General features: G+C 44.5%; 2 protein-coding genes across 4 annotated transcripts; one reads left to right on the top strand and one right to left on the bottom strand.

Moving 5' to 3' along the window:
• Positions 1–1,743: 1,743 nt before the first annotated feature.
• GDI2 (GDP dissociation inhibitor 2) lies at positions 1,744–30,361 on the top strand. Its single transcript, XM_075599399.1, has 11 exons — positions 1,744–1,914; positions 19,623–19,730; positions 19,939–20,038; positions 20,260–20,394; positions 21,460–21,658; positions 22,413–22,544; positions 23,139–23,238; positions 23,810–23,981; positions 25,592–25,736; positions 26,564–26,618; positions 28,610–30,361. The coding sequence occupies exons 1-11, from the start codon at positions 1,870–1,872 to the stop codon at positions 28,757–28,759; spliced, it is 1,341 nt and encodes a 446-aa protein (XP_075455514.1). The 5' UTR covers positions 1,744–1,869; the 3' UTR covers positions 28,760–30,361.
• Positions 30,362–56,064: 25,703 nt separating this feature from the next.
• On the bottom strand, positions 56,065–139,957 carry TASOR2 (transcription activation suppressor family member 2). 3 transcript variants are annotated; one of them, XM_075599386.1, is made up of 29 exons: positions 139,794–139,957; positions 130,770–130,804; positions 124,468–124,613; positions 124,273–124,368; positions 122,640–122,712; positions 122,157–122,248; positions 117,990–118,127; positions 113,590–113,714; positions 112,289–112,308; positions 110,030–110,129; positions 109,346–109,446; positions 108,422–108,525; positions 97,222–97,294; positions 97,055–97,129; positions 93,719–94,498; positions 90,403–90,600; positions 87,436–88,450; positions 80,957–81,374; positions 79,496–79,768; positions 77,302–77,844; positions 75,793–76,236; positions 74,289–74,678; positions 69,685–72,435; positions 65,249–65,374; positions 63,297–63,450; positions 60,288–60,393; positions 58,954–59,135; positions 58,441–58,555; positions 56,065–57,636 (listed from the first exon to the last, which is right to left on the bottom strand). In XM_075599386.1, the coding sequence occupies exons 1-29, from the start codon at positions 139,817–139,819 to the stop codon at positions 57,633–57,635; spliced, it is 8,703 nt and encodes a 2,900-aa protein (XP_075455501.1). In that variant the 5' UTR covers positions 139,820–139,957; the 3' UTR covers positions 56,065–57,632. The 3 variants fall into 3 exon arrangements, with proteins under 3 accessions (XP_075455501.1, XP_075455502.1, XP_075455503.1); XM_075599387.1 differs by having other exon boundaries at positions 74,298–74,678; XM_075599388.1 differs by lacking the exons at positions 113,590–113,714; positions 122,157–122,248; positions 122,640–122,712; ... (2 more) ...; positions 130,770–130,804; positions 139,794–139,957 and having other exon boundaries at positions 117,990–118,107.
• Positions 139,958–144,179: the final 4,222 nt, after the last annotated feature.

Raw genomic sequence — 144,179 nt, 5'->3', positions numbered from 1 at the left:
AATTACCCACAGGATAGCCTGTCACAGCCTAGACTGCTAAGGACTTATGTGACAGGGGGGAAAGAGAGGCAGGGTGGACTAACCATGATACATATATGTATACTGTATATTACATTAGCTACGGATGTATCTCAGGAAACAGGGGGTTCCCAGAGCTTCATAGCTTTAACGGGCACAGAACATAAAAACATACACGCTACCTGTTAATTTAATTACATTTCTATGTATCTTGACCTGCTTGGCAAAAATGCAACCACAATTTTTTCACGTTCACCTTAATTGTGCAGACATCCCTATTTTTTGTCTTTTGTATAGCGCTGCTAGTTTTACGTAGCGCTTTACAGAGACATTTTGCAGGCACAGGTCCCTGTAGAGAAACAACGTGAAACCCAGTGATTTAGAGTGGCGCTTTAACACAGTGCAAGTGATCTAAAAAAATATAAGAGTGGTGAAACTGAAAAAACTCTCAACCTTCCAGGGAATATACACTGATTCCCTCGCAAAACGTATGGATCCAGGGGGGGGGGGGAAGGGAGCAGGATCGTCAGGAACACCCAGAAAAAAACATATACATACAGATCATGGTATGGTATGAAAATAAATATGAGTCAGAACTCTGGAAATGCTTGGCTCTTATGAATAACCTACTTACAAGAAGTAGGATTTAAACCAGCGTTTGTATAGGTAAAGATGAGTATATTGGCTCGTCTACTTGAGATCGCATAAAGATACCTTTATGTGACTGTGTTCACATGATATATTGTGAGTACATATCTTTTATGCTACTACGATAAAAATTGGTGTTACCTGGTAAAACACTATGTTTTCCTCTCTTCTCTGAACGAATGCGACTGCTGTACTGTGAAAGTGAAAGTCCCAGCAGGCATACCACTTAAACTACTAGTCTGCTGCAGTCTGCGATCTCAAGTAGAAGAGCCAATATACTCATCTTTACCTATACAAACGCTGGTTTAAATCCTACTTCTTGTAAGTAGGTTATTCATAAGAGCCAAGCATTTCCAGAGTTCTGACTCATATTTATTTTCATACCACACCATGATCTGTATGTATATGTTTTTTTCTGGGTGTTCCTGACGATCCTGCTCCCTTCCCCCCCCCCCCCCCCCTGGATCCATACAGGTCCCTGTAGAGCTTACAATCTGTTTTTGGTGCATGAGGCACAGGGAGATAAAGTGACTCTGCTCCAAACTCAGTACCAGTCAGTGTCTTTACTCACTGAGCCACTCCTTATCCCTAGGTACGTGGTGTGCTGGGTGCTCACCACAGACATGTATTTAGATAATAAAATACAGCTCTCTGACAGAAGTGATGTTTATAAGTGGGGGGGGGCAGCAGGCCTGGAATACACAAACCCCATATTATTAGACCCAAGTCCGTCTCCTTCCACATCCGCAGTCACAATGACAGGGAGCTCCGCTCGGCACCGCAGCCTTTACTTAACGCCCGCCTACCTTAAGAGTAGGACCAATCAGAATGCTCTCCTCACTGCCATCCACCACCTGATGGGTGAAGCCCGCCACTCCCCCTTTCTCTTTGAGACCTTCGACAGGCCTATCACCGCCTGGGACGTCGGACAGCATTAGCAACACCCTCAACCGCCAACCAATCGGGTACGCGAGATGGGTAAAAGGAAGATTGACGCCTCACTCCCTTCACAGCAAAGGCCTCATTTCCGCGCTTCTGATTGGCTGGCGTTTGCGAGCGAGCGCTCCGAGTCGAGCGTCAGTGCGTGCGCGCTCCCGGCTGTCCCCGTCAGCGCTTCCGCATCCTCCGCAATCCGTGAGCGCGCCCCTCCCCCCGACGACACCTCACCCGCCACCGCCCCGGGACACCCGCCACCGGAACACCATGAATGAAGAATACGACGTGATCGTGCTGGGCACCGGCCTGACGGTAAGAACCCGCCGCTCTCCTCACCCACGGGGGGGGGGGATAATGATCCCTGGCGGCCCCGGGGTTCAGCTCCTGAGAGGCGGCCTGGCTGAGGCCTAGTGCCCGGAGACACTCCCCTCCCTGCCTGGCCCTGCAGGATGCAGCGCAGCTTTCTGTTATATTGTAGCATTCAGGAGGTGCCGCTCTGTAATAACCCCGGGGCAAGCAGGGGCAACAAGCTCTGTGTGCGCAACCATGGGGGCTGAGATCCAATACGCATATCTAACACATTGTGTGTGCACAAGCAGGAGGGCTGATATCTAATACTCATATCTAACACACATATATATATATATGTATATATATTATTGTATTTCTATTATGCCCACAGCTGTACTTGGTGCTTTACAAGAGAGACAATACAGTGCAGGGACTTTTTATAGTCCAATAAACAAGAAAAATCAGACAATGGGAAAGGAAATCCCTGCCCTGGAGAGTTTACAATCTAAGGGCTGTAATATAGTGTGCGAGCGCGTCAATGATAATTGGTATGAGCCTGCGGTTGCTATACTTCAGACGCGCACGGCCGTGAGCGTTGGCGCGGCTGATCTGGGAAAATACAAGAAATTAGTATTTTCGCGCTGGGAGCCAATCGCAGTGCAGCCTGACGCTGTGACGTCAGAGCCACGTCCCATAGCCGCATGCTCTATGTTAACTAAATGCGCGCAGCACTGGGTGCCCGCACGCGCACTAGTGAGCACTATATAACAGCCCTTAGGCTGGGTTTATAGTCCGGCGACACGATGTCACGTCAAAACAAATGTATTGAATACGTTGCGTGCGCTTATAGTAGGAGCGATGGGGCGTTCGCTGGAAGTCAATTCAATTTGTTTGTTTTTCTTTGACCGCAGCGTGACATCCGCGTCGCCATAGCAAGGACTATAAGTGCGGCCAGGGCGATTTCTCTCCAGCTCATTTTGCATGGGTGATTTGTTGCCAGCTAGTTGTGCGCTCGGGAGGGGGGGGGGGGGGGGTGTGGTGTGTGTGTGTGTGTGTGTGTGTGTGTGTGTGTGTGTGTGTGTGTGTGTGTGTGTGTGTGTGTGTGTGTGTGTGTGTGTGTATCAAACTGTCCAAATATAAAAAAATCTAAATTTTTTTTTTTTTTTTTTTAAATGTAAGTACCTGTATATATAAACTGAAAAGGGAAGTACTTCATGCAATTTAACTTTATTCAGATCGAAACAATCTTACACTGTTATCTTGTTTTTTTTTTCCCTTGTAAAAATCATAGAATAATTTAACATCTTTATGCGTTGTATGTGTTGTGTTCATACCCCTGATATTTATATTGGGGGTGATCTGGGCCATGTGAAATGGTGAAAAGCTCTTTGATTTTACTTGCATGAATATCTCCGGGTGCTTCAGCATAAAACAGGAAATAGTCACTGTATAAATAGGCCATTGGCAACAGTGAGTGTTTATTGATACTTTCAAGGTGCTACTGCTTTCCTCATCACTGATATAACTGCACCTGCTTAACTCTTTGCACGCCAGGGGCTTTCTCTAAAGGAAGTGTCTGTTTACCTGGCAGCCATCTCTATAACTTCCTCCCTCTCTCATTTAGCCAGCAATGATTTTCCCCAAAGTATTATTTCTCAGAGGGTGCAGGTTAGATTGGGCTAAGGGTTGACTGAGTAAGTCCTTTTTTATTTATTTGGCCAATGGTTAAGGCTGAACAAGCCCCTTATTTATTCGCCAGGTAAATGACTTCTTCCTTATCTGAAAGGGTCAGCACCCTGTGTCTGTGGTCTTTATGCAGGCCCACCTGATGCTGCAGGATTTACCATCTTTAGATATACGTTTTTGGCACTTTGAGCATTGCTTAACACTGCAGCCGAAGCACAGTTGGCACTGCTGAGGTTAAACATTCAGACATAGGGCCATGTTTATTAAGTGATGCTATTCCATAAGACCCCTTCACAAAGAGACAACCTTATGGCCGTTGCAATATGTCTTTTATAACAGCACAGCTTGGTAAATATGGGCCACAGTGTTTTCTCAATCACAGAATTGCGTTTTTATAGTGTGTCAACATGGTTATTTATGTACTGGACTACACTGTAGTCATTTTGGCACCAGGACCAGAGAGTCCTTTGTGTAGCCCCATGACATCTATAACAAAAGAGATAAGCCGCCTCCTTACACTCTGACCACGTTCGTGGCCCCTAAAAGCGGCTGTGACCTGCTGCTGCCAGGGCTCATCAGCCATATGTGACAGTCCCTTTGTTCCCATCGAAAAGGTTAAGGGTGCAATGCCTCCCACAAGGTTTTTAAGAACAACACTGGAAACCCAAATCTCCTTATATCAGAAAATTATTAGGAAATATATCTGTATATCTGCTGTGTAAAAACAAAACACCTCATCAGGACTAGCGCGTTCACCATACCACTTTATGCTGTCTACAGTTATCACTACTGTCTTTTATACTGTAGTTGCCTTTCAGTGCCAAATTATTATATATTATTATTAATTCTTTCCCCCCTCCTGATAGCAATAGTGCCCAAAATCATGCATTAGCTGCAAAGGCAAACAAGATCTTATCTTGCATTAAACGGCAATGGATGGAAGGGACTTAAACATAATTATGCCCCTTTACAAAGCACTAGTAAGACCACACCTTGAATATGGAGTACAATTTATGGCACCAATCCTAAGAAAAGACATTATGGAACTAGAGAGTGCAGAGAAGAGCCACCAAATTTATAAAGGGGATGGACAATCTAATTTATGAGGAGAGGCTAGCTAAATTAGATTTATTTACGTTGGAAAAGAGGCGTCTAAGAGGGGATGTGCTAACTATATACAAATATATTCGGGGACAATACAAGGAGCTTTCAAAAGAACTATTAATCCAAAGGGCTGTACAAACGACTCGAGGACATCCCTTTAGGTTGGAGGAAAGGAGATTTCACCAGCAACAAAGGAAAGGGTTCTTTACAGTAAGGCAGAATGTGGAATTCATTACCCATGGAGACTGTGATGGCAGATACAATAGATTTGTCCAAAAAAAGTTGGACATCTTTTTAGAAAGGAAAGGTATACAGGGATATACCAAATAAGTAAACATGGGAAGGATGTTGATCCAGGGAATAATCAGATTGCCACTTCTTAGAGTCAGGAAGGAATGTATTTTTCCCCTTATGGGATATCATTGGATGATATGACACTGGGGTTTTTTTGTTTGCCTTCCTCTGGATCAATAAGGAAGTATAGAATAAAGTATCTGTTGTCTAAATTTAGCATAGGTTGAACTTGATGGACGTACGTCTTTTTTCAACCTCCTCTACTATGTAACTATGTAATACAGGAATCATAGTTTTGATGCAAAAATTGACATCTAAACAGTATATTAATTTTACATTATTATTATTATTATTATTATTAAACAGTGGTGGTAGTGTTTATTTCCTATTTATTTTTTTCACCTTTTTTTAAATGTGGAATTCTCCCCAAATCTGTTTTTGGGAAACAAGGTAAAAGAAAATATCTAAAATATTTGAATGTGTATTTTTTTTTGTGTGTGTTAATAACCCGTAGCCATTTTGTACGTTCCTGGGAAATTTACAGAATGTCAGAAGGGCGAGTGTACAAGAAAATGTTTGTAGACCGTTTAATATATCTTTATGAAGGGATAATGGTTACCGCACATAAATGAATCCCTTGTTCCAACACATTTGACTAATATTCCCCATCCCCTTTGAAGTGGTCGGTAAGTCATTGGCCTTTAACCCTTTGGCACAAAGTGATCGCCTGTATAGCAATTACACGGTGCACCCAACATATCATCCTTATCTGTTCTCATTATGTCCCCCATGCCCTGAGCTGTGAACAAGATCTTCCTATAGAAGAACACGAGGCCGGATGTCATAAGGGCCAATATCGCTTGCCCGCCCCACACACACTTCTATGTTTTCGAGTTATTTTTGGCACAGGCTGCTGTTGGATAGAAGGCCTCTCTATTCCTCTCCTACAGTATTCTGTGTTTTGGGTGCGTCTTTTCACGTGCCCTATATGATGGTATTTGTTACAAATGCTCAGTTGGAAGATTTGTAGGGTGGAGACCAGGAAACACTGATTTGTATGTATTTTGGTATGCACAGCAATGCCCTGTGCCGACTTCATGTTGGGTGGGGTGCTTTTGCTGGCCATCATCTGTGGAAAGAGTGGCGCATAGTCTGCTGAAAATGCTGGGGCCTTTGACATTTGAATTACAGCAGAAGTTTTATAAAACTGGAACATTTTGAGTGCATTGTACTTGATTTTAAAATGCACTTTTTTTGAAGTGGTGCGTTGCAGGGCCCTGCGTCAGCAATTCAAGGTCTGATAAAAATGCTTTCTTAATTATAGTAGCATAAGGGCTGTTAAGTGGCAGAACCTGTTTCCAGCATTCGGTTACATTATTATCATCGTTTATTTGAAAAAACCCAACATATTTAAGAGCGCGGTAGATGGGGTTACAGAATGACATCAATTACATAAACAGAATGACATACAGATAAGCAGGTAATGAGGGCCATGCTAATGAGAGCTTACAGTCTAGAGAGAATGTTGAAACTAAAGGTAAAGTGGCTGCTCATTTTAACATGGAGAATGCCTCAGGGTGGTTGTTTGGTTGAGTCACACAGCCAGTCCCATTAAAGCAGCAGTCCAAGCTGCCGTTTAAAATACAATCCACACAATAAGTAATTGGCTAAATTGCTGATCCATCCGCTCTCCTGTGATCGGTCGGCGAAGATTCGGCTCGGGGTTCAATAAATGGCTGTCAGTGCAGCAGAAGCGGACCGAAGATGCGAAGTTCTGTGGGGAAGATCATGTGACCAGGCTGTCACTGGATACAATTGGTGCACTGCTAGAGCGAGGGCAGGGCCCAAAAAGGGGTGTGCCAGAGCCTGTTTCAGAAGAGGAAGGGGATGTGACTTTGTAAATGGTTGCTATAGAAACAAGACTTGTTACATAAAAAATGTAATTCACAGTTTAAAAAATAATAATGCCAGTATTTTCTCATAGTACAGAACTGATTTCTATTAAAAATAACATGTTGGTTGGTCTTTAGCTTTAAGGTTTCGATGTGGCTGTTAGGGTGTGTTGGATAGTGTGAGGTTTCGTGCAGCTGCACATCTGGCACCAATGGGGGGGGGGGGGGAGAATGTTGGGGGTATGATAGACTTCCTTGAAAAGGTGAGTTTTCTTGGAGTTTTTCAATGTCTGAAAGCTGGGGGAGAGTCTGGTGTGTGTGTGGTAGGAAATTCCAGAGAGAGGTTGCAACATGGGAGAAGCCTTGTAAGTAGGCGTGAGGAAGGTAATCAAGCAGAAGAGGCAGATCATGGGCAGTATCACTTTATCCCCTTGTGCAATGTTCTGCTGGTATGCTATATCGTGGATGCTTGCATTTGCATGAGATTAAGATTTAGTGGCCCACTTGTGTGCATGCAAACATATTGTTTGGCTGTTGTAAACGTACTTGAGACCATTTTGAGATTTCAGTTCCTGTTAAAAATACAATGGGCACAGAAAGCATTATCGCTCTCAAACTGCGCGGATATGAAGTCTCCCTTCCATTATTGCCATTAATTGCTCTAATTTACTGCGTCTTATCTGGAGCTGTTATTGTGAACCTCGGTCTTCCTTCCTGTGGAGGGAGTCTCTCGTCCTGTTTATGGAAATGAGGGGAAATCCTGAGTGACACATTTTTGTATCAAGAAAGCGGCTCTTTTAACAAGTGATCATTTTTGTCTTATTCTCTAAACAGAAATGTACAAGATTAACATTACTCTGAACAATCAATTTTAATCAGTTTGTTCATAGTGTGTAGTATGCCACATTTTATAACTAGACCATTCCAACCATTTTTTCCTCCAGGGTTTCATTCACTAATGTTGCATAAGTAGACTCGTGAAAGTTTCTTTTTACCCTCCAACCAATAACAATTGACACAAAATAAACGAACTTTGGAAGAAGACCTGTTTAAGGGACATAATCAGATAGCATAAACTTAACACATGGATGAATATCTTCATTTATTTAGAAGGTAAATGGCAGGTCTCCTGGAATTGGTGAGGGTTGGCTGTTAAAAATGAGGCAGGTCATCAGTTGCGAGCTAAACATGAGGAGAATGGATGTTGGTAATGGGGGTGTACTAGATATTAGGATTAGCTTGTTGTAAATGCTCTGATGGGAGGCGAGCAGAATTGTGGCAACCAGGGGAATTGACAAATGTAGGTTGTGGTGGTGAGCATTCTTTGAAGACCTTTTTGAGGTCCACTGTACTTTTTATATTTGTTTTTTTCCGTGTATGGTTGCAGCAATGTTCTGCCTAGGAAGCAAGGCCAGACAGAAATAACAATTTTGGGAGGCAGACAGAATTTGTAGGTGCCACTTCTCCCCCCCCCCCCCCCCCCCCCGCACTCTCTTTTGACATATGCACGGCACAATACAGTACATAATATATTTCAAATGATCACACAGACCATATCCTAAATATTGTCTAGATCAGGGGTTTTTTTTAACCTGGGTTCCCCGGGCCTCCCTAAAAGATTCCCTGCAATTTTCAGGTAATTTGAAAATTGTACCAAATACAGAAGAATTTACAATGCTTCCGATCTCAGACGCTATTACAGGGAGTTGGGGGTTCCACAGAATTTCGCAATATAATTATAGTATGTATGTTGGAAACCACTGGTCTAGATCAGCGGTGTGTAATCTGGGAGCCGTGAGATTTTTTTTGGGGGGGGGGGGTGAGACGGGCGCGGGTAGTTGCAGGGGGACCGTGCAAGGCCTCTGCAACCTCTACTTAGCAAGGTTCGGCGGGCTCAAGGACACATTAACATGGCAACGCGGCGTCAAATGACGTCATGGTTGCCATGGTAACGTGACACCAAATGACACCATGCGAGGTAAGGATGGGGGATGGGTGCGCACCGAGGAGAGCAGGCATGGGGGGGGGGGCGCAGCAAAAAAATATTTGCGTGCCCCTGGTCCAGATGGTGTAGAAAAACCGCAGCCAATATAATATTGATGTATAGACAATTGTATCAAATGTAGCTAGCTGCTATAGTAATAAATGGCTTTTAATCTTTCTTAGGAGTTGGTTATGTTGCAAGTCAGAGTAGTGTGTGTGTGTGTGTCATTCACATGATTTATTCTCTGCTGCATTTTAGTTTTTTCACTTTATTGCTTTGTTGCAAGGATTTATTATCCAAATGAGTAATCTGTGGGCTGTTCACAACCCCGGTGTTGTAGCATTTGATGCTTAGGGAGCCCGCACCCCCAGGTATACATGCCGACTTTCAAACCCCCGATATGCTGTGCACACACGTGCTGCTACTGCCTCTTGTGATGTCCTAACTTAACCTATCACCTTTTAAAAACTAAAATGTTCTGTGTCTTTTGTATTATCACAGTGGAATAACAAAACTCTTCGTGAGAGTGTGAGAGTGTGAGAGTGTGAGAGTGTGAGAGTGTGAGAGTGTGAGAGTGTGAGAGTGTGAGAGTGTGAGAGTGTGAGAGTGTGAGAGTGTGAGAGTGTGAGAGTGTGAGAGTGTGAGAGTGTGAGAGTGTGAGAGTGTGAGAGTGTGAGAGTGCTTCTGAAACAAAATCACCTAATCAGCCCTACCTACCCTCAGCATTATGACCCAATAAGGTATCTACATGTGTCCTACAGCTTAATGCTGTCTCTTTATCCTCCATACCAGGAAATAAACTAGTTATTATCAGTTTTGATTACATCAGCTACAAAAGTCAGCCACAGTTTACCATAGAATCCTCTTCAGATAACCCAATTAGCCACACCCCTTTTCTCCTTAAGGCCGCGTGTGCACGATCGCGCGCCGCAAGCACAAATGTGTGTTCCTCAATGAGGCCGCCCATAGTGCGCGCTAGTGCTGCAGGGCGACCACGCGGGCGATTTTTGAAAATAAAAATGAATTTGTATTATTTGCGCGACGGACGCGTCACTGTAGCGGTTCAGCCAATGAGGGCAAACCAGCCTGGTGATGCCTCCCCAGCCAAGTGCATGTTTCGTGCGTGACATTACGTGCTCCATCGCGCGCATGCCGCGACTATAATCGCGGCCTAAGATATACACCAACAGTTGTCTTATCACTCGTACTCTATAGTTAAGAGGAAATACAATTTCTTATAAAAAGCTTCTTTTAGCCTGACCAGATTAGGTTGTGGGCTCACTTGTCCTTAAATTATGTGGTACACGCCTTGCAAGAAATGCCGCTGCTGCAGAATATACAGAGGTGACAGGAAACACATCGCTGGCTCCCTAACAGGACGGGCCCATGAAACTTCCCTCCCTATCTAACTTTCACTCCCGCAGACGCTTTCTCAGGGGCCTCAGCATAGGTTCCAGGACTAACCATTTCGTGGGCCAGGTCCTTCCGGCTGCACTAGAACGGTTACTTCTATATGTGTTTCACTTGTACACACTTCATTTCAGTCAGATGAAAGTGTAAGTTCAGCTAAACGCCCTGTTAGAAGTGGAATGTCAACTTTTTAAAATCAAGTTTTAAACCCCTCATGGGTATATCCCTTTTTTACCTTGTGCTGACACCACCGTTTAAACAGCCCATGTAGTAGCACTGTGTTGGGCTGAATAGGGTTCTAGTGTATCAAGCTTTAACAGTTTAAGGTTTTTTTGTGTTCCTTAAACTTGATTTTGAAAGATACTGATGCAAACGAACCTACCTAGAATATCCCAGTCTTTCTGTATCTGTTGTAGGACCTACACTGGAGTAAAGTTCATCAAAGAATAAGTCAGATTATTATTATTATTATTATTATGTCTTGTAATGGGGTTATTTCCTTTTTCACGCTACTGCAGCATTGTTATATTCATTATGGAGGAGTAGAAAGCTTGTTTGTCTCCTGTAGGATGGCATGTCTTAAATATTCTCTTTCTATGAAGACCTTTTAGATATCAAATTATTAGCTACACTTATTTTTTTACCTTGCTCTTAAGACTGGCGGTCTTAAAACAGCAATCCCCTTGGGCCAATAGAATAATGCTACATCAGTCTCGGTTTATTATTGGACGACCCTTTAAATCCCCTCTAGAACCAGGAAGTAGGACTGGTTACTTAACCTGTAAGTATTTCGGGAACCTGAGGGTCCCCAAAGCAACCCCCCACCCCATCCCTCCCCCAGTTCCAAATCCAGTAAATTAGTGTGAGTATATTTGCTAGGAGGGACTGCTGCCTTAATTGATATTACTACAAAACTAAATGATAGCGATGCAGTTAAATATAAAGCTTATTTGAATGAAAAATAAAAATCTGTGTGAAAGCGCCCCCCCCCCCCCCCCCCCCAGCACCAGCACCAGCACAAACGCTGCTCCTGCAACCATTTGTTTTAGGCATTCTGTTTTTGCCAAGAGGGGAGATACGGTTTCTGTTCAAAGGAGGATTTGAGATCTAATGAGGGAATTGTGTGGGAAAACCTTTGCTGACAGCCCTATGGTGTCTAATTATTAACACGTTGACATAATTAGAAATGATGAATTGAGGGTTCAGATGCTGATTTGGCCTGATAATATAGCCCTTCATTCCTTTCTGGTAGCGTTGCTTGTGTCGGTACAAGTATGGACTGTACGATCATTGGCATTCTTCTTGCCTTCTGCCATGCACAGCAGTGACCGTGCCCTCTCTGGCTGATGTCTCTCCATCTATTAGATTGTGGCAATTGCAGTTAAATTTGTTGACGTGGCCAGTTAACAGTCACCCTTGTGTGTTTTGACTTTACTTGAGCTCATGTGGATGTGCTTCCGTGTTCACACTACAGCCAGGGGCTAAGGTCAGGCAGACAAAAAGAACGAGCCATATTTCTTAAGTCCTAGCTGTACAAGGCTATTAACCTCTGTGGTGCCAGTAGGTTCACATTAACCAAGGCCATGAGTCTCCTCAAAGATTACCATATGCACTTGTGTAGTGATAAGTTGCTACCTAGGAATGGAAAAATAATTCCACTGCATTCACAGCTCTCTCGTGTGTGGGTTGTTCCCAGGGTACCATGAATGTCACCACTATAACACCCCTTGTGACACCCGTTGGATATCATTAGGGCACCCTATAATATTTTTTGTAGTGCATTAGGATTGTGTTTTGAGAGCACCTTATAACAGATGACGTGAAAAGTGATGTGCTCGTTTGTCCTTATCCACAGTGTTTTTGTGCAGGGTGAGCACTATGATGTGTGGTGGACCTGTGAGGTGTGCGCGCAGATCCTGGGGTGTTTTTGCATTTTTAGGAAGTCAGGAAAAAGGGCCTCCAGTTTTTAGAACATGTAATACAGAAATAATATCCACTTGCATATTGGTTTATGCAGTGGGACATGAAACGCAACTTTTGTCTAGGTTTGTATTGCTGACGGTCTAGAATTGTCCGTAAAAAAGCTGGTCATGAGGGCACAATGTCACAAGTCGTTGGGTGACGATTTGCCTGTGTATGCGAAGTCCTTTGGAGCAAGATTGTTTGTTAAATCAAACCAAGTCAAGAGAGGCAGCTTTGTGCATCAAAGCAGGAAGACATTCATTGTATTTTCTGGCTAGAAACTAGCATGGTTTGAGCTGTAGCTGGGGAGGCGGCACCATTTTGTAAACATCGGTTTGCCAAAAAACAGAGTGTATCATTTCCATGCCTGTGCTGCTTGGAGAATAGAGACCAGGATAGATTGGAGCCAGCAGAAGCCTTCTATTGCTTGAATTGCTTTCTAGTCTCAACACCCACAGGATACGCTTATGCTGGGTAGGACTCTCCTGTTGATCATTGATTTAATTGGCACCAAACAATGTAAGGTTGGTCCAACTTGTGTGGGGGCTATAGAGATACTCGGCATTTACAGCGTGTAGCACACTAGGTTAGGGCTTATACTCTGTCTATGGAAGTGCCACTTTAACAGTTTATGTTCAACCGGTAATATATGCCTTTTCTAGTCTCCGGCACACTATCTAACATGAGCTGGACTGTGGAAGCTTTAAAAAGTTCAGTTCTCACAGACCGATCATGTGTGATTCATGTCAAAGGGACTGTCCAACTTGGCAACTCATTCTGACACTGCAGTAAAGTATGGAAAATAGCTGAAGCGCTCAAATGCAGGTATATCTCAAAATGATAATAAGCCAGACCACTGTACCAGGGTACTAACAATTGATATAGTACCTATTGTGTCATATAATGGGTACTATCCTCCTGAAGACAGGTGGTGTGTGGTGCAACCCACTCACCATCAGTCTCATTGGCAGGTTCCCCTGAAAAATGTGCAAATACTCACATCCTGGTAGGGCAGGCAGGCAGGCTGTGCAGCTACTCAATGCAATACAGGGAAAAGGGAGACCAAAAAGCGCACCAGCACAAACGGAGCAGGAAGAAACCAGGACAAAAAAATGATTAAAAGGGCACTTTAATGTGGCAAAAGACCCATCCAATGCATTTTTCAAGCGTTGAAAAAGAACGCTGCGACGTTCGAAATGCATTGGATGGGTCTATATTTCTTGGTCTATCTGTATCAGTGGTCAAAAATACCGGCACAACACAAAAGGTAAAGGAAAATATATATTTCATACGTCCAACTGGCAATAGTTTGCCCAACGTTTTGAGGGAACAGAAACGTCAGGCGAACCATTGCCAGTTGGACGTATGAGATATATGTATTTTCTTTGCCTTTTTGTGTTGTGCTGGTACTTTTGACCACTTCTTGTGATTTATTACTGACCAGTGGTGTATCTTTGTACTATGCGCTATGACTGCCTTTTTCCAGTGAGTGCAACTACCTTTACGCATGCTCATACGCTCATACTTCATCTATTTAGGAAACGGTGCAGCAAAGATTCCAGCAATCGGGACTACAAAGTTGTCATTTTTAGAAATTCTCAATAGCAGCCATCTTTACTAGGCCCCAGACTAAATGTGTAGTATTTCTATTGAATACAATAAATGTAACTTGTATTAATAGGACTTTATTTGGCAAGCTTCACGAGATTGTCGCTTGTCGGATGCTTGAATTGTACCCTGCTGATACTGCGGGTTCCGTTCCAGGATGCCGCCGAAAAGCGGAACGTAGCACTTGCTATTTCCTCTGTCTCCTACCCAAGCATGCGCCAACTCGGCCGCCCCCCTTCTGTGCATGCGCGGACATGGCGGCCCCCGCCGTATTGCCGAGAAGCGGAGCCCTACTGTATTGCGGGCTGTACGGACCCTGTGCAGTGTTATTTATGCACTGGTTGCCAGACCAGCGCCTGCATTCTACCTCTGTTAGCAGATTCAGTGATCCAGAGAATCACAATGTCATAATGCTGGATAAAGAGGATATCACCGCAAGGAATTTACACAGCATAACTGATGTTTTTTTGCTGTTAAGCTAGTAATGTCTCATTTAGTTCCTGCACTGCTGAAAAATAAACTATCTTTGCTGAATTCTTTCTGCATTATACATATAGATGTGTATATCTATATCTCCACACACACACCACCCCACAACTGCAAACCAGCACATGTAACCCTTTCTTCTCGGTGTCCAACAAATGCTTAAAAATACTGGTCCTTGTTTATCTGTACTTCTCTTATTTATTTTTTTTATTTATTTTTCCTCCAGGGCAACATTAACCATTTATTTTAACCCAGTTAACATCTTTGCATTGTAAGCCCCTTCTGGCAGTGAAGGGTTAAAATCACTTCCTCTGCACCTTTATGGAGGAACATCTATTTTTCATCTGCGGAAGGGTCAAAAACAACATAAGACCTGTGTGTAGAAAGTAGATATGTGGCCAGTCTGGCGACTTGCCTGTTACAATATAGGAGCGTTGAAAAGCCCAACGAGGGGATGTAGGACAGGGGTTGCCAAAGCCAGTCCTCGGGGGGCCACCAACAGGTCGAGTTTTAAAGTAATCTTTGCTTTAGCATAGATGGCTGTCATTGACTGAGCTGATCGAGCCACCTGTGCTGAAGCAGGGATATCCTTGACACCTGACCGGCTGGTGGCCCTCGGACTGGAGTTGACCACCCCTGGTGTAGGGTAATTAAATGTTCAGAGATACCAGTGCGTACAGCCTGGAAAAGGGCAATATCTTTACCAAGATCATTGGTTGGGGCAGCTGTATATACTGTTCATTATAAAATAGCCTGTAATGTCATAACGTTCACTGTAGGATAGGCTCCCACCATGCTGTATATAATAACTTTATTTTGCACTCGTAGCTACTGGATTCCATTGCAGTATATTTTCTATCAAATCGCTACTAAACTGAGGTGTAGGAATCAAAAGGACCGCAAGAATAGCCGACTGAAACCTTGACATTGGATGTAACCCTATGCATTTTCTTTGTGTGGCAGAATGTGTAGGTCAAAGTTCTAGTAGCCTTATTGAGTTTGCTGAAGTGTAGACCATACATACCTTACTAACTACAGCTAAACCCCGTTATAACGCGGGTCTCGGGGTCCACCCCGAGACCACCGCGTTACTAACGGGGTCGCGAGAAAAAAAAATGGCCGCCGCGCTTTAGCGCATATTCATCCCGCGGGACAGGAGATGGGAGCGGGCATGTCCCTCCGCTCCCCGCTTCCCCCTGTCACCGCGGGGCAGGAGATGGGAGCGGGGATGTCCCTCCTGTCCCCGCTTCCCCCTGTCACCGCGGGAACTGGCAGGCAACATCCACTCCTCACGAGCCGCACGGCGCATGCGCATGCGCACGGCGAACGTGAGGGGTGCCTGCATAAGTGTGCTGCTTTTGGAGACAGGTAAGCAGTCTCCGGAAGACCGCTAACCCCCCCCCCCCCCCCCGCCGCAGCACAGGGCCCTCGCGTGTGTGTGAGTGTGTGTGTAAGTAAGTGTAAGAGCCGGAGCGGGAGGTGGGAGGTTTGACAGGGAGGGGGGGGCGTGGCTTGAGCGGAGGGACCCGCTACTCTCCCCCCCCTCCCTCCACGGACTGCAGGAGGGAGCTGCTACTCTCCCCCCCCCCCCCTCCCTACACGGACTGCAGGAGGGAGCTGCTACTCTCCCCCCCCTCCCCGGACTGCAGGAGGGACCAGGTATGTAGAACTTAAGCATGGTAAAAAGGCCTCGCTTTAATATGCTAACACTATGTGCAACGTGTGGGGTATTTAACAACAAATGACAATCTTGCTGACATGTAATCTATCTTTGGTACAGAAATCTGCCTAGCCTCATTGCCAAGATGATCATCTTCATCTTTTGGTAACACAAGTGCTGTTCATTTCTATGGGTCCCTCCCTCCACTGGCTGCAGGAGGGACCCGCTACTCTCCCCCCCCCCCCTCCCTCCACGGACTCGGGCTGGAGCACTCATACATACACACATACACACACACACACACACACACACACACACACACAGGCACTCACGCACTCATACACACACACGCGCGCACACACATGCAGGCACTCACGCACTCACACACACACACAGACAGGCACTCGCACTCACACACACAGACCGCTAACCCCCCCCCCCGCCGCAGTACAGGGCCCGCCGTAGCCGCAGCGCAGCGCAGGGCCCCGGCCACCTCCCCCAACCCCCACAGCACAATGACTTCCCACCCCCTTAACTTTGTGAAACAAAAGTCACAAGACAGGCAAAATACATCTGTTAAAGTGCAGTTGTCTGTTTATTTCTATATAATAATTGTGTGCAGTGTGCAGTGTGTGTGCAGTGTGTCAGTGTGTGCAGTGTGTGCAGTGTGAGCAATGAGCAGTGTGTGTGCAGTGTGTCAGTGTGTGCAGTGTGAGCAATGAGCAGTGTGTGTGCAGTGTGCAGTGTGTGTGCAGTGTGTCAGTGTGTGCAGTGTCAGCAATGAGCAGTGTGTGTGCAGTGTGAGCAATGAGCAGTGTGTGTGCAGTGTGTCAGTGTGTGCAGTGTGAGCAATGAGCAGTGTGCAGTGTGCGTGCAGTGTGCGTGCAGTGTGTGTGCAGTGTGTCAGTGTGAGCAATGTGCAGTGTGTGTGTGCAGTGTGCAGTGTGTGTGCAGTGTGAGCAATGAGCAGTGTGCAGTGTGTGTGCAGTGTGTCAGTGTGAGCAATGAGCAGTGTGTGTGCAGTGTGCAGTGTGTGTGCAGTGTGTCAGTGTGAGCAATGAGCAGTGTGTGTGCAGTGTGCAGTGTGAGCAATGAGCAGTGTGTGCGCAGTGTGTGCGCAGTGTGTGCGCAGTGTGTGCCCAGTGTGTGCCCAGTGTGTGCCCAGTGTGTGCCCAGTGTGTGCCCAGTGTGTGCGCAGTGTGCGCAGTGTGCGCAGTGTGCGCAGTGTGCGCAGTGTGCGCAGTGTGCGCAGTGTGCGCAGTGTGCGCAGTGTGCGCAGTGTGCGCAGTGTGTGCAGTGTGTGCAGTGTGCAAAAAAAAAATTTTTTTTTTTAAAAACGGGAAAATCGCGGTATAACGAGGCGCGTTATAACGGGGTTTAGCTGTACCACCTTGTGTCCCTCTTGTCGTTTGCCTCCAAATTGCTAGAATGTCTAATGTTTTCCCGTATGATTAACTTTCTTAACTCCCATGCCCTCCTGGACCCTTTACAATCTGGCTTTTGTACAGCTCCCCCAACAGAGACTGTGTGCTCACTAAAGTAGCCAATGATCTACATGAAGCTAAATGCCACGGTCACTTTTCCCTACTAATGCTACTCGATCTCTCTGTTTTTGCTACTGTCGATTCCCCCTCTCCTCCTGCATATTATAAACTCTTGGTGAGCTCATCAACTCTCTTGGCCTTGGGTATCATCTCTATGCAGATACGCAGACATATCTTCCCACCCGTACCCTCACTCCTGCAATCCAGTCCCAAGTCTCTGATTGCCTCGTGGCTATGTCCTTGTGGATGACCCTCCGCTGCCTTAAACTTAAAATAGCTATTACGGAGCGCCTCATATTTTCCCCTTTTCCATCGCAGTAAACGGTACTGCCATCTCTCCTATCGCCAAAGCACATCGCCTGGGAGTGACATTTGCCTCTTCCCTTTGCTTCTCTATTCATAGGATGGCCAAAACTTGTCGCTTCCTCTGTAATTACCAAGATTCTCCTTTTCCTCTGTCAGTCTACTACTAATAACACATTCCCTTATTTCTCTCCCGTCTGGATTATTGGAACATACTGCTAACAGGCCCTCCTGCCTCAACTTGCTCCCTGCAATCTATCCAAAATTTGACTGCTAGAATGTCACTATCTCCTCCTTACATCCCTCTCCTGGCTTCCCATCAAATTTGTATCACCTACAAAGTTATCCTCGCCTTTTTAAGAATCTCCACTCATCTGCTCCTTCCTACATATCCGCTTTAATCTCTCTCTATGCCCCTGCTCATCTCCTACGCTCTACCTATAACTTTCCTTTCCACCCCTTTCACCTCTACTGCCCTCCTCCTTAAATCCTTTTTCCTCACTGCATCTTACTATAACTCTTCACACTTGGTAAACATTAAGCACCCTCTCTCCCCGCCTTTAACACAAACCTTAACTCACCTCCTTAACTGAAGCATTCCAATAGCCTGGACTCGTGGCTACTGTCCCACATCCACAGTCGCTCCTACCAAACACTGTGGTCAATGACTACTGCGCTTATTCCCTCAGCCGCTGGCTCTGTAAGCCTCCCAAAATACCACTTAGATGGTTAGCTCTGCGGGACAGGGTTTTTCCTGTTCTCTGACTTTGTTGCACTTATTGTATTAATTCCCTGTACTGTATTGTCTTTGTAAAGCGCGGAGTACAATGTGGGGGCTGTATAAATAAAAATATACATACATCTCTGAAACCAGATGTCCCGGGAGCTAAAAGATCATGGATCATCTCCGGGGAATTCCATGGTGTGAACGATGTTAAAAAAACCCACTAAAAACAGTTTAAATGGTAGGTGAGATTGCAGCTTTAAGGACCTATGTATGGGACCTTGGAATCAATCCCAGATATTCCTGAAGTATTTAACTTTCCCTTTCTCCCCTGCAGCAGCTGCTGGGCACAGCTCAATTTGGGACATAGCTTCTTTTTGTCCCAGAGTTATATATTTTTTTGTACCCAAAGCATGTATGGGATTTAAGGATCACGCACAAGGCCATTCAGTATGACTGCTGCTTGTACATGATGGAGCTTCCACCATTGTTGGTTTTGGAGAGAGATTTAAACCTCTCTGGAATGAGATGCTACTCTAACCTGACTTAAAGCAGCAGTTCAAACAATATCCTACGTGTGTTATTTTTAATAAATCAGTTCTGTACTAAGAGAAAATACTTGTAGCATTTAAAAAAAAGTGTTTTAATGTTTCTAATGTAGGAAGCATTTCCAAAGTGACAGCCCCCTTCTGATAGGCTCTGGCTCTTGAGACCCACCCTCTCTCTCTAGCAGTGCACCAATTGTATCTAGTAACTGCCCAGTCAATCATATTCCAGGACAACATTGCCCAAAATGCTGTGCAAGAACTGAATTAAATAACCCTGAGCAAGCGATCGATTACAGGAGAACAGATCGATCGGCAACTTAGCTAATCACTTGTCAGAGTGCAGATTGTATTGATGCACATATTGAATGGGGAAAAAATATATTATTATTATTATTTTTATTTATTTATTTTTACACTGCTGCTTTAATACAATTTACTATGTGGGCTGCTTCTTGCGCACAGTCGTCACTGTTTTTATAATGAACAAAGACTTCATGTTTCAATTCCCTGTTGCCTTTGTACAGGAATGTATCCTCTCGGGAATCATGTCGGTGAATGGCAAGAAGGTGCTGCATATGGATCGCAACTCTTACTACGGCGGAGAAAGTGCTTCCATTACACCTCTGGAAGATGTAAGCCATGGACATTTCCAAACGCTTGCGATCTAGTGGTCAGGGACCAGCCTAACAAACCTGTTTTTCTAATCTTTGCACAATGTCTGGTAGTTAGCTCATTTTCATTAGTTACCAGGCCGAGTAATATGTTATTTAAATCTCTGTGTGTGTGTGTGTGTGTGTGTGTGTGTGTACACACTTTAATTTACATTTGCATTATTTGCAGTTGTACAAAAGGTTTAACATCCCTGGATCTCCCCCAGAGAGTATGGGACGGGGAAGAGATTGGAATGTGGATCTCATTCCTAAATTCCTTATGGCTAATGGTAAGTTTGTGTATTTCCTGGGGCTTGGGGTTCTGGTGTCTTGTTTAAGTTAACGCTCCAAAGTTGTGTTTTGTTATTGTGATCCAGCTCTGCGCTCCACGCAAGGGACTGCTTAGGAGTATTACATGGAATTGATTGTAATTGAAATTATAATGGTATTTTATTTGTGTTGGCTCTTTCCTCTCTGCCTTTGCGGCCTGTTAAATTCCTCTGCGTTTTAGGTCAGTTGGTGAAGATGCTGCTCTACACAGAAGTTACTCGCTATCTGGACTTCAAAGTGATCGAGGGAAGTTTTGTCTACAAGGGAGGAAAGATTTACAAGGTTCCTTCCACCGAGGCAGAAGCTCTGGCATCAAGTGAGTCTCTTGGTCTTAGTGGACAATTTTTCATTTTTTCTGTGGGAAATCAAGTAAAGTGCTTTGAGGAAACGACGTTTCAATCCTTTAGTAAAAGGACCTGTACTACAGGTTTATATTTTAAATGCCGTTTCATTATGCAAGTGAAACTGAAAAGGTAATGGTATAAGTGGAGGACACGCATACACTGCGCTTTCGCTGCTCGTACGGGAATCTTTACTTTGATATTCAGAAAACCTGACCCTAAAAAAAAATTTGGGCAGGAAAATGCTGCTGTAAGCAAGTAGTTTGGTACAAATGATATCGGCATTGGCTAAATAAGTGTTTACAAACCTTTATTACATAGGGGGCGAGTTATAGCCGTGTTTATGGTGGCGGTAGGAGCTTGCACAAACAGCAAAGTAATTGTATTTTTTATGAGGCTCCCTTGCGGGTCTCTTGCCACAGGTAACTGCTGAAGGGGTGAGTTACCTGGGGCTACCTTCTGATCGGAAAAAGAGCCAGCTCACACAGTGGGGCCGGTCCTCCTTAGCAGGATGGCAAAGTTACTTACCGGTCTGGTGAACTAGTCAGCCAGTGTCCCCCGGATCCCCTCGCAATTGAGCAGACCGCGAGTGCTGCAGCCAACCAACAGGAGGGGGGGTTGTCCAGCATAGTCACCCGCAGACTCTGCCTAGCAAGTCTAGAGCTCTCCTGCAACAAGATGGCGGCCACGTGGTGTGATTGAAGCGCGACGCTGCATGGCGTCACTTTCGTCATAGGTGCAGCCTGTGGCCAGCGGGCCTTTTAAAAAAGAGGAAACTGTCAGGCAAACAAGTGATGAGGAGACAGACGCCTGAGACAGTGCAGGAAAGCTGCGCATTAACCCCTTAACTACGGTCTGATTGCAAGTACTGTGAAGGAAATGATGCAAGGCAAATCTTCTACATTTCTTTAAAAAAAAAAAAAAATTTAAATGCTACAAGTATTTTCTCAAAGTACAGAACTGATTTATTAAATCAGGGGGTTAATTGCATTTGTAGAAACCCAGTGACTCATTTCACGCCTCTCTTTTTGTAAAACAAGGTCTGATGGGCTTATTCGAGAAGCGTCGGTTTAGGAAATTCCTGGGCTACGTTTCCGGTTTTGATGAAAACGATTCCAAAACCCTGGAATCGGTCGACCCGAAGAAAACCACTATGCGGGAAGTATACAAGAAATTTGACTTGGGCCAGGATGTCATCGATTTCACGGGTCATGCGCTGGCACTCTACAGAACCGACGAGTGAGTAACACAGGTCACCATGCTTCCAAGGTTCTGTTGCTTTGTCTGACCTCAGGTGTAGCCGCCTCCTGTTAAACGAGGCTCTCTTATAAAGGCCAATTATCTCTCAGAATCATTATTGCGCTGCCAGTGTGCTAGGCTGTAAGCCTTGTGCATTGCATTTCTTTGCATAGGCTGAAAGTTTTGTCCTACCCCCAACTGGGCGGGGTCTAATTTCCCATTTGATTTTACTGGATTGGAGGGACTACAAGAATAAGTAATTCCTTACCACCATCCTCCGCAGGGTTTTAGGTATAATAATGGCACAAACAGGTGAGCACACACGATTTCCATATGCATAGGATATATATTGTCAATTCAAATATAGTTGGTCTGCCTACGGGCCCTGAGGCTTGAAAACGCTGGATCGGCCTGTGGCTTATACAGTAAGGAAATGCACAGATGAATCCTTTTATTAGGGTGGAGCAAACCAGGCTGACCATCACATTCCCATTCAGATTTTCTGTTGTGAAGTAAAATAAAGGAACATTCTCATAAACGAAATTAAAAATACTTATCTGGTTATGTTGAGGCATCCCATTATTTAATTTTATTCTATTAAGATGTTTCCATTGGTTAACGTTTTGGGTTTTGGTTGAACGTTTATCTTGAACCACAATAGAATACACCTTGTGTTCTGCAGCAGCATTTACGTTCTTACAGCTATAAGTCTACGTAATTCTCCTGTGTAAGGCTATATGTATTTTCTTACTAGGTATTTGGACCAGCCCTGCCTTGAGTCCATCAACAGGATTAAGCTTTACAGCGAGTCCCTCGCTAGATATGGCAAAAGCCCTTACTTGTATCCACTCTACGGCCTTGGAGAACTGCCACAGGGGTTTGCAAGGTAAGACCGTTACAGCGTGTGTACTCGCGGTGTGCTGTCGGACTTCTTACAACTGTCTGTACATTAACAGGGGTGGATTTAAAAATGTTTTATATTGAATTATTGCAACTGATCTCTGCAGGTATCTTACCTCCTGTATTTATTATCCCTGACAAAAGCAATATGTATTGTGAGATGTATTGCTTTTTTTCTTTAGTCATGCCTCTGAGTCTAAATAAGGTGTTACTGCCAGAGTGCTTTCACTATATTGCAGATCCAGTATATGTTGCTTAGTGAGACTAGGGAAGTAGTTGCAGGAGATTTTTTTGTTGTGTGTGTGTCAAAAAACGACTCACTGGATTTCAGCTGGGACTGTTAACCTGTTTCAAAGTCCTTTTTGCATGAAGTAAATGTACAGTTCCAAGTTCATCCTCATTCCTCCTGACCTTGAGCAATGTAGATCTGTACCCAGCCTTGTTTCGAGGGTTAACACTATATGCCATTCTAACTCAATATCACCGGGATTCTTTACCATCACTGTTTCCTTGGGGTTCAGTGTTACATTGTTTTAAACATCAGCAGAGTACTGATTGTTGCATTGTTTTTGTTTTGCAGACTAAGTGCCATTTATGGAGGAACTTACATGCTGAACAAGCCGATAGAGGAGCTTGTGATGGAGAATGGCAAAATTGTCGGTGTAAAATCTGAAGGAGAGGTACAGCTTACCTATTTCTCCCTCCTCTCTCTTTCTCCCCCCCCCTGTACATAAATCCTACTGCAAGACCTATACACTTTTTGGCCAGTAGTTATTAAAAACCATGCTGTTTTAAAATGAGATCTAGAACATAGGCGTAAAAACACTTGCAAACATGGCATTTAAGTGTAAAATAAGAATATACTGATACATGACATAAACCTTAAAGTGCAAAAGTTTAGTGTTGTCTTTTGCAATAAGAGATGCACCAAGTTCAGGCGATATTAACCTCTGTGGTTCTAGCATTTTTTCTGCAAATACACTGGATGGAAACAGAGGTTGGAGTATGAAGAGTGGGCACAAGTAATGTTACCACTGTCAACTTGGGAAAGTCAATAAAAGAATAATTGCAAGGGTATTTACAAAAGCTTTCAACAGGCCAGAGAATTGTGCCTGAAATATTGTTTATAAATTGCTGGGTAAACAGCAGGTTGTACATATTATTCTGATTTTTATTCTAGCTGTAACCATAAGTTTCAGAAAAGCTGCCGATTTTTGAGCCGTCCTCGTTTCAATGTGTTTTTGTTTGCAGGTTGCCCGGTGCAAGCAGCTGCTCTGCGACCCTAGCTACATCCCCAATTGCGTCACCAAAGTGGGGCAGGTTATTCGTGTCATTTGTATTATGAGTCACCCTATAAAGAACACAAATGATGCCAACTCGTGTCAGATCATCATTCCCCAAAATCAGGTCAACAGGAAATCTGGTGAGGTTCAAACCATGTTAACACCTTTTTTTCATTTCAGTCACAACCTAGTCACGTACGTGATGTGTGTAAAGGGTTGAACGAGTATCTCAGAAGGCTTTGATGTAGGTGAAAATGGTTCAAATGCCATTGTCCTTGTTCTTTCTCTTCATGACCTTGGGCAAGTCAGTTCGCCTTCCCATGCTTCGTATACATTTCATTGTAAGCTCTTAGAGACAGAATATTTGTTTCTAAAATTCAGTGCACATTGTCGGCACAGAACAAAACTATTGGCAATTTATATCATTTTATCTTTTAATAATAACTTTATTTCATATAGCGCTTTTCTTCCAATGGGACTCAAAGCGCTTCACAGTTACGTTATAGTGCGTGGTAAGCAGCGGGGTGCATGGGATTTTTACAGACAGAGCACCTGCCCACATGAGCTCGCAATCTGTTTCTGGTGCCTGGGGGACTGGGAGATAAAGTGACTTGACCCAAAGTCACAAGGAGTCGACATCGGGAATTGTACCAGAAACGCTGCTTCAAATTCCCGGTTGGTTATCAGTCGGTCCCTCACTGAGGAACTCCTTCAACTCTTCTTTTAGCTAATACTTCCTCGAAGCCTTTATCTTGTGCAGATGTAGCTACCTGTTCTCTATTGCTTGGCACGCGTGTTTTGCACGGCAACCACTAGCGCGCCGCGAGACTCCAGCGGCCAGACTAATGGCCCATCAGATTAACATAGCGGGGGTCCCTGCTGTGTGAATCCTACCTGGCTTCACCTGTCTGTAAGAGACGCGCAGTAAGAGAGAGACTGAATCAGTCACTCTACCTGCGCGCCTCTAACAGGCGATCACGGGGCTTTTATTTTAATAATGCAGTACTGTATTGCATGAGGTGCCGGTATCCCTCTGGTTTATTTATATCCCCCGATCACGTGGGCCGTGACTCGGAAGAATTTAAACTTGGCCGCCGGAATGCCGGCACCCCATAACGGGGCCTGTAACTCAGGAAGCAGGGGGTCCCCGGACCTGAAATCAATGCGGTTCAGCTCCGGAGACCCCCTGCTACAATACTGTATTAATAAAATAAAAGCCCTGCGATCGGCTGTTAGAGGCGCGCGGGTAGAGTGACTGATTCGGTCACTCTTACTGCGTGTCTCTTACAGACAGGTGGAACAAGATAGGATTCACACAGCGCGAGTCCCATTCAAACGAAGGGATCCCTGCTGTGTTCATGCGGTGGGCCATTACAGCCGGCTGTGGGCCATTACAGCCGGCGATGGGCCATTACAGCCTGCGGTGGTGGGCCATTACAGCCTGCGGTGGTGGGCCATTACAGCCTGCGGTGGTGGGCCATTACAGCCTGCGGTGGGCCATCGTGAAGCGTTTTAAGGGAATTGGCCACGTTTTTTTCCTGTGATGTGGTAGAGAACAGGCAGCTACATCTGTAAATTGTAATTTTCTATCCTACCGGCTTGCTGCTTGAAGGGCCAGTGAAGGGATTCAGAGAGGGTTTGTTGTAAATATCAGAAGGTGTAATTGAAATATTTGGTTTACATGCATCTATTGTCTCGTTTCTCCACCTTTTTTTTGTGTTGCTTACTTATTTATTTTTTAACCCACAAGACATCTACGTGTGCATGATTTCATATGCTCACAATGTGGCCGCGCAAGGAAAGTACATTGCTATTATCAGCACTACTGTGGAAACGAATGACCCAGAGCGAGAGATCCGGCCAGCCTTGGACCTCCTGGAGCCCATTGAGCAGAAGTAAGTTTTCCCACTTTTTCCCAAATTCATGGAGATTTGGAGTCCGAGTATCCGATTTGGCAAATACCTCGATGGTTGTGGGGAGCCTGTATGATCATCACACAAGGACTAACGCAAGCAAATGTAATGCTTCGTTACACCGGTATACGTGTGCATGTACCGGAAACCCTTTTACTGCATCATATCTTCCTTCGTATATGGGGGGGACGGGGGCAATCCTCCTTGTCCTAAATATTTAATTCAGCACTGTCCTGCAGAAAAGGATAACATTGTGTAACACAAACTATTATTATTGCATGAAAATAACTATTCTATGCAGAATAAAAAGCACATATTTAGTAAGTGTCATGAACACCACTTTCATGTCCTGAAGCCTTCAGCAGAGTAAAAAGCATCTCCTCGGCACCCTTTCTCTCGCCCTCTATTTTAGGTTATTCTAAAGCAGGGGCGGGCAACTGCAGTCCTCAAGAGCCACCAACATGTCAGGTTTTAAGGCTATCCCTGCTTCAGTACAGATGACATGGTTGAAGACTGAGCCTCTAATTGAGCTACCTGTGCTGAAGCAGGGATATCCTGAAAACTTAACCTGTTGGTGGCCCTTGGACTCGAGTTGCCCACCCCTGTTCTAATGCATAGTATTTTTATACCGCTTTGTAATTGAATGACATTTAATGTAAGTGTATATTTGTAATTGTCAGTAGGTCAGTGCAAGATCCACTGTGCATTGTCTGCCATTATATAAGAGTTTAGCCTGAATAGGTGGTATCTTATGTAGCAACAAAGCTAAGTAAGTAAAATTGCCTTTTTTATTATTATTTCTCTCTCAGGTTTGTTAGCATTAGTGACATGTACGGTCCAACTGATTTGGGAACCGAAAGCCAGGTCAGTATGAGAAAATGATGTCCTCAGTGTTTTCTTTATACTTTGAGAGTGGGCAATGCTTTGTATTGTAGTTCTGTTTGTACCTGCAAATCTTCAGGCTGTAATACGTTTGCTGGGTATCAATATGCCAGAGCAAGGCTCATGGATTGCATTTTAAACCAGGACTGGCCAACTCCCGTTCTCAAGGGCCGCCAACAGGTCAGGTTTTCAGGATATTCCAGCTTCAGTACAGGTGGCTCGGTCGTTGATTGAGCCACCTGTGACGAAGCCGGGATATCCCTAACCTGGCCTGTTGGTGGGCCTTGAGCACTAGAGTTGGCTACTCCTGTTTTAGACCAAAGCATAGGGGGGGGAGTAAATGCATCACATACAATGATCCCACTGACCTGTTTCTAATGCAGCGGTGACACACACACAATCGGCTTTATGGAAGAGTTACAATGTGTGGCCCTTTTGAGCTGCAGCACCCTGGCGCTGTACTCGCCATGAGTTGGTGACATCTGTCAGAATTGCTGGCTGTAGATTTGCAGTATTTAGGATTAGAATTCCCTGCAATGCATGATTTAAATCACTGTATTTCTAACCCCTTGTGTTGGGGGATCAGTGGCTCACCATGCAGACGCCTGCGCTGCCTTGCAACGCATTGCTTTATGTTGGAACAATTGGGCACACAATCTTAGCAAGCTCAAAACCCAGAGCCACACTATTATATACATTTTGTGTCACTTGGAGTGCTACTGGAACGTGACCTCAGGTATACACCGTAAACAAAAGCCCCAATGCACATCCAGTATGACACATTATTTAGTTAGTCTATATATTTTTGGGTGTTTTTCTTATCATAAATATGGTCCATATAGTAACATTTAGTTCATTCATTTGCTTTATGTTGGAACGCCCTCTATCAACCATGGGGTTGAAGCAGCAGTTAATGTGGTTAAGCTCCCGAGACCCCCTGCTTTCTCTTCCCACCCCCCTCCCCCTGGAGGGGGCTGTTTTTATAGTGCCCAGTTTGAGTACCAGGTGCAGCCAGAAATACTCCCTTGGAAGCTTCTGAGTGCCCATTTCAATGACTGCTACTGCTGCGACACACTTTATTCGAGCAAATACCCAGTATGTACCTGGCAGATACCTGGAATGCGCCGCTCCTCACCTCTGACAAGCCCCGTTGCGTTTGCCTTCCCAGCCTGGGTTCATGCCTGGCTGATGGGCGGCTGATCTGTTAAATGATAATGATTAGGATTTAATAGGCTGCAATGCTTCGCGTGTCTACCAGATGGCATAAATTCATGAATTGTAATGCAGTATATATATATATACTGTGCAGTATTGCAGCCAGCGGGAATAAAATGCTTCAATTCCTGCCTGGAAAATAACTCAATGCACTCGGGCAGAAAACAGTCACAAACCTCAATACACCCGGGTATACCCGAATTCGTGGGACTAGCCGAGCTCGAATAAAGTGTGTCGCCAGTGTAATTTATAATAAATAATGAAGCCGGAAGTTGCGTCTTGAGTGTAAGGCAATAAATGTCGGCTACTTGCACAGATGCTGAGTGAGTAGGTGGCACAGATACAATGAACTCCAACCACAAAGTCACTGTCGGCTTCACTTCCCTTGAAAAGCAATACAGTGATGCACGCTTCGGGCTGTGTGCTGTTTTTTGGCAGTGAGACTGCAAGAATGTTTTTATTTATTTAAGTTTTACATGTATTTTTTTGTGTGTTCAGTTTATCTGCCAGTAAGTTTGTGGTTTTTCAGTGCAACATTGTTCATTTTCTGCACCAGTTTGTGCACGATAGCATCAATACCACACACTAAGCTAGTTCTATATGTGTCAGTATTATAAGGCATTGTTGCTTAGCACTATGGCACCTTCTGGTCTATTCAAGCCGTTGCTACTCCGCACCACTTAGCAGTACCACACACAACAGGCCTGATGTACGTTTTGTTGTGCCAGTGACTTAACCGCCTGTCGCCTGCTCTCTAGATCTTTATTTCGCGCACGTACGATCCCACCACCCACTTTGAAACCACCTGCAACGACATCAAGGACATCTACAAGAGAATGATGGGCTCGGAGTTCGACTTCGAGGAGATGAAGCGCAAGAAGAGTGACATCTTTGGGGAGGACCAGTGAAGACGGACATCAGCATACGAGAAATTATGAACCTGCTACAAACCATGTATTTCAGGAACTTTAGGAACATTGTATAAAATTGAATATTGTACGGCCTGCTTTTGTAAAAACACCTTTGAAAATTCAAGAGTATTGCACTGGTGATTGTTCCTATGTCTTTTTTTTTTTTTTTTTTTTTTTAAGGGCAGCTGCTGTCCAGAATTTGCAGGTTTTTTTTCTTTCTTTTTTTCTTCCCTTTGCTGCATTTAGTACATTTAAATGCATTTCTACAGAAAGAATAGAAATATTGCAGTTTAATTTAATCTATCGTGTAAACCATGCAATGAAATACATACATACAATATTGGCATTTTAGCTTCCTATTTTAATCACGTGTTCGCCACGGTATTCTGCATAATGACGTGTTTGTAAAGATGCGGGAGGGGTTGGCAATGTGCACCGCAGGGCTCTCTTGACCCAAACAAGTGAGACTGGTTGTTGAGGTGTTGCGATGGTGCTGGAGTGATTAACTCCTGTTCTCTAGGGCCACCAACAGGTCCGTTTTTAAGGACATCCCTGCTTCAGCACAGGTGGCTCAGTCAAAGAGGAGCCACTAATTGAGCCAACTGTCCTGAAATAGGGATATGCAGCAAACCGGACGGGTTGGTGGCCCTTGGAGACTGTAGTTGGCCACGCCTGCGTTCATGAGATTAGTTTGATTCATGTATCTTATGGAAAAAGATGAAACTGTAATGTGCAGCATCTCTAAGTCTACTGCCTCTACCCTCCCTCCCTCCTTCCTCCCACCCCCTCCTCCGCCCCCTCCCACCCCCTCCTCCACCCCCTCCTCCGCCCCCTCCTTCCTCCCCCGCCTCCTCTTCTCTGTAATTTGTGCTATAGAGGTGCCCAAATCTTTCCTGCTGTAATATTGGTCCTTTTAGAAAGTAACTTTGGTTGCAAGAATCCAACAAAAAAAGAACGTTTTAATCCCATGATGCCAACTGGTAAAAGGTTGAGCTGTTGACTTCTTGCTGTCTTAATGTATTAAAATAATAGACCAACAAGAAAAAAATAGTATGCAGACAAGGCGTCCAAACCCTTTTCTGTATTCCCCTCAACTTCCAGGACAGGACCGCACAGATTTGCAGTATTGGTTTGACGAAGCCCTACCTATAATTGTTGCTTAATAGGGTTTAAAATGATTTCTGTACTGCAAAGTAAAGCCAAACTCTGGAAACCAGTGCTGTGCTTTATTGGGTCTGTGGTTGTATTTGGGGAAGTAGATACTGGCGCTTTTAATGTCCTATTCACAGAATTCACCACTTTCTAAAGTCTCGACACCCTCTTTCAGTGCGATACACAGTGCTGCTGAAGTTACGTCCCCTCCATTAAAGCAGTACAATATTCTGCCTGACTTCCTGATACTGATTTGTATGTTTTGTTCCCAGTCAGTACATACTCTGGCAGTGGAAGATATTTTAACGTCTGTTTGAATAGCGGGGGCCTTCACCTTTATTGCTGTTCGGTGGGATCCCTTTGGGCAAAAACTGTTCTCAACGAATGTAACAATTGGCCTCAATACGTACTGCCAAAGACTGAAAGAATAAATTGTTCTAAAATAAAGTACTGCATCATGAAATGTACAGTAGATGGGGGGAAAAATAAGTAACTTTACCATTGAAGTTGATACATAACATTCAGTAATCATGTAAAGGGGGTTCCTTCCCTAGGTACTTAAAGCTCATGTTTCAGTGTGTATACAATGATTGGTACTACTCCTCCCCCCTCCCCAACTCCATGTAATGGTTATTGACTGAATCAGGCCAAGATGACGGTTGATTTTTCTTTAGTTGTTATCACCCAACAGTTTACAAGGCATTGCTAAGAGTGTGTAAATACGACTGCTTCGAGTTGTCATGTGATCAAAGGCTGGATATCTGGGTCAGCACTCACAGCAAACCTACACAAACTAACGAAAGCTTGGCTTCAACATTATTATAACGCCCTTAAAAGTTAATCTTTTCTCGATCGCTCCTATAAGAAAGCTGCTGATGGCCATGAAATGCTCAAATTCAGACTGAGGGCAACCAGGCAACCAGCTGGTTAGGAATGCTCTAATCAACACACACTTATCGGTCCATCATTAATTATCACTAGGATAACTTGCTTCGGGATGTAATGCAGCTTTTGCGTATGGAACGTGGGTACCAGAGCTAGCTGGCAGTGTGATTGTGTGATTGTGTGATTGTGTGATTGTGTGTAGGTGGTCAGATGTTACAAAGTATTTTAACATTATGAATTAAAGACTGAAGTATTGAACTGGTGAGTGTTGAGTCTGTTGATGGCATCTGGCATTAGAGCTTAATATTTACTCTAAATTCATGGCCTACCCTCTCTCGGGTAATTAAAGCAGGGGTGCAAGTTTCACCATCATTTAACCCCATATTAAAACCGTTGGTATTGTCTGCTACATTATTATGCTGGGGCACCATCTAACGGCTAATATAATTAGAGGCAGGACGTCCACAATAAAATGTTGTGGATGTGTATGTTCCACGCATCGGTTTTATCTCGCCCATTAAAAAGTTTGATCGATTTTATAATCCATCTCCCACCATTGGCGTTTTACATACAAAATACCATTGTATTTAACCGGAGTCTTTAAAGTTAAAAAAAAAAAAATGTGGTTTTCTCTCAATTCTGGAGCTGATCAATAAACCTCAGGGAAGATTTGGTGACGGTCTTTGAATGAAGAGTGGCTTGGAACAAACCTATTTAAAGAAGGACTGATTGAGTTGCTGTATATTTGGCGTCTTTTAAAGGTGCATTCTCATGTAGGCGTCCCAAAAAATACCTCTTGTGAACCGCTTACCTAAGTGTATCGATGAATCTAAGCGTGCCAATTGCAAATATTTGGTTGGTTTGTTTGATCTGGACAGTAATTACAGATTGCATTTCTTTGCGGCCTCTCTATGAGGGAGTGTTTGGCAATCAAGTGGTTTCTGGGGCGTTGCCTGTGCAGACTCTTGTTGAACGCACAGTGACATCAAACACAAGGGAATAGCCAGAGGAAATGACCCCCTCCCAAGTCAGACTAACCTTACAAAAATAATTTAACATTACTTACAGGTGTCAGATTGTGGTAAAAAGGGCACAAATCAGCCTGATGTAACTCCTACAAATATAATGCCAGCTAGTAGCATGTGGTCCTAGCAGGAATTGCTCCTTAAAGCCCAGGAAGTAGCCACAGAATTGCCACATGGACACTGGGGCCCTGCTTTTTGTTTATAGTTTTACTTGACCCCTTGGCTGTCAAATGGGAAAGCAAAGCACAAACTTAGACCATGTGTGAAGAACTTAAGAGTGATTTTGTGTGCGTGCGTATATATAAAAATTAGAACAGGTTCTATTAAAAAAAATCATGCCGTTTCAGCGTTAGATCTGTGATACACTTTCCTTACACTAGCAAACTTTTCCTCCAAAATTATTGATTAACCATAGATTTTTCTGTGATCATTTGCATAGTTGTAGGATATGCGTTAACCCTGTCAGAAGGGCCGAATGCAGACGTTCAAAGTATTTTATTCTCTAGCTGGGCCCTGCAAAAATAAATAAATAGAATTGATCATCTTTTATTTGAATCATGTTTAATAAATATATATATATATCGGGCACTATGCATATTAAACACATGTAGAGTTCCATTTTTGTGATGGGTAACAGGCTTAGTGTGGGGTATACACAGTGCATAAAATAAGTTGTCCACAGATCACAGCTGGACATTGTGAGGTGGTCTAACTGGAGATGAACACTTGCGCTTTACGATCAGTGTAGAATAATTCACCTGTGCTACATCTTACAGTTTCATTTTAACCATGTGTATTGGGAAGTACCACTTAGCTGAAGTGTGCCATGACGTGCTTTGAGTTAGCAGAACTCTCTCGTCACATGTTTGACCACTCATCAGCTTAAGTGTGCCATGACGTGCTTTGAGAGAGCTCTGCTAACTCTCACATGTTTACCATGTATAGAATTGTTTACTGCAAAAGAAGTGTCATCAGTTTTAGTATGCATTTTGCTACAACACTTAGCACTGATTGGAGGAAGCCTAATACAAAATACTATAAATAAGAGCCTAGGCTGGGGATAGTGCCAGAAGCTTCTCCAAGGACCGTGCAGGTGCCCTGCCCAAGAACTCCCCTCACTCTCAGGATCAGACTAGACTGATTGGGGTTTCCCCGGGTTTTTGGATCGTTTTTCCTGTTGTATGCTGTTAAGCTGTGAAAGCTGTAACTGAGAACATAACCGAAGCTAAGTAAAAATCCCTTTTTGATTACATCTCTAAGACTGTTTACAAACTCATAGTGTGCAAGTTATTGGCTGAATCCAGAATCTTTGTATTATATTTGGCGTAGTCGGCAGGATTCACCCAGAAACTTGCACGTCTGATGAACCAGAGATTTGGTATGAGTGGGGGAAACCGACACTGACATGTTTATTCATTATGAGTATTTGGTTGGTGTTAGGATTAGCTGTCTGTAACAAATGATGTTCAAGAAGACAGGCAATATGGGGGACGGGGGAGGGAAAGAACAGCTCCATACCCGGGTGGGCTAGATCCGGACCCTGGTCACCCGTAGCCGAGGAACTAATTAAATATCCCCCCCGTACACCCAGAAGTTGGTGAAAAGCTGGGATATCAACGTACCAGGTTAAATTTATTGGGCTAAAATAAAGGGGAGCAGAAGACCGCAGCAGAAATGGGATGGATAATGTTGCAGGTGCTCCAGAAGGGAGCCCAGGTGAGGGAGACGGAACCTGGAACTGCAGGCAGTTTAGTACCAATTAACTATAGTAAAAGAGTATATGAGTGGTCACCGGGTGCTGCACCTCTGGGAGGGGGATGGGGACCGTGTCAGGCTCTCAGGGAAGGAAGCAGTGACGATTGGGGCGATGACTAATGACCCACTACTGATACAAGGGAGTAAGGTACATGAGGCTACCACAGTGCTTGGGCAGCTTGGTGAATTAGAAGATTTTAAAAACCGCCGCCCCATGGCACTTAGCTGTTGAGGCCACCTCCTTCTGAACCTCAAAGTCAAATGACACCGTGGCCTCACGTTGGTGACAATGACGCCACGGTTCAAAAGGGCGGCTGGTAAGGAAGCAGCCGCAACAGCTAAGTGACTGGGGCAATGAGATTAGCATTACAACTAAAGGAAACAGGTTTTATGGGGTGCTTAAAGACAATTACATGACCCAAATTATTGAGGAACCAACAAGGAGAGGGGCAATACTGGATTTGGTCATATCAAACAATGTTGAAGTAATAGCAAATATTCAAGTCCTGGAACATTTGGGTAACAGTGATAATAACATGGGCTCATTTCAAATAAATTATCAAAAAACAGATTACTTGGGTTCAACAAAGACCTTAAACTTTAGAAAGGCAGATTTTAATAAACTGAGGACTAATCTACAAGGAATAAATTGGGATGATGTTTTTGCAGGGAAAGATGAAGAAGATAAATGGGCAGTCTTTAAAACGTTGTTAGAAAACCACACTTATCAGTGTATACCCTTGGGTAATAAGTATAAAAGAAATAAGTCAAAACCAATGTGGCTAAATAAATAGGTAAGGGAATAAATGGAAAAGAAGAGGAAGGTGTTTAGATTCTTGAAGTCAAGGGACGGAAGCATTGTATCAGAATTATAAGCAATGTAACAAAAATTGCAAAAGGGCAATTAAATTAGCAAAAATGGATAATGAAAATAGGATTGCAATAGAAAGTAAGATCAACCCTAAAAAGTTCTTTAAGTACCTTAATAACAAAAAAATCAGAATATAAAATATAGGACCCTTTCAATGTGAGATGGGCAGGCAGATTATTGTAGATAAGGAAAATGCAGAGGTAATAAACAAATTATTTGCCTCTGTGTTTACCAGGGAAGAATCAATTTCAATTGTAGTGCCGCAGGAGGAAGTCACAACCTCTATATTAATGGACAATTGCTTAACTGAAGAAAAAGTTCATAGGCGGCTTGATAAAATTCAAGTAAATAAGGCAGCTGGCCCCGATGGCATACATACAAGAGTTCTCAAGGAGTTAAGTTCAATAATAGTCAAACTATTACATTTAATATTCAAGGACTCCATTTCCATAGGCTCGGTACCACAAGATTGGGGTAAAGCAGATGTGGTGCCTATATTTAAAAAGGAGCTGGATCACAACCGGGGAATTACAGACCTGTAAGACTGACTTCTACATGCCAAACTAACCTTATTAGTTTCTTTGAGAAGGTAAGTAGAAATTTAGACGAGGGTAATGCAGTTGATGTAGTCTACTTAGATTTTGCAAAGGCTTTTGATACAGTTCCAAACGAGGTTGGTGTACAAAAAGCAATTAGGGACTCAATAAAAATATATGCACCTGGATTGAAAACTGGTTGAAAGATAGACAACAGAGAGTTATCATAAATTGAACTTTTTCAGGTTGGGCTAAAGTTATGAGTGGAATATCTCAGGGATCGGTACTGGGACCCCTGCTTTTTAACTTGTTTAAAAGTGACCTTGAGGTTGGCATCGAGAGCAAAGTCTCCATCTTTGCTGATGATACTAAATTGTGTAAGGTAATAGAATCAGAGCAGGATGTAATTTCTCTTCAGAAGGACTTGGAGAGACTGGAAACGTGGGCAGGTAAATGGCAGATGAGGTTTAATACAGATAAATGTAAGGTTTTGCATGTGGGATGCAAGAACAAAAAGGCGAATTACAAATTAAATGGGGATAAATTGGGGGAATCCTTGTTTGAGAAGGATTTAGGAGTTCTTGTAGACAGAAGGCTTAGCAATAGTGCCCAATGTCATGCAGTAGCTGTAAAGGCAAACAAGATCTTATCTTGCATCAAACAGGCAATGGATGGAAGGGAAGTAAACATAATTATGCCCCATTACAAAGCATTAGTAAGACCACACCTTGAATGTGGAGTACAATTTTGGCCACCACTCCTTAGAAAAGACATTATGGAACAAGAGAGTGTGCAGAGAAGAGCCACCAAATTAATAAAGGGGGTGGACAATCTAATTTATGAGGAGAGGCTAGCTAAATTAGATTTATTTACATTAGAAAAGAGGCATCTAAGAGGGGATATGATAAATATATACAAATATATTCGGGGACAATACAAGGAGCTTTCAAAAGAACTATTCATCCCACAGGCAGTACAAAGGACTCGGGGCCACCCCTTAAGGTTGGAGGAGAGGAAATTTCACCAGCAACAAAGGAAATGGTTCTTTACAGTAAGGGCAGTTACAATGTGGGATTCATTACCCATGGAGACTGTGATGGCAGATACAGTAGATATGTTAAAAAATAAAGGTTGGATATCTTTTTAGAAAGGAAAGGTATACAGGGATATACCAAATAAGTAAACATGGGAAGGATGTTGATCCAGGGAATAATCCAATTGCCAATTCTTGTGTCAGGAAGGAATTTATTTTTCCCCTTATGAGATATTATTAGATGATGTTTAATTTGGTTTTTTTGTTTGCCTTCCTCTGGATAAATATATACTGTAAATACAAATATAGGATAAAGTATCTGTTGTCTAAATTTAGCATAGGTTGAACTTGATGGACATATGTCTTTTTTCAACCTAATCTACTCTGTAACTATGTAACTTTCCATCAGGCCCGAGAGTGCGGCAAAAGTATATGGGGGTGGATATTTTTGCCGCCCCAGACCTGGGCCTAATGCGAAATCCGCCAGTGCTAGTTAACTATAGTGGGTATTGCTTTGTGCAGATGTGCCATGCTCGCTATACACGATCAGCTCTCCTGCTGGTCATCGCATTTTGTGTGCAGCTCACGGCAAGGCTGTTTCTTTTCTCATCGATATTTGAGCATCGTTGCTAGAATAGTGTATTCATATAAGACAGTGAGGGACTTTAGAACAGTAGTATTATACAATGAGTGTATATAGTCTAATATAGTTTATTTATGCTTAGTTTCATATATAGTATTGACACTGCTCTTTGTTCCTTACTATGATACAAATGTAAAGAAGAATAGAGGAGCGCAAACCAGGAAAGAAGACGAAACAAAAATAAATGAATAATCAATGATAACAGAACTCTTGTATTGATATCAACATGCAAACAAGTGGGGGATGGGTAGCACAAGAGACTATACACCCTACTGTAAGGGGAATAGCCAGGAATGGTGGGGAATGTATACAAATAATAGTAGAGACTCACACGGCCGTGTGTGGATCCGTGCCACACAAGGTATCTTTAGCACCGGTAAACCGGCATCTCGTCTCTCTGATGATGCAGTGGTGTAGAGTGCTGGGAGTAGAATCCTCAAAATGCACCCAATGGTAGTAGGATAAAGAGTGCCCAGAGGAGGTGATTAAAAATGATATTTAATAAAATGGTAATAACAAGTAACAAAGCACTCACATGTAAGAAAACTACAGTGCTCCTGAACTGGTCCAGGCTGTGCCTCACTAGAAGCTCCTCTGAACAACACAACAGTAGTCACAACAGTACTATAAATAAAATACTGAAAAACACCCTACATGGAATGATATTGATGGAGTATATAGTGACAATACCAGCACCTCATCTAATATTAGAGGAACTGAATAGCTCACACAATATCCATATAATCATGGAGGGGTTAATTAATGGCCTCTCCTAATGAAAATAGGATATTAGTACAACCACCTGGTTAAAAATGAGTAGTATAATTTAACCTTAGTGTATGGCATATAGTAAAATACAGTGCCAACTACTATGTTAAATGCTAATGCATTTAAGTGAAACCTGGTGGAACACAATATTGGTGATTGCTGAGAGATGTAGAACAGCAAAAACATATCCAGTTGAATTACATATTGTAACTATTGATGTTCTTGGTGAAGTTTCCAACACTGAAACACAATATGTCAGTATGTTGCAAAAAGCAGTACTCAAGTAAACTATTGTATAAGGGAGTGAATTTAAAGCTAAGGTAGTTACTTAGAGAAGGGGAGCGCAAACTTTTTTCCCCGTGCCCCCGTCTTCAGTTCCCCTCTCTCCGCGCCCCCCGCCTCCTAACCTTGGCTCCGGCGTCATGACGTCACGTTGCCATGGCGACGCGTCTACGAAGCCGCCGGAGAAAAGGTAAGTGAGGTTTACAGAGGCCTTCGCCGTTTCCCCGGCATTTAATTTAAGTGCCTTCGGGAAGCGTGCGGGGCCTCTGTAAGCCCCGCGGCCCCCGCAGTCAGTGTCGCGCCCCGCTGACTTAGTTTCCTATAATGATACTTTGTCTTCTTAGCAAAAAACTACAGGCTCCTTTTAATTCTTGTAGACGAGCACCGAGCTGCAGTACAGCGTCACAGTACAGCAGGGCCCCGGGTATACGGCGGGTTCCGTTCCAGGGGCCCGCCGTATAGTAAAAATTGCCGGAAAGCAGATCCGGCGATTTTCAGTTCTGTGCATGCAGCGTTTTCGCCGTTCTGCGCATGCGCGGCCTATGGTCTGCGTACGCAACCTGCAGTCTGCGCATGTGCACCAGGCACAACCGCCCATTCGCGACTGAGAATCAAAGATGGCGGCCCCCTTTTCGGTGCCGCTGTATTGTATATAGCTAGTTCATAGCTGTAGTTAAATTTAAGTTATCAAACTGAGTAACCAACAAGCACTATCGTGTCCGTTTTGTGCCAGCAGTATTAACTCTATAAGTCCTGCACATAATTTGCATCTTACGTGGACCCGTGAGTAACTCAGGCGAGTCCCTGCAGTTTCCACACACGGAGCAAAAAGCTGCTGCTAACTGGTCAATCAAGCTGGATCCTCCCGTTCTCCATAATATGCAGCATACGGAAGCGATTCCTGGGACTTCCACGATTCACCGGATCGGCGGCATCAGAAAAGCAACTCCACCCTAGGCTCCACCAAGTAACTGCTGGTCGCCCAGCTGGCTGTGCATGAGAAGGGGGACGAGCAGAAAAACACCCTATATCATTCCATGTAGGGTGTTCTCCAGTATTTTATTTATAGTACTGTTGTGACTGACATTCTGGGGACGCTTCACTAATATATATTTTTTTAGTGTTTTTACGCAAGTTTGTCCTGTTGGTTCATTTTCATCAATTGTACAATGAATACATTTGATATATTTTGTACCCACCACGAGTGCCCCGTTATGGAGTTTCTGCTTTTCCGGTCTATTGGGATTTGCACCCTTTTCCTCTTCATGTATGTATGATACAAATGTATTTAAACGAGCTATGTATCATTATGTAGAGTCACAATAAGGCTTATTCTACTGTTGTATCACAGGTAGCATAACACGGTTAGGATAATTGCCTAGCAACAATTGCACTTGGGCTCTTGCTGACATTTTCCCTGTCCCCTGCCCTTTAAATGTTTACCATGTCACCTGGTGGGCATATTTAACACACAGGTGTCACTGCTTTTCTATCTTTAAAAAGGTCTATGCTTGTAACTCTGTAAATAAATCGGAATAACTTTCTTCACAAGCCCACTGGATGGCGGATATTCTGTTTTTGACATGTACAGAAGAACTGTTCATACATTGCGGCCGTTTTGAGAATAACGAGTTTTTTATTTTTATTTTTCAACTTTCGAGCAGTTTGTTGCGAATGAGATTGTTACATGGAAGTGTTTTGCAGTTCGTGATATTATATTAAACGCGTTTCTTTTCAAGCCGCGATAACGTGAGAGTTGAGGGGGTTTTCAGTATTTACATGTTGTTGGACTTCAAGACAGCGCTTGATCGTCCTAAATAGCCGCCTTACTGGACAACTTTGTTGCCGGTATCTCAACTGTCAGTGGAAACTTGGCTTATTTATAGGCTTGTATAATACCACACAATAGTGTGAGAATTAAATGGCCAAACATTATCGATTTAACTGAAATTTGAGAATGGGACAATTTACATAGATACGTAGATGAGGTTGAAAAAACCCAAAACACATACGCTCATCAGGTTCAACCTATGCCAAATTTAGACGACAGATATGCTATCTTATATCCATACTTACAGTATATTGATTGAGGAAAGCAAACAAAAAAAACCCTATTCTGAAGGCGCATGCGCGACGGGTAGGAGATGGCGGTGTAAACTCACAGCTCCACCAACCGTCGGCAGTTTAAAGTAAATAAAGCGTTTTCACACCGAACTCGAAGGTTTAAAAAATACTCCCTACAGACTCCAGATTCCCCACGGAACTTAAAGCACCCACCGGAGGAGGCATGGCGGCAACACGACAGAAGGCCCGGCGCAAAACAGATGTGCGCTCGTATTTCACGGGCTCGGGCAAGGCCGGGGCTGCGGAGCATTCTGCAGTTTCTGACTCTGACTCGGCCCAAGAGGCTGAGGGAGCATCCACAGGCCAATCAAGGATAATTATAAAGGAAATAGCGAGGCTCCTCACGGACCTAAAGACCTTTTTTAGAGGGGAGGTGGAGGGGCTCAGGAGGGATATCCTTCAGATCGGTACCCGCACAAGTGAGCTGGAGGACCGCATGGAGGACAGCTCCAGGTGTCATCAGGAGACTAGCACACGGCTGGGGGCTCTAGAGTCGAGGATTACAGAGCTGGAGGCCAGGCAGGAGGACTGCGAAAACAGGGACCGGCGCAATAACCTGCGCGTCCGGGGGATCCCTGAAGAGATTCTGGACCCGGAGGCCCTGTTGAACCGGTGGATGACGTCCATTCTGCCGGGCAAAACTGAAGCTGAACTATCGATGGACCGCTGCCACAGGGCCCTGCGGGCGCGGCCCCTGCCTACGAACCCCCCCCCCCGCGATATCATCCTCCGGCTGCACCATTTTAAAATCAAGGAGGAAGTGTGCAGGATCACGAGGGCTACGCCACACATTACCTTTGTGGGGAGCACCCTCGCCGTTTTTCAAGACATATCCCCCCTCACCCTCGCCCGCAGAAGGGCGGTGCTGCACATCACTAAGGAGCTAAGGGACAGAGATATAAGATACCGGTGGGTCTTCTCTTTTGCCCTGGTAGTGCTCAAAAATGGTCGTTCACATGTGCTGAAGCACCCCTCTGAAGGCATTGCTGAGAATCAAGGGGGCCACCGATGCCGCCCACCCGGAGAGTCAGGAGACAGGCCCGCCACGGGCAGCATCCTGGGTGACGGTGTCCTCCTCCTCGAGGGATAAAAGAACGGAGAAGGCGGGAGGCGGCGATAAGAGCTCTTAGACATCTATTGAGATACAGTTGTGGCAAAGTGCTGCCAAAGTTGTTTTATAAACTTATACTGGTTTTGTTCTTGTTACGGCCAAGATCCAACCCACAGCTCGGATTGCTCTAGACTTTTTTAGAGGCTACTGGCCGGCGGGGGTTATGGATACCCCATGAGCAACTAAACTGAATTCAGGCCCCTAAAATGGCCGCTCTAGGCTTACCTGGGGAAGAAGAGGCAGGATCGGCGCGAAAAACTTCATGGCGGCGTTGATTTCGGCGCGAAAGTCCGCTCCGCTGCCTTGGCCCGCCTTCGGCTCCACCCTCTCCCTCTGATGGCCGTCCTCGAATGAGTTCCCCTCGTCCATCCTGATGACGTCACCCGGCTGGATCACGCGAGACCAGGATGCTCTTCCGAGATCGCGAGAGCAAAGACGGAAGCCCGAGAGTCGCCCTGGGCCGGAAGTGACGCGGTACTCTCCGGCGGGGGTGCGCGAACTCCGCTGCCGGGGAGCCGTGTTTGGGGGCATAGGAGGAGAGGGGGAGACTACAGTGGCCCCTCTACCAAGCGGGATGGGGACGGTGGGGGGAATGATCTGAAACGCCAGCAGGAGTTCATTGCATATGTGATTCAGTTGGCCACCAGCATATAGCACGGTCGATGGGAGGCAAGCTAGAAAGCGGCAGGGGTCGTGAAGAGATAAGAGGTCTAAGGATCCAGGGCCCAGAGGGAGGGTTGTTTGTTTAACAGGTTAGTTCGATTAGGTGGGAGTAAGGGGTTTCGCAGGTATTGGGTGGGTGGAGCCGAGTTTCACGTTATAACAGTTGTGGGGGGGGGAGGGGGGGAGGGGGGTAGATATAGATAAAGATAAGTTAATATAGAAGTTAGAGTTTGGTACCAAGAGAGGTTGCTGCTGGCGGGGGGGGGGGGGGCATGTCGCCAACCTGCCTGTGGGCATGCGCTTCGTGGGCGGGGATGGGGGCCTAGCCTGCATTCCCGTCAAAGTCCCGGGAACACGTGGCCAGAGACGTGGGCCATGGAACTGGACCAGGAGGGAGGGAGTCCAGAGGGGGAGAGTCTCTCCTGGGCAGTGAACCCGAGGTCCTGTTTGTTCATGTCTGTTTTCTCTGTTTTTCCCTTATGTTTTCTCCTTCCCCTTTCCCAGACCCCCTAGGCGAAAGAAAGAAGGTCTGCAGCTGCCACCAACGCCGAAGTAGCGGCCACCAACCTTCACTACACCTAGGTAGGCACGAGATCCACTGTACACATATCCACCCAAACCACACTCTTACATGGCGGTAACATTTCTTTCCCAGAACGTTAAGGGGTTTAATAGCCCAAATAAGAGAAAGGTGGCCTTCTCTGAATTTAGACATAGGAGGGCAGACGTTGTCTTCCTTCAGGAGACCCACTTTAGCACTCATAGTAGCCCATAGTTCCTAGATAAGCATTTTAGGCAGGTGTACATGTCCTCTGCAGAGGAAAAGAAAAAGGAGTAGCCATTCTATTCCATAATAAATCCCCCTCTCAAGTTGAGAAAGTGAAGCGAGATCCAAAAGGGAGATACCTCATTCTGGTAGGCCTCCTGAAACAAAGCAGATTGACATTGGCATGCGTGTATGCGCCCAGCGTGGCAGAATCTCAGTTCTTTGAAGAATTTTTCCAGACGCTCCAGCGCTGGGCGGAAGGACACGTAGTTCTGGCAGGAGACTTTAATAAGGTCATCGACCCACGGGTGGATCGTTCCCCACTCCAGCAGAATCAGAGTAGGGAAGGTAACGGTCCTTTGCTGAAAGGACTGAGACAGGTGGGCCTAATAGACATTTGGAGAGAACAACACCAGGGGGAACGTAGTTACACATTCTACTCCCATCCCCACGACAGTTACAGCAGGATTGACCACTTTTTTGTCTCTAGTAGAATGGTCCCACAGATTTCCGACACCAAAATGCATGACATTACATGGTCGGATCACGCGTCAATAGAGCTGAGATGCGTGCAAATTGGTCCAGCTAGTTCAGGAGCAAATTGGAAGCTCAACGAATCGTTGATTAAAATACCAGATATCGCAAAGCTAGTTAAAGAGGACATCTCTCAGTATTTTCAGACCAACCTCGGCAGTGTGGAATGCCACACAATGTTGTGGGAGGCTCATAAGGCCACGATGCGGGGGGTACTGATAGGTATAGCAGCCAGGAAGAAAAAACAAAGGGAGGCCAAATTGACTCAGCTATATCAGAGGTTACACGAGCTCTCTACACTACATAGCCGATCAGGTAGAGGAGACACATTACAGGAGTTGAAGGATGTAAGGATTGAGCTTAACCTTCTCCTCACATCCCGGGCTGAGAAGGATCTGAGCTGGACACAGAGGAAGTTCTTTGAGAAGGCTAATAAACCGGACACTATGCTAGCCACCAGACTCCGCAATCGAAAGCCAAATTTCAATATACACTCTATCAGGACGGCGGGGGGGAAGGTCTCCTCCAATCCCAAAGTTATAGTGGAGGAGTTTAAAAAGTTCTATGCACAGTTATACAACGGGGAGAAGGTGGTCCATAATGCTAAGACAAGCAGTAAACTGCAGAAATTTTTAGCAGACGCAGCATTGCCACAACTGGACAGCTTAGAGCGAGAGGCACTTCAGAGCGAATTCTCAGGGGAAGAGTTGGCAGCAGTGGTCAAAGGTCTAAAGTCCTCTAAAGCCCCAGGCCCGGATGGGTTCTCCAATCTATACTATAAAAAATTTATAGGAGTTCTTGCTCCACACATGCTCCGGTTATTTAACGGAGTGCTAGCTGGAGAGCCCTTCGCTGAGCAGATGCTCCAGGCGTCGATATCCTTGATTCATAAAGGGGACAAAGACCCCACAAATTGCCAAAGTTACAGGCCGATATCATTGATTAATACAGATGTCAAAATCTACTCCAAATTACTGGCCAATCGTTTAAGCGTCATCCTGCCAAGGCTTATCCATCCGGACCAGGTTGGCTTTGTTAGAGACAGACAGGCGGCCGACAATACCAGACGGATTGTAGATATAATTGATTTTGTAGAAGCCAACGGGGTCCGGAGCTTGGTTTTAAGCTTAGACGCAGAGAAAGCCTTCGACAGGATTGACTGGCCATACTTGGAGTCCACGCTTGGGGCATTTGGGTTTGGAGGAAAATTCCAGAGAGCAATAAAAGCGCTCTACAATGCGCCGGCAGCGCGGGTGGTTCACCAAGGGTTCCCCTCAGAGCTGTTTCAAATTAAAAGTGGTACGAGACAAGGATGCCCGTTATCGCCCTTGCTTTTTGCCTTATGTATCGAACCACTAGCAGCCCAAATTCGCAGCAACACAGATATCGCTGGAGTACAAATCCATTCGCAAGAACATAAGGTGGCTTTGTACGCAGATGATATTATTCTGACCCTGACTAAGCAGCTCATCTCGCTTCCTAACCTGTTCGAGCTTCTAGAGCGATTCGCCCGGATCTCGGGGTTCAAAATAAATCAGACAAAATCGGAGGCACTAAGCCTTAACATCCCCCGGGAGACGGAGAAGCTGATCGAACTAAACTTCGAGTTTAAATGTCGACCCACATCCATAAGGTACCTGGGGGTGCATATCACAAAAAAGATAGGCTCCTTATATCAAGCAAATTACCCCAGTCTATTGAAGACTTTAAAAAAGGAATTACAAGACTGGGCAGCATATGGTATCTCTTGGTTGGGTAGGATCTATAGTGTCAAGATGAACATCCTCCCCCGGATTTTATACCTGTTTCAAACTCTCCCGATACCCGTGGCACGGGCGGATATCACAGGGCTTCAAAAAGCGATATCTAAATTTATAAGGCAGGGGAAAAAACCACGGATTAACGCCAAAATGATGCAGAAATCTAAGGAGGTGGGGGGGTCTGGCTGTTCCGAGCATTATGTCCTATTACAAAGCGGCGCAATTGTGCCAAATCACACAATGGCATGGAGACCCGGAGCTTCGGAGGTGGGTGGCACTGGAGAGGGAGGTGTGCGCCCCCCTGGAGCTCAGGGATCTAATCTGGTACCCAAGGATACGGGTAAAGGACATAAACAAACCACTGACCCCTGTGCTCAACTCGCTCTTGGTCTGGGAGGCGTCTAAAAGTAATCGCTTGCTAACCTCCAAACATACACTTATGGCTCCCTTATATGGTAATCCGGATTTTGCTCCGGGACTAGCAGGCAAGAGTTTCCCACTGTGGCGCAAATTAGGGTTTAGAAGGTTGAAGGACATGGAGGGTAGTAACACAATTAAATCATTTGAGTTATTAAAGTCAGAAACGGACATCCCCAACACAGAATTTATTAGGTACCTCCAGGTCCGGGCATTTTATAATATATACCCGGTGAGACCACCGTTAACAAATTTTGAAAGGCTCTGCGTGAGAGGTACAGACACGCGGGGACTGATTTCTGCTTTATACAGAGACGTGGTCGGTGCTGACAAAGACGACACAGACAAACCCAGATTCATGGATCAATGGGAATCGGATTTACAGTGCACACTAGAGGACGAGGACTGGACAGCGATTTTTAAGGCCGCAGCCAGTAGCTCCATTTGCATGACATTGAAGGAGAAATCATATAAGGTAATGCTACGATGGTATCTCACCCCAGTTAGATTGGCTAAATTTGTCCCGGGCTCTTCCCCGCTCTACCCTACGCGGTGCGGGGAACAGGGGGATCTGGTGCACATGCTGTGGTCTTGCCCGAAAATTGTACCCGTCTGGATCCAGATTAGAGATTGGCTACAGAGGATTTTTTTGGGCCTCCAAATTCAGCTTGACCCGTGGCTGTTTTTGTTAAGCAAACCCACAAAGTAGGTTTCACGCACGGGGAACAAATTAATAGGACACTTTGCAACAGCTATGAGGTGCGAAACCGCAGCATTGTGGAATCAGAACGCAATTCCATCAATAGCAAAGATCAGGAACAGAATTTGGTTCATGTGCCGGATGGAAAAGTTATCGAGCCTAGTTAATGACTCCGGCAATAAATTCCAAAAAGTCTGGTTGCCTTGGCTGGCCCAGACAGATAGTCAAGGGGTGAACGATGCCACAATTTGGCTGTGATTGAGACAAGGGAGTTCTCCTTGGATGGATGCCCTGGAGCAGGATGGGACGGGCTGACTAGACGGAGGGCTCCCCCATGTAGAATCGGTAAGACGGAAGCAGTATCGCCCAAGCGGATATAGGTGAGCTGTACCGCGGAAGTGGCTATTGGCTGGTGGACGCGGTTTGAAGATGAACAGATTAACACTCATCGCCTGACCCTCCCCGCCAACTTCCCCTCTCCCCCCACTGTCCTGTGTAGTCCTGGTCTTGTTGCTGTGTTGTTTTGTCGTCTCCCCATCATGTGATCCGTTTTGTGTTGTATGTCCCAGACAGTTTTTAGTCTACCTAAAACGGATGTCGATATTATTTTTTCCTATGTATGTATGCAAAAACCAATAAAAAGAAAGTTTAAAAAAAAAAAACCCCTATTCTGGACCCAGGGTCATGTATAGGGTATGAATAGACTCAGATAGCTTAAACTCAGCCCCCTTTCCAAAGCAAACCAAGTCCTGTTATATTTTCTTCACTTTATTAGAAAAGCAGCAGTAAATACAGGCACTTGTGGATGGAATGTTGTTGTGAGAGAGTGCTTCTCTATAGGTGCTTTGTAGTTAAGGGCAGGTGAAAAGGAGATGGCCTTGCCAAGAGGAGTGTATCAGAGAAGGTTATTCACTCAGCCAGTGGTCAGGAATGAAAAGGAAGTATAGGGGAATCTGGGTAACAGGAATAGTCTAGGGACAGACTAACTGTCAGCAAGACAGGGGGAGGGCAGAATAGCCCATTCTGAGAAAGATCTCAGAGGTTGCTATAGCAACTCACAGACCATGCAGAGGCAGGAATGGCAACATTGTATAAATCACACAGGCACAGTGTGTGTGTGTGTGTTCAGAGCAAATATACATGCAGCTGAAATCAGGAACTGACAGGCAGAAGCTGCAAAGGAGGGGGGGGGGGTGAACAGAGGGGGCAGAAATGGGAATTATTGTTCCAGGACAACCCCAGTGAAATATCATCCAATGATATCTCATAAGGGAAAAAATGAATTCCTTCCTGACTCTAAGAATTGGCAATCAGATTACTCCCTGGATCAACATCCTTCCCATTTTTACTTATTTGGTATATCCCTGTTTACCTTTCCCTTCTAAAAAGATGTCCAACCTTTTTTTTAAAGATATTTATTGTATCTGCCATCACTGTCTCCATGGGTAATGAATTCCACATGTTAACTGCCCTTACTGTAAAAAACCCTTTCCTTTATTGCTGGTGAAATCTCCGTTCCTTCAACATTAAGGGATGACCCTGTGTCCTTTGTACTGTCCTTGGGATAAATAGTTCTTTTGAAAGCTCCTTGTTCTGCCTCCCAATATATTTGTATATAGTTATCGGATCCCCTCTTAGACGCCTCTTTTCTAATGTAAACAAATCTAATTTAGCTAGCCTCTCCTCTCCTGATGACAAAAGCCAAAAATGTATGTTTGAATATATTTTGCCCATGTTGTCCATTCCGTGTTATGAATCTTTGTCCTGTTAGAATTCCTCCGACAACACGGTATAAAATACAGCGTTTCCCTAATCCTAAACAAACATATTTGTATATATCTGTAGTTATATTAGTACATTGTCCATATTGTTACATACTCTGTACACAAACCATATGTTTCTTTTCTCTTGAAAAGTGGTGGTCATATCTGTCCCTTTTGGTCAAGCTTGGGCATACCCCTGAAGAAGTGTGCGCATGCGCACGAAACGCATACGGAAACCTTCAGAGTTTGTGACTGACCAATCCGACGAGACCAGTGCGTCAGACGTACAACGGAAGCAGGAAGTTCCTTCCTCCCCAAGGCCCACCCCATAGCGACGGAGTTACCGCCGGAGGAACGCGGAGAAACGCAGGAGCACGTTGGTGTTAGCTCCAGTGTAACCGGAGGAGGATCGTGTACTCTCCAGCGACCGTTATCCATTGCCTGACTACTGCATCCATCTTGTGAGTAGGGTCCTGGTGTTAACCGACCGGACCAGCGATCATCTTGTCCATTTCACATTCACAATTTTATTGTTTAATTTTTTGTATTAAATAGGCTCTTCTTTTCATTTTGTTACAGCCTTGTCATTGTTTGTCTTAGTATAGTTTGTTTGTTGAGTGCCTTTAGTGTGTCAGTCCTTGTTTTATGTTCTCACTCAGTGTCAGCCTTCACAATTTGCTGGCAGTGTTGCACTATATTTTCTCTCTGTTTTTCTTTCATGTTACGCAACAACACGGAGGAACCTGTCTCTGGTCATAAGAATTAAAGGGACTTCCTTATTGGACAATTCCCCAGTTCGAACTGATTATCCAGAACATTTACTCATTTTGGACTTGTAAGGCGCCGTTTTTCTTTTCTTTTTTTGTCTCCATTGTATTTTGATTTGTACTAATCATTGTTTACCAGGCAGCCCTTCTTCACTTTAGAATATCCTTTCTATAAGAGAGGTCACTACACACTATCACCTTAGCGCTATTTATACACCATTTTGTCTTTTTTCGACTTACAGTATGTGACAATATTAATCTAAAGAAGATTGCAGATGACCAATCATCATGTCGTGTCTTGTTTTGGACCACATCATATTTACGACAGGCCTCATTCATTTAACCCAGCAGTCTCAAACTGAGTCCTCAAGGGCGAGCAACAGGCAGGTGGCTCAGTCAAAGAAAAGCTGTCCAATTGGTGGCTCTTCATGACAGAGTTTGAGACCCCTGATTAACCCTTCAGGCACTTTCACCAAGTTTAGTCCACAGGACAATAAGATATGAATTTAGTATAGGTGTAACCCATATTCCCCCCCCCCCCCCCAGACACAGATGCTATATCTAGGGTGTGTGAGGGCTGGCTACACGTGCTTGAGTGGTGCGTACCTGCCAGTAACAGGAGGGCCTGAGCTTCCCGCGATGATGTTGGGGACACAGGACCAGGCTTCTTGCCTCATTCTTTAGTGGTGGTGCAGCGCCTCCATCCTCTGTAACTTCCCAGGGATATGGGGTAGGACCCTTATAGAAGAAATAACCCTGGTCCCAGGGTGGATGCTCCAGAATCACACACAGTCTCTGGTAAAATCAGCAATGTCTCTTTATTGTCTCTAGCTCGCACACAGCAGCCTTGGCAGCACACAGCAGCAGCAGCAGCACACAAGGCACTCCAAAGGTGTACAGCCCTTCTCCTCTCCTCTCCTTCAAGATGCACTCCGACAGGACGGCCTGTGAGGGGCCTCAATACCCCAATGCCCACCTCAGAGGGTATCCTCTGGGTGGGGGTAGATCCTCCCCATCAACCCCTCATCAGGGTGAGGGGCATTGGTCCACCGGAGCTCTGCTCACTCTCCAAACTAATAGGCCCGAGTTCTCTCTCTCTCTCTCCTGCTCCCAGGACAGAGCTTGACCTACTCCTCTCCTCCAACTCCCAGGACAGACTCGAACTAGACTCGAGCTAGAATCACTGTTACTCACAGGAACTGGCTACTAAATAGAGTCAGCCCCACCTCTCATGATGTCAGCAGGACCTCCCCTCTGTCTCATGCCTGCAGCAGAGTCAGGGGCCTGCATCTATCACTCAAGGCAGGGCGTGAAGGGGAAAACCCATCATTAATACTGGCGCCTGCCCTTAACAGGACTTACCACAGTAGGAGAAAGATATATATATAGCCTGTGCTGTTTACAGGGGGCTACACTCTCCCTCTGGTGGAATCCAATGGTCCCCACTTGGACCTAACTTTAGCAGTACCATCCTGCGGTGAACAACCTGGGAAACAAAACACATATCATGCAGTTTGGTAGTCATAACATATGCTCACATGAGGTAGTAATACAAAACACCGGTTACTCCCAACGTGGAGAACCCTAATGGTAATGCTTCAGATCAGGTTTCCTTACTTTTCTGCCATTGTGATCCATAATGGTCCCAAAGAAGAACTGTACCGACCCATGCTCTGGCCGATATATTACGCTGTGCATGTATATGCACCGTCCTATACTCCAGATCCGGATCAACTCACTGACCCTGTCCTCATTATGGCAACCTGCCTTACCAAACTTTGTTCGCAGATATTCTCGTACGGCTTCTCGGAGCCAACTATCTCTGCTCTCCTCTATTTCCCTCATTATGGGCTCAGGCACATAAGGGTATTCGTATCCATGGGACTGCCTATACCAAGCCGCTATGGCTCTGTCTGCTCGGCTCAACTTAGTGAGCTTACGGTGACCCGCCCTGCTTGGCAGTACCCAAAACTCTGGTTCTACAAGAGCAATCTCGTCATACAATATACTGGGGCCCTTGGGCTGAATGAGTTTCTGCTCTATCTCTCGGTACCTGTGATCTATCTCGTCCTCTACCTCCTGGGGAGTAAATCGCAATAGAAAAGAATGGTGGAGCACTGCTGGAAAAAATGAAGGGCTGGAGGCTAATGGCAAAATTAAAAATGCTTTATTCTAGTGCAAAAATAGACAGAGCTACAGAAAAAACAGGTTCTCTAACGCGTTTCGCGCTGTCAATGTAGCATGACAGATTGGAGTAACGAACTTTGTTGCTGAAATCCTCACTCCCTCCCGCTTTGTTGAGGGTGCCCAAGGGGAACCTCTCGGAAGCTGGGGAGGGTGTGGGGAGGCTTTGGGGTGTATTTCATCTTATACAGTTAGATGGAAGGAAACCGTATATCATAATTATCGTTGCATATATATTTCGTGCTTCACATTTTGTCAACAGGGATCGGGTGTGGGAGGGGTAGGTTAGGGAGGGTAGGGGGGAGAGGGGGAGGGGATGACAGGGACTGTGATGAGGAACTGAGCAACCAATCTTATTTACATAATATCTCTGCGTTCTGGTATGGCTATCTCCCGTTGTGTGCCAACCATGAAATGGGGATCAAGGAGAGTCTCTTACACTGTTAGTCATAGCAGGGATCAACATCTACATACAGTGTAAAGCATAAAAATATTACTCCCTATGAACCCAACATTTTCATACAGTTATTCTAGGGTATTTGAGCGGAGGGGGGAGGGGGAAGGGAGCAGGGGCAGGGGGATATATAGTGATCGTATAGGTTATTGGTGATTGTCTGATATACTTTTCGGTTGTCGCCATGTTTAGGGGATGTTCTTGCTTGCGGCTTCAGTTAGTATGTGTAAGCTTATACAGTCTGAGCGTTTTTCCCTAGTTGCGTCTCTCTTTGTGGCATAGGTGACTCACAAAGTGGCGGTCCCCGCCAGAGTTATGGGCCGGATTTGGGAGGTTAAAAGTACTCACGATTCTGCAGACCTTCCTACCCCATATTCTAGCTTAGAGCCGCTAGCCTCCACAATCAATGTGGGCCGCGCGGGTGTAGTTCCGGCGCGGGCCCATCTTAACCGCCCGGAAGGGGAAGACTCGGCAGTGGGAGGGGAATGAAAGTAGGGGAAGGGGGAAAATGAAATAAATCTCCCTCTCCTTTGGCGCTTTCGATCATGGCCTGCGTAGCTTAGCCCCGGACTTTCTTTTGCGGGCGATACGCAGTTGCTCCGGTGCTTCGGGTTGGTCTCGGATGAGTTGGTGGTTACATCCAGCTTTTCTCTAGGCGTTGGTGTCACGAGCAAGGAGCTCCCGGTTGGCGTGAGTTGAGTGAGGGTCGGGTCTTTTGCCGATCGTTGCGCTTTCACCTCCAGAGCTGTTGCGGGTCTTGGTTGGTGTCTGCGTGGTCATAATCCATGCTGCTGCTTGCCTCGGACGGCCTGCCTCGAACGGCTTCTTCTTTGCTCTCCCGGGTTCTTCAGTCAACATGACTTGATCCCTGTGAGCTTGACGGGGTAATAACAGATAACCGGGAACAGGGAGTTACAGGTAAGTGAACCTTATTTATTTTTTTGTTTCTTTTGTCCTGCCAGCCTCTCTGAGGCTTTGACTGGTAGTTCATCAGTCTCCGATCTGTAGGGCTCTGATGTTTCCGCTTGCCAAGCTGGAGGAGGATGCAGGCCTAGCGCACGGGCTAGTCGGGACATTTCTGAGGGGTGATTGATGGCATGAAACTTTCCGTTTTTATGCACAATGAGTTTGAACGGAAAACCCCACTTATATTTTATTTCATTCTCCCTCAGCAGTGTAGTTAACGGCTTCATGTCCCTTCGTTTTTTAACTGTTATCTTTGCCAGGTCGTTGTAGACTTGTAAAGCTCCTTTGCTCTGCAGGCCTCCATGAGCCTTTCCTTGGTTATGTACCGGTGCAGGTGAACTATGACATCGCTTGCACGATTTGGGTCGTCTGACAGCGGACCTAGAGCGCAGTGGGCCCTGTCCATTTCGAGATCTTTTTCATCTGGGTCCTCGCATAGTGAGGAAAACAAATCCGTAAGGTAAGGCTTTAGTTGACCCGGGAGGATAGACTCAGGGATGCCACGGATCCTTATATTTTGGTGTCTGTCGTGGTTTTCTTGATTCTCTAGGCTGTCTTTTAGGTTGCTGACTTCCAAGCCCAGCCTGAAGATTTCATCGTCTGCAGCCGTTTGCGCTTGCTGGGACTCCTCCAGTTTAGCCTCAAGCGCGGAAGTTCGCTCCGTCAGGCCTGTAATATCTTGCCTGAGTTCTGTCACAACCGCTTTCAGATCCTCCTGTATTGATACGTGGAGCTTTGTCAGCATGGATGTCATTAATTCCTGCATGTATTCCCTTGTGAGGCTCACTTCAGGGTTCAGTGTGTCTGCCTCTCGTTCTCGATCCGATGCCTGCTGTTTTGCACCGCGTGCGCTCGCTGTGCCGGCGCCATCTTGGTTTTTAGCACTCGCTTCAGCATTCTTTTGTGGAGTGAAAAACTTTGTAACCCCCTGGGTAAGTTGCACTTTCTGCCGATTTGCAATTTCTGTGCGTTGAGCAGACCAGGGGGATCTTTTTTGGGGTTGAAAAGTGGGGGGGAAATCTCTTTTAATTGTGGTTATTCACGAGGGTCTGTGGAGCTCCTCTCTCACACGACCTTCCTCGTCGGCATCCTGGACACGCCCCAAAGGGCATGTTTTATTACTGTTTGTCCCTGTAATAATATTCATAAAACCCTTCTTGTGACCCCCATCCTTCACTCAGGATTTCTTCAAAGGAAGCAATGTGTTCCTATCAATATTTGATACCTCTTGTAATGTGGATTGGAGGGTCTCACGATCATAGCCTCCTTCTATGAATCGGTTGGTCAGTTCCTCAGACTGAGTAGCGAAATCGCTGGGAGTAGAGCAATTTCTCCTCAGTCAGTGATTACAGGCATTCCAAAAGGTCAGTACTTCAGACTGAGGAGAAATTGCTCTACAGTAAAAAAACATGCCCTTTGTTCATTTCACAATACAACAAAAAAAGTGGCCAGGTGAATAGGATTATCAACAAGCATTGGGAATTATTGCGTATGGACCCCATACTTCGTGAGTATACTGAGAGGGGACCAAAATTTGTATACCGAAAAGCAAAGACCTTAGCGACCTTGATTTCCCCCAGTGTCATTTCCACTCCTATTGGTGATCCTAATACCTTTGCCACAAAGGGATCCTTTAGATGTAATCATTGCAATATGTGTAATTTCATGAGGCCATCCAAATGTATCTTTTCCCACAGTCCACATAAACGCTATAACATCAACAGCTTTATCAATTGCAATACCTCTTATGTAATTTATCTTATCAACTGTGGCTGTAGGAAGAGATACGTTGGTAGGAGTACGAGGGCTCTTAAGATCAGGATGCAGGAGCACTGTAGACTTATTAGGAAAAAAGACTTGCAGCATCCTGTATCTAAACATTTTTCAGAATGTAGAGAGGGGGGCATTAATAATTGTTCCTTTATTGGTATAGAGAGAATGAATAGAAGGGAGAAAGGAGGTGATACAGTTAAAACTTTAGATTGTAGAGAATCTTACTGGATTTTTATGTTAAAAACAAGATTCCCAGAGGGGATTAATATAAAATGGAATATCCATCATTTTTTTACATAAAATCCCTTCTGTAAGCAGGCTCACCATTTGATTAATATCTTGGTTTATTATCTGAAATGATATATAAATTACACCACTAATTAAGAAATTATAGAGGTTATCCTTGGATTCTATGGTTCTATTGCCTTGTTATCAATGTACATCTCTCGAGACACGTATTATTATCATGTGATACGACATTGTGTAGTTATTGTGATGACCCCTATTAGGTTTTACATACTACTGTTGTGTCTCAATATGATGCACATGTGGAATTTCTCAATGTGTTTGATCTTAAACCACATCTTGTTAAGTGGTACTATGATGTGTATATCCATAATCTATATATGTGAGATCACTTAAAAAACACTGCTAAATTGATAATATATTTAAATAATAGAGATTCTGATATTAGATGTTTCCATTGCATTATCTATGGAGTATGCAATATTTGCTACAATTAATATAACTACTATTATTGTTAAATGTTCTTTTTCTTTTGGATAATATATCCACATTGTTTCTCCATTAATAATCATTTAGGAACATAATTATGATCATGACCTCTGTTTCATCAAGAGGGTTGCACATGTGTTTTTACATTTGGTATAGGAATATACTTTTTAATTGTTTCTTCAATAACTAGATAGTTTTTCACTTTATGTACTATATGTTTTTCACTTTATGTACTATATGTATTTTTTTTGCTGACTGCAGAATATTAGTCTTCTCTCTGTCTGATATATATATATTTTTATTTATTTTGTTGTCTCCTGTGGCACAAAGTATTGGAAGCTGCGTGCGTTTATTCACCTGACTGCCTTGTGCACTGTGTGGATGCACACACATGCTTCCAGTATGGGAGGCCCTGGCAGTGCTTAAATCCATCTACGCATGCGTGAGCTGTTAGGACGGAGGGGAGTTGATCATCAGCTCTAGCCTCGTTCATCTGCGCATGCGCGAGCCGACGGGACGAAGAGGGGTCTCTCATTACGCGTGGCTTGGTTCGTCATTGGCTACAGGTGAGTAACTCCCTGGGGCTGTGGATTGGCTGTGCTATGTGGTGGGGGTTCCTCCCGGATCTTGTTGTGCGGCGCATGTGTCAGAGGAGCGATGCGCATTGGTCCATCTCAATTGGTGACGTCATTGGTTTGGCGCCAAAATGGCAATCAGCTGTATTTAAATGTTCTGTGTATCGTGTATGACACTTCTTGATAAAGTGCACAACCTGCACGAAACGCGTAGGAGGGCTGCAACCCTCTATTTTATGGCTTCCCATTAAAGAGTGTATTTTGCCAGACCTGCTCTCCTTCATTTCTCTGCTGTGCGCTGCACACACACTGCATTTGGATTCTCCTGACCTGGATACAGCTGCATACTTTGGAGAGAGCTACTGGGGGATTCGGGAGTACGTTTACCTGGGGCCAACCCAATGAGGAGGGGGAAGTGTCTCCGCACACGTACCCCCACCTTCAGGGTGTTTTAGAGCCCCCTTATGGGTTTAGTGCTTTGATCATCATTCATTATTTATTACCCAGTGTTTTGCTCTTCTCCCTTCAATATATGGATATAGGTCCAAGTATTTTTGAGCACCATTCTCCTATTACATCATCCCTCGGATATCCTGTTCCATGATTTGGTAGCTTTTTTTATTGGACATATTTATTTTATTTGAATAAATGGGGTTGCCAATCTCTGTTGCTTCTCACACTTGAGATGTGGCAAAATGAACCCCTATTAAGAGTTGCACACTGGAAATATTTAGACTTTGAACCGATTCCTCAAAAATAAACAAAGAGACACAACAATGACAAGTGTAAGAACATTTCAAACATATACCCTAAGTAAGGGGGTAAGTATCTCCGGAAGCAGGGGATCCCCATAGCTGAAATGAATGGGGTTTCAGCTCCGGAGACCCCCCTGCTTCAATCCTGTGTACAAAAAACACACAAGTGTGCTTGGATTGCTCCTTTAAACATATACCCTATTAAATCTGTCTCCGTCGTGTCACCCTACGGGCAGCAGAGACCTGGGAGTGCATCTTTCAGAGGCAAAGGGCCAAATAAAAGACTGGCAGTGCGAGTTCCCACATCTTTAGAACCATTAGTTATTTATTTTAAGCCGGAGAGAAAGTTTACATAGTAAATATTCCCAACAGAACAACTCCATGTGTGTGCACAAGTGTAACTAATCATTTATTGAAAGAAACCAACCTAAAATGCTGAAGTGATAAAAAATACAGTTTGACGCAACAAGGATTATTGCCGTTCAATCTATGGCGACGGTAATGCAGAAATAAAATGAGTAATTAATTAAACTCAAACTATTGCTAAAAACCACAATACTGTATAACCTCTGTTTTTTTGTTTGTTTTGTTAACACATATGATTAAACTGACCAAATAATGCTTAGCACACTTTATTTATAAAATTGTTACAAAGCCTCCTTTAAACAGATAATTAACGTAAATACTTGGAGTTCTACGGTGCCCATTGTACAATATTCGGTAGAAAAAACATCTGTATATTGGAACTATAAGTTCGCTGTGATTGTTGGATCTTTTACTATTTACAAAAAAAAGATTACCGCTCTGTGAAGTCGAAATACCAAAAAATAAACGTTACGTTAAAAATAGGAAAAAAAGAACTAAACAGATTATATGTATACGTTTCATTGTGGAACTTTGTAACATACATTGTATATAAGTTTGTGTACAAGCTACTTAGAATAGCTTAGTGTCGTGTATGCAAAATGTACAGAACAGGCTAAATATGGAGTTGACATTTCATGGTGTACATATGTTGGCTACTAGACCAGGGGTGGGCAACTCCAGTCCTCAAGGGCCACCAACACATCAGGTTTTCAGGATACCCCTGCTTCAGCACAGGTGGCTCAATCAGTCGCAGCTTCAGCGCAGGTGGCTCAATCAAAGACTGAGCCGCTGATTGATCCACATGTGCTGAAGCAGGGGTAGCCTGGAAACCTGACCTGTTGGTGGCCCTTGGGGACTGGAGTTGCCCGCCCCTGCACTAGACCAACTTCTAAAGCAAATCATTTAAAGCTCCTAAAAATAAAGAAAACCAATACTGAAAGAAGCCGTTCATGTTCAGGACGACGCTTGGAAATGAACAGGTTGCAGTGTCTGCAGAACAGTCCCAGAAAGAGACCGAAGCGATGGATTAACAAAGTATGCACAGCCCTACTGTCTTGTAACATTCACCTCCAGCCAACAGAGGTTATTCTGCATTTGGAGGTCATTCTTACTACAGTATGAAGGCAAGTTGCCCACACATACAGTACATAACCCCAGGGCCAGTGAGTGAGTATTAATGTCATCTCACTGGGAGGTGTCCATCACCTTCCCTCTGAGCACAGACTTTAGGACACCAGAAATATGTACATGTATGTATATACTAGAGCATGTACTTATCTCGCGTACCTGAACGCGAATCGATGCCATAACTTGCTAATAAATATTAAAAACAAAATGCAATCTAAACACGCCGTTTATAATGGAGACCGTAAAATAGCTTTATTTGTTATGTTATTATATGTCGACGCCTTTCCCACTTGTGCGGCTGAAAGAAATATTCGATGATTGTGTAACCAATCAAGCGCCTTATCAGACAGCTTCATTCTTATGGTCTTGATAATCTTCATTACCTAAAGAGAAATGCAAAACATTCAGTTAAGCGTCACTAATTCTGTGCAACAAGTAACAGAAGAGGAAACGCTGCCAGATAGGCCTCCCATTTACAGGCGGCACTGTTTGTAAAACGTAGCCTTGAAATATTAAAACAAAATGCATGTGTGCACCGTGCAAGCGATTCAACATGAAATCTGAAACACTACGCAGCAGAGATCAGGGTTTTATTCATAGAAGTTAGGATGCTTGCTGGCTGGATTGGGAGGTGATGTTTCTTACACTAGAAGATTCCTATGGAACAGCCAAAGACTCTGCAATTTCTAAAGAAAAACGGTCTTAACAGGAGAAGCACAAGTTGTAGTGGTGCCCACGGCTCTTAGTGTATATATAGGGGGATCAGCTGCTACAAGCCTTTAATGCTCTTTAACCATCACCGACACACACACCCACCCACACTACCACACTAGTTCCATAGATTTGCTTATGCACATTCGCTCTACAGCGATACACACAGAGACCCACACATGCTAATGAACTGTTCTTGCTAACTGCTATTGCAAGCGTGTCATTTCACTGAGCAAACAAAATTGCTGCTTTAACTTCAAGTTCTGAGTATTTTTAAGTTTTTCTTTACCAAATTTCAAAACCACACCCAAAGTGAGATGGATGCCCCATGAAGCTAAATTGAATTTTGCATGAAAAATAAAAAATCAATTTATAGAGAAATACAGAAAACCATATGTATGCATTACAAAATGTAACAATAATAATAATAAAAATAAAAATAAAGCTTAGTTCGGTAGAAACAACTCCTCACTTACCGACATGAAGCCTGAAACCGGGCATCCAGTTTTTGGATAGTTCTGATGAATGTGTCCACATCAAACACAAGGATTCCGTTCCTCTCAAACTCCTCTCTGACAGTGCCGGGTTTGTCTGAAAGTGCAAAGCCCGAGACTGGAGATTTTACAGGCTTACAGGAAAATGGAATTCGCAACTGGGAATGCGGCAGATACATGTAGTTTGTCAACGTGAGCTACAGAGAATTCTTTGCACAAGGTAAAGTCGGGACGGCTTCCATGTTTGTTGTGGCACCAAAAGTATGCCCATTGGACAGCAGGGTGCTGGGCAACAATGGCGGGCCCTCTGCCAAGGGTGCCGCGGCCCCAGGAGAAAAACAAGGAGGTGGGTTGTGCTGTGAACCTTTCCCATTGCAGACTCCTCTAGAACTGAAGGGACGGAAACACGAAAGCGAAGGGGAAGAAGCAAATAACTTGCATGCTACTTAAAAAAAAAAAAACACTTAAGTAATGATGACCACCAAGTAACGTTACCTGTCAAATACACTGCCAATCTAGAGCAGATATGCTGATTCTGCAGGTTCAGCATGCACGTCAAGTCCTCCGACAGGAGCTGCATCCGGGAGTCGCACTGGTGGTAGTGCAGAACGTCAACAATGTTCAGCTGCTGGCAAGATTTGAGCAATGAAGTCTTTATCTGAGAAACGGAGTCAGCTCTGTTGGGAAAGGTACAAATAAGAGAACAAGCTCTTACCTCCGCTTCGTGTAATTACATTCAGGGGGAGGGGGGATGGGGGGCAAGTGACCAGAGAGTAAACTACTGCAAAAAGGGGGGGAAGGGGGGGCAGAAAAAGGCTCATTTTCTCCCCCCCCCCTGTTTTGGCAATTGGGAAAGGAACTCCATAGCCCAATTATAAAAGGACGTTAAATGTGGGCGATTCACATTATTTCAAAACAAAATCGGAGAACGGACTGCGGAGAAACTAGACGTTAAACAAGGTTTCAAATACGTTGATTTGTTGTTAAATAATGTCACCGATGTGTGTCTAACTTCTAGTTTCTCTGTTATATCCACATACTTTGGGGTGTTTTTACCATCTTTACTTAATCCGGTTTGTTATAATACGGTTTTATCAACATATTGCGGATCCCTCTTGTGATTTTGCTTGGCTAATTATGGAGCCAGTGGTAAAAACAATAACGACCCTAGAAAACGAGGCAAACGGACCCAAAGAAAATAAAAACAAACTAATTAATATGGAAGAAGCAAATAAGTCAAAATGTTATTTTGATGGCGATTGAATGTTATGGAAACCAATTACACTCAAATGGTTTAAAAACAAGACAGAACTTTTTTTGTAACCCCTACGTGAAACTGTCCCCTTTAAAGCTGCAATCCTACTTAACCACCTTTTTTTAGGGTGGGATCCACGGGGCTCTACAGAGCTGAACTGCGCTATTTTCCTCTCCAGGGGACCCTCTGTTATCTGTGCAACTTTCTGGTGTTTAACGAGATTTAAATGGCTGCTCAACGATGACGTTGTGGCATGTGGGAGCCTCTAGACTGGATGGCCATTTTGTTTCCCCTGGAGGGAGCTTTAAAAAGGTAACTTTGCAAGCCAGAATCTTGGAAACTGAGGGGCTCATGGAACTGAATATATCACGATTCAGCTTAGGAAGACCCCCAGTTTCCCACTATTTAAAAAACAAACAAAAAGCAAGGGGGTAAACAAGAACAAAAACGTAAGCAGCCAGGATTGCGGATTTAAATGCGGGAGGTTTCTCCCAATGCTGGAAGCAATAGAGATTGCAAGCAATAAAACACACAGAAGAAAAGTTACGTATTAAGATAACATTTTTTTTTAAACCTTTTGTCTTCTTTAAGTTTTCTGTTCTCCCTGTAATGAACCAGCCACTTCCACGCCGACGTCTTGTTCATCTTCTCTAACACTGAAACAACTTCCTTAAATTTCCCTAAAGAAAAGGATAATCAGCTAGTTAATGACGTGGGCTTAAAAATCGCTCACATTGTATGCACGTATGTATGTGAATGTATGTGTATGCATGTCTTTAATTATATAGCGCCATTAATGTACATAGCACTTCACAGCAGTAATACACGTGAACTAATCATATAACAAATAAAACAACGGAAAAAAATGCTTTAGACATAAGTGACATTTAGGAAAACGAGTCCCTGCCCCGAAGAGCTCACAATCTAATTGTTAAGTAGGAAGAACGTACAGAGACAGCAGGAAGGCGTTCTGGTAAGTGCGTCTGCAAGGGGTCGATGTATGACATGTAAAGTATCAGCCATGGAGCTATCTATATGCTTAGATAAGGAGGTGGTTTTAAGGCTGCGTTTATAGTTAGGGCTACGGCGACACGACCGCGTGACGTCAGCCGTCGCATAGCGATTACTGCTTATAGTGCAGGAGACCAGAGTTGGCGACGCGGAGGCGTGGCCATGACCGGTTCGCCCCCATTGGCTGAACCGCTCACGTCACACGGCGATCGCTGAAGTCAAAATCCTTTGACTAACAGCGATCGCGCCCGCGTGACATCAGTCATCGCGCCCACTATCCCGCGACGGACTGCAAGTACTTGCTACGGTGCTGCGCAACATTGCAGTCACTGTAGCCAGTACTATAAACGCAGCCTAAGATGGGTCTGTAAGGTGGATAGAGAGGGTGCTAGTCGGGTATTGAGGGGAAGGGCATTCCAGAGGTGCGGGGCAGCCAGTGAGAAAGGTTTAAGGCGGGAGAGGGCTTTAGACATAAAAAGGGGGTAGAGAGAAGACATCCTTGAGCAGAACGCAAGAGTCGGGATGGTGCATAACGAGAAACTAGGGCTGTGTACATCAAGGGTTGCCAACAGGTCAGGTTTTCAAGATATCTCCGCTTCAGCACAGGTGGCTCACTCTTCGACTGGAGTTGGCCACTCCTGGTACAAAGGGCGGTTTCTGCGTTTTTCCTTTTGCGTCTCCTGGCATAATTGGGGCAGGAACTGGGCACTGGCTTGATGCTGCTCCCTATAATAACTCATTTAGGGACTGGTATTAGAAGTTATACCACGTATTGGAGGCATTTGGGGAGGAGTTACCTGGTGTAATATTAGAATGGGTTACATCAGAGTTTGCCTCTAATCAACACGGCTCTCTCCTAAGTCTGATACACAGGGCCATACATTCCAAGCGGTATATACCATATATACACAGGGCCATACATTCCAAGCGGTATATACCATATATACACAGGACCATACATTCCAAGCGGTATATACCATATATACACAGGGCCATACATTCCAAGCGGTATATACCATATATACACAGGGCCATACATTCCAAGCGGTATATACCATATATACACAGGACCATACATTCCAAGCGGTATATACCATATATACATAGGGCCATACATTCCAAGCGGTATATACCATATATACACAGGGCCATACATTCCAAGCGGTATATACCATATATACACAGGACCATACATTCCAAGCGGTATATACCATATATACACAGGGCCATATATACCAAGCGGTATATACCATATATACACAGGGCCATATATACCAAGCGGTATATACCATATATACACAGGGCCATATATACCAAGCGGTAGATACCATATATACACAGGGCCATATATACCAAGCGGTATATACCATATATACACAGGGCCATTTATACCAAGCGGTATATACCATATATACACAGGGCCATATATACCAAGCGGTAGATACCATATATACACAGGGCCATATATACCAAGCGGTATATACCATATATACACAGGGCCATATATACCAAGCGGTATATACCATATATACACAGGGCCATTTATACCAAGCGGTATATACCATATATACACAGGGCCATATATTCCAAGCGGTATATACCATATATACACAGGGCCATATATACCAAGCGGTATATACCATATATACACAGGGCCATATATACCAAGCGGTATATACCATATATACACAGGGCCATATATACCAAGCGGTAGATACCATATATACACAGGGCCATATATACCAAGCGGTATATACCATATATACACAGGGCCATTTATACCAAGCGGTATATACCATATATACACAGGGCCATATATACCAAGCGGTATATACCATATATACACAGGGCCATACATTCCAAGCGGTGCAACTCGATAAACCACCCTTGAAGTGGTGGCATACATACTGTAGGATGTCTAATTGCACTCGATGTAACCCTATAGAGTAGCACAGCTCAGTAAATATGGGCCATAGTTCCATAACCATTTCATGCAAGCAGCAGGTGGATCTCTTTTTTTCCTCTTGCTTTTAATTTGTTTTTTAAAAACAAAAAGGGGCGGAGGAAGAGGAGGGGGGGGGGGAGAGACAGAAAAAGAAACGGGGGCAAACGGTTCGGAGACAATGGATAGACAAACCCGCCGGGAGAAGGGCGCGATTCCTTCAGAATCAGCGCACGCTAAACTTCTGGGCTCACTTGGAGTCAGAATATGAAGACCGATAACATTTCTGTCGTAGGAACGCTGCGAGCTTTTCCATCAGCACGACTTCATTCATTTTGCGGATCCAGTTGGATAATATTTTAAGCCACTTATAAATGGAAAATATATATATTTTTACAGAACAATGAGAATATAATTTTTAAAAGCAAACAAAAAAAATGAAGAGTATTTGCCACACACACACACACACACACACACACACACACACACACACACACACACACACACTACAAATAAGTGAAGGTTAAAGGTGAAACAAGAAAACATTGTTGTGAAAGTGGGATGGGGGACGGGATGAAAAGAGTCAGTCTTAATAAATCAGTCTCCCAGAAAGAGAGAGGAAAGACTAACCCAACGTCATGGTTTCCAATACAGTTGGATCAGAGACCACAAATCCCCCCGTTCGGAAGAGTTCCTGATACGTAGCATCTTTTATGTCTTCAGGGTTGTCCACACCAGCAAAGGTCACATTCGGGAGAAGCTTCAGCTGCAGTAAACACGGAATCTGTACGGATGCAAAGCACATATCGTTACACTACATTTCTGCGCAAAACTAACACTGTCTCCTCTCAGTGACATGCTGCAGCTGATATGTAACATTATATATATATATATATATATATATATATATATATATATATATATATATATATTTATATATATATATATATATATATATATATATATATAAAGTGTAACACATTATTGTTACAGCTTTCACAGTAAGACAGTCTGCTGTTTAACACAGCCACAGATCTGTTTGTGATACTTTGTTGCCAAAGGGCAGAGCTCAAAAAGATGTGAAAGAGAATGTTTCAAAAGAGGAAGTGGATACGACTTGCTAAATGGATTGCTGTGGCACCCAAAGGATGATAAAGAAGTACATAAAAGATATAATTACAAAAATGACGCTAGGAGTTTAAAAAAAAATGCAGACAGTATTATGTAATACTACAGAACAGATTTAGAAAAAAAACAAAAACAACCAAAAAAACCCCCTACAGGATTGTACACGTTTTTCTGCTTTAACAATGATTAGCAAAGACTAGCAAGCAACATGTAGTCATGCCAAAAGATCGCATGGTGAGCAGGTAGTTTTCTGCAACGGATAATCACACATCAGCTGTCTGGTAACACTCGGCTTTTAGGTCTACTTGGCAGGAAGAATAAGAAACCAGTTAAACAATTGTTTTTGCCTTTGGGAGTCTCGTTCTCTGCTTCCTTGTTTTTTGCCCTCTATAAAATCCCATTTGACATCCGATTTCATTGTATTCGGTGTAATATATTCACTGGGTTACTCATGCAGAGAAACTGCCTGGTTCCTCTTTTGCTATTTCTGCAAGTCGCCAAACCATGCAAAACATTTTGCTATGAGGTATATTGCCAGATTTAAATGTGTTCTGCCGAGTTAAGTGTGTCCCCAAGTTCAACGCCTTAATGTGCGAAGACTCCTCTCTTTAGAAACCTGAGCAGCATGACGGGCCCTCACTGTGGGTTGTGGTTCTTCTTATGACGAGAAAGGAGCTGTTAAATAATTTTTTTTTATACAAAAATTCCTCCCAACAATAAAACAGGTAGATAGGGGCGGGCAACTCCAGTCCTCAAAAGGCCACCAACAGGTCAGGTTTTCAGGATATCCCTGCTTCAGCACAGGTGGCTAAGTCGAAGACACTTGGCCAATTATACATTAAAGGCTAATACTTAGTGCACCAAGAATTTGTTACAATATTCCCATCCAAAGATTGGTTTGCAAATAGCGACCTCTGTGGGCACTTCCCCCTCACCATTATCAAACCACAACCCAGGCAGTGAGAAGATACTAATATATATATTATTATATATTGTTGTTGTTCTGCGTTGTGTTGATCTGCGATGGGGTAGACTGATGACGGACCACTTGCTACCCTAGTAGGTCCTGCACCAGGTTCCAGTTAATATTTTTTTTCATACGATATATATATATATATATATATATATGCCTATAGGGAACCATGTATAAAATGGTTTTTGAAGCAAAAAGTGGCACTGTGTGCTCATTTGCATGTCATTTCCCAGAATCCCTTGCTGCAGTGGAAGTGCTGTGTGCTGGGTGATAATGGTGAAAGGTGGGGTTGCAGACCTGCCTAAGACATGCAAATGAGCATACAGTATATTTACATTTTTTAATATATATATATATAATGTTATAAGACAGAAGAGAAGCGAGACTAGGAACTGTACCCTTCCCAACAGACCAGCAGGACAAAGATCCCATCACGCTCACAAATACCAATGATTAGGGCCTCGTATGAAAGTGAACATACCGTGTGTATATGAGAGAATATATCCTCGTTTCTGATTATTACAAACAGCGTCTCTGACTCAACATCTTTGATGTGACAGAAGTGTTGAGGTTCAATTGCAGAATGGCCATCTTTTTTAAGCAAGTTCTGTTTGAAAAAAAAATAAAATAAAAAAGATAATATTTGTTTCTTATAAAGGTCTGACATTATACACATCACTGTACAGATATTTTTGTTAGGCACATAGAATCCTTGAACCAAACGATGTATTTTATTCCTTAAAATCAGTCCGAAACCTGAATGAATATGGCTTCTAAGCCCCTCTCCCCCATAGTGACATTAGTAACCCTCATAGAACCTTATCTGAGAAGATTCTGATAAGATGTTTAGTTTTATAAGACAATTTCATCTCTGCATTCAGAGCTGCCCTGTGTGTGCAGTGGATCAGGTATGAATAAACAGCAGTTCAGTATATGACGATAATGGGTGCTCTAACAGTCCAGAAAAAATATTATATTAAATTCATCGATGAGAATAACACATTTTGCTCAATTATGGAGTAGGTGAACTACTGGGTGAGTGAAGTATCAAACTTGTAGCATAAGTATCCTGAAGGTGACAGAAAAGATATGTAAAAACACACTTCACTGTACCTCATTGGAAATGGCTATATAATGAATCCAGAACTCACCCCAATATGTAGTAAGGAAGATGGTCCATAATGGTAAGTGTCAGAGAATCTTACCCACTCCTAGAGCTTGTAATAATCCAGATGGCGTGTCCAGCCGCTAGATGAGTTTCAGACAATCCAGAAAATATGCAAATAAATGCACAAAGCAGCGCACTGCCCAGGGACACAGGTATACAAAAATGAAGCTTTATAAAGCACCTTGTGTGAAACGCGTTGGAGGGTACTTACCTCCCTGTTTGTCATGTCTGACGGCTAAATAAATCTTTTTTTCATTTTTGTACACCTGTGTTCCTGGGCAGTGCGCTGCTCTGTGCATTTATTTGCATTTTTTCTGGATTGTATGAATAAACAGCAGTAGTTTCCGTGTGAACACCCCACTGCTGGCTTTGGGCCGTTTAAAAGAATAGCTAGGGAAATAAAGGGATTGGTAATCTGCTTTAAGGAGCATGGAGCTCAGTTTAAAGATGCAGTTCCACCCAACAGGACTTCTTGTGTTTGTTTTGTTCTTTTAACTGGGTTCACTCCTTAAGACAGAGACATATGGATTGAACAATACAACGCTGTATTATAAGTCTGAAAAGTCAGGGCAACTACCATCTAAAAAAAAAAATAGGGCATTACCCAAAGAGATGACAGGTCTTTTAACTGATCAATGAACCCAAGACAAATCGTGCACAGAACTCCATTGTACGTTGAAACCCAATCAAGTGTGAATTAAAGGGACGTTCTATGTATGGGTTGAGGTGTGACATGCTGAACATGTCCTGGCCAGAGATTCACATACAGTATGACAGCCGAGTATCATTAGATGCGAGACACGATTGTAACTTGTACTCGGCGGCAGCAAAGTATCTGGCCGCTCCTCCTCTTACCGTGCACTTCACAACTGGAACAGTCTACCGGAGACTCTCACAGCCGCCACCAGTCTAAGTTCTTTCAAAACTAAAGCTGTCTCACATTTTAATCTGGTCTGTAACTGTTACATATGGCTATAATATATATTATATCTTACTGTGCATGCAATGTCTTGTATATAATGTATACCCTGCTCACTTATGTAACTGTATTTGTAACCATGTATCTGCCATTATAACTCATTATAACCCAGGACATACTTGAAAATGAGAGGTAACTCTCACTGTATTACTTCCTGGTATTTTGTGAAAAGAAGTGATAAAAGGCGCTAACAGCTCTATATGAAAGTGAAAATAATAATAATAAGTGTTAGGTGATGAAAATGAATATATTATCCAAACACCCAGCTCAAAACCTCTCTGGTGGGACCTGTTTCACGGGTTCCAAGGTTTAGCAATTTCTCAAAACATCCAGGGGGAGCATGTAGGGGAATAAGAGAACAAAATACACAGATATAAGTGCAGACGTTTCTTAAATCAATTGAATTAATAGACTGTGTCTTGGCTCATATAGTTGCTCTACTCACAGGACACTAGAGTTTATAAAGGCAGCTGGCAAATGCCGTTCTTGGTAGCTGGGCGAAACGCGTTGAGTGGACCAATTTTGGGCTTGGAGGCGACCCGTAGCACACTTACCCTGTAGTCGTGATGTCACACATCCAGACGGGCGCACAGAGGGAAGCTCCGATTCGGGACACAGAGCCGTGGAAGCCAGCCAAACACCTAAGGGAGGCGGTGAGCTGTTCGGGATACCTCCAATTCACCTTGTGTGATACATGCTTTTTTTTATATTGGCACATTGTAAGTGCGCATTTTTTACCCTTTTTTTAATACATAAAGTTTTCCAATTTGATCGCACTATGTAGCTTTCTCTCTCATTTTATATGCTATCATTGCTGACGGAGAATTCGAAAGGGGGTCCGGTTTACAGTTATCTGCATGGGTGGCAACCCAATTTGCCAGCTGCCTTTATAAACTCTAGTGTCCTGTGAGTAGAGCAACTATATGAGCAAAGACACAGTCTATTAATTCAATTGATTTAAGAAACGTCTGCACTTATATCTGTGTATTTTGTTCTCTTATTCCCCTACATGCTCCCCCTGGATGTTTTGAGAAATTACTTTCTGGTAACACATTTTATAAATAAATAAACAAACAAACAGGGATTTGTGATCGATACATATATGGCTCCTGATATACTTTGGTAATACCAGCAGTAACAGTACAATTAATACTACGGTGCCTTTCCATTAAATGTATGAATGTCATGTTTAATGCTCTCGTCAAGCAGTCTAGAGGCAACGCGCAAGGAAATGAAAGGGATTTGTTTATGGTCACTATGCCATACGTCCTGCTGGCACCACCAAATCTTTTCTCCTCAAAATAAACTAGTGTACCCCAGGGGCCACCAACCGCTCAGGTTTTCAGGATATCCCTGCTTCAGCACAGGTGGCACAATCAGTGGCTCAGTCGAAAACTGCACCAGCTGTGCTGAAGCAGGGATATCCTGAAAACCTGACCTGTTGCTGCCCCTTGATGGCCGGAGTTGGCCCAGCCCTTGTCTAAGCGAATGATATTCTGCTTTTTTTCTTTTCTTTCTTCCATGGGAGGAATTCAATCAATGTCTTGGTAATCCCAGGTGTTACAGAATATGGCAAGTAGGTTCTTGATGCATTCCATTTTTTACAGTTGCAAAGATGAGGAAAGCTAGCCTCTCATGCAAGATGTGCGTGAAGATAAAGTGCCGTCTAGTCTCCAAAAAGTCAACGTATTAAACACTAGTCATCGTTTTTAAAGGTCATTTAAAAAAAAAAAAAAAATGTAATGGTATTTACTTTCATGAAGTTTTTCTTTCCTGCTTGGATTGAAAGCAAATTAACTTTAACTTATTTCCGATCATCTTTTTACGTCTTTGATTTAAAAGAGGTATTTGAAAAGACTGGAAAAAAAAAAGCCAAGGATACATGCCTGCCCACTACCTCTATATCAGCAGCGCGATAATAATGAAGGCTGGCCCTTCTTCTGAGCCCACGTTATGCCACCTAACTTACTGATAAACCAGAAACGGGAAAACACAACCAGAACAAGATCATCGTCACGCTGATGAACTGGGGTGAGTTGGTAGGTCTGGCTTATGTTTCAGCACCACGTGAGAGAATTACAAGTGTTTCCACTATTTTTGTTTGTTGTGCTATAGTTTGTATTTGTGATGCTTAAAAGAATACAATAAAAAAAAAGTGTACATCTTACCAGACTCGTGTGTCTTGTCACAACTATGCTTTTTACCTGTTTTTTTTTAAATTTTTATGAATGTGAATTATTTTGACACACACACACACACACACACACACACACACACACACACACACACACACACACACACACACACACACACACGAGGAATGATCACATAAAAGTGGTTTATTGGGTCCAAAACGCATACATATGTCCGACGAGAACTGAAATGTCATACATATGTATGCATTTTGGACCCAATAAACCAATTTTATGTGATCATCCCTCATGTTGTGCCGGTATATTGGATCTCTAGGGACCCTCACAGACTATAACTATTTACCTTTTACAGTGCCTTTACTGAGGCCTTTTTTTAGTGTGTACTGCCAATGTGTGCGTGTATATATATATATATATATATATATATATATATATATATATATTTTTTTTTTTTTTAACACGTCACTCAAGCAGAACATATTTGCAAGCGTACACAAACCATCCCCAACTGTAACAGTCAGGTATCAGGTTTCTATTTCAGGTCACGAGGTTTGCAGCAAATTAGGAAAAAGTTCATTTTTTTCCCTGTATGTTAAAAGTCGCCACATTGTAGTTACCTTTGCTTGCGAGAAGAAAGGATCGTCATTAGTTTCACTGATGTAAAACCTAAAGTCCCCTTTGCCCGATTCCTTTGCAACGCTGTTTAATCTGGAACGCAGACTGGTACAGAGGTCTGATATTATGTTTTTAACGGAGTGTGATTTTCGGGTTACGGGATCAAATGTCTTTCTCGTCTGAACAGTAGCCTTCTCCCTCAGCTCTTTGGCTGCGGTGCGATCCATCACGGCTTTACCCAAGCCAATCGTATTCAACCTCAATTGATTGGACTGAACACATTCCTCGAGGATAACGGAAATGTCACTTTGGCATTCGTCTGGCTTATTTTCATACTTCAACCGATTGAAGTGGTAAGGATACGCTTTCCTGCGGGTTTTGGTTCTGGCTTTTTTCCTGGAGTAACATCCTGATCTCTCCCTTAATTTATCGTCATGGACGGTTTGTTTAGAACTGGTGCCTGCACGCCATCCGTCATGTCCTCTGCTATCTCTTGTGCTATCTGAACACCGTACCGAAATGAGAAGGGCGTTCCTACTCTTCGGTGTAAAACTAGAACAGCTTGGAATTCTTCTAGACTCAAACATCGACTGGAAAGAGGGCTTACAAAAAAGTCCATCTGAGGACACATTTCTTAAAACTCCTTTTAACCGATTAATAAACCGTAAGTGTTCCAGATCAAGAGTATTTTGTGTGATATTATCCGCGACCATCCTTTTACTGCCAGCAAAACTGCTCTCTCTATGCATGGTTTGCAAAGTCCTACCTGTTTCTTTAATATATTTTGTAATCGTAAAATTCCCATAATTCCTAGGGCTGCGAAAATAATCTTTGTCTCTGCGGTGCCTTGGTAAGTATCCACCTGCTTTCGGCAACACACCACGTGATCCTGACTGTTTTTTTAAACACCCACCAATTTTCTCTCTTGCCGTGTGGCTCGGTTCATGGCAAAGTGCAGTTTTTTCATATCCTGAAATTGAGAATGACTGGTAGCAGTCCCGCCCTGAAAAAGTTTTTGGGATACTCTTATTTGCTTGATGAGCTAAAGGATTCTCATATTCACATGTAGAATCAAAGAGGTCCTTGTTAGACTTTTCTGAACAATATTCAGAATTCTCCTTGCTCAAACTTGTACTGTTTGCCAACAAAGATCTATCGAGAGGTTTTGGAGTAGTGCCATTTATATGAAAGGGGGCAGCTGGATTTGAACCAGAGACCTCTTGATCTGCAGTCAAATGTTCTACCACTGAGCAAGAACCAGTTTCTAAACGCTCTGCAAAATCTCCTTGTGTTGGGGCCGTGCAAACATTTTTAAATGCTATTACTTCTAATTCTTTAAGAGGCTTGACCGTAGAGAGAGAAGTATTTCCATCTAAACTTATTGCTTCAAATTCTCCAGTCTGTAATAAGTCGTCTCCAGAAAAGAAGTGTCTATTTTCAGGACTGGTGCACGCCAGAATTACATCCGTATTCTCAGAAGTACATTTATTTTCATCACTCTTCACCAATGCGTCAAGTTCATTCTTCGAAACCGACTGTTCATTTTGTACGTCTGTACGGTTTCTTTCCTCAAAATCAACAGTAGCATCTTTCTCAGAAACTGAGTATGTTTGTTGGTCATTTTCTGGACTTACAGGTTCCAAACACACAGTTTCAATTTGCAACAAATCCTTTTGACTTCCCTCTGTTGGTTTTTCACAGCTATCTTTTGTGTCTTGGAAGATGTCCTTCTGACACTTCATTTCAGTACTGCTGATGTGTAACTGGTTGAGATGGGGGTATGAATCTTCAATATTGGCTGTAATGTTGTTCGGTTTAACAATTGCCCCAGGTGCCTGCACCGGCAGTTCGCTTGAAATGTCACTGTCACTATTTGAGCTTGATGCATCTGTATTAAATTCAATACCATATGATCTTTTAACTACAAATTCCACTTCCTGGTATGGAGTGATTTCTTCATTGATGGTCAACGTTTCAGGACCAGGAGCCTTCATTTCACAATCAACCGGTGTTGCAAGCATTATAGATGAAGAATCAGAGCTTCCTTCTCCTTCTATAGGCTGATTGGTTGTTTTTTCATTGAAGCTACCGTTCGTAACAGAAGATTCATTATTTTCTGTGGATGGGTGGTTTGTCCACTCCTCTTCTTCAACAAGCAATGACTTAACACTTTCATTATCGCTTTGCACTTCACCCGGAGACTGAATCAATTTTAGGGAGAAATCTTCATCAGTTTGATTTGGAGACATATACATTTCTTCTAAGTCCTCATTATATACTTGCATTTGTGAAGTCGGACTGTTGCCTTCATTTTCAGCGGGAATTGAATAATCCGGGGTATGCGTTTCTCTCCTGCTTTTCAAATTCATGCTGCCAAAAATATAATTGACAATCTTTTGGCCAGAACACAATGCGGCTTCCACTTGAGCTTCTTGGTCACCAATATGTTGCATTACTTCATCAATCACGGCAGACTCGCCATCCTGGCGATCTAAGGAAGTGTGAACAAGGTCCTTCACTTCTTCAATTTCAGAAGCACTTTTTCCACAGGTCTCAGATAGGTCTTCCTCCACGTGAATGGAAGATTCCACACTTGCTGTATTTACCGCTTCACTTTCCGACGTTATTAATGTTATTTGGGCTGCGACCTGTATAATCTGAAGGTCTGCGCTTGCATCGGAACATGTAACAGGCGGGGAGTTGTTGCAGGTGTGTATTGGTGCGTCAGGCTCTTCTCTTTCAACTCCATCCACCTAAAACAAACAAACAACAAAAAACAAAACACATAAAACATAGGAAAATGGTCAGACTAGGTCACAGCTTGATTGTGAGAAGTGTGTTTTTATCATTTGTATTAAAATATATATATATGCTATTGCTTGTTAAAAGGGCACTTGTAAATGAAGTGGAAGATTATGTATTCATATAGGCAATTTTTATTTAGGAATTATTTGTAATGTTTCTACATTGAAACATTGTATAAAGTTATTCTATGTTTACCCTTGCATTTAAACTTATTCATTTTTGCATCACTATTTAACATACATTATTTTTGTTTCAGTATAAAAACATGTGACAATATGTGACAATATGTGACAATGAGGCTCTTATAATAAAGGTGACGCCCAGCCATCGCCCTATTGTCGCTCATCTGGCCAATATTATGTGAATATATATCTGTAAACCTTTATTTTCTGCGACATGTATTTGTGCTTCTGTGTTTCTTTGTTCCCTGGGCATGCTAGGCTGGTAATACACTTACCCAGCTAACACGCTCAGAGATCTGGGTTTAGCTGCTTCTATGAGGGGGTTGAGGACAAAGGAGAGTGGGGAAGGATCGGCCTCTAATCTGGGAGCCATAGTCTGCCCGGACAGAGAGGCGCCTATCTCATCAAGAGATAGCGGGTCAGCGTTGAGAACATGGTAGGTTGTTCTCATTGGCTGGTTTGTAATGCCCGCCCTTCTTGCCTCAGCCTACCCGTCACACCCCTTGCACAGATTGGCCAACACAGACGAGCCCTCGCGCTGTGATTAGCCCAACACACAGCATCTGAGCTGCGATTGGTTATCGCCCCGTTCTCCATGATTTCCTATGGAGACAGGAAACGTAGAAAAGGTGCAGCCGATCCCAGCTCCACCGACCTTGCTGTTGAGGAGGAGGTGGCATCAAGGTTTGTGCCTGTGGCCGGCAGATTTTTTAATCCGTCACCGACTGGTAGCATTGCATAAGTCATGCCTCCCATCAATTAAAATGCTTGTGTGCGTTGATTGGATTCCACAACAGGACAGGGAGGATTGGGTCGTTTTTTGTACACATGGAAGCCTGCTATAAAAGAACTCTCACAAGAAGTGCAAAATATGACGATTTCACCTATCTTCAAACATTTATTAACTTCTGGCTTCAAATAATGAAGCCAATTTAGGGACCTAGGGCCAGATCCTGATTAAGACTGGTAATCCAGTATTAAGTGATGTGATGTCTTTACCGATATAAGGTTTAAACGCTGCATACCCGCACTATTTAGGTTTTAACCCTACGTTTTCTTGACTAATATAATTAATTTTATATACATAATCAGTGGAGACTGTGAGCATCATACTCTTTCTCCTCTCGTGTTCTCACTAATGTACCAATCCCAGATAGCACCCCTCCAGTACATAAATTAAAAACTATATTGAGCTGAGCAGGGACCACTGTTTGCTTTTGTCCTTTTAAAAAGGTGAAATCGGACAAAAGCAAACAATTCTCCCACTAGCTGGGCATCGAAAAATCATTTACTAGGTTTGAAATTTAAAACCTAGTAAATGGTTTTTCGATGCCCAGCTAGTGGGAGAATTGTAATGTACATAGAATTTATTTTGTATATCTAATACATTGTCCTTATTGGTTGCCACAAATGTATCATCGTTATGTAAGATAATCGATTACTGTGCTGCTCTTTAAAAAAAAATTTAAAAAAAAGGTTAATAGTCAATATAGTGCCACTTGTTATACCATATTTCAGTTTTGTTCCATTACTTATTTAATTTATTTAAACCGTTCAAAAAAAATATTGGAAAAATTGCCAATAAATATAGATTTTAAAACAAAATGCTTGTATCATACCATACTAACCACAGAAGGTTCTTCTCTTTCGTCTCTGGTGGAGGCTGGCAACGCAAGATTGTCGGTGCTTCCTGTTTCACAAGCAGAATGAACCTCGACATTCACATCCACGCTACCCTTATCCTGCTCAGGAGTCCGGTCCCCCTTATTTTCAGAAACCTCGGGCTTTCCCCAGCCCTCCGTGTGCTCCGTTTGCACGTTCTCTGAAGATTCTTCACCAGCTGCAGCCAAATCCTCACATTTATCAGATGATCCGACAGCACCAGCACATTCCTTTGCATCGTGCGTTATTTCGAGAGCAACCCCTTCATTAGAGCATTCGTCAGCCGAGACATCGCTGCACATTTCATTAAGTGGCTGGATCTCGATCTCGCGTTCAGCTCCCCCCACCTGTAATCGCAGAGGAGATTAAAGATAAACAACACACATTCGGCTTTGAATTAAGAACATACATTTTTTAGTAGCACAGCCAGTTTCTGCTTCCTGAATACACTCTCCTTTGAGGAATCATGCTTCTCATGTAATTTCGCTCTCCTTTTACACTGTAGAGCCCACAAATGTTTCCTTTAGATATATATTCTCACCTTCCCTTACTTTTTTTTTTAACGAGGCAATACAAGGTGGTGATTTTTTGTTGCGATACATACATATAAAAAGAAGCACCATGTAGGGTGAGAAGCTTCTATACTTTAACCTTGCTGGTTCAATAAAAGGCATCATGCTACCTATTTTTTATTTTCTTCTTTTCACATGAAATACGAGACCAATATGGCTACCAGTCTCCATTTCTTTGAATGTCGTGTGTTTGCATAAAACAATGACCATACCAAGAGATGGACAGTGGAAAGAACTGGGAAGGCACCTTTCTAAAAGGGGCAATCCTTCCTAAAGCCAAGTATACTAATGGCAGTGACATTAACGGTGCTACATCTGGGTGATTGACATTTTTTATTTTTTAAACCTAAATCTAGCACCTATTGGGTTTTGTAAATCATGTAATTTCCTCTGGCTACGCTCATTTGTGTAATGTCACTGCTTATTAAAAAACTGCTTGCACAGCCAGAGCTCTCGCTCTCTCTCTCTCTCTCTCTCTCTCGATATTGACAAGGTGTGTTAGAGGTAAATAATAATGGTTTTTTTCCATGTGACAGGGGAGGCCCCTAAGAAACGCAATTTGTAATTAATTTAACTTCCAAAGATAAGGCCACCCAAATAATCGCTGTTAGCAGGGATAGATTTGTTTAAGGAAGCAAACAGGACTTCAATTATTTGCAAAAGGTTGTTTTTGGCCGGCTTTGTGGCATCGCACCTTTAAGAAACTCTCTCTGGTATCAACTTTCCTTTGAACATTTCAGTCTGGGTTCTGAGTGAAATGTTTAACGTACGATGAAGCTTTCATAGTCCGAGTGTTATTTTTAGGAAACTTGGGATTTGTTTAGCACACTGAAAGTGGGTGAGCTTCCAAGCAATAGGGTGTTCCTAAAACATGAACATGACTCCTCACCTCTTGTTTATCATCTACAGCAATGCTTTCTTTCCCCTGATCGACAGACTGCTCCTTTGCTTCACCAACGTCCTCGTTGTGTCCAACGGAGCTCTCTGCATCTTTGCACAAATGGTCTTCTGCTGTTGTGTCGGTTTCCGACGCACAATCCATCCCATCAACACTGACAGGGTTATCATGATCCTCTAAATCAATGACCAGGTTGCACTCGTCTTCGTCACTTTCAGAAACCGCAGGCCTTGGGCATCTTTCCGTTTCTTTTGTCTCCACATTCCCGGGAGATTCTGTACGATTTGTAGCTTTGCTTTCACTTCCATCCGTTTTATCGCCATCGCGTATTCTTTGACGGGCTGTACTTTCACCAGAGCATTCAACTGATGAAGTAATCGCGCTGCCAAGGACGGGCGTATTTGACTCTTCTCTTACACTTTCAGCCTCATGTACCTAAAAGAACAAAGATCAGAATTACACCTCTGACGTGCTCACTTATCCATTGCACAACCAATACCTGTTTTTAAAGTAATGCAATAATAAATAAAGATCTAAGTAAAATCCTCTGGGGGAGCCGACAAAATAAGTGGAAGAGATTCCCACAACACCCTTCTTTCATTTCTCTCAAGTACCTACTGCTCATACTTTATGCCATCTACAAGTAACTTTCTTCCCACTTTCCTCTTTTTAGGAGCCCCCTCCCCCCAGTTTACAGGACTATTCCACCCCTTTGTAATTTTCACAATCTGTCCTTTGGTTCATCTTTGTCTCTTCATTTACTTAATCTTAGACTTGGTTTAATTACACGAGAACCCAATATTTAAACAAGTCCCTTAGTCTTAAATACATTGCACTTTGTAACCAGATCTTTTCTTTGTATTCCCAGTCACATTTACTATAGCTTCTCTCCCTCGCGTTTCTCCGAATGTAATAATACTTTCCCTAAAACAGATTTTACAATACATTTTCTCATAATTATTTCTCTCTATGCCTTCTATGAGTGTACAGGGCAGATTCACTAGGCTCCGATAAAGTGTATTGGTGCTCGATCCCACGACAAAACGACAAAGCAGCAATACATGCGGTTTTGTTTTTCTTTCTTGGGAGGAAGTGGGGGGAATGAGGTAATCACTTCAATCGGGGGAGGGGTCCCGGGGGGGTCCCCAGAAGTTGATCCGTCACCCACAAACGGGACATTGCTTGTAATGCTCAATCCAGCATTGACATTGCAGCTTTCTATTGGCTGCCACTTCGGCCATGTTTGTAGTTCCCCAGCCCCCCGAAACAGTGGCACAAACAAAATAAATAAAAAAGACAAACCTCAAGAACCAGGGAGTCCCGGCCATAGGGCAATCCCAGATCTAATTATATATTAGGGGCAAGGGGAGGGAAAATTGCCACTTAAGTCAATGTCAGGTACCTAGGATAGAACTCAGACGCCACATATCGCAGATTAGTGGATCCACATCGTTTTTTTTTTTGTTTTTTTTAATCTCCCTTTACAGGCAGCAAGCTTACCTTTTCATTCCCCAATGGAGCGATATTGAAACCGGTAACCGAGCTCTCACTTGGTGCTGGGTGGCCATCGCCGTAAGCGTTGCGGTTACTGAGGTCACACACCAAGGGGGCATGGGCTTTCACATGACATGCATTCAAGTCATTGGTAGTATGGTTTGGACCTTCCTGCTCATCCCACTCAATCCTAGGGTTGGCTGTATTGATCGACCGTTCCTTTGTTTTCGCCAACTCTTTCTGGTCTCCTGCCTTCTGAAATGTGACGTCTGTTTCTTTACGCTGCTCATCTGCACTCAACAAGGCTCTCACTACATCCTGTAACGGTACCATCTCTGGGCCAAGTCCACTTCTGCTTTCGGAAGCATTGGAAAGGTTTTCTGTTTCAGAGTTCTCTTTCGGCTTAGAAGATACTGTACTTATGCCTTGGTTTGATTTGAGATCGGGACCATTCTGACATACATCACGCTCATGGCCCACTACCTCCCGCTGTACAGGTGTCGTGGAGACTTGTTTGGAGACTTTTCCTTCACTTCCCACTGCATCAATCTAAAATTGTAGATCATTTATTATAGGACAGAAGATTAAAACCACAACCATTTACACTGAAAAGGGTCAAATCTATCAACTGCGAAGTGGATAATACTGGTTTCTATGGTTCTAAGTCTATGGGGATTTTCGGCCGTAAACGGTCCAAGCGGCTATTTTGGCAGATCTAGAATTCCTCCCAAGCGCAACTCGCACTTTTTTTAGACGACCAACATAGAATGTCTATTTTTTTAAGATTTTTTCAGCAGTTCCTATAACTTCTATTCCTTTAAGTTTAAAAACAAAATCTGTGCGCAACTTTCCTGTTTCTCCAATAAAGACAATCACAGCTGGAAAGACATGTCCTTTACAATACAGTGTTAGAGTACAAGATGTGTGTGACATTCACCTGACCTCTCCGTGCCCCATACTACTATTTTGAACATGGCAGGTATTTATTTTGCAGGGGAAAGATCCAATCATTAACAACGGTGCACAGCCAACTGAGGCAGCAAGGACGTAGTGACCAAAAAAGGGTATTTAAACACACACACACACGCACACACACACACACACACACACACACACCTCCATCTTCATTGATTGCCATTGATACATTAAAGACATTTGGAATTGCTACTGTATATGCTTTATTATTCTCTATTGTGTTGTCTTTGAGCACCGGTCTTTATGGGTTTTTTTTTTAACCCACTCTTCTCTTACCCAGGTATTTATTTTGCACCGCATAGGACAGGGCCCTTAAACTAGTTTCCCAAAGGGGCCGGATCAAAAATTAATGTAGTAGTAGAGCCACAAAAGTATCTAAATACCAAAATGTTGATTTTAACATCTGCACTTGAATATATAGAGTCAATACTTTATATAAGTTATGGTGGGTGAAAAAGGCAACAAAAAGCCTCCACCGTATAGCATATAGCAAATAAAAATATCACTTGTGAGCACATTCATATGTCTTAGGCAGGTTTGCAACCCTGCCTTTCACCATTATCCCCAGCATACAGTGCTTCCACTGCAGCAAGGGATTCTGGGAAATGACATGCAAAAGAGCACCCAAAGTGTCACCTTTTGTCTGAAAAACCATTGTTACACGGAGCCCATGTAAGCTAATGCTCGCTGTTAACGCATGGGAATCAGATGCAAAGCCAGACAAACCATTCACAGACGCATACATACATAGCAAATGGAAATATTACTGTATGCTCATTTGCATGTCTTAGACAGGTCTGCAACTCCGCCTTTCACCATTATCACCCAGCACTTCCTCTGCAGCAAGGGATTCTGGGAAATGACATGCAAATGAGCAGTGTGCCACCTTTTGCTTCAAAACCATCACACACACACCTTAAATTTGAAAATGTTCATCTCTATTCTATGTCTTTTGACCTTTGACCAATTTTTTGTGAAATCAAACAACTTTTAGGGGTAGCTCAATAGGATTGATTTAGTAAGAAAACTTTCTAATTAAAGAGCCCCTTGAGGGCTGCATTTGGGGTCAGCCAGTTGAAGAGCCCAGGTGCGGAACTTTGCACACACTGCAGTGCTACATGCAACACAAACAATTCAATATAAATGTTGCATTGCAAAAACCACTGACTGCGCGCAAACCAAAATTAATTAAACATGTATTTTTCAATGAAGGAATGTCCTTTACCTTGTTAGAGATCCGATCAACAATCTCCAGACATTTCCTCGATTTATCACTCAGGCCAGTGGCATGTCTGATGTCGTTGATGAAACACACAATGGGAATACACATATCATGGCTGCCTGTTGATTTTGCATGGTGTGCGGATTGGGTTATATCTTTGTCTTTTGAGGCGAATTCATACTTCTTTGGCACTTGGGGATTGCTTATGGAAGACAGAGTCTGGCAGCTTTTGTAACTTGTTTTGAGGTCACCACTTGCATAGTCTGTTTCCTTATCCTGAAATGAACACAGTGTGCATATTATTTGTTTTGATGAAGGTTCAAATCTGATCTAATCCTTTCAGGATAGACATACCAACTGTGTATTTCCCTGTTCCCCTCCTAAGGCACGATACAAGAAAAAAAATACTCCAAAACATGAACGACAAAGTTTAACAGGTTTCTCAGCGAATCCCGCCAGCGTTCATCCTCAACTCTACACAACCCACGGAAACAAAAATAAAACAGACCGACAGCTGGCAGCTCATAACCAACAGTGTCAAAAATAAAATCAGATTAAAAAAAATATATAGAAAAATATTATAAAACAAGAAAAGGCCCAAAAGCAATATTGTGTAGTAACGTTACCGATGCCCATCAGGCCTTCCGGTCACTTTATTATTTTGCCATATATTTTTTTTAAATATAAAAAAAGAAATGTAAAACATTATTTGCGATGCATTAACTATGGTTTTTAAGCAGCAATAGAACTATCCCTTTTTTTTTATTTTTTACTTTTCCTTTTTTTCTTATTTGTACAGTGGCGGATTTTCCATTAGCCCCAGGCGGCAAAATGTGGGGGCAGCATACAGTGCCGGCCAAAGGAGGAGGGCGGCACCAGGTAAGGGCCTACGGGCGGCATATTTTTAAATCCGCCACTGTATTTGTATATTATAAAGCATGTGACAATGTATCATTCTACATTCTTACCTAAGCTGCCAATCATTTGGTGCTCCTTGTCCTAAGCCTGTAAAATCCTGACTGTGAAGTCTAACACAATGGTCGCCTCTCAGGATACATTGTATCCTATTACTCAGGTAACATTGACTGTTGTTACAGTCTACAGCTCAAACTGCTGGGAACATTGGCAACAAATTATCACAAACAGGAAAGTGTTACAAAGATCTTGCACTGCTGGGGAGGTGGGCTAAAGCCTGCTATAGAAATTAAAGGATGCTCAGTATATTAAAACTAAAAAAATTGCATATGTTAAATATCTTGTGAACCAGTCTTGAAAAGTGTATATATATATATATATATATATATATATATATATATATATATATTTTTTTAAAGGCATTATGAGTTAATATAATAAAAAAGTCACTATTATCCAATACCGCAGAAATTATTATTATAAAAAAACTAGAAACCCTATAAGATTTCACATGTTGATGATTTAAAACTATATAGTGATAGATCTTACTTTAAAACCAAGGCGAGAGACGGTGTTTAATCCTTCTTTTGAGCGATCTTTTTGCTGCCCCTCTGCCGTTCCCGGCGGTTTAGGGTTATATTCCAGGGCACGCAGAGACTGGGTTCTTGGGTAATATGTTGGAGTTTTGTGTACGTCAGGTAAACTGACAACAGCTCCGCTATTCTGCACACCGGTTGGTGAAGGCGACAGGCCAACCTCAATTGTTTTGGACTCCGTGATTTCATACACGTTAAACGGGTCGAGGATGGTGTTGATGGAGACATATTTTGCGGGATTGCTGTGTTCCACCACTTTTCGGGAATTGCAGTTGAGCGGTTTGTTGGCCTTGCTGTAAAACAGCGCGATCCACATATGCAGGATTATTTTCACATCCTCTACTTTCTCTTTTATATGGGGGTTCCAGGGCCTGAAAAGGGAAATGCCCATTTTGACAACATACATTAAAAACACGCAAACTGGTAAACCATGAAAACACATCAGGGGGGGAAAAAAGTAAGAAAAACAAACACACACACTTTATAAAACTAAAAAAAGAGATATTTTTAGTGTGCTTTTAATCAAGAGCTAAGTCAATCAGGCGAAGACGTAGCTGCCTGTGCTGAAGCAGGGATATCCTGAAAACCTGACCTGTTGGTAGCTCTCGAGTCATGCCAACTGGTTGCGCGCCATGTATGCCACGCCAGCAAGTTACGCCATGTAAGCCACGCCAGCTAGCTACGCCATGTAAAGAAGTGAGGAAGAAGTGGACACCCCATCTGGCCCTGATTCCTGCATTTTGAAGTACGCTGGAAAGGAGTATATCATCAATACCAGACTGCATCATTACTGCTGTGATGCTGCCTTTACCATTTATATTTGCTGTGACTTCACTTCTTCTCAAATTATGCATTTCTTTTTACCAGCCTCAGTATGTCTCTAACTCTATTCATATATCTCCATCTCTCCTTCCTTCACCACTTCTCTGTTCACATGAACTCCTTTCTTACCTGCGTCCTCTGACACCACACAGCTATATTCCCTGCACTAAAACTCACCCCTACAAATCCTCATCACACATTCTCTTTCTATCCATGCTTCTCCTCCTTGCTTCTGGGGATATCTCTCCCAATCCTGGTCCCTGTCTTATTCCTACATGCGCTCGTCCTCGCCTGCCAACTGCAACCTCTACTCCTTCTGGTGTCAACCCCTCCAACCTCATACCCATCCCCTGCCACCCTCCCTCCTCTCTCCCTTTCTCCTGTGCCCTTTGGAATGCTCGCTCCCTCTCTAACAAGTTCCTCTCTGTGCATGACTTCTTTCTCTCTCACTCCCTGCTTCTCTTTGCTATAACTGAGACCTGGCTCACTCAGTCTGACTCTGCTCTGGAAGCTGCCCTCTCCTACGGTGGCCTTTCCTTCTCCCACACTCCGCGCACTGATGGCAGGGGTGGAGGCGTGGGGCTCCTGCTCTCCTCTCTCTGTCGTTACCGAACCATTCCTATTCCTCCCTCTCTTGCTTTTCCCTCCTTTGAGGCTCACACTGTCCAGATTTTCTCTCCTCTCCCTGTTCATGTGGTGGTCATCTATCGCCCACCTACCTCTACTCATCCCCCTTCTGCCTTTCTCTCTCACTTTGAATCCTGGCTCTCTTTCTTCCTCTCCTCAGACTCCCCTGTTCTTCTCCTTGGGGACTTCAATTGCCACATTGATGACCCCTCTCTCCCTTGGGCTTCCCGCTTTCTTTCTCTAACCTCTTCTTTTGGCCTTCAACAGTGGACTGCAGCCAGCACCCACAAGGATGGCCACTACTTAGACCTGGTTTTCACTAAGAACTTCTCTCTCTCCGATTTCTCCATTTCCCCTTATCCTCTCTCTGACCATCATCTCATCTCATTTTCTCTATCTCGCTTCTCCCCTTCTCCACCTCCATCTACACCCCGGTTCTGCAGAAACCTGCGCTCTATTCACTTACCTGACTTTGAGTCCACTTTACGCTCCTCATTCTCCTCTCTCAGCTCTGCTACAGACCCCGACAACCTGGTCAGGAACTACAACTCTGTCTTGTCCTCCTCTCTTGATCTACATGCCCCACTTTCTCTCTGCCGTACTCGCCCTTCTAACCCTAGACCCTGGCTAAATTCCCACACACGCATGCTGCGTTCCTCCACTCGTTCCTCTGAACGCCTCTGGAGGAAGTCTCTCACTCTAGCAGACTTCCTTCACTACAAATTTATGCTATCCTGTTTTAACTCTGCCCTCTCGCAAGCTAAACAAGCCTACTTTTCTGCACTAATCAACATGCACAAGTCTAACCCACGCCGACTGTTCTCTGTCTTTGATACTCTACTCAAACCACCCTCAGCTGCCTCTCCTTCCTCCATCTCCGCTCAGGACTTTGCTGACTATTTTAAGGAAAAGGTGGAATCCATACGTCATACGAATAGCACTGTGGATATTCTGAACACATGATCCATAAAGCTTGGCCCCCTGCAGACACACTTACCAGAACTCCCTCCTACTGTCTCTGTACGTTCTCCCTACCTACCAATTAGATTGTAAGCTCCTCGGGGCAGGGACTCCTCTTCCTTAATGTTACTTTTATGTCTAAAGCACTTATCCCCATGACCTGTTATTTATATTATCTGTTATTTATTTGATTACCACATATATTACTACTGTGAAGCGCTATGTACATTAATGGCGCTATATAAATAAAGACATACAATACAATACAATACAATACAATGTAAGTCACGCCAGCTAGTTACGCCATGTAAGCCACGCCAGCTTGTTACGCCATGTAAGCCACGCCAGCAAGTTACGCCATATATGCCACGCCAGCAAGTTACGCCATGTAAGCCACGCCAGCTAGTTACGCCATGTAAGTCACGCCAGCTAGTTACGCCATGTATGCCATGCCAGCTAGTTACGCCATGTAAGCCACGCCAGCTAGTTACGCAATGCAAGCCACGCCAGCTGGTTACGCCATGTAAGCCACGCCATGCAAGCCACGCCAGCTGGTTACGCCATGTAAGCCACGCCAACTGGTTACGCCATGTAAGCCACGCCAACTGGTTACGCCATGTAAGCCACGCCAACCGGTTACGCCATGTAAGCCACGCCAACCGGTTACGCCATGTAAGCCATGCCAACCGGTTACGCCATGTAAGCCACGCCAACCGGTTACGCCATGTAAGCCACGCCAACCGGTTACACCATGTAAGCCACGCCAACCGGTTACGCCATGAAAGCCACGCCAACCGGTTACGCCATGTAAGCCACGCCAACTGGTTACGCCATGTCGACGTTCAGTACTGTTCAGTGAATCCTCTTTCCAAGCTCCCTTTTCCTTTTGGTTTATTCACAACTTCTCCTTTTTGGATGAACAACAACAATATGAAAAAGCAAGTGAAGGACTCACATGTAAACCGTTCTACTACAAGTGAAGGACTCACATGTAAACCATTCTACTACAAGTGAAGGACTCACATGTAAACCATTCTACTACAAGTGAAGGACTCACATGTAAACCATTCTACTACAAGTGAAGGACTCACATGTAAACCATTCTACTACAGTGAAGGACTCACATGTAAACCATTCTACTACAAGTGAAGGACTCACATGTTAACCATTCTACTACAAGTGAAGGACTCGCATGTAAACCATTCTACTACAAGTGAAGGACTCACATGTAAACCATTCTACTACAAGTGAAGGACTCGCATGTAAACCATTCTACTACAAGTGAAGGACTCGCATGTAAACCATTCTACTACAAGTGAAGGACTCACATGTAAACCATTCTACTACAAGTGAAGGACTCACATGTAAACCATTCTACTACAAGTGAAGGACTCACATGTAAACCGTTCTACTACAAGTGAAGGACTCACATGTAAACCATTCTACTACAAGTGAAGGACTCACATGTAAACCATTCTACAATAAGTGAAGGACTCACATGTAAACCATTCTACTACAAGTGTTATGTTTCTCAGATCGTAAGTTCTGTTAGTGAAACGTTATGCTATTTTATCAGTGTGTGATGGAAGCTTTCTAATGAATGCAGAATGCATTATAATATATATATATATGTATATATGTATGTTGATGGCCAAACCCTTGCTAAGAAACTCGCCCTATTCCTTGGTGTCTGCCCTCCCCTCCTTCTAGATTGTAAGCTCCTTGGGCAGGGACCTCCTTGCTATTGTCCCACCATACATGTACTCTTGTCACACAATGTTACTGACCTGCCTCCCACATTGTACTGCGCTGTGGAATATGTTGGCGCCATACACAGAAGATGACAGAATATTACATAGAGCTATCGATCTTCTATTCAGCAAATGTTTGTTCTTCATTTGGAGATCGAGCATCCTTTTTATGATTTGTCTTTAGTATCAGTGAATACAATGCTTTTCTTCTGAACTAAGAGTTTATTTTACACAATCATTACATTGATAAAAAGGATACAAGATGTTGACTAGGACGCCTCGCTCAGTAAAAAGACTAATGGGTAATTAATTTATATTATAGGCTAAAGCAGTAAAATTCAGGGTATTACTGAAATCCCTGCTCTCTGATTGGTTAGAATTCCAGGCATTAATCATTCAGTAATGGATGGAATTTTTGGCACCCTGCCAACTCACCATTCAGAGATGCAGGGGGAGCAAGGCATCTCTGTTCCTCTCCTCTCACAGTTCGGCAACACAGGCTCTCTCTCTCTCAGTACATGCAAGCTCTCTCTCTCAGCAGCACATGCAGGCTCTCTCTCTCTCAGCACATGCAGGCTCTCTCTCTCAGCACATGCCGGCTCTCTCTCTCTCAGCAGCACATGCAGGCTCTCACTCACAGCAGCACATGCAGGCTCTCTCTCTCACAGCAGCACATGCAGACTCTCTCGCTCCCTCTCTCACAGCACATGCAGGCTCTCTCTCACAGCACATGCAGGCTCTCTCTCACAGCACATGCAGGCTCTCTTTCACAGCAGCACATGCCCTCTTTCACAGCAGCACATGCCCTCTTTCACAGCAGCACATGCAGGCTCCCTCTCGCAGCAGCCCATGCAGGCTCCCTCACGCAGCAGCCCATGCAGGCTCTCTCTCTCACGACACATGCAGGCTCTCTCACACAGCACATGCAGGCTCTCACACAGCACATGCAGGCTCTCTCACACAGCACATGCAGGCTCTCTCACACAGCACATGCAGGCTCTCACCCAGCACATACAGGCTCTCTCACAAAGCACATGCAGGCTCTCTCACAAAGCACATGCAGGCTCTCTCACACTGCACATGCAGGCTCTCTCACACTACACATGCAGGCTCTCTCACACTGCACATGCAGGCTCTCTTAGGCCGCACATGCAGGCTCTCTTAGGCCGCAGATGCAGGCTCTCTTAGGCCGCACATGCAGGCTCTCTCACAGCAGCACATGCAGGCTCTTACACTGCACATGCAGGCTCTCTTAGGCCGCGCTTATAGTGCCGGCGACACGAAGTCGCCTGAAAACAAATGCATTGTCGCCGCCGTGTGCGCTTATAGTAAGCGCGACGGCGACAAAGCGACGGGGCGACGCGATTCTTTGCAACCGGGAATATTTGATTTTTCAGGGGCTGGCGCCACATGTGACAGCCCCTGAACCAATCAATGGCCTGGTCGCTGGCGACGCGGCGGGCACTATACGCACAGCCTTAGGCCGAGTCCATAGAAGGACAGGCCGTGCTGAGCCGTGCGGACGCTCCGCGCTGAGCCCCTGCATCCTCAATGAGGATGCCTTGGGAGGGGGCTCACGCGAGCGTCCGCAGGCGTGCTGACGAGTTGGAGTTTTCAGCCGAGCGCCAAGCTGTTTTTCAGCGCGCTGTCGGCTGAAAACCTCCAATCACAGCACAGCAGTGTCAACGTCACGGCGCCGTGACGTCGACGTCAGTGCGTCGCGGGAGATTGGCCCAGCGACGTCACTGCCCCGCCTCCCTCAGTCTCCCCGCGCCTCCGATCGCGCACGCTGGCGCAGATTTCAGCAGGCGAGCCTCAGCGTCAGCGCGGCACGGATCTCCACACCCCTCTATGGCCCGGGCCTAACACAGCACATGCAGGCTCTCTCAGTTGCTAGTGCTGTCAGAAGCTGGCGGGTCCCAAATAGTAACTTTGTTACTTGCAACAAAGTAATATTTCTTCCACCACTTGTATAGCTTCTGCTAAGGTCATTTGTATCTGTTTTGTTTTTTTTTTTTTTTTAGTTTGTAGTTAAAATTACTGCCCCCAACTTCTCTTCCAATTCTCCCCTTCACCCACCTTTGGAATGGAAAATTAATTGAACTAAATATAAAAAATTAGAAGGTAATTGGAGAACTAAAAAGATGCTAAATACAGGCAAAACAGCAGCAATTAGTAAGCTTTGAGAAGGGGTTTATTTAACCAGTTGTAGCTACACTGGAAAATCTCTAGGGCACAGAACACAATGGATCAGAGGCGATGTGCAACTTACCCGTGTAGAGCTCGGTTAATAGTTTTCTCCAAAGGATCACAGGTAAATTTGCTGTCCAAGTCAAAATCATAATGGGCGTCCCAATTGCATGTTATGAAGAAGTCATCGCGGACCTCCAACACAGACCGCGGCTTGTTTCTGAAAGTCGGGTATATCATTTGGTTGTTGCTGGTCAGGAATATAACATCCTCTGGAAGCAGAATGGCGTTTTGCTGCGGCTGTACCTCTGTTGCAGGTGGTGTTGTGGGCGCGGGTATATCCTCGGTGCCAGGCTCGCTCACCTCGTCGGGCACTGGATCTACGTTGCCGCTGTCTGTTGGGAGTAATGAATAAGAATGCTCGAGGCAGACCTTGCTCGTTTGATTATTTCGTGCTCTTGCTTTGGACACCGAAGAATGGACTTTTTGTATTGTTTGATTTGTACTGCTTTCCTTACCTAGCAATGAAGGAGTCTTCTCTACCGGGCAAGAGTCATTGTCATTTCTGGGCGGATCCTTGGGTTCTTCTGAAGTTTGAATGGGCTCCTCGGGCTCGGGCGGCTTTGGAGCAACGGCAGGCACAGGACTGCTCAACCTTTCTGTCTTATTTCCCCTGTAGTACCGATGATCGGAAAAAAACTGCGTAGACTTCTCCTCTGGACCATCCCTCTTCTCCGCTACGTCGTCATTGTCCAAGGGAACATTTTCAATTTGCGAGTAAGGGAAGTTGGAAGCACTGAATGAGTTCAGAGCCAGATCAGCCAGTAGGTTTAGGGCGTGGGATTCGTACATGCTTATCCTCTTCTCCAGAATATTCTCCTCTGGAGTCCCAGCCTTCCCACATGGTTTCTTTATGGTGATGCTGGGCTTGAGGTTCCTGATGGACCTGGAAGATGATTTTACGGCCACAGGCCCAATTTGTTTGACCGCCTCCATTTTTCTAGTGGGCTGCTTCGCAGTCGGCTCTCGGAGTTTCCTGACGGGTCTGCTCACGCTTTCTGAGCCAATTTGAGTTTCAGGTGACGGGCCCTTTGTAGCTGCACAGGAAATAAATATAAAGTTACGTTAAAACTAGGTAATATTGCGCCTATTTAAAATAATAATAATAACAAAAATAATGATATCTATATATTTTTTTCCCCATATCCTTATTCCCAATACGTCCAAGGTAAGCAAATGCTTTGACGGTTTTTCGCAAATCTCTAACTAATGTATGTATGTATTATTTATTTATAAAATGTTTTACCAGGAAGTAATACATTGAGAGTTACCTCTCATTTCACGTATGTCCTGGGCACAGACTTATGATGACAGATACATGGTTACACATAGTTACATTAAGTGAGCAGGGTTATACATTATATAGAAGACATTGCATGCACAGTTAGAGATAATATATATTATAGGCGTATGACACAGTTACAGACCAGATTAAAATGTGAGACAGTCTTAGTATTGAAAGAACTTAGACTGGTGGCGGCTGTGAGAGTCTCCGGTAAATTGTTCCAGGTGTGAGGTGCCCGGTAAGAGAAGGAGGAGCGCGTGTGTATGTGTGTTTATTTATATAGGCCTATCCATAATAAACGTGACATAATAATATAACACATAATGGGAATAAGCGCTTGAGAGATAAAAAGTAACATTAGGAAAAGAAGTCCCTGCCCCAAAGAGCTTACAATTTAAGTGGTAAGTAGGGAGAACTTACGGAGACAGGAGGAGGTTCTGGTAAGTGCGTCTACAAGTGGCCAAGGTTTGTGTCTCCGAGATGTATAGTATCAGCCAGCGGAGCTACCCGTGGAGAGAGATGGTGCCGGTTGGATATTGAGGGGAAGGGCATTCGAGAGGTGCAGGGCAGTCAGTGGGAAGGGTTTTAGGCGGAAGAAGGCGGCTGTATTAGGACGTTGTGGAATTGTGTTTCTATAGGCAAATCTTCCTCTCTGTTCTATAGAGAGTAACAATTATAGCATCATTAGCCAACTACCCAAGAAGTGGAGGGCAACAGTTACCTAAGAGAGACATTTCACAGAGCCAATTGAAAATAGAAACCTAGACATTTTTTCCCCAGAAAAATATAATAATTTTGCGGGCGACTGGGCCTTTACAAGTATTCTTCCGAAGACTCCTTCCTCGAAGTGTTTGCTTTTATTTCATGCACTTCTCCCTATTTTGTTCCGTAATCTATACTAAAAAGAGCCAAGTACACGGTCAGTCCTATATAAAACACACACACACACACACGCACACACACACACACACTTTTGCCAGCTACCATAGGTCTGCTCCTTAATGGGGTTACTATGTAACGTTGCTTGTTTATTCATTTTGAGAATGAAATTCCTGAGCTATATAATCTTTTGTCTTACTTCTCTGTGAAGTGGAGCCATTTACTGTAGAATAACTACATCCTCACTGGTCTACATAGAGTGAAATGTAGGAGCAATGGAAGAGTAACAGGTTGCATATACTGTACCTGGGACCAATAGAAATCCAGTTTACCCAAACTTTATTGCAACAGCCTTTCAAACTTGTATGCCAAGATATTGTTTTGAACGTTTTTTCACCTTTTAAAATCATTGGTTTTTCTTGTAGTGTACTTAAGTTATATTTAAGGATATAGAATGCACGTCCCAAATCCCTAACCCATCTGCTACCTTCCCCCAGGCTTTGTGAACAAAACAAACAAGTGGTGGAGGAAGCCATGCTAAATGACATACATAAAATGTACACTTTTGGATCAACAATTAATCTACGACAGGAGGTATTTGTACGTATTAGGAAGTAAAGAAGTCTGAAGAGAAAATACAAGTTCAGCCTAAGCAATGAAAGTTGGAGGACCCGGGACAAAAACAAATTGCACTTTAATATAAAAGTAGTATCTTCAACAAATGGCTAAAAATCAGTGAGATGGACTACAAGTGTGACTAACTGAACACCAGTGAGACTTGCCATGAATGCCTAAATATAGTTCTGTGGACATGCATATTTTTACCTGGCTCCGAGGGCTTTCGTTTTGCAGGCCTACTGCGTGTACCAACGTTGTCTTGGCTTTTCCCCCCATGTGTTGGTGGTTCACTTCTTTTGCTTGGAGGTACTTTTCTTCTTTCCTTCTTCCTCTCGCCCGAAGCAACTTTTTCGGTCATCTCTGTCTGGGTATCTGGCACAAACTCAGCCGTAAGAACTTCAGCACCTAGCAATAGATACAAAATGTGTACAAAATTTCCTCGTTTAACCAAAAAAAAGTGACTACTAATGTTTTTGTTAACACCCTAACAGCATCAACTTTCCATATCACTTTACACTTTCCTAAATCTGTCTCGGCGTCTCCCCTGCTGAAATCCCTCTCCTGGCTTCCTATCAAATCCCGTATCACACTTTCAATTCTCCTCCTCACTTTTTAAAGCTTTCTGCTCAAGGATGTCTTCTCTCTACCCATTTTCTGTCTAAAGACCTCTCCCGCCTTAAACCTCTCACTGACTGCCCCACACCTCTGGAATGCCCTTCCCCTCAATATCCGACTAGCATCCGCTCTATCCACCTTTAAAACCCATCCTAAAACCAACTCCTTAATGAAGCATATGAGTAGGTCCGTGTTTGATACTACACACCTCATACATCGACCGTGGCCCCCTGCAGACGCACTTCCCAGAACATCATCCTACTCTCTCTGTACGTTCTTCCTACTTACCAATTCGATTGTAAGCTCTTCGGGGCAGGGACTCCTTTTCCTAAGTGTCACTTTTATGTCTGAAAGCACTTCTTCCTTTTGGGTTACTTGTATTATTTGTTATTTATATTATTATGTCACGTGTATTACTGCTGTGAAGCGCTATGTCCATTAATGGCACTATATAAAGACATACATACAAAAAATATCCTTACCATTCTTGGTATGGAATAGGAGTGCGAAGCAAGTGCACAGCAACGGAAACAACATTGACCTACTTTTCTACAGTGCTTGTATCCACTCTGTATCGCACAATTTCAACCTTCATTTTGCCCCCCCATACAGTTCATACAGCTCCCTCTGCGGGTTGCACCTTTTTTAACATCCTTCTCTCTTTAGGTGGAGTTTGAGAACTGTGAAGGTTGTATTTACTGTGGGCTGTTATGTATGTATGTATGTAGCGCCATTTATGTACATAGCGCTTCACAGCAGTAATACCTGTGACATAATAATATAACACATAATGGGAATAAGCTCTTCAGACAAGACAGTAACAATAGGAAGGGGGGTTCCTGTCCTAAAGAGCTTACAATCTATGTGGTAATTAAGGAGAACTTGCAGAGACAATAGGAGGGTGTTCTGGTAAGTGCGTCTGCAAGGGGCTAAGGTCAGTGCATCTGAGATGTACAGTATCAACCAGTGGAGCTACCCGTTTGCTTCATCAGAGGTGCGTTTTTAGATGGGTCTTAAAGAGGGAGAGGGCTTTAGATATACAGGGGGAAGACAAGACACCCTTGAGCAGAATGCAAGAGTCGAGCAGGTGCATAGTGAGAAACAATGTCAGAGATGTAAGGAGGGGCAGAAGAATGTATAGACTTAAGAGTGAGGAGGACAATTTTGTAAGTAATACAGGATGTAATAGGAAGCCAGGTGAGGGATTTCAGCAGGAAGGAAGCTGAGGCAGATTTAGGAGAGAGTAAAGTGATTCTAGCAACAGCGGTCGGGATAGATTGTAGGGGAGACAGTACCAGGTTACAAGATGGGAGACAATGAGCGCCAGCATTAGAGTTTTAGCAGTAGAGGGACGGAGGAAAGGCGTATGTTTGCAATGTTACGGCCATATAGAAAAGCCATATATTGCTCCGCAACCAACACTATCTTAGTGTGAGTCATTTCTATCCAGGGCTATTGAAGACAAAGATGTTTGAATGTTACTGTGTATGTTTTTTGGTTTTTATATTGCAGCTACTTCTGAGAAGTACCAACATCGTTAACTTGCTGACATAGCACAACTTCATGTCAGGATTGTCCTCATCTTACTTCTAAGAAGTTATCGGCGCCAAGGTTTTGTGAGAAGAACCGTACAGCCCGTCCGGCTGCCTTCCCTCACTAGGGATTCCTGCTCCTTAGAATATGATATGCAGATGATGTGAGGAGCGCACAATCCGGTAGGAGCAAAGAGAGGACCCCAGGTAACAAAAGAATATAAATTTATTGAGTCATCAAGACATTAAAATCCAACGCGTTTCGAACATGTTAGCGTTCTTTATCAAGGGTCCTTAGAAGATGGACTGGTCTCACCAATCATTGCCAGTGTTTTAGATTTATAGTTTGGCACGGTTATTACTGTCCTTTGGGTTTAGCGCAGTGTGTTTGCATTTTTCTCTTTGCCACTTTGTCTTAACAATAGACACGGAGGCAGCCAATTGCAGAAAATACAAAGAGGCGAACAAGCTCCTCATTCAGAACGGATTGTTTATTATACAAGAAAACTTATATATTGTTTTTTTTTTTTTTAGTTTTCTTTTAACCTGGCTGATATTGCTGCTTGAAATGTTTCCAGGTAAAATATGTACAGTAACATGTTGGGGGGGGAGGAGGGGGTAAACTACAAAAATTATTCTACACAAACTGCAAGAAGATGTAATTGACTTGTATACAGAAGAATGGTCTTCTCTGGTCAAAAAAAAATAAACATTTAAAGGCTGCAGGAATTGCCTCCAAGTGGTTTTTGTTTGCTCTTCATAAGACATTTGACGGCCAGATATGACCCCAAAATAAGAACATGAACTATTAACAACTCTGAAAAACATGTGTCTGAGGACTGATGAGAGACCATTGTACACAAGACAATTAATATTAAGTCAGAAACAATTAAGTCTGCAACAGCTGTAAAAAAAATAAAAAAAGAGAAAAGGCTAGAAGTATTACTGTCAGAAACCCCCATTTGTTGTGTGTGTAGGATGGGCGATATTATGGAGGAACTTATTTTGACCTCCTGCTCTTAGCACTTCTTTCCATTGCCGGCATAGAGGCAATGATAACCTGCCCCCCACAGTCATCTGACACCCCCTTCCCACGTTATGGCACCCCCCCCCCCCCCCCCCCACCAAACACCTTCTAGGAGCAGCGCGGAATAGTACCGTATTGGCCCGAATACAGTAGGGCCTCGCACATACTGTAATATGACCCTAAAGTTTTGGAGGTGTTCTACATGAAAAATAAAAGGTGTTAGGCTGCGCATATGATAAGAGTTCAGTTTTCGGAAGGACATTTTTTTAGGGGAAAAAAAAAAACAGCACTATATTCGGGCCGATATGGTAATTCCGGAAAGAAATATGTACATGGGATAATAACCAACCTCGTTTTCGCCTCTGCAAGCACTGAGCGTTGGCAAGTTTCACCGTTGTTTTGTTCCTATTTGCAGAGGCGGTCTGTTTCATGTCCTCCGAGTTCGGCCTTTTCCGCTTGGTTCTACGCAGGTTCTCGTTGCTCTCCGCGGCAGGCGGAGCAGGTTTGGATATACCTTTACTTGGGGTTTTCTTCCTTGAAGTCCTTCCCCCTCCTCCTCCTCTTCCCGAGGAGCTCCTTTTCCGATGACTCCTTTTGCCTTCGTGCGGCAGTCCTTTCCTATTTGACCCCTCGGTGTTCTCGGTTTCGACCTTTATTTCGGCCGCCAGGGACAGTTTGGACTCTAATGAGTCATAGACTATTACGTTTGCCCCGTTGTTACCCCAGTCTGCATTATCACTGGTGCTTGGTGGCTCTCCTGCCAAGAGGTCGGATGCTTTTAGCAGCGGAAAACAGAAATTGACCGGAGCCGAGACGTACGTTTTCAGCCGAGAAAATGCCAGCTGACTACACCTTTCTGGAACAAGTTTGCTAGTGCCTTCATGGGGCACGTCTGTCAAAAGAGAGGGAGCATCCTTCGGTTTCCCCTGTTCCTCCAAAGAGGCGGACGGTTTCTTCTGGAGTAAGGCAAACTTCTTGAAATACCGTTCCAGCAATGCCTCAGAGTAAAGCTCCTTCTCTTTGCGTGACCGGCATGTTTCCGAGATGGCATACCGCAGGCCTGGCAAGAGAGTAGTGACTTTTAAAGAGGTTTCTTCCTGGGTGAACACTCGCTCCCATTCTTCTCTTTCTATGGGAAAAGGAAACAATACATTTTAGTTACTAGTTCTCAACTCCTCCATTCCTTTTACAACCCCCCCCCCCCTCTCCCCACCCAAAAAGGGGGAACATCTAAAGACCAAAGTCCCTGTAACATTACACCAGGAACACACACAAATACACCCACACACAAATACACACACACACAAATACACACTAGTAATGCACAAAGTAGTAGTAGTAGTAGTAGTAGTAGTAGTAGTAGTAGTAGTAGCACAAAGATGTTTGTTATCCAAAGATGTAGGTGTATTATAAATACAGAGCACCACAAATCGACTTTTCGGTCTGCGTAGAGGGACCTCCCCCTGAGGAAGTCCCCTCTACACGGACCTATACGTTGGTTGCGGTGCCCTGTATTTATAATACACATCTTTGGATTGCAAACATCTGTGTGCTGTCTCCTTACTACTTGACCTATATCTGGTAACCTTTGTGTATATATCTATATATACATATCACATTTTAAGTTATGGTGGGTGAAAAAGGCAACAAAAAAGCTCCACCGCTAGCATATAGCCAATAAAGAATATCACTTGTGAGCACATTCACATGTCTTAGACAGGTCTGCAGCCCTGCCTTTCAACCATTATCACCTCGCATACAGTGCTCCCACTGCAGCAAGGAATTCTGGGAAATGACATGCAAATGAGCACACAATGTGTCACCTTTTTCCTGGAATATCCATTCACATGGAGCCCATGGTTTGTACTTGCTTTGCTATTCCCATGCTGAGCTTAAAAGCTGTGTGGACGGCGATGCATCAGCTTAAATGGGCTCCATGTGAAAGGCAGGGGTGCAGACCTGTTTAAGACATGTGAATGTGCTCACAAGTGATATTCTTTATTGGCTATACATACATACATACATATTGAACAAGTCCTCAATCAGGTTTTTAGGACGCAGTATATATAAACTAGAATCTTTGGAGGGCGGAAAAAGACTCCAAAAACGTAATACACGTAGACTAATTTATTTATTTTTACACAAACTGTAGATTAGACTGCAGTTTTCGCTGAGTGGAAAGACTCTAGGAAAATAACTGCATCTGATCAAAGAAACTCTTGCTACGTAACTTCATGGTAATGTCCATTGCCACGCTCATGGCCATTTTCCAGACACGTACTGTACATCGGTAGCATGCAAAGAATGGGGATGGAATGTCATGCGCCACTATTGCTGGAAGAGGACTTATGAAGTCAATATGAAACTACATGTGCAAGACATCCATAGCAAACAGTAACCCTAAAATATAAAAAAAACACACATCTTGTTGCACACATCGGAGCTGTGAACCTAGAGCTTGCCTCCAATTACCTCAGGATTCCCTGTTGGCAAGTTCAGACATAGGCCAATTATCTTCTTAGGTACCAAAATATATTAAGGGGGCATATATTGTTTCCATCAGAATTATTCCACTGCACTCACACGTCTCTTATTTGGATCCACAGATTTGCCAGTTATGGGGTTTAAAGAGGCGGCTTAGAGTTTGTGAGTGTGTAGGAGGAAAATGCCTTGTGCGTGGACTGTTATAAAAAAGAGGGTTTACTTTTGGAAAATGACAATGACCCATCAAGCCCAAGTCTCACTCTCAATGTCATAAGAGCGTGACATGACTGCTTTCTAATGGATGACCCGGTGGCCATCTTTGGTTATGTCGGCACATGAAAGGTAAAAAAAAAATCTCCAGAACCAGGGGAGGGGGGGTTCTGAGGCGAATGGAACCGTTCTGGGGGATCCCCCTTAATATCCTCCCCCCAATTCTGAATATGCAGAAACAGATTCCAAGAAATGGAGCGATTGCCACTTCAACCCCTTCCGTGCCCTACTGATGTAAAAACGTGCCCCCCTAAAAGCCCTCGTGATGAAAGCTGCATGTCATGGCCTTTCGCTCGTTTTTATGGGGCTGTTCAACCTTCACTGAAGGGGAGGGGTGAGGGGACCCTGCACATCTGGGACGGGCGCCAGAATAAGCTTCCCAACAGACAGCCAATCAGTATACATGACCACCATTAAGGACACACCTGGGCATCGGACCTGAAAATGGAAGTGGGCAACGTATAACTGGAAGGAAAAGCTGAAACATGGGGGGAAACCACATATAAGTACAGTACACTGCTGAATATTTGTGAGAACTTTGCATTCGTGTTCTTCCTTCGTTTGAAAGGAACTGCACCTAGAAAACATGTTTCTGCCTTAAAGAAGATCAAAAAGCCAGACAACGAAATGTAAGTGTGGTACAGCAACATAGAGCTTGCTGTTCACCAGGCGTGGGCAACTCCAGTCCTCAAGGGCAACCAACAGGTCAGGTTATCCCTGCTTCAGCACAGGTGGCTCAATCAGTGGCTCAGTAGAAGACTGAGCCACCTGTGGCTGAAGCAGGGATATCATGAAAACCTGACCTGTTGGTCACCCCCGAGGACTGGAGTTTCTCACCCTTGGTGTAGATATTACCATATAATATCCTTATGTAAGATTAGTACAGTGAAGAATGATTGGTATATAGGTTTTTTTTTCTCCTTTCTCTTACCTGTTTTGTGCAATGTTTTGGTGTGAGGGAATAAAAACAGGGCGGCCAGGCAGCTGCTGTCACTGTGCAGCAAATCTGGAAGGAAGACCACACCTTTGCGTCATTTAAATCATAACGGGAAAAAATTGTCATTGCTTTAAAAATTGACCGTGGATAAACAACATTACCTGTGCTGGTTTTCAGTGCAGAAGTGGTGACCAAAATAAGAAATCCTTGGTCATTTAAAAACTTGATGATTGCCTACGAGTGAAGTAATAACAGCAATTAGCAACAATACTAGGAATACAAATGGCAGTGTAAGGTAAGAGGAAGGACAATTAGATAATAGTATTACAACTGCCCTTTGCCAGGGCCGTCCTGTCCATGGGTGTTCTAAATGAAGACATTCTAAGGTCTGAGCCCAGGGTGATGTTCTCTGTTGTGTTTTACTATTCAGAGCTTTGAAAGCGGGTTGATTGTTAGAATGAGTGGAGAGTAGACGATTGAGAATACTTTATATGTTCCAACACCTGGTCCCTGGTGTATCCAGCAGCTATTTTTGTTGCCCCAAAACCAGAGAGACGTTCTGTGACATCAGAGAGAGAGGTCCCATCAGGTCGTGAGAATCCATCCCTGATGGCCTCAGTGGTGGAGGGGCAGGAACAGCGACCCACAAAAAAGGGTCATCGTTGTCCACTTGCCACATATAATTAAACGTGGAACGCTACAACAAAAAGTAGTAGAAATATTTTCTATGTTTCAAATGTCTGAGATCTCAAATGCTGCTGTAAAACTGCATTTCTGAAGAATTGCCACGCTGGTCTATTAAAAAAGGTACCAAAACCTGCAACAATCCTACAATTGTCTGGGCCAATGAGGTAAACGAAATCATCACACAGATTTCCATCAGCACAAATGCTTACAACAATTTACCATCATCAATAAAATAAAATCAAGCTGTAGGTAAAATAAACACGGGCTCTGCTGCTTTAAGTTTAATTTCTTTTATCTACAAAAAGGATTCGCAATCAACACTCCGATGCAGAATGTCTAGTGGGGCACACAGGGGAGAGAAGCTCGTTTTGTTATACCTGCAGCACAATTATACAGAGAAAGATGATCCCGTGACGAATGCAGCGCACACACAAAACTATACCACCTCCCAGTCCTGAGATCTGCTCAATTTGCTAAGCTGTGTGAGCCATTCTAAAACAATAATAATAATAATAATAATAATAATAATAATAACAATAATGCACCCGTTGGTAAACTACTATTTCTTTTGAACAAAATAGCTGCAAGAGACTGAGATTTTATGGTGGTCAAAGATGAGCTTCAAATGCTGCCTATATCCACCTGTCACAGTGAAAGGTCTGTGGCTACAAATAAGGAAAATACACTCTTCCAAGCAGATCCTGTGAAAGAAATGCATTCTTGGGCACACTTTACTGCCCCCATGTAAAACAAGTAACTCAAACGTATTTGCAAATGCACTCACCACAATGTCACCATTTCAGCGTTATCCTCCCCATTGTTGATGAACAAAAAATAATTCCTTTCATTTCACAATCCAACAGCGAGACGCAGATAACATGCATTACAAGATGCACCAGCCTACCTATGGCCCCCCTAACACTATTACACTGTGGTCCTTTTGTGCTTAACAAAGGAAGAAGAAAAAAAAACACCTTCTCCCCTCCTGGAGCGATCAATACACCAGGGAAAGGGAAACAAGCCTCCTGTAAACAAACAGGTAAAGGTGGGGAAGGCTGAATCTGCAGGGGCTGGAGGTAAGGGGCTGGGGGAAGTGGATGATTTGGGAGGTTGCCAAAAATACAGGGAGTAGCAAGGGAGTGTAAATATAATTGCCGTCAGCAGAGCACGGAGGGAGTGAGAGACGGGGAGCGTGGTTAGTGGGTTGACGAGAACTGGGCGGTTGAAGAGGAAACAAAAAGGAAGACTGGGAGAGACAGTGGGGTTTTTCTCTTCTTTGTTTTTCAAATACATTTGGGATGGAAGTGAGGGAGGGAACTGAACGGGTTGAATGGTAGGCTTCCAAAGGCAGCACATGCTGTGGTACTCGGTACCATCCTGTATCATAGACCGCTTCTGCGGTGAACAAGATCTCCCCTTAGGGATAAAAAAAAAACCATCAACAGCATGTTACAGCCTGTATACAGTATCACCGGGTGCCTGGCAGGTCGGCTCCTTATGGTGTGCGGGATACGTCATAGGACAAACAAAGGGTTAAATCATTACGAGCTGGGCTTTTAAGCGATGTTAAAAGGGCAGTCCCTTCTGGGGATAATGTACACTAACATTGGTATGTTCAATGTAGTACAGGAGTGGCCAACTTCAGTCCTGAAGGGCCACCAACAGGTCAGGTTTTAAGAATATCCCTAGTTCATCACTGAATCACCTGTGCCAAAGCAGGAATATCCAGAAAACCTGCCCTGTTGGTGGCCCTTGAGGACAGGTGTTGGCCAACCCTGATGTAGGCAATTGACACCATTTTTAAATAAATCCAAGTGTAAGTGATGTTATATCCTTGTATAAACTCAATGCTTTGGCAGTGTAATTAGAATCTTAAATATCTCCCAAAATTAAAATAGAATCAACCCAAAGAAAATAGAAATGTACTTAGTTGTAGCTAATGTTCTTTATTTTATGCAACTTATCAATGTAATTGGCTTCCTTTGACCGATTCACACATTTAAAATGAAAGGTTTAGCTGATTTGCTTATGCCACTAAATACATTTCTATTTTCTTTGGGTTTGTTCTATTTTAATTGTAGGTGGTAATTAAGATTCTAATTACACCGCCATCACTAGCGTCACAAAATGGCAAAACTCGAGGAGATCAGGTAAACCTCGTCAAGACCCTTCCAAAGCATCGAGTTTAAACAATAATACAACAATCAATACTTATGCTTGATGGATTTCAAAATGGTGTAAATTGCCTACATCAGGGGTACCCAACTCCAGTCCTCAAGGGCCACCAAGAGGGCAGGTTTTAAAGATATCCCTGCTTCAGCACAGGTGGGTCCCTGTGCTGAACCAGGGACCTGACGGTGCCCCTTGAGGACTGGAGTTGGCCACCGCTGGCCTACATTACATTGAACATACCAATGTTAGTGTACATTGGCCCTAGAAGGGACTGCCCCTTTAACATCGCTTAAAAGCCCAGCTCGTAGTGATTAACCCTTTGGTTGTCCCATGACGTATCCCGGATGCTCTTTTTCTAAAGGGGGAGAGCTTGTTGACCGCGGAGGCCAATCCAGGTCACTGGAGGGCGGTTGTGACCAAGTGATGGCTGCCCCAGCGGCATCATTCTGACGCACTATGGGGGGGAAGTCCCCTTGAAGGGTCCAGAGGGTGAGAAATAGCCCTACAAGTGGTTGTTATCGGCCATTCATTTCCAGCTCTAGTGTCCAGTTAACACTTCTGGAAACACTCTTCCAATTCGGTTTTATATAGTCGTCGCATGTTTACTTAGGCAAGAAAATGAAGATTTTGGTGGTGGTTTATAGAGTTAGAAAACCTTGGTTTCTTCTCCATATCGTACTGCGTGTAGGGCCGAGTATACCAAGCGCCCATTTAATGGAGAAAAGACTATACAAGGTAAGCATGGGGTGGTGGATTCTCTTGTTTGCCAGCCAGCAAAGGATGTTGGAAAGTGCATTGATATTTCCAGGCAGGCTAGAATCCAAGTAAGAAAAATCTAAATGTTCTCAAGTAAAAGTAATAACTTGTTATGCATCAAGAAAGGTCTAGATCATTGCTGGGCAACATGTGGTCCCCAAACACAAGCTGCTCCTGCAGCCTGCTCCCCACTCTCAGTGCAGATGGGGGATGAGCTGATGCCGACATGGACCGCACCCTCTCCCTCAGCTGTTTAACGATAGTGTGCTGTGGAATACTGGGCCGCTCGTCTCCTGTGCTAATTACTAGTTCCCAGTGTAAGAAGACGAGCGGGACAGTATTTACCAGCATGCCGGCATTCGGTAGATGACCGGAGTGGGGAGAAGCTCCTACCTGTGGCTGCAACGCCCTGTCTGTCTAGCTACAATAAATTGTTTTTTGTATTATAAATAAAGGCTGATCTGGAGCATTCGAAAAGCAAATAAAAGTAAAAAAATTGTAATGAAAGTTTATTTATTTTGAGGAGGTGCGCGGTGGACAGACTAGTAACACCCCAATAGTCCAGTATACTGTGCTACAAATAAATATACACATATACACACAGGGTTCGTAGCAGAAGGAGACAGCACATCACAGGATAGTGAGCAAATGTAGTGTATTTAGAAATAAATTACAACGTTTCAGTCCAACTATGGGACCTTCATCAGGGTTTATCCAGGCCTGCACAACTCCAGTCCTCGAGGGCCGCACACAGGCCAGGTTTTCAGGATATCCCTACGTCAGCACAACTGGCTCAATTTGTGGCTTAGTAATACTGAGCCACTAATTGAACCAGCTGTGCTGAAGTAGGGATATCCTGAAAACCTGGCCTGTTTGCGGCCCTCGAGGACTGGAGTTGTGCAGGCCTGGATATATACCGTACATGGATAAACAAACAAAATAAATAGTCTCGAACCCGGAAGTGAACCTAGAGTTGAAACCCGGGGGGCACATCTACTTCTGCAGGTTGCCAAGTAACCCGACAAAGAACCAGGTGCACAGGGGTGAAAACGGCATATTGGTGCAGGAACTGTACACACCGATACAGAAAACATATACAATATCATACATCTATAATAACGGTGATCCGAGGAGGCAGAACAAATAACCAAGGTAAGCGACACACATTAGTTACCAGGAATAATGTACACAGTAGGATAATAGGAACAGATTGTATCCAGCTAAAATGGAAGAGGCTGCAAATAGCCAAGTGGTAGAAGTATAAAATGGTGTCCCTATATACCACCCATACACTAAACTGAAGTAAATGTAATTTATTTCTAAATACACTATGTCTGCTCACTATCCTGTGATGTATATCACATGTATATTTAATCTCCATGATGCACTCGCCTATTTGCGTGCTAAACTTTGTGCATACTCTGTACATATATACATACAAAAACCCAGTACCACACCATTATATTTATATATTTAATAGCGCTACTGGGAAAGTGGCCTAAAAACATACACCATTAAACAGACGCCCCAATGCGCATCCAAATAATTTCAATCACTTCTATGTTTTTTCTTCTCAGAAATATGTGTCATTTAGTTCAATCGTTTGGCCAAAACATGTTAAGTCTGCAACTTCTACAAGGTAAACCCGATCAGCAGGTGCCTACACTACCAATGTTAGGCTGCGCTTATGGTGTCGGCGACGCGCCGTCGCGTCAAAACAAATGCATTGCCGCCGTCGCGTGCACTTATAGTAAGCGCGAGAGAGTGACGGCTTGGTTGCGATCGCTGGAAGTCACCTCTATTTGATTTCTCCAGCGACCGCAGCCTGACCGTCGACCGGCACTGTAAGGCTGCGGTCACAAGGGGTTAAAATTTAGGTGCACCACATGTGCTACACTGCAGTTAAAACTGGGTACAAAAAACCCAGGAAAATCCCCATTAGTTCTGGTGTATGATGGTGCACTGCGCCTGTAACATCACAAACTTTCACTTTCTATTTCTTTGCAAACTGAAAGTGTAAGTAAGTAAGATTTAACAGCCGCAGACCAGGATCAGCAGAAAGTTTCATTCTACCGGAAAGAGGAACTGTCCGGTTGGCAAGCTGTTTTCCGCAGAGAAAATATGCCGGACATCAAAAGCAGAGCTGCGTGACGCGCTGCCGTATTTTAAACACCTCATCTGGTCATTTGTATCATTTTGTTGAGTGACTGAATAAAATTGCAGATGATGCACATGGATGAAAATACTTTGTGATGTGGGAGCTGCATTGAGGTGCGGAGCGGACCAGTGCTACAAAGAATTCATCACCAGGCAGAAGCCACGCACCTTCTCTACAGTGAGAGAGGAGTCAGACCTGACATTCGTCCCTCGCAAGGCAAGAAAAGAAATTGCTTTATTGCCTGTCACTGCTCTAATTTTAGCTTCAAGAAAAAAAGTACAGTATGCTTTGGTTCTTTCCCACAAGTAAACAGAAGTGTGTATTTGTATCAATGCAAGCGTGTGTGTGTGTGTGTGTGTGTGTGTGTGTGTGTGTGTGTGTGTGTGTGTGTGTGTGTGTGTGTGTGTGTGTGTGTGTGTATACTGTACGTCTAAACACACTTCAGGACTTAGAAAGTGCTGCCGCCTGTCTCCTGAAAATCTCCATCATTTAATTTTAGAGTTTATTTTGTATAATTCTTGTAGTATGTATATGAACTGGTAAAGGCAGCCCCGTTACTGGGCAAAAATAAATGCAATAAATACCTTGTTACTGGGTTAAAGCAGCAAAATAATTGAAATCTTATACGCTTGTTTGTTTATTTATTTATATAAATCGGTTCTGTAGAATTAGAATTTTTTCTTCCAACTCTTAATACCATTTTTAATGAGTTTTAATATATTAAGCATCCTTGGATTTCTATAGCAGGTTTTAGCACACCTCCCCAGCAGTGCAAGATCTTTGTAACACTTTCATGTTTGTGACTAATTTGTTGCCAATATTCTCAGCAATTTGAGCTGTAAACTGTAACAGATATTGTTATCTTCGTAATATAAGGATACATTATAGCTGCTGAGTTACACTGATTTAAGGATTGATTGAAACTCCCAGGCGGCCATTTGGTCAGGCACACCATCAGTATTTTGACAGATTTATAACAGGAGCATCAAATTTCGGTAAAAATGTAGAATTATACGTGGGCACACACAAACACAGCTTTAAAGTTATATCCTGTGGATAAAATAGTATGTTAGTCTGGTCACCTGGTCCTGTATAATGTAGCCAACATGGCATCACAAGAAAAAAATACATTGAGCGTGCTGGGGTTTGCCAATTTACTTGTACTGTACATTCCCATACCCACAGTTTTAATGGCAAATAAGACAATTTGTAGGAACCCCCCAAAACAATTTGGTACCCATTAAAACTGGGGTTCTCAACTCCAGTCCTCTGCAACCCCCAACAGGTCACCTGTTCTGAAGCAGGGCTATCCTGAAAAACTGACCTGTTGGGGGGGCCGTGGGGGACTTGAGGACTGGCGACGAGAACTGCATTAAAACAATTTTATTTTTTTTAAAGTACAAAATAAACTTTAAGTCTATTGTGAATAATATCCTATCATTTAATTTATTACACATGGCACCGACATTAGTGAATTTTGGGTCCCAAAGTGGGATTGCCTCTTAACCCATTTGCTGCCAAGCGATGCATAGCCCTCCAACGCGTCGCTGGCCCTATGTTGTATTGTATATTTTTTATTTATATAGCGCCAAAAGTGTACTCAGCGCTTCACAAAGACAACACAGTACGGGGAATTATAATAATACAATAAGCACAGCAGAATCAGACAATAGGAAAGGAAATCCCTGCCCCGGAGAGCTTACAATCTAAGTGGTATGATGGGAACCTTACAGAGACAGCAGGTGAGGGAATAAGTGCAGTAGATGTCAGTGCTTGGCTACAATGGGTGGTAGGAGTGACTGAGTGTGGGACAATAGCCTGCTGGCAGTGAAAGGGTTAGGTGGATGGACACCCCATTTATTTCCAGTGAAACCAATGTCACTTCATCATTTAGGAACCACATGTAGCAACCACCACAAATCTATAATAATAATAATAATAGAGGAAAAGTCGGTGGAAACTATAGTAAGAGAAACCCCAGTAATTTTCAGTGCTAGCATTTAACTGGGAACCATGCACTGATGTGAAAACAACATTAGTAGGGACAAAGTAGACTATTAGTAGCGTTGCTCCTGATTTAAAGCTGCAGTTCAAGCTGCTGTTAAAAAAAAAAAAAAAAAAATCCCATTCAATATGTGCATCAATACAATCTGCACACTGACAAGTGATTAGCTAAATTGCCGATCGATCTGTTCTCCTGTAATCCATCGCTGAAGATTCGGCTGGGGGGTTCTTTAGATCACTGTTAGGGCTGCAGAAGATTACCCAAGATGCAAAGTTCTTTAAGGAAGATCACGTGACCAGGCAGGCACTAGATACAATTGGTGCCCTGCTAGAGAGAGGGCAAAAGGGGTGTGCCAAAGCCCGTCAGAAGAGGAAGGGGATGTGACTTTATAAATGGTTGCTATAGAAACAAAAATGCTTGTTACATTAGAATACATTTTCTTAAAAAAAAAATAATAATAATAATTCTACAAGTATTTCAGAACCGATTAAAAAAAAAACCCGACACACGTAGGATATTGCTTGAACTGCAGCGTTCAGCGAGACAATTGCTTTCATTTTCTATTTCTTTGCCTACCCATGAAAATGAAAGTAACATCCAACAGCTGCTAACCTAACCAGACCAAAGCAGCAGTTTCATTTTTAATAGACATGAATGTTTTGGAAATGTGAAGGCCAAGCCGCGGGAGGGACAGGGCGGGGGGGAGATAAGGGGGAGTCTGTTCTAGTAATCTCCCGCTCTCCTTGGATGCCTTCAAAATACTTCATATGTTCAACACAGGGCAGAAACAGCTAGCTGTGTAATTTTGCATAGAGAATTGTTCTTTGAAAACATTCAACCACCACAAGTTGAATAGCCCTAGTATCCCTGTGGTATAGACAGGGAGATTGCTAGAAAGTACTCTCCCAGCGCAATGCAATCTTGTAGTTTATGGACTAGCACATTGTACACTGCAGGACCCAAAATCGGACCGTTTAATAAATCTGGCAAGAGGTCATTCTTGCCATATTCATGAATAGGCGCCATCGTATCATTTGCCTTGGGAAAGAAATTAACAAATCACAGTAAAACAAAAAACAATTTATGTTTTACAAAGTGCTTAAGGCGAGTGACAAAAGTGACACCTACTCTGGACAAGGTACAGCAGTGACAAAAAACAAAAACAAACCCTATGAGGGCATCGCCATGTCTTCCACAGTTACTCATCAACTCCTCTGTCCCATCCTGCAGTGCCAGCTTGCCAATGCAGAATCAGTAACCCTCTCCCAATACTGCCCAGAGTTTTCAATTTGCCCTAGTATCCGAAGGGGAGATTACACAAGCGCTCCTCAAATTAAAATTAAGCAGCCAATGTGGACCTGACCTACTGCAATCTAAGTTCCTACGACTTGGTGCCCCAGCCACTGCCAAACCGCTTGCTTCCCTAATCAACTCTCTCGTCTTCAGGCCATATCCCCAAGACCTGGAAAACTGCCAGAGTTGTCCCAATCTTCAAATGTGGGGACAAAAACATTGTCTCAAACTACAGGCCAATCTCACTTCTCCCAATTCTATCCAAAGTCATGGAAAAATGTGTCCACTCCCAACTAAGCGATTTCTATACCAAAACAAATTTCCCTAGCCAATTCCAATCTGGCTTTCACCCCAAACACTACACGGTAACTACCCTGCTAAAAGTTTGCAATGAGATTCAGTGTGGAATGGCACTGGGATAACTTCCTCTTGCAATATTCCTACCCATCATGAAGATCCCAACATGTGTCTATCTCGGGCATTAACGCCAACACCTTGGATATCACCTGCGGTGTCCCACAAGGCTCTGTTTTGGGGCCCCTACTCTTCTCAGTGTTCATTAATGATCTTCTGACAGCTTTTATGGGAGCCTCAATACACATGTATACAGATTACACAATCACATATGCACACAGCCCTAACCCCTCTGACCTTGGACATGTACTTCAATCTGACTTTTTGTGACTTGAAATGGCACGGCACCCCAAACTCACCATGACAAACTTGATACACTCTACAACTCAATATGCCACTTTGTTCTCCAATGCAACTACAACACACCACTGCGAAATGCTCAAAGAACTAGATTGGTCATCACTTTAATCTAGGCGCAAAGTTCACCTTTCCTGTCTCACCTTCAAATACTTTCTGGGCAAGCTGCCCGCCTATCTGAACAAGCTCCTCACCCCTACCACATGCAGCACTTATCATCTGAGATCTGACTCCAAAAGACTGTTCATGGTCCCAAGGTTCAGCAAAGTATCCGGCCGCTCCTCCTCCTCTTACCGTGCACCCCAAAACTGGAACAACCTACCGGAGACTCTCACATCCACCCCCAGTTTAAGTTCTTTCAAAACTAAAGCTGTCTCTCATTTTAATCTGGTCTGTAACTGTTATATACGCCTATAATATATATTATCTTTAAATGTGCATGCAATGTCTTGTATATAATGTACTGTATAACCCTTCTCACTCATTGTAACTATATATTTGTAACCATGTATTTGTCATTATAACTGTGCCCAGGACATACTTGGAAAGGAGAGGTAACCCTCAATGTATTACTTCCTGGTAAAACATTTTATAAATAAATATAAATTTACATTACCTTAGTTTAAAGGTGTGTTTCAATTTTAAAAAACACAGCACTTACTGTAGGTGCCTATGGAACTACAATGATAATTAGCAGAGGCACAATCCAAGGGCCACTTCAAGTGCATCTTTTGGCTCATGGGCTGCAAGTGTAAGAACCCTACCTACAGCATCTGCTGCTTCTGGTACTCACCGAGAGATGCAGTGCTCCACTTCTGGTCTTAGATCGAAGGCTTTCAAATAACCTTCAAAGAACTGCAGAATCGTTCACAGATCTAGTGCGACTCAGTGTAGCGGCGCCTCCCCAACCCGTCACGTTTTCAGGATATCCCAGCTTCAGCACAGGTGGCTGAATCAGAGACTGTCAAAGACTGACCCACGTGCTGAGGCTGGGATATCCTGAAAACTTGACTTGTTGAGTGGGGGGGGTGGGGGATGGCTTGGGGACTGGAGTTGAGCACCGGTGACTCGGTGTAATGCTGTCATTATCTGACTTTGCAGAACCAAAGCCGACTGCATCCTTTGCACGTAACAATGCTATTGCTGTGCATCCTTTGCATGTAACAATGCCATTGCTGTGCATCCTTTGCATGTAACAATGCTATTGCTGTGGAAGGGTTTGCTATTTTTATACCAACTTCTTTAGATTTTAGGATTTATAGCACTTCAGTAGACCCTTCATATTGGCGTCATTACATTGAAGAAAAAAAATGGCAAAATAATAAATATTGTGTGTTAAAGGTCACTATTACGATCCTCAGGGAATCCCTGGTAATCTCCAGCAGAACCCAAGGGTTCTGCAGAACACCGGTCCAAAGCCACAACCTCAGAGAGTGGTCTGCTAAAAGGAACACACACACAGCTCTGCACTCGCCTTGCAAAGCGCTGCTCTCTCACCAACAAGCTTCTTAAAGAGGCCTGGAGTGCCCCACTATGTCACCGGTCCCCCAACCTGTCCCACTGCCAATGTCATTCTTACCAGCTCCTTGTCTTTCATCAGCGTTGTTAATTCATTCAGCTTTACTCCAACCACATTTGACGTTATGACTTGGTAAAAGCTGTAGTAAAAACCGTTGCAAAATACTAAGGGGGAAACAAAAAAAAAAAAACCCATAAGAAAGGAACATCGAAAGTAATGACGGCAATGAGAAACAAAAGCATTTGCGCATCTCCGATAAAATCTAATACAGCTTCCTGCGTCTTACCAGCTCCCCAGGATTTAAAGGAAATGTAAAATAATGCGAATAGATTAAATGTGTCGGACACGACCGGCTGCTCCGGCGCATTTAATTAGCCTTTAAATAGCCAATATAAATCAAATAAATACAAGTTCAACACAGATGTAAGAGGGAGAGGCATGTCAGATCTGAAGTGCTTAAAAGAGCATGTGCTCCCCAAAAAGGTTTATTCCCCCTAGGTTTGAAGCAGGGGGTTTGCCGGAGCTGAACCACATTCATTTCATCTCCGGGGACCCCTGCTTCCCGAGACACTTATCTCTGTAGGTGATGTCGGTAGCAGCTCCGCAGGTATTTAAATGTCCCGGTCACGCGGGCCAATAGGAAGCCGCAAGGGATGACATCACTGCTTCCTATTGGCCCGCGTTAGCAGCTCCGGCTTAGCCAGTTGGGGTTAAGGGCCCCCCATACGGAAGTATCTCATGAAGCAGGGGGGTTTCTGGAGCAGAAATTAATGGGGTTCCTCTCCGGAGACCGCCTGCTTCAATCCTATTAAACAAAACACTACAAAAACTCATACCAGGAGCGCCGATTTAAGATGTTGAAGGTCTTTGATTAATGTCAAATATTAATAAGAAAGCAGCCCCACTGACACGACGACAGTCCGTGCTCACACCTTCCGCGATTTGCAAGGAAATATCATTTTTTCACCAAAGCGTAACATTCACCTTCTTTTCCTGTGAGATCGCTCTTCTCCAATACGCCTTCTGGCAACTTTTCCCTTAGCTCCGACACCCGGATAACCTCCTTGATTTCTAGCTTATCTGACCTGCATAGGAAATTTAAAAAAAACAACAAAAAAGAAGAAATTTAAGGAAAGTAATTTTTTTTTTTTAATCACTAGAGTTCTCCACCAATGCCAATCACTGCAGAAACGGGCACTTCGTGCCGCTTTGCTGTTGAGGCGACGAATTACACAGCAAAGGGTTTAACTCTTGAAATAGCCGAGTCGGACATGCTGTGCAAAACATGGTTAAAACCGACAAGCGTCCTGCTGCGGCACACCGTAACCTCGGTGCCAATCCTGCGCCCCGGAATATTGGGGGAAGGTGAAAGACTGTGGCGCCAAGAACACGTGGTCGTACCCTTGTGTCTTCTTTAACAGGCTACATCGTCACTGGAGGAATCCATGGCTTTTAAATATTGCCAGCAAGAGAGGGGCTAAGGTCATGAAAGAACCTAACTGCTCAAACTACACAAAATCAGGGGCAGCACAGAGAAGGCAACAAGGGAAGGGATCAGTGTATGGTGGGCTACAATTCCTCCGTGGCTTTATCTGGTTCTCTATTGTAGTAGATGCCAACTACAGGTGCGTTCCTGACAAGCCGGTGGTACCCAATATAAATACTTACAGCTGAGATGGAATGCCATAGCTGCTTGGTGACGTAAGTGCTAGGTCACACACCAGTTGGTTCTGGATAAACATCTGTCCTTTCCACGCATTGTAAAACTCTATGGGAAAGACCAGAGTAATCTCATTGAGATATGTACATTTAATAAACCACTGATAGTAACTGTCCGCTCAATCCCAAAGCCGCTTTTAATTTTTAGTATATTGATAGATAAAATACTGCGATGCAAAGGGATAGCGGTTAATGAATCAGCAACTTGGTATGTAAGGTAAAGTTCTCACATAAAGATCCCTATGAATTGCACTCAAAGTACATAGAGATATTGTTATATATAGTTGATTTTAATAATCAAGGAATATAAATGTTCCTATAGAAAAAGTATGTAATATACCTCATATGTACCACTAACAATGTATTGTGGAAACAAAGTTTTATTATTCATCAACAACGACGCTGGGCGACAATTTTATATACAGTGTGTTTAAAATCCCCATTTGTGAGGCAGCACAGTACTACCAACCTATGATGCGTGTAATATCCAAACATATTGGGTTGCTATAGTAGTATCAATTGTATCTGGTGTTTTGTTTAGCAGGTTCCTATAGTGTCAGGCAACCCCTGAGGTGTCTCTTTCCCCCCTATAGGGTTTGGGATCAGTTATAAATAGGCAGATGTTGAGATAATTCCCCTCTGTGCAAGCTTACAGGGATAGCTTGCTGATGCCATTTTGTAGCTTCTATCTACACCTCATCAATACATATTGATGGTATAAATATAAATCAGCAACCTAGCCAAGTGTTCTATAAATGCATATATAACCAGGGGTATGGCGTTGGAAACAATACTCCCTTGATTCAGGGTTAATGAGCAAAAGTACCACCCTAATCATAAGATTCTACTGCATTGATTACTAGCTGGTTGTAAATAGCTCCATTTAATTCCAATAGAGTGATTGCCTTAGCAGTAAACAATATACGTATGGAGCTAACAATAAATGGCCTTGCTTGATACAAAGAATATTTAACAATGTATCGCCACGCAGCTCAGTGTAGCAGCAGAATGAACCTTTGCTAGATACAATATATCATTAACAAAGTATCGCCATACAACCTAATCTTGGTGCGATCCTGGATAACAGCCGCCTCTCCTTTTAAAGGGATTTTAAGTGACGCCACGACGGTGGTGTCGAGGAGAGGCGGCTGTTATCCGTGAGCACATAAAGATTAGGTTGTATGGTGATACTTTGTTACTGATATATTGTAAGTAGCAAAGGTTCATTCTGCTGCTACACTGAGCTGCGTGGCGATACATTGTTAAAGATACTTTGTATCAAGCAAGGCCATTTATTGTTAGCTCCATACGTATATTGTTTACTGCTAAGGCAATCACTCTATTGGAATTAAATGGAGCTATTTACAAACCGCTAGTAATCAATGCAGTAGAATCTTATGATTAGGGTGGTACTTTTGCTCATTAACCCTGAATCAAGGGAGTATTGTTTCCAACGCCATACCCCTGGTTATATATGCATTTATAAAACACTTAGCTAGGTTGATAATTTATATTTATACCATCAATATGTATTGATGAGGTGTAGATAGAAGCTACAAAATGGCATCAGCAAGCTTTCCCTGTAAGCTTGCACGGAGGGGAATTATCTCAACATCTGCCAATTTATAACTGATCCCAAACCCTATAAGGGGGAAAGAGACACCTCAGGCGTTGCCTGACACTATAGGAACCTGCTAAAACAAAACACCAGATACAATTGATACTACTATAGCAACCCAATATGTTTGGACATTACACTCATCACAGGTTGGTAGTACTGTGCTGCCTCACAAATGGGGATTTTAATCACACTGTATATAATTGACGCCAAGCGTCGTTGTTGATGAATAATAAAACTTTATTGTTTTCACAATACATTGTTAGTGGCACATATGAAGTATATTACATACTTTTTCTATAGGAACATTTATATTCCTTGATCATTAAAATCAACTATATATAACAATATATGTATGTACTTTGAGTGCAATTCATAGGGATCTTTATGTGAGAACTTTACCTTACATACCAAGTTGTTGATACACACACACACACACACACACACACACACACACACACACACACACACACACACACACACACACACACACACACACACACACACACACACACACACACACACACACTTTTCATGTATATATCCATTTGTGATGCTATGTTTTTACTTTACCAGTAGAGTTAACTTACCCTGATTGTTCAGTCCTAGCCTGTGAAAGAAAAAACAAAGGCAATCAGAAGTGAGCAAGTAATAAGGAAACTTGTTCTTGCCGTCTCCTGTTTTAGTTATTACACAGTAGTATGACCTAGTGGATTTCTGCACCTCCAAATGTAGGACAGAAAGTGTTGTTGTTGCCGCCTACGGGGATCTTAAAAATAAAACATTAATAACACTATATATGAAAAGATTCACAAAGCTGCCGAGTTGATTACAACAGTGAGCTTTTGCTGGGGAAATGCTGGCATTCTCCTGGTATGGACCATGCTGCACGTTTCATGCAGACAAACTAGCGATTAGAATAGATTTAGCTTTTATTAACCTATTTCGGTTCAGGGCCAGCAACAGACTGTTCCTACTGGAATTGAAGGAGCTAAAAGTCGTGTCTGGAAACACCCCGCCCGGCCCAATAACCTGTCAGCATAGTGTGTGCCCTGTTCTGTGGTAAACCTGGAATAAGGTTGCAGTCAGAATTGCATATTTTCTGCTCAAGGAACAAACTCCTACAAACGTAAGAGTGCATGGAAGGAACGATAATATGGGCAGAGAAAGGTGAGGCAACCTAACCTGCAGAGAGAAATCAGGTAACCCAACCTCTATGGGTAGCAAGGCCGCTCTGCAGAGAGAAATCAGGTAACCTAACCTCTATGGGTAGCAAGGCCGCTCTGCAGAGAGAAATCAGGTAACCCAACCTCTATGGGTAGCAAGGCTTTCTCTGCAGAGAGAAATCAGGTAACCTAACCTCTATGGGTAGCAAGGCCGCTCTGCAGAGAGAAATCAGGTAACCTAACCTCTATGGGTAGGCAAGGCTTTCTCTGCAGAGAGATCAGGCAACTCATAAAGAACTGTATGTATAGAGCTTTCTAGTAGCACCCGCAAAACCTTACTCTCTGGATTTCTATGCCTTTGCCCACTTTGCAGGCACCTGTAATAAGCTAAATCTCAATGATCTGTTTGGGCATATTAGTGCAAGATGACAGAAAAGGAGGAGAATAGAAATGTCTTGTACACATTAACATCGGTATGCTACGCCGCCTTTTCTGGCTACTTCAGAGAGTTTATAACAGGGCATCGATTTAAGTTTTTAGGCCTTCTTGGTGTTCAGCAAAATGAGTCAAGAGATGGATTTCTGCCCTTTTATACCATGAATCGCATGTCAGGAGTTTCATTATTCTGTACCCGGCTTGCAGAAGCTGCTAATGCATCGGGAAATAAATTATTATTATTTTTAATGAACAAAACAAGGGACATTAAGTGAATGCAAATTGCTTACATATCTGTGTCCATTAACACTGGCATGTTACATCTAGGCTCCTTGTACTGGAAGGCTACAATTACATATGGGCAAAGCTGTCTTGGCCGTTTTGCAATGCCATTATGAAGTTCATACACGTAATACTGGAAGGTAAAAAGAAAACAAAAAAACATAAAATTAACACACTCAATCTTTTTTTTTTTTTAAACAGAATACAGTCCAGTTTGTTTTTTGATTGCATGAATCAGCAGTGCCATGTACTTGTGAGAAAAAGCGTTCTATGAAGTAGTGTTGCCAGTGGGTTATTTAAGTCACTCCGGTGCCTGGTTCTTATGAAGTCTTGCAGACGAACAAGGGCCCGTCAGCATATGATCAGTTGCACTAAGCCTTACTACTACTAATAGGCACCTGGAAGACTGCTGCTGTTGGTAATCAGACGAAAGGGAGTGGAGACGCCAACAGCATGAAATACATTATGGTGTTTCTTGATCTTACCCCAAAGAACTGATCATTACCAGGGGTTGGAGTGCCACGATTAATGGTCGAGTTCAACCAGTTATACCCCAAAGGCATAGCTACTTACACTTAGGTAGTAAAAAACGGAGCACAGCTGTGGCAGAGAATGGGGCTAGACACCAAAAATCTATAATAAGAACACCTTTATTCTCGTGGTTGACAACGTGGAGCACAGGTAAGTCACTGTATTGTATATAATGTATGCCCTGTTCATTTATGTAACTGTGTGTGTAACCATGTATTATTTGTCTCAACTCTGTGCCCAGGACATACTTGAAAACGAGAGGAAACTCTCAATGTATTGCTTCCTGGTAAATCATTTTATAAATAAATAGCAGAGTGCTCACTGTTTATCTACAGTTTGTCCCATATATACACACCACAGCATCAGTTATCCCCTCACATGAGCTTATGTGCACACTTACTCGCAGGAACTCACACTTACTCACAGAGGCTTATATGACCTATCTACAAGCAAGTTTATAGCTCGTAAGTGGCTTAAACTCTTTGTCTTCATTGTCCTATGGACTTGGAGCACTGATATCTGGGACTTGGAGCACTGATATCTGGGACTTGGAGCACGGATATCTGGGACTTGGAGCACTGATATCTGGGACTTGGAGCACGGATATCTGGGACTTGGAGCACTGATATCTGGGACTTGGAGCACTGATATCTGGGACTTGGAGCACGGATATCTGGGACTTGGAGCACGGATATCTGGGACTTGGAGCACGGATATCTGGGACTTGGAGCACGGATATCTGGGACTTGGAGCACTGATATCTGGGACTTGGAGCACTGATATCTGGGACAGGGAGCACTGATATCTGGGACAGGGAGCACTGATATCTGGGACAGGGAGCACTGATATCTGGGACTTGGAGCACTGATATCTGGGCCTTGGAGCACTGATATCTGGGCCTTGGAGCACTGATATCTGGGCCTTGGAGCACTGATATCTGGGCCTTGGAGCACTGATACCTGGGACTTGGAGCACTGATACCTGGGACTTGGAGCACTGATACCTGGGACTTGGAGCACTGATATCTGGGACTTGGAGCACTGATACCTGGGACTTGGAGCACTGATATCTGGGACTTGGAGCACTGATATCTGGGACTTGGAGCACTGATATCTGGGACTTGGAGCACTGATATCTGGGACTTGGAGCACTGATATCTGGGACTTGGAGCACTGATATCTGGGACTTGGAGCACTGATACCTGGGACTTGGAGCACTGATACCTGGGCCTTGGAGCACTGATACCTGGGCCTTGGAGCACTGATACCTGGGACTTGGAGCACTGATATCTGGGACTTGGAGCACTGATATCTGGGACTTGGAGCACTGATATCTGGGACTTGGAGCACTGATATCTGGGACTTGGAGCACTGATATCTGGGCCTTGGAGCACTGATATCTGGGCCTTGGAGCACTGATATCTGGGACTTGGAGCACTGATACCTGGGACTTGGAGCACTGATACCTGGGACTTGGAGCACGGATATCTGGGACTTGGAGCACTGATATCTGGGACTTGGAGCACTGATATCTGGGACTTGGAGCACTGATATCTGGGACTTGGAGCACGGATATCTGGGACTTGGAGCACGGATATCTGGGACTTGGAGCACTGATATCTGGGCCTTGGAGCACTGATATCTGGGCCTTGGAGCACTGATATCTGGGACAGGGAGCACTGATATCTGGGACAGGGAGCACTGATATCTGGGACAGGGAGCACTGATATCTGGGCCTTGGAGCACTGATATCTGGGACTTGGAGCACTGATATCTGGGCCTTGGAGCACTGATATCTGGGCCTTGGAGCACTGATATCTGGGCCTTGGAGCACTGATATCTGGGCCTTTGAGAACTGATATCTGGGACTTGGAGCACTGATAACTGGGACTTGGAGCACTGATACCTGGGCCTTGGAGCACTGATATCTGGGCCTTGGAGCACTGATATCTGGGACTTGGAGCACTGATATCTGGGACTTGGAGCACTGATATCTGGGCCTTGGAGCACTGATATCTGGGCCTTGGAGCACTGATATCTGGGCCTTGGAGCACTGATATCTGGGCCTTGGAGCACTGATATCTGGGCCTTGGAGCACTGATATCTGGGACTTGGAGCACTGATACCTGGGACTTGGAGCACTGATATCTGGGACTTGGAGCACTGATATCTGGGACTTGGAGCACTGATATCTGGGACTTGGAGCACTGATACCTGGGCCTTGGAGCACTGATACCTGGGACTTGGAGCACTGATACCTGGGCCTTGGAGCACTGATACCTGGGCCTTGGAGCACTGATACCTGGGACTTGGAGCACTGATACCTGGGACTTGGAGCACTGATACCTGGGACTTGGAGCACTGATATCTGGGCCTTGGAGCACTGATATCTGGGACTTGGAGCACTGATATCTGGGCCTTGGAGCACTGATATCTGGGACTTGGAGCACTGATACCTGGGACTTGGAGCACTGATATCTGGGACTTGGAGCACGGATATCTGGGACTTGGAGCACTGATATCTGGGACTTGGAGCACTGATATCTGGGACTTGGAGCACGGATATCTGGGACTTGGAGCACGGATATCTGGGACTTGGAGCACTGATATCTGGGACTTGGAGCACTGATATCTGGGCCTTGGAGCACTGATATCTGGGACAGGGAGCACTGATATCTGGGACAGGGAGCACTGATATCTGGGACAGGGAGCACTGATATCTGGGCCTTGGAGCACTGATATCTGGGACTTGGAGCACTGATATCTGGGCCTTGGAGCACTGATATCTGGGCCTTGGAGCACTGATATCTGGGCCTTGGAGCACTGATATCTGGGCCTTGGAGCACTGATATCTGGGACTTGGAGCACTGATACCTGGGCCTTGGAGCACTGATACCTGGGACTTGGAGCACTGATATCTGGGACTTGGAGCACTGATATCTGGGACTTGGAGCACTGATATCTGGGACTTGGAGCACTGATATCTGGGACTTGGAGCACTGATATCTGGGACTTGGAGCACTGATATCTGGGACTTGGAGCACTGATATCTGGGACTTGGAGCACTGATACCTGGGACTTGGAGCACTGATACCTGGGACAGGGAGCACTGATACCTGGGACTTGGAGCACTGATATCTGGGACAGGGAGCACTGATATCTGGGACTTGGAGCACTGATATCTGGGACTTGGAGCACTGATACCTGGGACTTGGAGCACTGATACCTGGGACTTGGAGCACTGATACCTGGGACTTGGAGCACTGATACCTGGGACTTGGAGCACTGATATCTGGGACTTGGAGCACTGATATCTGGGACTTGGAGCACTGATATCTGGGACTTGGTTCTTGTTTTTTGCTACTTACACTTTGTTGGTAAAGCTGTTCTTAACCCTTCAGTGCAGGGGTGGCTCAAATCCCGTCCCCAAGAACCCCCCCCCCCCCCCAAAAAGTCAGTATTTAAGGATATCCCTGTTTCAGCACAGGTGGCTCAGTAGAGGACGGAGCCACCTGTGCTGAAGCAGGGGATATCCTTAAAACCTGATCTGTTGGGCGGGGTGGGGGGAAGGGGGGGAGAGGGTGGGAGGCCTTGAGTGTGGGAGTTGAACACCCCTGGTGTAGATGACCATATATGGCCACATAGCCTCCACCCCATGATGTAGAGACCCGTATAAGGTCAATGACTGAGCCACTGTTTGTCACCTGTGCCGACGCAGGGAAATCCTTCAAACCTGACCTGTTGGTGGCCCTTGAGGACTGGAGTTTCCCTCTCCTGCTTTAGTGCTATAGGATCTCCCGCCCTCCCCCCCAATGCATTGCAGGAATGTGGAACCATCGGAATTAAGTTCACAGCTCAACAACGTAGGCCGTTTGTACCTGAGTTAACTCAAAAGTTTGCAAGTGGCTGATCGTGCCCGAAATTCTGCCACAATTTGCAGAAATATGGCAGTCATACCCAGGAGACGGCGAGGTGTAATTAACGGTGTAATTTTCAGAAACGGCCTTGACTTTTCCCTGAAACAAAGGAATACAAAAATTAAAAAAAAAAAACAACAAAAAGCTGGTGGACAGAACTTGTGCTACAGTACATAAACTTCCTCTTTCTAGGTCCCATACATGTGGCTTCCCCATACAGTCTAATAATTACTACTGTAGTGTGAAGCTTCCTGCTAACACCACAAGTCTACAAACCTCACTGCAGAGAAGCATCCGAGAAAAAGCACAACACAGACAAGACCAGAACATAGTGACTTGGGGCAGAAGCAGCCTGTGTGTAAGCACAAACTCCCAGTCACAGCATGTTTTTTGGTTAGTAGTCAAAGACGGACAGAATCCTCTTGTACAAAAACTTTACAGATTCGTGCTACGCAGACTAAAGTATAGTATATTCTCACCCCCCCACCCAGGGTGAGAAGCAAAATCATCGCATTTCATAATGTAGACTTTAAAAAGTACATTCTGTTTCATGGCTTAAAACAACAACAACAACTTGTTCATTTTAACCATGGGCCTTCATCAACGAAAAATCCTATCAGCAGAGAATAAAAGTAACCCGTCAATGGCCCGGTAGATTTAGTCTTGTTTACCCGTGATCTGTCAACCTGTTCTCTCTTTACATCCACACATTTAATCTCGCGTGTCCCCCTAGTCTCTGTTTGTGTAAGTCACAGTGTCAAACAAAAGGCAGATGGAAGTTGTGTTAGCATCAGATATAAACACTGAGGGGCCTATGCAGCAAGTGTTCATAATCCACTTATCGAGCACTTATCGCCCAAAATGCCTACTGCTATTCAGTAAGAGGTGATAAGTGGGGGATAAAAGGCTGAATCGCCCCAAAAATTGCTCATACAAAAAAATCACAGAGGCAGCGGTGATAAGCCACTTATCGCCGCTTTTCGGCATGTTCATAAACTCGCGCAATTCTAGTAGCAGTGATTTGGCTATGAACGCCTATCGCCGCTCTAGAACGGTGATTTTATCACAAAGTCCTCACGCCACAAAAAGTTGGCGTAAAGGTGTTGGAAACCTGCAGAGAAGCGGCGAGATGGGACTTAGAAAAAAAAAAGCATTTTTCCTACATAGGATTGATGCCGGGAATCTCTGGAGCTGATATACATTAATATTAGCACCAGAGACCCCTGGCATGAATCCTATACAATAAAAATGCATTTACAGTAAACTTCATAACCATAGCGGATAGCCGCAGGGACCCCCTATTTCCCGAGATACAGGCCCCGTTATGGGGTGCCAGTATCTCCTATGCATTTAAATGTCCGCGTCACGTGACCGTGGGAATAAAATGCATAGGAGATACCGCCACCCCATAATGGGGCCTGTATCTCGGGAAGTAAGGGGTCCCCGAGGCTGAAACAAATGCGGTTCAACTCAGGAGACCCCCTGCTCATCTAAACTACTGTATTAACAAAATGAACATTTATACACAAATTTCGTGCGAGGTGGCTCTCTCAGAGCAGCTCTCTCTGCAGCAGATACAACTCGCCGGGTAAGGCCTTTTCAGAGGGTCGTTCATCAGATCACAGGCTAATCGCCTGTTTTGTGACTTTTGCTATGACAGATAATCAAGGCTTTCTGATACCGTGATAGCAACGCTCATAACAACGGGGATTTAAATGGCCCAGCGATTTTTTTTTTATGAACCTTTAGTGCATGAGGCCACTAAGCATTTTAGTGGCTTCAAGGCACACGTGGGAAAACATGAAACATTCTATGGAACAGACGTACAAGTGTGGGGGGGGGGAAAAACCCCCTCCAAGTATGCAACACATCCCAGATCCCCCCCCCCCAGTATGCAACGCATCCCAGATCCCCCCCCCCCCAGTATGCAACGCATCCCAGATCCCCCCCCCCAGTATGCAACGCATCCCAGATCCCCCCAGTATGCAACGCATCCAAGATCCCCCCCCCCAGTATGCAACGCATCCCAGATTCCCCCCCCCCAGTATGCAACGCATCCCAGATCCCCCCCGTATGCAACGCATCCCAGATTCCCCCCCCCCATTATGCAACGCATCCCAGATCCCCACCCAGTATACAACGCATCCCAGATCCCCCCCCAGTATGCAACGCATCCCAGATTCCCCCCAGTATGCAACGCATCCCAGATTCCCCCCAGTATGCAACGCATCCCAGATCCCCCCCAGTATGCAACGCATCCCAGATCCCCCCCAGTATGCAACGCATCCCAGATTCCCCCCAGTATGCAACGCATCCCAGATTCCCCCCAGTATGCAACGCATCCCAGATCCCCCCCAGTATGCAACGCATCCCAGATCCTCCCAGTATGCAACGCATCTCAGATCCACCCCAGTATGCAACGCATCCCAGATCCCCCCCAGTATGCAACGCATCCCAGATCCCCCCCAGTATGCAACGCATCCCAGATCCCCCCCAGTATGCAACGCATCCCAGATCCCCCCCAGTATGCAACGCATCCCAGATCCCCCCCCAGTATGCAACGCATCCCAGATTCCCCCCAGTATGCAACGCATCCCAGATCCCCCCCAGTATGCAACGCATCCCAGATCCCCCCCAGTATGCAACGCATCCCAGATCCCCCCCAGTATGCAACGCATCCCAGATCCCCCCCAGTATGCAACGCATCCCAGATCCCCCCCAGTATGCAACGCATCCCAGATCCACCCCAGTATGCAATGCATCCCAGATCCCCCCCCCCAGTATGCAATGCATCCCAGATCCCCCCCCCAGTATGCAACGCATCCCAGATCCCCCCCCCCAGTATGCAATGCATCCCAGATCCCCCCCCCAGTATGCAACGCATCCCAGATCCCCCCCCCCAGTATGCAACGCATCCCAGATCCCCCCCCCAGTATGCAACGCATCCCAGATCCCCCCCCAGTATGCAACGCATCCCAGATCCCCCCCAGTATGCAACGCATCCCATATCCCCCCCAGTATGCAATGCATCCCAGATCCCCCCCAGTATGCAATGCATCCCAGATCCCCCCCCAGTATGCAACGCATCCCAGATCCTCCCAGTATGCAACGCATCTCAGATCCACCCAGTATGCAACGCATCCCAGATCCCCCCCAGTATGCAAAGCATCCCAGATCCCCCCAGTATGCAACGCATCCCAGATCCCCCCCCCAGTATGCAACGCATCCCAGATTCCCCCCCCCCATTATGCCACGCATCCCAGATCCCCCCCAGTATTCAACGCATCCCAGATTCCCCCCCCAGTATGCAACGCATCCCAGATCCCCCCAGTATGCAACGCATCCCAGATCCCCCTCAGTATGCAACGCATCCCAGATCCCCCCAATATGCAACGCATTCCAGATCCCCCCCAGTATGCAACGCATTCCAGATCCCCCCCCAGTATGCAACGCATCCCAGATCCCCCCAGTATGCAACGCATCCCAGATCCCCCCCAGTATGCAACGCATCCCAGATCCCCCAAGTATGCAACGCATCCCAGATCCCCCCCAGTATGCAACGCATCCCAGATCCCCCCCATTATGCAACGCATCCCAGATCCCCCAAGTATGCAACGCATCTCAGATCCACCCCAGTATGCAACGCATCCCAGATCCCCCCCCATTATGCAACGCATCCCAGATCCCCCAAGTATGCAACGCATCCCAGATCCCCCCCCAGTACGCAACGCATCCCAGATCCACCCCCAGTATGCAACGTATCCCAGATCCCCCCCCCCAGTATGCAACGCATCCCAGATCCCCCCCCCCAGTATGCAACGCATCCCAGATCCCCCCCCAGTATGCAACGCATCCCAGATCCCCCCCCCAGTATGCAACGCATCCCAGATCCCCCCCCCCAGTATGCAATGCATCCCAGATCCCCCCCAGTATCCCAACCCATTTTAAAGGGAAGCAGATCCTGCCTCAAAAATGAGAATCTTTAATATCCGGCAGAATAATATAATGTGCCAAATACACATGAAACACCCCTTTTTAACACAATAGAACCAAGAGGGGCCACAATGCATTGCACAGACATATAGGGCATTCTAGAAGAGAATTCGTTCACCAGGTCCTTAAACTTACCTTAATTAGTTTAAATATCACTATGTATCCACACCTCCCATGGTACCATGGCCTTGAATGAAGGTAATCGGCGTATTTGGAAACGTAGACTCCTTTGCAACAGACATAAAATACACAAAAATCAACATTTCGGGTACAGTATCAGTTTGCAGACTGAAGCTGCAGCAAAAAGAAGGCGGGTTGAATTGTAAAGAGGTATCCTATATTATTATACATGATGTGTATTTAATGTTCATTTTCAGGGATGTTAAAGACAGATCTATAAATAGTCAATAGGAATGATCAGCATCTCTAAACTAGCTACTGGAGCCAACAAAAAGGGTACAGTAGAGTTTGCTGAAAGAATAGTTTTCTACGGCCTTGCAAAGAAGCTTCAACTCATGCGAGGAGTCCAACCATATCACACACAATGCCTTAAATTCTCTTTTGCTGCAGAAGTGAATGTACAAACTTTGCTTTTGGAGTGTTCCTTGGTTGCCTTACCTGCTGCTGGATCACCTAAGGTGGTAATGGCACTGTTTCTAAAACAGACTCCATGTTTGCACACCTGTTTGGCCTATAAAAAACAACAATGAATAGCAGAATTAATCCAGCAGTTCTATAATCAAAGCATACTGTTTCATAGCTCTATTGAGCTTTTACAGGTGTACCTCGTGTAAATATAACTGGTTGTGATATGATATATAATCTGTGATATGTACGAGAAACCTATGACATTGAGTTTTGTAAAGTCGAATGCAAGTCTGAATATTGGGATGACAAGGCCGCCCATGAATCTGAATGCCAATGGGCTTCTACAGGTGGGGAAGACAGCACTCACTTAGCATGCCAGGGAGGAAGAGAGACTTGGTCATTATACCGGATGGTTTGATTTCCTTATTGCATATACTCTGGTGCACTCAGGACTGTGCCTGTTTGAGCATTCTATTTTGCATTTGCTTTGTATGTTTTGAGTGCTGCTCTGGTCACTGGGGTGTAAAGGGTCAAGGGAAGTACATCGCGGTCTTTTCAGACATGAGGCAACGGGCCTGAGGAAGGGGTCTCCCCCCGAAACGTTGCCCCCCTGATTACCCTTCCCGTTAGTTTTGTTCTTTTCCCCCTACTTTCCGTGTCTTTTGTCACCCCTTGTCCCTGTGTTTAACACCCCCTATAATTTATATGCATTTTTAGTGGGTTTGCTTTGCGCCATATCACTCCAAGCATTATCTTGTATTCACATTAAATTTATTATACTATTGGCATAATCCATAGTGTCACCATTTCTCTTAGTCAGAGAGTGCTGGGACTTCCCCGTTATTGAATGCCAATGGCTTCCAACTAGGGCTCTTTAGATGGAAAGTTGTGCCCTATAATTTGTGGTTCCACAGCAAGCATCCATTCAGATTTTTGTAAAGCTTTAGAAGATCAGTAATGGGCAATGAGGAGGTAACCAGCCAGGGAAAATAGATTTCAGAATGAGGCTAAAACTAGATCACCACCATGAACGTATTGTCCCTCTCTTCTGGCAGCGTACTGTATATACACACACAGCTCAAGTAGTTCTCTCTATATTCCATCTGCTGATTATTCTGCTACAACTGCAGCTTAGGGTACATACAAAAACATCTTTTTTTTTTTTTTTTTTGGAACGGTTTCTTTTGGACATTTTCATAAATTATAAAAAGGTCAATGGGAAGGCTACAAAAAAATAACAGGGACGAGGAAATGGAGGTATGAGGGGGACATGGTTCAATTCATATACATTTCTATTTGATCATACATTTACAATTCAGATAAGACATTTACATGTTTACATGATCAAATTCTGACATATTGTGAAGATTCCCAGCCAAATGTCCCAGAACGTATCAAAACATCCATGTAACAGACTTGTGAGACGTTCCATAAGATTAATTTCTTTTCATGTGTGTAAAATCATAGTCATTGGTGGAGGTGCTTCCTTGTGCCAGAAGTTAGCTATAGTGCATCTGGTGGCCGATAACATGTTGCGGAAAAACCTGAATGCATGGATACCTGCTCAAATGGTAATAAGTCTAACATGTCTTACAGGTTAAAAAAAACAAACAAAAAAACTTGGGAGAATAAGAAGGATTAACAAGAGAAGAATATTGAATACCTGTCTCTCAGTCTCGAAAAGCAGAAATGCAAAGGATTCCTTAAGCTCCTCTTCTGTATATCCTCTTGCTTTCTTTTCCAGGTAAAAATTTCGGTACTGGAGGGTACAGAATATTTCAATAAACCAATATATATATGTCAGCAAACATTTCTCAGCACTAAACAAAGTAGAGTTTGATCCATTTGAAGATCTTACCTCTTCTACAGAAGTCTTATTGGCGACCACACTTGCTTGGCTGTACAGGAAGTATTTCGGAGAAGCTGATGCGAAAAAATTATTCCGCAATATTGATGTAATTTTCTTAAACAAGGAATTCGAACAGGATGCCACTGGCTGTGGAACTGAAGAACAAGAGCATTATAAAACTGCATTGACTTACTGCCATCTACCCAAAAATTGTACACGCCGAACTCGTGAAAAACGTTTACTCCGTGTTAAGAACGGAAATTCCAACTCACTCAATCAGAAGGTGGATAAATCCATCTGCAGTCCTGTAAAATGCTACCAGTCACATACTTGGAAACAACCATTTAACATTTGATTTGTTTACCTGAACCGTGTCAATGGAAATAATCGATGGTTTGATTTATATAAATTTATAGAAGAGAGAACAATTAGAGCCTTGTTAGGTGAGATAAGTCAAGGTCAATCATACCCAACTTGAAACTCTATATTTGGCGAGTTTCAATGTTTTTGCCATAGCAAAAAGTAAGTGTGTGTGCAAAATTTTTATAGAGTCGAGTAATTTTGAGACAATAACTTAAATTTAAGTTAGATGACCTTTCTACCTTTACAGATCTACTAGCTATGCCTTGTCCAATGAAAAGACCCAAGTTTTCCTGAAATACTTTTCTCTTTAACCTCTTTGCCAACTAATGTCACGTGTTCATGCTCACCAAAGCCTTTCCCCGTCAATGCATCAGCAGGGCAGAACGCCATTTACTAGGCAAAGATTCTCCCGTAATATTTTCGAGAGAAGGAGATTGCAAGGTTCCCAAAGCAACCATTTCCTCCGGGACCTTATTATGTCTCGCCGTTGCGAAAATAGAATAGGTGCCTGAAAGCAGTTTAAAATGTGCAAACGTTTCTGGTTTGCTGTAACAGAAATGCCGGGTCGGGGTGGAAATGTGCAGTAGGTTTGTGGCCATATCAAGTTGAATGCCCTAATTACATACACTACATGGTGTAAGTGAAGAATAGTGCCAGCCCAGGGGCCACCTTCCACACTATTTCCAAACAGTAGTGCTGAAATCTGTACCCGAAATAACACAGAATAGATTTACATTGTGAGCGCAATACTCTGCCAGGGGTGCTCAACTCCAGTCCTCAAGCCCTCCCCATCCCCCCTCCCAACAGGTCAGGTTTTCAGGGTATCCCAGCTTCAACACAGGTGGCCCAATCAGTCCCTGCTTTAGCATAGTTGGCTCAATTAGAGGCTCACTCTTCGACTGGGATATCCTGAAAACCTGACCTGTTAGGGCAGGCGTGCTCAAGCCCCTCTCTCTTCCCCTCTCCCCCCCCCCCATGCCACTACTGCAACCCAAAATGCAAGCCCTGGGCTGATTAAATGTGGTCCAGGTGGCATCAAACTGAAGAAGAAACATGAGCAGAAGGCCACAGATTTGGTGGCATTGAAAAGCAGTAAGCAGTGGCAACGTTTCACTAACACACCATTAGTTGATACTTGTATTCCTGTCACTGGCTAAAAGCATCGCATTCCCTTGTATATTCCTCTGGTAACGAAGGTATTACAACCTATTCATCCCACAGGCAAGAAGCAATGGTCGCAAAAATAAATAAATACAAATCTAATCTCTAGCCTTTCGGATGCAGAAAATAACCGCCGCGGCACAAACCTTGCGATCTACGTGTTACGGTTGGAGACATAAAAGAGAAAGTGCACCAGGAACAGTCTCCCACGCCTCTTCTGTGCTCAGCACGAGTTATAAGGGTAAGAAGCGGAGTGGGACACGAATAATGAGTGTACGAGCATTAAACGACTGCCGGAGGTGGTGGGAAGGCGCCCGGACACACAACTGCAGCCTCCCTGCTCAAGTAGCGCACGTGCAGCCCCTGAAGTAGATCATGGCGGTATACTACGGTTTTAATGCCAATGTTGGCCCATATTCGCGGTGCTGTTCCCCAAGACCCCTTACGATGACGGAAGAACCCTACTATGGCCCCCCCAATTCAAGTAAAATGGGCAGTAAGGTGTCCTATGACATAAACCGCTTAGGGAATATGGGCCTTTGTGGTGAAGTGTTAACAGAAATTGTTTCTATGCAAGAAGCACACATATCTGTACCCTGGAGCAGGGGTGTGCAAACTATTAGAGTTGTGCCCCCCTTGCTTTCTCTCTCCCCCCCCCCCCTCCACCTCGTGTCGGCATCAAATGACGCTGCATTGCCATGGTGACGGTCATGTGACGTGACATCACAGCGTTGCCATGGCGACGCATCATAGCAGCCTTCAGAATCAAGGTAAGTTGAGTTGCAGAGGTCTCACGCGATCCCCCGGCATTTAATTTAAATGCCTTGGGGAAGAGAGCGGGACCTCTGCAAACCGCTGCGCCCCCTAGAAAAATCTCCCTCCCCCCCCCCCCTTTGAACACCTCTGCCCTGGACACTGGGGTAACTGTGAGGTTAAAGATTTGAGGACAATTAGGTAATTGGGGTGTGTACAGTCAATTTATCACTACAGAAACATTACTCATTAGGATGTTGCTGCCTCCATCAGCACTCATTTTTAAAGCTGCAGTTCAAGCTGCTGTTTAAAAAAATATATATATTTATTTTTTCCATTCAATATGTGCATCAATACACTCTGCACACTGACAAGTGATTAGCTAAGCTGCAGATCGATCCGTTCTCCTGTAATCAATCGCTTTTCTCAGGGTTATTTAATTCAGTTATTGCTGGACTACATTACCCAGAATGCAAAGTTATGTGGGGAAGATCATGTGACCAGGCAAGTTACTAGATACAATTGGTGCACTGCTAGAGAGAAGGCAGGGCTCATGAGCCAGAGCCTGTCAGAAGGGGAAGGGGGTGGGACTTTGTAAATGGTTTCTATGGAAACAAAAATGCCTGTTAAATTAGAAACATTAAAAATGTCTAAAAATTTTTTTTAAATGCTACAAGTATTTTCTCATAGTACAGAACTGATTTATTAAAAAAAAAACACACATGTAGGATATTGCTTGAACTGCAGCTTTAACAGCAATTGTATTATATTGTTTTTATTTATATAGCGCCATTAATGTACATAGCGTTTCACAGTAGTAATACACGTGGTAATCAAATAAATAACAGATAATATAAATAACAGATCATGGGAATAAGTGCTTTAGACAAAAGAAACATTAAGGAAGAGGAGTCCCTGCCCCGAGGAGCTTACAGTCTAATCACAAAGAAATCCCCTCCCCCATCCCAATATCCCAAAGAAATCCCCTCCCCCATCCCAATATCCCAAAGAAATCCCCCCATCCCAATATCCCAAAGAAATCCCCCCCCCACCCCAATATCCCAAAGAAATCCCCTCCCCATCCCAATATCCCAAAGAAATCCCCCCATCCCAATATCCCAAAGAAATCCCCCCATCCCAATATCCCAAAGAAATCCCCCCCATCCCAAAGAAATCCCCTCCCCCATCCCAATATCCCAAAGAAATCCCCCCATCCCAATATCCCAAAGAAATCCCCTCCCCATCCCAATATCCCAAAGAAATCCCCCCCATCCCAAAGAAATCCCCTCCCCCATCCCAATATCCCAAAGAAATCCCCCCATCCCAATATCCCAAAGAAATCCCCCCATCCCAATATCCCAAAGAAATCCCCCCATCCCAATATCCCAAAGAAATCCCCCCATCCCAATATCCCAAAGAAATCCCCTCCCCCATCCCAATATCCCAAAGAAATCCCCTCCCCCAACCCAATATCCCAAAGAAATCCCCCCATCCCAATATCCCAAAGAAATCCCCTCCCCATCCCAATATCCCAAAGAAATCCCCCCCATCCCAAAGAAATCCCCTCCCCCATCCCAATATCCCAAAGAAATCCCCCCATCCCAATATCCCAAAGAAATCCCCCCATCCCAATATCCCAAAGAAATCCCCCCATCCCAATATCCCAAAGAAATCCCCTCCCCCATCCCAATATCCCAAAGAAATCCCCTCCCCCATCCCAATATCCCAAAGAAATCCCCTCCCCATCCCAATATCCCAAAGAAATCCCCCACACCCCAATATCCCAAAGAAATCCCCCACACCCCAATATCCCAAAGAAATCCCCTCCCCCATCCCAATATCCCAAATAAATCCCCTCCCCCATCCCAATATCCCAAAGAAATCCCCCCCATCCCAATATCCCAAAGAAATCCCCCCCACCCCAATATCCCAAAGAAATCCCCTCCATCCCAATATCCCAAAGAAATCCCCCCCACCCCAATATCCCAAAGAAATCCCCTCCCCCACCCCAATATCCCAAAGAAATCCCCCCATCCCAATATCCCAAAGAAATCCCCTCCCCCATCCCAATATCCCAAAGAAATCCCCCCATCCCAATATCCCAAAGAAATCCCCTCCCCCATCCCAATATCCCAAAGAAATCCCCCCCACATCCCAATATCCCAAAGAAATCCCCCCCACCCCAATATCCCAAAGAAATCCCCCCCACCCCAATATCCCAAAGAAATCCCCCCACCCCAATATCCCAAATAAATCCCCCCCACACCAATATCCCAAAGAAATCCCCCCACCCCAATATCCCAAATAAATCCCCCCCACACCAATATCCCAAAGAAATCCCCTCCCCATCCCAATATCCCAAAGAAATCCCCTCCCCCACCCCAATATCCCAAAGAAATCCCCTCCCCCACCCCAATATCCCAAAGAAATCCCTCCACCCCAATATCCCAAATAAATCCCCCCCACCCCAATATCCCAAAGAAATCCCTCCACCCCAATATCCCAAATAAATCCCCCTGCACCCCAATATCCCAAAGAAATCCCCCCATCCCAATATCCCAAAGAAATCCCCCCCACCCCAATATCCCAAAGAAATCCCCCCCACCCCAATATCCCAAAGAAATCCCCCCCCACCCCAATATCCCAAAGAAATCCCCCATCCCAATATCCCAAAAAAATCCCCCCCACCCCAATATCCCAAAGAAATCCCCCCCACCCCAATATCCCAAATAAATCCCCCCCACCCCAATATCCCAAAGAAATCCCACCCCCACCCCAATATCCCAAAGAAATCCCACCCCCACCCCAATATCCCAAAGAACCCCCCCCCCATCCCAATGAAATACACCCACCAGAGACCCCTGGATCAAAAGATAGGCTGCTCCATTCGGTGGTCAGAGGGGAACATCATGGTCCTTCTTTACTCATTGGGGCTATTTAGTAAGATATATTTCTGCGCCGGAATAAACTTCACAGCCTTGTCATTTAAAGGGATGGGAAGGGGCCTTGTGGAAAAGCACGGCTTAGTCCATATGGGTGTGCGTGTAATAGTGACGCCCCCTACATTAAATGACTGACACGATGTGGCTGGAGTCAATGTTCAGTCACCACCCAGAACCCTTATCTGCAGAGTAACCACTGTATGACATGAAGCAATGTGGTAAATGAAGCGGGTTTGAGGACCTGTTGAAGACGCAGATACACCCATGGATATTATAGCATTGTTCCACTTTTGTCAGTGGAGAGTTGTCACTTTTTGACCCACCATTATGACCTGGTTTGCAACCACTAGCAGCTTCACAATGCAGAATCAGTGACCAAGCTCGAAACGATGGGTCCAAAATCACCAAACCAGCTGCCTGGAGTCAGGCCACAAATTCTGTACTCCCTTGTCTCAGGCTTAATACACACGGAAGAACGTAAAGGAGATATCTTCACTTCATATTTACTTGCATGGTCTCCAGGGAAAAGCGACAAATAGTATACATTTCTCAGGTCATTATGTTGTCGCGGTTCACTCAGGTGATTTGGGTTGCCAGGTATCCAGTATTGAACCAGACTGTCCTGTATTTGAACACTGTCCAGTAAATAATTAGAGGTTATACTGGACATGTATGTGTATACCGGCATTACCTCTCTGGATATAGTGACCTGACCTGCTTGGGTGAGGGGCGGGATTTCCCCGAGCAGGGCTGTTGGTAGGGGGCTGGACAACTTCCTCCATCCTGATTGAAAGCATTACCAAGCAGCAGCCAATCAGCATGGAGGTGTCAAGAGCCTGGGGGTGGGGCCAAGGAGAGGAGGAAACAGCATGGCACGGTGAGAGGAGTGTGCGCACGCGCGTCTCGAGTGCGTCACACCTTTCACCATTGTGTCCAGTATTTTTGGAGAAGCTACCTGGCAACCCCAACGATGAATAAAGAAAGCAGCTGAAGGACTGCTGCTTAATATACAGAACAGAAAAAGGCAACTCTTATTTCTGTCTGTAGAACAATGTTTTTCCCCCGCTTTCTTCCAAATGTTACTTTCCTTACCCTGGCCATGTTCCACGTGCGGTACGCTCCATCTCCTGAGAAAACAAAGAATTCAACGTCTCAAAACGAGTCCTATAAATTAGCAAAAGTCTACAGTACTATAGATGGGGGGACAAAAATAAAAAGCCGTTTAGGAGTCAGCGTTTAGGGAGACAAGAGGGACACACACACACACACACACACACACACACACACACACACACACACACACACACTTGCAATTGTCTTCTCAATACTGGTGTAAATAGTGCTCTAAGTTTCCGGAGATTCATTTATCACAGCCAAGACCCACCCTTCAAATGCTGGCTCCCAAGTTTTTTTTTTTTTAAACATTTTTACACACACACACGCTCGCGCCCACACACGCTCGCGCCCACACACGCGCGCGCCCACACACGCGCGCGCCCACACACGCTCGCGCCCACACACGCGCGCGCCCACACACACACACCACTTTTTTCCCCCATTATTATTTATTCTTTCATTATATGTGTGTGTCTCCCCCCCAGCCTGCACTGCTTGCTGGGACTCACTGACATGGTGTATTAGTGACAGGCGCACACCTGTGTGTGTCTCCCCCCCAGCCTGCACTGCTTGCTGGGACTCACTGACATGGTGTATTAGTGACAGGCGTACACCTCTGTATGTCTCCCCCCAGCCTGCACTGCTTGCTGGGACTCACACACTGACATGGTGTATTAGTGACAGGCGCACACCTGTGTATGTCTCCCCCCCCCCCCCAGCCTGCACTGCTTGCTGGGATTCACACTGACATGGTGTATTAGTGACAGGCGCTCACCTGTGTATGTCTCCCCCCCCCCCCCAGCCTGCACTGCTTGCTGGGATTCACACTGACATGGTGTATTAGTGACAGGCGCTCACCTGTGTTTGTCGACCCCCCCCAGCCTGCACTGCTTGCTGGGACTCACACACTGACATGGTGTATTAGTGACAGGTGCTCACCTGTGTATGTCTCCTCCCCCCCCAGCCTGCACTGCTTGCTGGGACTCACACACTGACATGGTGTATTAGTGACAGGCGCACACCTGTGTAAGTCCCCCCCCCAGCCTGCACTGCTTGCTGGGACTCACACACTGACATGGTGTATTAGTGACAGGCGCACACCTGTGTATGTCTCCCCCCAGCCTGCACTGCTTGCTGGGATTCACACTGACATGGTGTATTAGTGACAGGTGCTCACCTGTGTATGTCCCCCCCCAGCCTGCACTGCTTGCTGGGATTCACACTGACATGGTGTATTAGTGACAGGCGCACACCTGTGTATGTCTCCCCCCAGCCTGTACTGCTTGCTGGGATTCACACTGACATGGTGTATTAGTGACAGGCGCACACCTGTGTATGTCTCCCCCCAGCCTGTACTGCTTGCTGGGACTCACACACTGACATGGTGTATTAGTGACAGGTGCTCACCTGTGTATGTCTCCCCCCCCCCAGCCTGCACTGCTTGCTGGGACTCACTCACACTGACATGGTGTATTAGTGACAGGCGCACACCTGTGTATGTCCTCCCCCCCCCAGCCTGCACTGCTTGCTGGGACTCACACACTGACATGGTGTATTAGTGACAGGCGCACACCTGTGTATGTCTCCCCCCAGCCTGCACTGCTTGCTGGGACTCACTCACACTGACATGGTGTATTAGTGACAGGTGCTCACCTGTGTATGTCTCCCCCCCCCCCCCCCCAGCCTGCACTGCTTGCTGGGACTCACACTGACATGGTGTATTAGTGACAGGCGCACACCTCTGTATGTCTCCCCCCAGCCTGCACTGCTTGTTGGGACTCACACGCTGACATGGTGTATTAGTGACAGGCGCACACCTGTGTATGTCTCCCCCCAGCCTGCACTGCTTGCTGGGACTCACACACTGACATGGTGTATTAGTGACAGGCGCACACCTGTGTATGTCTCCCCCCAGCCTGCACTGCTTGCTGGGATTCACACACTGACATGGTGTATTAGTGACAGGCGCACACCTGTGTATGTCTCCCCCCAGCCTGCACTGCTTGCTGGGATTCACACTGACATGGTGTATTAGTGACAGGCGCACACCTGTGTATGTCTCCCCCCAGCCTGCACTGCTTGCTGGGACTCACTCACACTAACATGGTGTATTAGTGACAGGTGCTCACCTGTGTATGTCTCCCCCCCCCCCCCCCCAGCCTGCACTGCTTGCTGGGACTCACTCACACTGACATGGTGTATTAGTGACAGGCGCACACTTGTGTATGTCCCCCCCCCCCCCAGCCTGCACTGCTTGCTGGGACTCACACTGACATGGTGTATTAGTGACAGGCGCACACCTGTGTATGTCCCCCCCCAGCCTGCACTGCTTGCTGGGATTCACACACTGACATGGTGTATTAGTGACAGGCGCACACCTGTGTATGTCTCCCCCAGCCTGCACTGCTTGCTGGGATTCACACTGACATGGTGTATTAGTGACAGGCGCACACCTGTGTATGTCCCCCCCCAGCCTGCACTGCTTGCTGGGACTCACACACTGACATGGTGTATTAGTGACAGGCGCACACCTGTGTATGTCTCCCCCCAGCCTGCACTGCTTGCTGGGACTCACACACTGACATGGTGTATTAGTGACAGGCGCTCACCTGTGTATGTCTCCCCCCCCCCCAGCCTGCACTGCTTGCTGGGATTCACACTGACATGGTGTATTAGTGACAGGCGCTCACCTGTGTATGTCGACCCCCCCCAGCCTGCACTGCTTGCTGGGACTCACACACTGACATGGTGTATTAGTGACAGGTGCTCACCTGTGTATGTCTCCTCCCCCCCCAGCCTGCACTGCTTGCTGGGACTCACACACTGACATGGTGTATTAGTGACAGGCGCACACCTGTGTAAGTCCCCCCCCCAGCCTGCACTGCTTGCTGGGACTCACACACTGACATGGTGTATTAGTGACAGGCGCACACCTGTGTATGTCTTCCCCCAGCCTGCACTGCTTGCTGGGATTCACACTGACATGGTGTATTAGTGACAGGTGCTCACCTGTGTATGTCCCCCCCCAGCCTGCACTGCTTGCTGGGATTCACACTGACATGGTGTATTAGTGACAGGCGCACACCTGTGTATGTCTCCCCCCAGCCTGTACTGCTTGCTGGGATTCACACTGACATGGTGTATTAGTGACAGGCGCACACCTGTGTATGTCTCCCCCCAGCCTGTACTGCTTGCTGGGACTCACACACTGACATGGTGTATTAGTGACAGGTGCTCACCTGTGTATGTCTCCCCCCCCCCAGCCTGCACTGCTTGCTGGGACTCACTCACACTGACATGGTGTATTAGTGACAGGCGCACACCTGTGTATGTCCTCCCCCCCCCAGCCTGCACTGCTTGCTGGGACTCACACACTGACATGGTGTATTAGTGACAGGCGCACACCTGTGTATGTCTCCCCCCAGCCTGCACTGCTTGCTGGGACTCACTCACACTGACACGGTGTCTTAGTGACAGGTGCTCACCTGTGTATGTCTCCCCCCCCCCCCCCCAGCCTGCACTGCTTGCTGGGACTCACACTGACATGGTGTATTAGTGACAGGCGCACACCTCTGTATGTCTCCCCCCAGCCTGCACTGCTTGCTGGGACTCACACGCTGACATGGTGTATTAGTGACAGGTGCTCACCTGTGTATGTCTCCCCCCCCCCCCCAGCCTGCACTGCTTGCTGGGACTCACTCACACTGACATGGTGTATTAGTGACAGGCGCACACTTGTGTATGTCCCCCCCCCCCCCAGCCTGCACTGCTTGCTGGGACTCACACTGACATGGTGTATTAGTGACAGGCGCACACCTGTGTATGTCCCCCCCCAGCCTGCACTGCTTGCTGGGATTCACACACTGACATGGTGTATTAGTGACAGGCGCACACCTGTGTATGTCTCCCCCAGCCTGCACTGCTTGCTGGGATTCACACTGACATGGTGTATTAGTGACAGGCGCACACCTGTGTATGTCCCCCCCCAGCCTGCACTGCTTGCTGGGACTCACACACTGACATGGTGTATTAGTGACAGGCGCACACCTGTGTATGTCTCCCCCCAGCCTGCACCGCTTGCTGGGATTCACACACTGACACATTGTGCCTCACAAGTCAGTCAGTCACCGGCCCCTGCACATTCGTCCCCAAACCAGCAGGGGTCGCTACGCGGCTCCCCCCTCTCACCTCATTGTCAGCTGAGCTAGAGATCACGTGGCCGCGGTTTTCAAACCCATACACACGGGAGCGCGGGCGCCGCACGCACGCACGCGCTCGCTCGCATTGCACGGGAAGATACAGAAAGAAAAAAGGCGGCGACGTCACAATGGCTGGAACGCTGGGATGTCACAATGTATGGGTTCTGCAGGTTAACCCCTTGACCGTCGGTTGAAATGGGCGCGAGGTGCCCGTGCCCGCATGGAAGGGCAGAGATACTGCATGGATAAGCCCATACATTGTATAACATGGGGGAGCCTCTCTCCCACTGGTGTGAAACCTGGTCTTAATGGCAAGCGATGAACAGGGACCACGTGTTTAGCTATATACATACACACACGTTTTTAGTGTGTACTGTATGTATGTGTGTATATATCTAGATATGCATATATCTAGATCTACCTACCTAGACCTCTCTCGATATATATATCTATATACACAAATAAATATATACTTGTTTTGATTAATATTACTACTACACACTCACCTGGTGGCCTAAAGGGTAGATAATTCATCCCCAGCAACAATTAACTCAGTTTTCGTTATTATTAAAATCTATTATTCCATAATCTTTGGCAGCTATGAATGGTGGAAGCATTATTACCCAATGCCAAAAGCAAAAGTTCAGACCAATAAAGGGATTTCTAAGGAAATCTAAAAGCCCCATACAACCTATAAAAAGATTGAAACTGCTAAAAATGCAGGTTTACGAGAATCCAAAAGAGCTTTTGCGGTGCCGTGTGTTGCAAAACGCTATGGGCATTCATACCACTTCAAATATAGATCCAGAGTAAATCTAAGGCAATAGCGCTGGGTTATATTTACCGCAGAAACAGATTTCGTATGATGGTCGGCTTTATAGTGCACTAAAAAGATAAGCCCTTGCATCAAAAATAAAAACACATTCAGCTTTTAGAAGTGCAACTGTGAAAACGGAATTTGTTTTTACTTGCTACAGGCCCTGTATAATACGAACACTGGCGGTACTTCCTGATCTCCAATTATCATCCCAATTACTTTGCGAAGGGAAAATTATTAGATAAAAATGAAAAAAACCCTCCGAGGTATTTGCTTACTATAGGAACGTCAAGCAGCCATCCCACAGAAGTCTACGGGAGCTTAACGCCTATAATGTTACTGTTACTATCTGTCCGCTAGCATAGGGTGACCATATTTATCCCTGCAAAAACCCGGGGCAAATGTCGTGCACGGGAGAAGAGCGCTTGCTGGCTGCTCGTGTGCATGCGCAGTCTGCGCTCGCCAGGTGGATCCAAATACTGGGACAGCACCCAAAACAGTCGGGACATAGCCCTAAAAAAAAAAAACGGGGCTGTCCCGGATTAACCGGGACATCTGGTCACCCTACCTCAGCAAGTCCTGCTCTTTAAAAAAAAAAAAAATCTAAGTGTTAAAACTCATGATTTTCCTTACCTCTAGTTTCTGAGGTTACCATGGTAACCTGTGTGCAGCTGGTTTCAGTTGCTTATGGGAGGGTAGTGGCCCCTCCCCCCCAAGGTTTAAGCTTGCCCCACCCCACTTTCCAAGTTGGCAGGTCAGTTTCATTTTGCCAGGTTACGACAGATCCAATGTGATCATTCTTCCTGTAATTATACAGGGGATCTTGCTTGCTTACAGTTTGATTGTGACAAATCTAATACAGAGTGCTTTTCCTGGTAATGTACAGGTTAATAAGAGCTTCAATCAGACTTAGAACTTTGCAACTAATTTTGACAGATTTATTATAAATCATTCTTCCTGGTAATGCACAGGTTATTAAGAATTTATATTAGTGTTAGGTACCCTTGAGATGTGGTCTGCCGTGTAGTGGCTCAGGGATTTACAACACTTTGGCCAAAATGTTAAACTAAAAGACCATTTTATTCAAAAGATATCTATACATATATATTTAGGCACTGTACCGTGTATAAGTTTCATTGGATGTGCACTGAGCTCTGTCTGTGTTTCATGTTGTCTCTGGTTTTAATTATACAGGTAAATAAGAATTTTAACCCAGGTAGTGTTAGGACCTGCCAACGGTCATGCCTTGAAAGTGGCAGCAGGCTTAAGACGCTCTGGCCAAAGGGTTAAACGAAATGACCCTTTTTACAAGAGATATATAGGTATTGCACTGTGTATTTTTGTCACATTGGAAGTAGCTTTGGGCATTTCTGTTTTTTGTTGTTACCATGGTAACCTTTAGGCCACGGATATAGTAGGCGCGCGCTACAGAGCGCATGGTGTCGAGCATGCCTGTCGCTTGAGTGATCCTTGGCCTTTGGAATGGAGAGGGGGAGGTGCGACGGGGGAGGCGTGATCGCGACGTCACAAAGCTGTTTTGCCCACATTGGCTGAACCCGCTCACGTGACCCGGCGGTCGCTCGACCAAAACCTTTTGTCCGCTTTAAAATTGTCTGTGCCGTCGCGCTTCCTCGCGCGCTCTATGGCCCGCCTCATACAGGTACAGCCTTTTGTTTGTGACGCACGCGGCCTAAGACTGCACAGCGCTCTGGAAATAGCGCCATCTTAACCTCGGAAACAGCAAGATGTGTGTATGTGTGTATATATCTTTATCTATTACAAACTACTTGGCATTGAAACGATGATGAGGGGCTGACCCTATACAAACTATTTAGGACTGGAAACCACTTAGATTGTAAGCTCTTCGGGGCAGGGACTCCTTTTCCTATTGTTTTATGTTTGAAGCGCTTATTCGCATTGTGTTATAATATTATGTCACGTGTATTGCTATGTAAAGATATACACACAAAAGTGCTTTGCTGTATGAGCACAGGCGGTAGAGCTGTAATCTGAGGTGGATCTCAGTAATCAGAGCAGAAAGTGATGTTACACGATACCTCGAACACTGAAATGATTCCCCTAGGAAGAGACCAGAACAATTGGTGCATTTGTGTCAGTGATCTGTGCACTTTCTGTACACATACACATCTGGGTTATGGAGTTAGGCAAAAGCAAAAAATAAAAAAGTTTCATACAGGCGTCAAGGACGAGATGCTTAAAGGAGAGCAGTCTTGTGCACCAAAGACAGGGAACCAAGCACTGGTCAAACCATTAAAGCAAACTAAAAATAGTAGGCAGAGTCAAATCAGCAGCGTAGGCAAATTCACTGAACAGATCATTATAAAAAGGGTAGTCCCATCCAGGACCAAAGTGAAATAATGGTAGTGATATGTTTCATGTGTTATATGTAGCGTGGCACCTTTTTTTGGTGAGGAGGGGCTGGGGGGAAAGATAAAACCAGACTGTTTTAACTTTAAATACCTCCACGGTTACCAAATGCTTCTGCGAGTTCTCCCGATTGTTTACCAAATCCCTCTTGGGCCTGGGCACCGTTGTATGTACAAGTCAATTTCAGTGCGTGCTAGTTAATGTTTAACTGAAATAAGGAATTGAAAATAAGCACACATAAATAATTTCCTTTTGAGGTCACGGAAGATTTACATTGGCAAGCTGTTTTAAAACCTAAAATGTGCTCTCCTGAATTCAATAACTACTTTATACCGCCCATAAACCAATGATCAAGAACACAATCTCCCCCTCACTCATGTATACAAGTCCTAGGCTGGAAATGTTTCAAGAGCCCATCAATTAATAAAAACCGTTCCCTGTGACATCAGGAGGTAATCTCTGAGCAATGGCTACGTCACATTGACGATTTAGCCAATGAGGGCAAACCAGTCGCGTGGCATCATGGCCGCGCCCCCGCCGCGAGCAATCAGAAGTCCATTGATCACGTCAGAAACGGGTGAACGCGCCGCCAGGTGCTCCGTGTGCGCGCACAGACTGGGGCAACAGCCCAAGACAGGGTGAGCGCAAACTTTTGAAGCTGCGCCCCCGTCTTCCCTTCCCCGGCTCTCGCGCCCCCTACCTCGTACCTGCGTCAAATTATGCTGCTGGGTCATGTGACGTCACGTGACCCGCGGCATCATGTCACGTGGCCCAGCGGTGTCGTTTGACGCTGCATTTCCATGGCGACGCGTCACACAGCCGGCTCAATCCCGGTAAGTAGAGTGTTGCAGGGGCCTCACGCGGTCCCCCGGTATTTAATTAAATGCCGTGGGGAAGAGCGCGGGGCCTCTGCAACCGACCGCACACTCCCAGAAAAATCTCTCACCCCCCCCCCCCCAGTTTGCGCACCCTTGGCCTAAGTGACGTCATCCACCGCAGAGCGGGATTTGGACCCATTTAATATACCCCAGTTTTTTTGGACCCTGTATTTACAACATTGGATACCTTTTGCACAGACTTTTTGTAATCTGAACATTTGGAGCTGCGGCTCAACGAGGGTCTGGAAAGGACATAGACGTGTGTGTGTGTGTGTGTGTGTGTGTGTACATACCTACACGCCCCCTATGTTCTGCCCATGACATCCACCTTTCCTCCCGCCTTATTACCTCCTCTCACTCCCGCAAGCCTTCTCACGTGCTGCCCCCTCTCTCTGGGATCCCCTACCACGCACCATCAGACTCTTCCCCCAGCGTCTTAATAGCTTCAGTGGTCACACTTAGGCTGGTCACACCTTTGCTCGTGCAGAGGCTGGTCAGTGAGCGGGTGCTTAACTGGCCATGGTGCGGGGGTCACGGAGCTGGTTCGCCCTCATTGGGCGAACATCTCATGTGAGCGCCTGTCGCGCCAAGAAATCAGTTTGAACCGATTTCTGACGCCATGCGCGCCCCCTCCCGCGCGCACGCCACATGGACGTGAACACTGCCTTAACCATATTCCAACCTGATCCCCACACTATCCTACAATGAGCAACCTTACCTTCTAGTTTCAACGTTGTTCCTCATTCCCTGTCGAACGAGCAGCGAGCAGGGCCCGCACTACCTCCTTGTATCTGTTCGTACATGTTGGTCCTCACTTGTATTTAACCGTTTATGTTTTTGTAATATAAAATCACTCTGTACCCCTGTTGTACTGCACTGTGGAATGAACAATAGCAATAATCATGATTGAGACCTAAAAAAAAAAAAAAATGTTGAAAACCTGAAATATTATTTCTTCTCTTTACTTACAAGAAGAGGGGTCTAACAAAAGCCCAGGTCCACGTGCCAAGCTTTAGCACGCCTTTACCCCCATTCATATGAATGCTAAAGCTTAGCACCAACGTGTGGATCTGGGCCGAAGGAGGAGAGAGGCGGTGACTGCCAATCGTGCAATACAAGTTCATTCTATTTATTAATTTCCACATTGGAAAAAAACGGCGTTAACAAAGAACTAAGGGCAGTAAAATCCACCCCAAACATTGTATTAAAATATTTACACGTGCTGTTGTGGCCTTATTATTGGCTCAATGGCAGAAAAGCCCCTCAATGGTCATCAAGGAAGAGGACAACAGCCCTATTTTCAATTTAACGATGTCCGGATCTGGTGGGAGAGGAATCAACTGGGATTGCAGCATTAAAAATCCAACTTTGTAATCTTGCTGGCAATGCATCCCCTCTGTATCTTCTTCTGCACCTAATTCTCCTGCCTTCCTTGACTTTTTCCTCTAACAGGAGAGGATGTGTCGCTTGCTCCTGATCTCTTCCCAATCTACTACTTGCCCTCTTGATCCCATTTAATCTCCTGAAACCTCTTGCTCCTACTCCAATCCCTACACTCACACATTTTCATCTCCTCCCAGTACTACCTTCCCCACCTCCTTCAAGCACGCAACAGTTATAGACAAGGGTCCCTTTAAGATGCACTCAGCCTCCACGGAGTAAAAATAATAAATTGTTTAATGGTGTTGGTTTAGATAAACATAAATATTTAAAACCTAATCAGCGCTTGAACAATAGCAGCTCAATTGAGAATAGCATGGGATAAATTCTACTTTTAGAATCATATTGTATCAGTTGTAAAGATACATTCAAAAACCTCTCAATCATCATTCATCAACGATTAAATCAGCGTTATAGCAGATCGTTTCTCCGGTATGATCGAGGTCCCCATAGAGATACAATGTACGTTGGAGTACTTCACTATATGTGAATAAATCCAACTAGTGACTCAAAATGACAAACATCAACCCGTGCATCTTTACAGAAGTGTGAGGGACACTGCAGCAGACCCGTAAAAAGGGGGGGGGGGATATTTGTGCGCGCCGTCTCTCCAGTTGCTCTCCCTCGGCTATTGCAGTCTCCCCAGCAGCTCCTTGTCTCCCGTGATCAGCGGAGCATACTCGGCACATGTAAACACAAAAATAGGAGCGCATGAGAAAGAGAACCAATATTAATTCTGTGACACGAAACGCGTAGGTGGTGACACCATACGCAGCGACTTTACGTCCGTGACAACCGACTTCCGTGCTGCTGCCCCAGGACACCACGAGGACGTTACTAGGAGATTTGTTTGAGATGCAACGTCTGTTTTATACCAACTAGGCAACTTAGTGCTCCTTACCCTTCACCAACTAGGGTGTCCTCTCATAGTATATTGGGTGTCAGCACCCTATCCTCTGTGGGTGTCACGGGCGTCTTCTGATCGATTTGAATGTAGTGTCATAGAACTCTCATTGTGATACAATTTATTGTGGCAATTTTTGTGTTTTTTATTATAAAGAATAGTGTATAAATTTCGGTTCTCTGGTTCTCTTTTTCATGCGCTCCTATTTTTGTGTTTACATGCACTGCAGCAGACTCCTCTGTTACAAAGCAGTAGATATTCTCTTACTGTGTTGCTAAACTGCAACAGTCTGTATGCAGGGAAATGCATACATATAGTGCAACAAAAATATCAAACAATTCTCATAATAAAGTTGAGAAAAAATAGAAAGTTGAGCACTGCAAAGGGCAAAGGGCTGGAGGCAAAAAAATAACTATTTATTGGGCATATAAGCCAAATGGACAAACGCACATGATAAAAAAAACTCTGACGCGTTTCCCGACGTAGAGGCGCTTTATCAATGCACTCTTTGATAAAGCGCCTCCACGGCGGGAAACGCGTCGAAGTTTTTTTTTATCATGTGTGTTTGTCCATTTGGCTTATATGCCCAATAAATAGTTATTTTTTGCCTCCAGCCCTTTGCCCTTTGCAGTGCTCTACTGTCTATTTTTTCTCCATTTTTGATCCATTCATCGGTATTGAAGCACGCCTATCCGGTTCATGCGCATTTACAGCAGCAGATCCATCGTGCGGATTTCCTCCAAAACTGCTTAGTGGACCCGGCTTGGCCAGTGTGAGAACGGGGCTCCATTCACACACGCGGACACCGCGAGAGGAGGACATCTGATGGAGACGACCATCGTAGAGGTGTGGATCGTCTGCCAGTCCCCCATCAGCTGCCACCCCTGTACGGAGCCTAACTGTGACATCGCGGGACGATTTGCAGGCACCCGGTGAACGAACGAGCAGGTTGGTTCTGTTTATAGAGGTCTCTGCCATTACCATCTGGCATCGCATGCCGGAGTGCCATCCCTGCAGTTAGAGGAAGGAGGTGCACCTTCATCTGGATCACGTATATCTGGGGGTAAGAGAACTGGCGATCCCTTGAGATGGCTGCCCCGACAGAGTTCAGGTGAGGTGGTGGCTGCACCAGGTTCACACACATTTAGCTGAAGCTTACGGACCATTAGTTTGGTATTATTCATGCATAGCGGTCTCCGATATTACACATTTATTTATTTATATATGTGGACACCGCAGTATTGGTAACATCAGCATTGAGTTTTTCCCTTTTTTTTTCTCTCATAATAAAGTTGCACATATCTTACCAACATAAGTGAAAAACCAGAGACAATAATAACCTTCCTAAAGTGACTGAGTAATTGTGTGTCTCCGTATCTCTATATTCGTGACAGACTAGACTGATCTATCACTGGTGGTTGCCTTAGTTGGCCCACATCTTTGTTAGTGTGCTAGTCTGTATGGTAGTAAAGTACTATGGCTATTTCAACGAGCAGTTAGTATCTGACTGAAACCTATGTTACAGTCGCGCCATTAATGTGATGACCATGATGTTATCACAACCCGACGCGCGTTTCGCTCTGTCACAAACTTCTTCGGGGGTGGGCGGGTCTCTGTTTCTCCGGCGTATAAATGCTACTAGGTTGCCATAGTAACCCGCTCCAGCTGATTGGGCAAGTATTTTACTCCTGTTTCAAGTTTACCCCTTAATATAACGGTAGCAGTTCCTGTTTGAACATCTAATGCCTCAGAAAAATGCTGCAATAGCCCCTTATATAGAAAGCATGAAATGAAATGTATATGAACTTACATTGCACACACTCTATACAAAGTTTACTGTACATTGGTGTAATCTGCAATGTCACTGTCAGTGAATATCAGATACCAGTACATTAAGGGTTAATCCCAATTCACTGACACCTGTGACAGCGACACTTTTGAAACCATAACAAGATATAGCACAACCAATTTAATATGCCTTTTAAAGCTGCAGTTCAAGCAATATCTTACGTGATTTTTTTTTATAAATAAATCAGTTCTGTACTATGAGAAAATACTTGTAGCATTTAAAAAAAAAAACATTTTTAATGTATTCTAATGTAACAAGTATTTTTGTTTACACAGAAACCATTCACAAAGTCACACCCCCTTTCTCTTCTGAAACAGGCTCTGACTCTTGAGCCCTGCTCTCTCTCTAGCAGTGCACCAATTGTATCTAGGCCTGCCTGGTCCCATGATCTTTCCCACAGAACTTTGCATCCTGGGTCCTCTTGTGCAGCCCGTGATTCAGCGATCGACTACAGGAGAATGGATTGATCTGCAGCTTAGCTAATCACTTGGCAGTGTGCAGATTGTATTGATGCACATATTGAATTAAAAAAAAAAAATGAAACATTTAAAAAAAACAAAAAACGGCAGCTTCAACTGCGGCTTTAAAACTAGGAATATTTTCCTACTTTTAATTGGGACCACCAACAAATGTGATCCGTGGTCTTAACCAAATCAGAATAGAATGTAGAGGTAATATTTACCAAATCAACTGGATCAGGTTACTATGGTAACCCAGTAGCATTTATACGCCAGAGAAACAGAGACCCGCCCACTCCCGAAGAAGTTTGTGACAGAGCGAAACGCGCGTCGGGTTGTGATAATGTCACGATCATCACGTTAATGGCGCGACTGTAACATAGGTTTCAGTCAGATACTAACTGCTCGTTGAAATAGCCGTAGTACTTTACTACCATACAGACTAGCAAGCTA

This window comes from Ascaphus truei, chromosome 5 (genome assembly GCF_040206685.1).
Source record: "Ascaphus truei isolate aAscTru1 chromosome 5, aAscTru1.hap1, whole genome shotgun sequence".
NCBI classification, from domain to species: Eukaryota; Metazoa; Chordata; class Amphibia; order Anura; family Ascaphidae; genus Ascaphus; species Ascaphus truei.
The sequence above is the reverse complement of the archived record's forward strand: the minus strand, read 5'-3'. Positions and strand labels throughout refer to the sequence as shown.

Bases quoted from the DNA above. Each gene is read 5' to 3' on its own strand.
- GDI2 (XM_075599399.1), top strand. From the start codon at position 1,870: ATGAATGAAGAATACGACGTGATCGTGCTGGGCACCGGCCTGACG. The intron at 20,395-21,459 runs GTGAGTCTCTTG...TTGTAAAACAAG, and splicing joins GGCAGAAGCTCTGGCATCAA to GTCTGATGGGCTTATTCGAG. The intron at 21,659-22,412 runs GTGAGTAACACA...TTTTCTTACTAG, and splicing joins GCACTCTACAGAACCGACGA to GTATTTGGACCAGCCCTGCC.
- TASOR2 (XM_075599386.1), bottom strand. From the start codon at position 139,819: ATGAGGAACAACGTTGAAACTAGAAG. The intron at 118,128-122,156 runs GTAAGTTTAAGG...CCTTTGTTTCAG, and splicing joins TGATATTTAAACTAATTAAG to GGAAAAGTCAAGGCCGTTTC. The intron at 90,601-93,718 runs GTTGGTTATTAT...ATCTATTGCTAG, and splicing joins CTTGCAGAGGCGAAAACGAG to GTGCTGAAGTTCTTACGGCT.